Genomic DNA, 106341 nt, shown 5'->3' with positions numbered 1-106341 from the left:
TTGTTGTTGTTGTTGTTGTTGTTTTTTGTTTTAAAGATTTATTTATTTTATGTGTATGAGTACCCTGTAGCTCTCTTCAGACACACCAGAAGAGGGTATTGGACCCATTACAGATGGTTGTGAGCCACCATGTGGTTGCTGGGAATTGAACTCAGGACCTCTGGGAGAGCAGTCAGTGCTCTTCACTGCTAAGCCATCTCTCCAGCCCCAAGAACAAGCTTTTAACTGAGCCATCTCTCCAGCTCCAGTTTTTTTTATCCTAGTGACTTAAAAAAATTTTTAAAACGAGTACATAGGGTCCGGAGTGTAGTTCAGCAGTAAGTCTGACATGTGTGAGGTCCTGGGCTCCATCCTGTGTTTATCAGGATTTACTTATTTATTTAGTATATATAAGTATAGTGTAGCTGTCTTCAGACACACCAGAAGAGGGCATCAGATCTCATTGCAGATGGTTGTGAGCCACCATGTGGTTGCTGGGATTTGAACTCAGGACCTCTGGAAGAGCAGTCAGTGCTCTTAACCTCTGAGCCATCTCTCCAGTCCGAGTCTGCAGTTTTCCTACTGTATCATACTGCAAACAAGTTCCTAGTCACATGAGTCTTCTAGAACACAGGCTATGGGGAGGGGCAAGTGGAGACTATGAGTGACTCTGGCCTGGTAAAGGTTCCAGCCCAGGTTGATCGGCAGATTCTTCCATACACTGTCTGCTAGAAGGAACTTTGACGGGGCATTAGCTAAGCAAAGCAGTCACTTCTTCCCCTAGTGCTTGGTTCTCATGGGTTCTCCCCATTCTGGGCCTCAGACTTCAGACTAAGCAAGGCCAAATCAACTGTGTCAAACCTCTGACAAGTCGCCCAGGCTCTTCCTACAGAACTAGAGATGACAGTCTTATCACAAGAGACCCCAATGGCAGTCATAGGATACTAGCCATTTCCAAAGAGGCTATGAACTGAATTCCCTGTCTAAGAAAAATACACAGGATCAGACCAGCTGAGTGATGCCCAATTGCTAAGAAGGCTACCTTTCCCTAACCATGGAAAAGATGGAGGAAAATTATCAAGTAGCTTCAAGAAAAGGGGCCACAGTCTATTCTAACCTTTCCACACATACATAAGCTCCAGATAACAATGAATGAAGTAGTGAAAGAAAATTAAATGAGGCTGGTATCCTTTGGAATGGGAAGGCCCTTTAAGAAACCCAAAGGCCATAAAGAGTCCAACAGATTTTTGTTGTTAGAGAGGAACTCCTTAGGCCCTGGCTGGCTGGGAACTCTTCCTGTAGACTGAGCTGTCCTCCAACTCGGTTTGTTTCTACCACCCAAAAGCTACGATTAGAGGTGAGCACAAACACACCTGGTGAGATTTAAAAGACCATGAAAAACTTGAAAAATTTGCACAACACACACAAAGTAAAACATACCCCCGTCCACCATTGTTTGGCTATGTGAATGCAGAGGCCAGGGGTGGCACTGGGTGTCTAGTCCTCTCAAGGCAGAGGTCTCATTGAAACTGGAGCTCCTCAGTTTGGCCCAACTGGCTGAGTGTTGAACTCCGCAAGTGCCTCCTTGGCAGTAGTGACTGAGGCATCTTCCCCATCCTGGTGAACACATTTTACTTTAGATCAAGGCAGCAGTGCTGGTGAGACACACCTCTAAGTGCCCTGCAGCATGTGGTGGAGCAGAGCTTAAGTTTGGTGGTCCTGATTTCACTACCGGTTTTAGAGAAAACACCCGTCAATTCCCTCTAGGATGTGGGAGACTACCAGAATAGAGGAACAAAGGCAAAGACAAAGAGAAAAGTTGAATTTTTTTTTAAAAAAGCACAAAACCCCTACATACTATAATGATACACATCAAGTATTGATCCAGTCTTACATCGACCTATTGACGATTACCAGCACCATGTTTTTTCTCACCTAGGTTATTAACCTATTGACAATTTCCAGCACCTAGGTTTTTCTCACCACGCCTGGAGGATCGTTATTCAAAGTATATGTTCCTTTAAAATTAAAAAAAAAAAAAACCCAAAAAACAAAAACCTTTTAGGACAAACTCTCAGGAAACAAACAAGACCTTTTAAAACAATCAGGTTATTCATGACACCATCAAATTTCCTTTAGAAAAATAATAGGTTTTTTAAACACTTTACCAACTGATGGAATCTGAGATACTGTTATTCAGTGTGACAAATGAACCGACCTGCTGATGGTGGGGGATGCCCTGGAGGACCTTAGAGCCTCCACGTGGAAAGTGAGCGCCCTCCTTGGCTGCTAAAGCTGTGCACTTCTGAATTTAGACCAAGGTCCCATCAGATCTAAATTAGGTACAGTCACAACTTTAAATGATGAACAGAATTAGGGAAATGGAAATGGTTAGAGTTCTCAGAAAGGTAAGTTAAATTATAGATTTAAACAGGCTATAGGAAATTTAATACCACTCAAAAATTACATTTTAAACTACTTAGAACTTATTTGTGGCGTTTGACATCTAAATACACACTGGAGGTTTGGTATTTCCTGACTGAGAAGAGCACAGAACCTGCCTTCATTTCCTGCTTACATCTTACAAACTCTCAGAGACAGTGTGCTCACACGGTAGCCCCCTTCTCAGGGAACCAACTTTTTTTGGAGACATTGCCTTACTATGTAGTTCTGGCTGGTCTAGAACTAGCTATGTACTCTGGGCTGGTCTCACATTCTAAGAGCTGCCTCTTTCTGCCTCCCAAGGCCCAGGATTAAAGGCAGGCACCACCATGCCTGGCAAGAACAAGCTTTCAGAGGCTCCAGAGGAGGTCAGCCTGATTCCCTCTGCTCCCTTAGCCTGGTGTGCAGATGGCGGTTAATTTACCTTTGTTGGGAAGGTGTGATGTGACTGGAATCAGAGTGAAATGAAAACACTCCAGTCTAGGGCCAGGTGCTAACATATGTTCCCACCAACACTGATTAAATGACACCGGTTAACTGTCACACTTGAAAAATCTGAACTGGAGTTTTCTCCAAGGCTGAGAATAGGCACAGTTTTCCCAGGAACAGGCAGAGAGGGTTTTACTCACATTCCCTGCAGGTAGGAAGGAGAGGACTGCTTTTTATTCTGGACTGGAAGTAGCTATACTCCATTTCTGTCTTGTCTGGCCCAGAAATATATAGGCAGGGCCAGGCAGCTACAAAAATGGTCACGAAGAGTGGCAGATCAGCAAAGGCATTACGTAGTAGCTAGTTGTCAAGCCTGGGTAGTACCACAGACATTTTAAAATTCCTATGCATCAAGACTAGAGAGCTCTCAACTGAGAGCGAGAGCTCCAACTACCTACTAAATGACTGCCCAGTGCTCCATTGGGTGCCTCTGCCAGTGTGATGGTCACAGGATTGAGTGGCTGTGAATAAGGAGCCGACCCTGGTGGGCAGGCAGCGGGGAAGCCATACTGACAACTGCTTCCTGGTGGAGTAGGAATACGTACCCAGAAGAGAAGCAAAACCCTATGCTTTTAGGTTCCACTTAAAAAAAAACTTAAGTTTTATAACTGTTACTGATGGTTCTGGAAAAAATAATTTGACATATGTCGTAAAAAATTCTGTGTCCAAAAGGTGCTTGGTGCTGTTTTTGATGGGTTTAGTGTCTGTTTACATTCGAAATCATTTAAATACAGCCATTACAGAGTTGATACATGTTTTTAAAATAAATGGTTATCTACTTCTTAACTGTCTTTCAAATTAGAAATTGTAATTATAAGAGTACCAGAGGCTGGCTCTGTGTTTTATTATTTTTGTTGGTCTCCATCACAGATGGAAGTTTTCACTGGTAATTCCTCAGAACTAAATCCACTCATAGGGAATCCAGAGCAGTGAAAATAAATTTCACGCCTTCGAGCAGGAAATGGTAACAATAGAGCGGAGCCAAGGGACCGCGGAGGAAGGCAGGCCAGCTCAGTTCTCCACTGGGGCTGGGTTTTGCACAGGCTGGCTCACTATAACCTGCACCACATAGTCCTTGGGGATCTTCAGCTCCTCCAGCTTCATCTTATCAGTGAGAGGCCTGCCGGAGAAGAACCACCGCTGGCTGCCTGGCTCCACACCCTCCGTGGCGTGTAAGCGCCTCTTCATGTGGAACACGGTGTCTGTGCTGCGGACCACGAGCTTGAGGTCTTTGCCCGTGGAGAGCCGCAGACGGAGCTGAGATTCGTGCCCAGAGCTGGGAGGCGGCTCGGGGATGTCCAGAGTCTCTATGTCACTCTTCTCCTCTATCATGTTGATGGGCGGGGCCAGGCAATAGACTGGCAGCTGGTACCGGTTCCCCAGCTCATCGTAGCACTCTGTCAGCGCACCTGCAGGGGACAGAGGCAGTTTCAGTGAGTGAGCTCCATCGGTGCCACCGTCCTCAGCGCTCTCATCATAAACTGACGGCTGTGCTGCTAGGGGATCAGAGGGAAATCCAAGAGAAAAGCTCTCGGAGGACTCTGCCGAGGTGGGGCCTCGCGGTACCAATGTGGACCCCCACCTTCTCCTGGCAAACAGAGGAAAACTCCGTGAGCGTCTAGCAGTGAGAGCAAAAGACACCACACGAGGACTGTGCATCAGGCGCAGCTACACATGTATCAACACATCATAAAAGAACTGTGCATACCCCCATGCCCACAAGCTTACCGATATAGAGGTGATCTGAATAGGCCTTATCTACAGAAACTGAATCAATAACTAATAACTTTTTAAAACAGAAAGCACCAACTCCAGATGGGTTAAACTGTGAATTCTGTTGAACACTAAAGTAAATATAACAACCTATTTTCACAAGACACAAGAGAAACTTCCTGGTGCATTTTAAGAAGCAAGTATTACCTTAGCTAAAAGAACAAAACATGCAAACAAAACACCTCTGCGGGCTAATAGCTCAAGAAAAGACTGAAATATCCTCAACAAAATATGAGGTAAACCAAATACAACACTAAAGAAAAACATTATATACCACTCCCAAGTCAGAATTTATTCTCAGTATTAAAGATTGTTTTAACCTTCAGATATTTGCTAATTCACAGCATTAGGTTAAACAAAAGAAGTCATATAATTATAGAAGATGAGAAAAAAAAAACTACTTGGCAAAATCTAGTACTTCTTCCTGATAAAAACTCTCAGTAATACTACTACTTAGCTTCATAAAGATTAGTTTTAGGGGACTGAAGAGATGGCTCAGCGGTTAAGAGCACTGACTGCTCTTCCAGAGGTCCTGAGTTCAAATCCCAGCAACCACATGGTGGCTCACAACCATCTGTAATGGGATCTGATGCCCTCTCCTGGTGTGCCTGAAGACAGCTACAGTGTGCTGACATAAAATAAATCTTAAAAAAAAAAAAAAAGTTAAAAAAAATGCTGTAACACTAAACTTAAAGGTAATAAATTTCAAATTTCCCATGAAGATTAGGAACTATGCTAGTGAAGGAAAAAAACATCTACAGATTAGGAAGGGAAGAACAGCAGTGTCTTGCCTTGTAGCTGTCTAGGCCAGTGGTTCTCAACCTTCCTAATGCTGCGACCCTTCAATCCAGTTTCCCATGTTGTGGTGACCACTAGTGATAAAATAATTTTTGTTGCTACTTCATACTTTGCTACTGTTATAAATTGTAATGGATCTGATATGCAGGATATTTGATATGTGTCCCCTGTGAAAGGGTTCCCAGCGGGGTCTATGCAGAAAAGGTCTGAAGAGTCAACAAAATTATCTCAGATTCAATGAGGTAGTCTATAAAACTGGCTGCTCCACATGCAGCAGCAGACAGTGGCATCTGAAACTACAAGAACACGGACATGAGCACACCAAAATGGGACATGACGATACAAACCTAACAAACGTGTAAGACCCACAAAACTGTTAAACCAGAGAACTAAACTGAGGCACATGGTCTGCGCACTGAGAAGATGGTGGGATGTCAGTCAGCTTCCCTTAATCTACACTTTATTCTCTAATCATTCGAAGCAAAATCCAAGGAAGGTTTTTTTCTTGTTTGTAGATTTTGGCCAATCTTCTCTAAACTGTATATAAGGTGAAAAACTTAATGTAGACAGACTGGTTTATGTAGTAACCAAGGTGGTGTGGAACTGGACATGGTAGCTCAGACTGTAACCCCAACACCTGGAAGAGTGAAGCAGGAAGACAGCCATGATTTGAGTGTGGGGATCACAGTATCGATACACAGAGCCTAGACAGAGATAGTCTAGGTTATCTTAAAAATTAAAAAAAAAAAAACCCTAAAAAACCAGCATTAAAACACAAACATGATCAATGACACAGATCAAAGTCCAGAAGTATGACTCCCATAAACACAATGAACTAATTCACTGTGTAAAGGACACAAAGGAGTGGAGCACAGAAAAGACAGGCTTCCAACAAAAGGTGTTGGGTTAATGAGCCATCAAAAAATTAATTTCAATATTGAAGTTACCTTTGTCATAAAAATTAACTAAAAATATACCACAGGTGGATGAATGGCTCAGTGACTAAAGACACCTGTCACCAAGCCTGACAGTCTGAATTAAATCCCTAGAACCTACATGGTGGAAAGAGAAAACTGACTCCTAAGTTGTCCTGTGATCCCCTCATGCATGCCATAGCACACATGTGCCCACCCTACCACTGCCACCAAAAACATGCAAAATACAAAGGTATAAACTACTAAAAGCAAAAGAAAAAATTCTAAATGCTGTGCCTTGGCAATGACCTGCATGTGTCACCAAGTGTACAATCCATTAGCAGATTTTCATCGAAACGAGAAAACTTGGGTTCCTCTAAAGACAGCCAAGAAAATAACAAGACACCCACAAACAACAAGAAAAATTTCAAGACACATTAGGAGACTGTTACACTCACACACACAGACCTCTCACTAGGCAATGGTGGCACACATATTTAATCCCAAGGGCAAAGGCAGGCGTATCTCTGTGAGTTCAAGGCCATTCTGGTCTACAGAGTGGATTCCAGGACAGCCAGGGATACACAGAGAAACTCCATCTTGAAAAACCAAAAGAGCTCTCAAAACTCAGTAATAAGCAAACAAGACAGAGGAAGTAAGCTGAAGACCAGCCCCAGTGTAGATACACTGTAATCCCCTCACTACAACTGAGCTTCATTCAGGCCAGCCTAGGCATACGGTGAAACCTTGTCTCAAAACAACAAATACAAACAGAAAAGCCTAGAAAACAAAAAAATTCAAATACCTTAGTAAAAGTCTTCACAAAGACGATCAGGTGGAAGACAGACTGATGAAATGGTGTGGAACAGCACACACTAAGTAAACTAACCGTTCAACAATGGCCAAAGTCCAGCGTCCTGACAATACCAAGGTCGGGGAGATGCAGCACTAAGGAGTTTCCTTCACAGCTACTTTGAAGGACAGTTTGTCCCCACCCTGTGCTCCCTTCCTCTCTCAATAGAACCCTTCTTTATTATTACCATTAACAACAACAACAACGACACATTTTTTTCCTTTCCAACTTTTCTCAGATCCTCCTGACAACATTTCTTTTGAGACAGGCTCTCACTATGTAGTCTGGTTGATCTCAAACTTATTATACATAGCTAAGACTTGGCTCCAAATTGTGAGTGCCTCTTGCCTTTCCACTCAAATGCTGGAATTACAGGTATACGCCACCATATTCAGCCTTCACTCTGACAACTTCTTACTAGATGATCCAAAGGAAGTGAAAACTTGAGTCCACTCAAAATCTTTACATGGAAGCAAGTAAGTTGTCCTTTAGTGTGAGTGAATAAATTATAGAATACACAATAAATTTTATTCTGTACTACAAAGAAAATGAAGACATGTAGGAAGCAGTACTAAATACTAACTAAAAAGGGGCTGGAGAGACGGCTCAGTGGTTAAGAGCACCCGACTACTCTTCCAGAGGTCCTGAGTTCAAATCCCAGCAACCACATGGTGGCTCACAACCATCTGTAAAGAGATCCGATGCCCTCTTCTGGTGTGTCTGAAGACAGCTACAGTGTACTTATATATAATAAATGAATGAATCTTAAAAAAAAAAAAACTAACTAAAAAGAGCCAGTCTGAAAGGGTTCACTGTCAAAGTATCAGACACTCTGGAAAAGGCAAAAATAGTAAGATACTTAAAAAAAACAAACAAACAAAAACAAACAAAACAAAACAAAAAACAGTGGTTGCCAGGTGACAGGTTGGAGGGAAGAAGGGATGGGTGGAACACACAGGGTTTTAAGACAGTAGAGCCACTCTGTGTGGTACTACTACTGGCAAACAGATGTCATTATAAATTTGTACAAACCCAGAGAGTACAGCACTAGCACTGCTGGTGACCCTGATGTAAGCTATGTGCTTCGGGTGCTAATGATGTGACAATGCTGGTTCGCTCATTTTAACAACTATACTGTCCTGTGATAGATGCTGATAATGAGGGAGGCTGTGAATTCAGGGGAAACAAGAGGCTACATTGAAGATCTCTAACAGTCTGTACACACATGTAAAAATTATACATGGAGATGGAGACATGGCACTGAGATTAAGAGCACTTACTGGTTGCTCTTCCAGAGGACCCTGGGTTTTCCCAGCACCCACATGGGGGTTCACAAGCATCTGTAACTCTAGTTCCAGGGGACCTGACTTCCTCTCCTGGCCTCTGGAGTATTGCATGCATGAGGTGCAGACATGCAGGCAAAATACCCATACACATGAGAAAAAGAGTTATGAAGTGGAGTCCTGAGGACTGGGGGTCGGGGTCGGGGCTGCCAAGGCAAAGGTAGTGTGTGGAGTACTAGGGAAAATACACTCAAAGTATATTACCTGTGTGAAAGCAGCCCAATGGAATCCTGTACAATATGCACACTATTAATACAGGGACATCCAGATCACTTAATTAAATATGACAACTTCATCTTTAGGATATAGTCACATGGAAACCATAGATCAATCAAAAAATAATATTTGTGTATATTCTAGTCCATAGGTGGGGATTATCCCAGAAATAACTACTCAGAACAGACTGAGTCCTTTGTGGCTAATGTCTTTTGAAAAATCTATTCTTCATACCACACCGTCTTGCTGCTCCTCACTAAGGACAATGTTGCTATTGTTAGAAGAGGATATACACACAAGAGCAATGGCACTCCAGAGTGTGTGTCTGCTAACAGTCAACACCATGAAGTGCAGCACAACACTACCAAGGTGAGGCCGAGTAATGCTTGCCCTGATCCACAGCAGCCTCTGATCAAGTCAAATACAGAACAGAACCACTGCAGGCAAGTACATGAAAATTCAAGTTCTGCCATACAGACGTCAGGAAATGGAAAAGCAACTAGACTTATTTGAGCTGACAGAGAAATGCTATAGAAGTGGGTGTTGTGGGGGCATCACAGGATTAATGAGATGAAGATAGGGGTCAGCACCAGGTGTCCTGGCTGAGGCAGAGCACAGAGCAGCAACTGTGTGAAGAGTAACAGCTGAGTAGAGCTGAGAGGGAGAACTGTTCACACACCTACCTGACTGTACAACTGCTCATACAGCACAGCCAGAGAGCTGGCAGAACAAAAAGAAAAATCACAGCCTGGGGGAAGACAGGCAAAGCCACACCATGAAGCTGTAAGACTCTTTGTTTAGTTTTTAACTGCTTCAGACTCAGATCTGAAAGACCTACACTAATTGAAGAGCAGAAAGGGACAAGTTTAGAAAGAGTAACCCCCAGTCTGCAGGACCCCCATATACACACACTTTTGTCTTTTTTTTTTTTTTTTTCCGAGCTGGGGACTGAACCCAGGGCCTTGTACTTGCTAGGCAAGCGCTCTACCACTGAGCTAAATCCCCAACCCCATACATACACTTTTACAGCATCAGCACATATGTCATTTTCTGTGTGCGTAAAGCTATTTGGAAAGATTAAATTACAGGGTTCTGATAAACACTTGTGTATCATTTTTTTTCTGTTGCTGAATTAAACAGTACTCCTAAAGTCCCAAAGAATGGAGAATTTTAGCATACTCCAATAAATTATGGTGCAATTTTGGCATTAAAAAGTCTATTTCTAAATGAAAAAAAAAAAAAAGCTTAGTGCATAGCTCAAGTAAAAAAAAAAAAAGGCTATTTATTTAAGCACTTTGGAAGATGGAGACGTTTACCCAAAATCCATACTTTGCTAACACCGGGTGTCAGTGGAAAGCAGTTCCCCAACCACAGACAGGGTATCTGAGTTTCTTGCCTCTTAGCAGGGTAATTAAAATAGAATTATTACATCCCTTCCATATTCCCCCTTAAATTATGATCTCTTTTCTTTAATTATTGTTATATACACACATACATATATAAATGGACAAATATATAAATAAAACCTAAAACTTTCCTTTACTGTTGTATGTGCATGACTTTAGGGTTGACCACATTCTATTATATAACCAATTGGTAGCCCTCCTCACCCCCCATGAGAGCTGGCCCTGCTCCTCACTGGCTGCAGCACTGGTGAGCTAGCTGGGGCAGTGCTGGAGGGCTCGCCTGGTGGTGTGGCAAATGCAGCTGTTATCCAGGCCCAGATAGAGGGCTTTGGCTCTTCCCATAACATCTACTTCATCTATGAACTGCTGGAAGGGATTGGTCTTGCAGATACAAATTGTGCTTGTAGGATCTCCATGACACAGGGCAATAACAGGATGGATATTCGAGAGGAGTTCCAGTGAGGATCCAGTATTGACAAAGACTCAATGTAATGAGTATCTGCAAGTAAAGACATGGGGACAAAAGGGTACACTGTGTGACACACTGTGACACATTACAGCTTTCAGGATGAGATTTTTTTTCTTGTTTCTTTGGTTTTTGTTGTCACTGTCATTTTATTGGGGTGGGGGAGTTGCAAGGGCAGAGGGAAGATATGAAGGGACAGGGAGATGAGTAGAATTAGGATACATAATGTGAAATTTACAAAGAACCACCAAAGTTAAAAAAAAAAAGTTATCAATTAGGGGCACTTCCCTGGGGAAGACTAATCCTCTGTCAGCAATCATTAGACACATGCATGGGGTGGGGCACTCTGAGATTCCCCCTTCAATAAGTATATCCACTTGTGCTGTCAGTGCTCAAGTCTTAAGCAGCCACATTCAATCCACACACTCAACCACAACAGCAAACACTTCAGAATGCTTACTAGTCCTAGCCCTGTGCATGCTGTATATGCAACCATATACCTAAACACAAACACACTTATATATAAAAACATTTAATCCTCAAAACTATAGCAGAAAGTCTATGTAAGTCTACTGTACATGTTCTGCAGATGGGAAAATTGATGACGTTAAGTTTTGTTACACAGCTAGTAAATAACAATGAAATAACCAGTCATCAAATTCCTGAATAAATCTGTAACATAAAGATAAGAGCATACAGCTTATTCTGTTAATAAGATGTTAAATGGACTTAGAGAAAAATGTAAGGCATGGCGAGTACGAAGCTGGCATGCTGTACAGCCTAATAGCATGACAACATTTACCAGTGAGTCAAAGACAACCCCGGGAGTGGAAGATCAGCCCCACAGCACTCCAAAGGAAGTGTGCCCACGCAGACGCTTACGTGCTATCAGGCTGCAACACAGTGGTGGAAAGACTTAGTACTGTCACTGTCAGGTCTACAATAACTGGAAGGCAAAGGCAGGTGGATCTCTGAGTTTGAGGCAACCCTGATCTACAAAGCAAGTTCCTGAGTTATGTACAACAGCCAGGGCCTTGAAAAACAACCACAACAATGAAAACAGAGCAATGGAAGATGGAAAGGTTTGCTTAAGGAAACCCAGTGAGGACTGGGGAGTCGGCTCAGTTGATGGTGTACCTGCTTCACAAGCACGAGTACCTGAGTTTTGATGGCCAGAATCCGTGTAAAAGGCTGGGCTGACTATGCAAATCAGTACGGTGGTTTGCAGAAACTATAAACAGACCTACTGTATGGCCCGGTTAGACCATTCCTGGTCTATATACCCAAAGGAGCCTGCTGCCGACTACAGAGATACAAGTGCTTGTCCTTGTTCATCAATGCTCTGTTCTCAAGAGCTGGGACATGGAGTCAGCTTAGATGTCCATCAGTTGATGAACGGATAATGAAGCCATGGTACCTATAAACTGCAAAGGAAGATAAAATCATGAAATGTGTAGGTAAATTTATGAAACTGAAAAATATTAGATTCACACCCAGAAAGACACAGGTCACATGTTCTTACGCCCATGTGGACCCCAATGTCTAATCTTTAGCTGTGTGTTTGAATTAGAGCATCTGTAGAATCCAGAAAACTAGAAGGGTCCACGGGTGGGCATCCAACACAGACCGATCTTGGGTTTCTGCCTACACACATGCACACACGCATACATACCTGTTCTCACAGAAGACTGGAGTGTTTATGCATAAGAGAAAGGTACTTTTCCAAAATCTGACCATTGTGGGGATTTACTCCCTTGGTACAATCATACTCAGTCTTGGCTACATTAGGAACTTACAGAAGGTTTCAATCACGACCCTCTGGCACCAAAGCTCAGCTTGTCTCAATCCCCCACTATTTCCAATGTTCTAGCCAGGCTTGCTTACATTATTATCTCATATCCATTGCAGATTTTCCCCTTGTCACAAACCTACTGTACCATCTGTCAGAGATAACCAGTTAACAGGATAAGTACCTGCCAAGGAAGGCATCATCTCGCCAAGCTAGGAAGCCTCATAGGCTGTTGTGATTTCTTCCACAATTTTCTAAAAGTGTTTTTATTTATATTTTATCTAGATGATTAGCTTGGATATCCTAGTTCCCTTGGTTAAGTGTTTTCTCTGGCTACTTTCAATTAGGCTTCAATATATTTCACTAGAGCCAGGCATGGTGGTTTACCCCTGTAATACTAGTCCTTGGGAAGCAGAGGCAAGAACACAAGGAAAGGCCAGCCTCAGTTCACATTGTGTTTGAGGCCTGTCTGGATTACTTAAGACTGTTTCAAAAGGATCCAAACAAACAAACCTGCATACAGAAATTTGTAAAGATTTCCCAAACAGCAATATAATAAATGGATCTGTTTTATAAAGTTTCAGCCTTCATGGATTTCCCTACAAATGAATAATAATGTCAAAAAGCCATCAACTACCCTTTCAGCAGCCCTTGGGAGCAGTCTTCAGGACTGACTGTAGCACTGCTAAAAACCCTGGAAAGACCACGATGGGGCTCTAGCCAGGCATGACAGATTTGTCATCCCCTAACCAGCCAGCAGGACTGTGGCAACTAGAGGAGCCAGGCTTAATGTCTCTCCTGGCAAACAGAGGTCAAACTGTCTTACCTAAATACCTATCATTGAAGTCACCTGATGGTCAAACTAGCATTAAACACTGTGTAACGTTTTGCTGAATTTCTACAGGGGACATTTAATCTCTAGTTCCAGGGTTTCATTTCCTTAAGGGGGCTGAGGAGCAGGTCAGAAGCACTTGCATCCGGTGTCTACTGAAAGCCCAGCAGGCCTTATAAGTAGTGGAAGTTGATACAGCTGTTCCCTTGGGATGTGAGAAACCCTGTTTCTTCCCCATCCCACCCTCACCCACAACCCCCCCAAACAATTGGGAAAGGAGGTGTTCTGCAGGAGACAAGCCTCCTGATTCAGGAACAACCTCCCACTACAGCTATTTTCAGGCTTCATCACTCTAATTCAAGAAAAAGCATGACCGCAGTGAGGAGCAGACACATTCACAGTTTGTAACACTCAGCCACCTTTGTCTCTTAGAGGACAGAAAGAAGAAAATGATATGTCATTTATGATTAATCAGTCATCAGGCTCCTTACTAAGGATGGTTTCATTTTTAAACACTACAACAGTCAAGGGAAAATCAACTATGTAAAAGTAACTATCTGTATTATAGTTATTCCTCTCTCCATTCCTTAGGACTTTTAAGCAACCTAGAGTTTTGAAGATAGGTTCTGACTATGTAGCCCAGGCTGGCCTTCAACAAGTGATCTTCTTGCTTTATAGACCCTCAAGTGCCAGAACCACAGGCACGCACCTTATCTGGCCCTTGTTCATTTCTTCAAGTTTTTTTTTCCTCTATTTTTAATTAAAAAAAAAACAATGCTGTGAGCATGTGTATAGTCAGAGGACAACATTCTGAAGTCTGTTCTTTTGTCTTCCACATTGTTTTAAGGCAGAGTGTCTTGTTTCTACTGTTCAAAGAATACTTTTGGCTGGATGTGTGACTACATCTATCTTTAACATGGGCTCCAGGGACCACATTCAGGTCCTTGGGCTTGTTTGCCAAATGCTTTTTACCTTGGAACCTCTGGATTGAGGTGGGGAGAAAAGGGCAGGCAGTGGTGGGGTGTGTCTTTAGGGGTAGGGGAAGGCAAGTGGATCTCTGTGAATTCCAGAGAGAACCTGTCTCAAACTTTTCTGAGGAGAAGGGGAAGAGGAGTGAACGGGAGTGGAGGTAATAGTCTGAGACTGGGAAGAAAGGAGGGAGGAGAAGCTTAGTCAATAAAAATCAGCCAATCAATCAATAGTTTATTTATTCTTATTTTTGCATCCGTTGCCTATATGTATGCCTATGTGCCACTCGTGTGCAGTGTCCACAGATGCCAGAAGAGGGTACTGGATTCCCTTACCTGAAATTACAGATGTTGTCAGCCACCATGCAAGTGCTGAGAACTGAACCAGAGTCCTCTGGATGAGCAGCTAGTGCTCTTAACCACTGAACTCCATGGACTGCTTTTCTATTTGAGACAGAGTCTTTCTATTTTGTACCCTTGGCTGGCCTGGATCTCACTCTGTAGACCAGGCTTACCTTGAACTCAAAGACTCACCTGCCTCTACCTAGTGAGTGATGGGACCAAAGGTGTGCCCCACCAAGGCCAACATCCTAGCCTGTTTTATTAATGGCCTTCAAAGACACCTAAGAAAAACAGAAAGGCCTATCTATACATATGCATTTCCTGTCCATTTGTATATTAAGAAAATGTACTGTTTCTCTTAAGTACTAATAAAAGTCTATTGGCTTAAAGTATTTTAGGAAATATGCAAGGTACTAAAAGTATTAAACATAGAAGAAACATTGAAGAGGACTTATATAATAGCTTTATAAATTCACAGATTTGAAATTGTATACTGGGTGTACTTTTGTTACTCTTTAGATTTGAGTTGAATCTAATTCTCTGATTTTTAACCTACAAAAGATATGATCTTCCTTGTTTCAGTTTTCTCCTAAATAAAATGGGTTCTTTTTCAGATAAGAGAGTTGATGCACACATATACACACACCCATTACACCTAAATTAAAACAAAAGCATAGTTTTAGAATTTTTTACATGATGGCAAAATACTAAACCTCGAGAAAAAAAGGAACAAACTCTTGAAGAAATTTAGGGCAATTTTTTAAAAATGCTTTAAAAACTATGGGGGAAAGGTTCTTTACAGACAGGAGGCTTTGGGAAGGTAGATGCAGCCAGGTCAGAATCTGTAGGTCAAGAGTGGAGCAGGAAATTTACCTGTAAGTGCCAGAGTCCAGTGTAGAAAGCCAAAGTCAACAGCTCCAGTGTTTAGTAAGTGCCTGTAGGTCAGGCACTATGGGAAACAGCTCCCAAGAGATTCACCCAACCAGACTCATGTGCACCACGGTCCACATGTGACAAAGAGAAATGAAGGTCACAGAAATGATTTGTTTAAAGCCACACATAGCTTTAATCACTACAGTAGAATCACAAGTGATGTCAAAAATCTACCACCGAGCAGGTCTAAGTAAAATCATCTAATTAAGCAGCTGAATTGTAACTGATGGCAAATTAGGGATATATGGCAGAGCTTAATTGACAGCCCCACCCAAGAGAGCTCACCAATAGATAAGCTTTAGAGAAAAATAAAGAAACATTCAAGGATATCAATGACAAAACATCGTTGCCAACAAGTCTGTGATAATTCACTGGAGAGAGGCGTGCTCAGACATCACGTGGATCTTCTACGCTTATGCAGAATATATGCAATCTCTCCTCCTCCCTCCTTTTCTTTCCTTTGGTTTTTCAATACGAGGTTTCTCTGTGTAGCCCTGGCTGTCTGAAACTTGCTCTGTAGACCAGGCTGGCCTCAAACTCAGAGATCGTCACTTCTGCCTTCCAAGTTCTAGTATTAAAGACATGATGTGCTGGTTGACGGGGCTGCCAGGAAAAATTATTACTGTGGTTGTCTAGGGTTTTTGAGATCGGGTCTGTTTACGCAGGCCTGGCTCTACTAGACGAGCTAAGTAGACCAACCAAGCTGGCTTTGAACTCAGAGATTCACCTATCTCTGCTTCCTGAATGCTGAGATTAAAGCATGCATCATCATACCTAGCACTGCAACATTACTTTTTGGCAATTCATGTAGATGAGCAGAAATCTGACTTAAATATTTAATAGAGACTTGAGTCTATACTTACAGGATCTGCATAGAGTGTGGCTATACACAAAGCAGATACTTTACCTTTATAGACTTTTAAAAGCATTTAAAAACACATTTGTTACATTTATTTAATAGTTATTGTGTGTATGTGTGCATGCTATAGTGTACATATGGACATCACAGGGCAACTTGAGGGAGTTGGTTCTCTTTCCTTCTACTGTGCTGGTTCTTGGGATTAAACCCACATGTCATCAGACTTGATGGCCAACACTGCTCAGCCATCTTGTTGATCCCTGTCTCCATGAGCTTTTAAATTAAGTCACAATTTGGAGTATATTAATTAGCTACAGGTAACTATATTGCATATAAAATGAGGAATTCAAAGTTCCAGGATTCTAGATTAAAACAACCACAATAGATTCCGCTTGAGAAATAAGGGGTGTAAACATCAGAAAGAAATGAGTAATACAATTTTGTGAAAGCAGAACCTTCATTCTTTGTCACATTAATGGAATAGCTGAAGGGGCAGATAGAAAACCATGTCACCATCTCCTAATCTACAATCATGGAAGAGATAAAGAATTTAAACACTAGCTTGAAAATGGAAACTCAGTGGGCATCCTGAAATGGCGCTCAAATAATCCAATATAGAAGCAATCATGTTTACGTGTGTGTGGAAAAGTGGGTATTAAATAAATGCTAGGGATATGAGCCTATGCTCATAATAAATAACAGACAGTCATTAAACAAGGAGTGCTTCTTAGAGGCACGACTAACTAGAGTATAATGGGGATTTGGAAAGTTGGCAAGGCTTAAGAGTAAAACATCCTGTACTGGACAAAGCGTCAAAGAACACTCTGCAGATGATTAAATTACTAAAGCCCTGCCCCTCTACAAATAAAATAAAAAGACCTTGGGGTAAAAATGGTGGCAAAATAATGAACAGAGGACAACAGTACCTGTAGGTGCTTGTCCCTCATATAGGTCTGAAGAAACAACCTAGAAAGCTATTAACTTGAAAAGCTAAACGGAAGAACACAAATACACAAATCAAGAGAACAAAGAGTACACAGATAAGACTAATACCTAACCTCAGCATAAAGTCAACCATTTCATTTTTGAATCAAGGAGACCATAAGAGAGTGAGTGCACAAGTTTAGCATCTATGTGTCCCTGGACACACATACACTACGATGATTCTTAGTCACATTCTAAAGCAAGAAAGATTTCTTGTACAGCTCTGGTTAGAGTCATGGAAAACAATCCTTAAAAACTTTGAAGTTGGGCCTAAAAAGATGGCTCAGCAGATAAGAGTTGTTGCTGTTCTTCTAGGACAGGTGTTTGTTTCCCAACATCCACATGAAAAAAGACCCATTCATAGAAAATAAAAGCACATTTAAAAAAAGATTTTATTGGGGTTGGGGATTTAGCTCAGTGGTAGAGCGCTTGCCTAGCAAGCACAAGGCCCTGGGTTCGGTCCTCAGCTCCAAAAAAAAAAAAAAAAAAAAAAAAAAAGACTTTATTTTTATATGTTTGCCTAATACATGTAATTAATTAAGTATGCATGTACGTACGTGTATATGTATGTATGTACGTTTATATGTAGGTATTATATACATGCACATAAATGCAGTCCTTGTAGAAGTTAGAGAGGGAATCAGATTTCCCTGGACCCTTAGACACTTGTGAGCCACCAAATGGTTGGGAACTGAACCCAGATCCTCTACTAGAGCAGCAACCACTGAGCCATCTCTTCTGTATGCCCCCCAACCCAAATATCAATTCTTTTTTTTTCCAAATATCAATTCTTAAAAATGAACTTCAAAGTATAGGCCTGCTTATGCTAACTTATGGGAAAGCACGACTAAGGAGCATCCAGGACGTCTCTGTACTTGGTAAAACCTAAGCTGAGATTCCCCAGCTCTGACAGGAAAGTAGTTAAGGCAGCAGCAGTAGCAGCAGCTTCCACCAGGTGGGGATGTACACTACAAGAGAGGGAAGCAGGCAGACAAGGGAGCTTGTCTCCAGAGACAACTAAGCCACACAGAAAGTAGAAAATACCCATTTAGCAAATGTTCTCTTTCTGAGATTAAGAAACATAAAATGAACCAAGACACAAACTACCACCAGTCAAAAAATATAAAAAAAAGCTATTTTTTTACTATAATAAAAAATTAAGAGTAATGTATAAAAGAAAAACAGAAGTCTCTCTTTAGGTGGTTCTCTGCTACTGGAGACAGACTGTGCCCCCTGTCATCAAGACAGCAAACCTACCGTGTGGTAGTGTTATGTTTGCACCGTCAATGATGGCCTGGGCCAGTTCATGATCATTGCTTTCAAAGGCATGTGCAGCAGCCTTCAAGGCATCCCAGATTTCTTTCCGGCCTTCAAAAGCTGGCGCAGTGTCCCAGAATTCATCCCTCTTGCTGCGCAGTTGGCCGTCTGTCATGGGATAGTCGCTTTTCCATTTTGGTTTTTCCTTTTTCAAAGGCTGGTTTCGACCTAGAGCAACTAAAAAGAGAAAATACTGACATCACTATTCACACATACACACATACACACATACACACACACACATACACACACACACACATACACACATACAAAGTTACATGGTCACATTTCTGTTTCAGATTATTTTACCATAATTACTGCTAGAAGTTTGCCTATTTGCTGATTTCCGTCTGAAATTCTATTTGCCAATCTAAAGCAAATGGAGATAGCTGGATATACAAGTTTCTTTTCTGCTTTTTTTCTTTCTTGAGAGAGGGTTTCACACTGTAGCCCTGGCTGGTTCTGACTCAGCAATCCTTCTGTTTTAGTCTCTTTAATGCTGGGATTATAGGCATGAGACCCCGTATCAGGCTGTGTCATTTTCAGTAAATCAATAGCTCTTTTCCAATCAATATACTTCCAAAGGATGATTAAAAATAATTACAGGCTGAGTGGTGGTGATGCATACCTTTAATCCCAGCACTCAGGAGGCAGGCAAGTGGATCTCTGAGTCAGAGGATAGCCAGGAGTTACATAGAGAAACTCTCTCAAAAACCCCAAAATTAATTAATTAATCAATAAATCCATCACAGGAGGCTAGGGAGATGTTTTAGTAGTAAAATGCCTGGGTTACAAGCAGGAGGCAGAGACAGGCAGATTTCTGTAGCTCACTGGCCAGCCAGTCTGGACAAAGGGGCAAACTTCACATTCAGTGAAAGATCCTATAATACACACACACACACACACACACACACACACACACACACACACACACACACACACACACACAGAGTAGAGAGTAATTGAGGAACACACCAACAGTGTCTTCACATGTACACACGTGTACACACATACAGAGAATTACTGTGGGTTGGGAACATTGCTTAACTGGTGAAGCGCTTGCTCTGCAAGCATGAGGACCCAAATTTAATCCCCATGACCTACTTAAACAAAAGACTGGGTGTTGGTGGCACATTTGTAATCCCAGATCTGGGGAGGTAGAGATAATAAGTCCTTGGAGTTCACTGCCACCTAGCCTAGTATACTTGGTGAGTTCTAAACTAATGAGAGACCTATGATAACAAACAAGATGATGGTTCCTGAGACTGACCTCTGGCCTCCTCAAGCACACATATTAACCCCACCTCATAAACATACATACACACAAGCAGGTGAATTTCTTCTGAGTTCATGGCCAGCCTGGTTTACGGTCTACATAGCAGTGTTCTAGGACAGCAAGAACTACAAAGAGAGATGCTGCCTCAAAAACGAAACAATAACAAAAAATTAACTGTAACGAATGTAGCACTCAGGTTAAAAGGTGTGTACAACAGGTAACTATGAACAACCCCAGAAAAAGAATATGGCGATTTTCTAGACAATCCCCATTTTTTTGCTCACTAAGACAGACAGACAGACAGATACACACACATGCACACGCACACCAGCAGCCAAAAAGAGCATTTTATCAAACTAACAAGGTCAAAATATAAGTGGCAAATGCTGTAACAGAGATACACAGTAGAGTAAAAGTAAATAGTGTTAAATAGTTTGAATATTAGGATCTTTGGATATATAGAGCCAAGAAATTGGAACTGAGTAAACCCAAAATGGCAAAAAGTTACTTTTTAGTGTTCAAGGGAAACAAACCAGACTACCAAATTCAGGAAGATACAGACTACTGAGAAGATACAGACTACTGGAACGCTTCCTCCAACTTCCACTCACAGAATATCATCCTCTGAAACTCAAACAAGAGCTACTTTGTAAAGAAGTGGTACAGAGGGATGAAGTTCATTTTTCTTTCTTTTTTCGGAACCAGAAATCAAACAGGCCAATGAATAAACTCTCAACCACAAAGAACTAAGAATAGCAATGCCAGGAGGAAAGAGTTGGCACACATCTTCAATGCTGGCACTTGGGAGGCAGAGGCCGTGGATCTCTGAGTTTGAGCCCAGCCTGTTCTACCGAGCTAGTTCTAAGACAGCCAGAACTATACAGAGAAACTGTCTTGAAAAACCAAAAAAAGCCAAAAGAAGAAAGCTCTGTACTGGAAAACATGAGGACTTTAAAAGAACAGCAATGCCATATTTTAGCAATGATACAAGAAGAGAAAAAGAACAAAGGCCACTCCCTTTGGCACAGGTATCCTTAGAAAATGCTACACAGTAACACGTTAGAACAAGTCCCAGACAGCCCCTGCACCCAGGCACTTTTCTATGGGTCATACTGACTTATAGCCATCCCTACCCATGGGTCTGTAGTTTATACAGTACCAGGCGTAAGAAAGCTTAATAGACAGAAGTAAAAAGAAAATTAAGCCCTGATGGGAGGATAAAAAATGAGGAAAGAGTAGGTGGGTAGTAAATGACAGCACAGGTGGGAAGCAGAGAAGGTATGCATCAAAACTCATTGTTCCAGGCTTAAGTGAACAAAGAATATCTATTTTAAAAATATAAAATGGCTCTAAAGTATGCAGAAAGTTAATGATGCCCTTACTGGCCTGGGCTATGCCTAATACAAATAAAATGACTCTAGTGCCTGGAAATCTCAATCCTTCCCAGGCTACATTCCTATATGACAGTGCTAACTAATATGGTAAAGTGTGTGTGGTTTGACACCTGAATTAAAATAAATTCTTTTTACTAAGTCTGACCATTGCTCTCAAGGGCAAACATAACAGGTCTCACTAGTCTCTCCCACAAAATCTTCATCACTGATACATAACGATGCTTTGGCCTTCTAACTTGTAATGCAAAAAAGGCACGTTCTAAAAGATTGGGTATAACAGAGTAGGGAACCTATCCATTTAGTAACAGAGCTGGAAACGAAAATCCAAGTCTCCTTATGTAGTCAACCTATGAGGTTTAATGCAAATGTGAACAATTCAATCTGTAGTAACGGCTTCCCTCTCCTGGAAGCAAATAATACTGGAAAGTAAAGCTAAAGCACCACTCCAAAAGGTGTCCAATAACCACAATCTACCCACTGGTTCCACCACAGTGAAATGCACACGTAAATTTCATTTCCTATATGTTATCCTCTACATGAGTATATATGCTCAACACTCAGTTTACTGAGCAGAAAGTGAAAAGCAGGGCATGGTTACAAGGAAGCGGACTCAGTGTGCCATCTACTTGGATCAGGTCAACAGGAGCAGTTCAAGTCTTTCACATATTTAAATATTCTAAACATGTCACTTGCTGTAGTTTCTCTTGTCACTGTGAGAGATTCAACAAAACCTCTACGATCTCACTACCTAATATGAGCAACTCAAAAAAAAAAAAAAAAAAAAAAAAAAAAAAAGAGCTCAAACTGGGTATGGCAGCACCCACATACAATTCCAGTTACTCCGGAGGCTGAGACAGGAGGATAGCAAATTTGTGTCCTAAGCAACATTGCAAGACTCACATCACAAAAAGGAAGCTCTAGCAGGGTGTGGGGTGTGGGGTGTGGTACTCACACCTCCAATCCCAGCACTTGGAAGGCAGAGGCAGATGGATTTCTGAGTTTAAGGTCACCCTGGTCTGCAGAGCCAGTTCTAGGATAGCCAGGGCTATCCAGAGGGAAAACCTGTCTTGAAAAAACATAATCCAACCAAACAAAAATAAAAAAAAAAACATTCAAAATGTAAATAAGAAATACTCAAGTTAATAAAAAAAGGAATACAGAAAGCTAAAATAAAAATAAATAAAAACAGAATTTACAAGTGAAATACTTTCCTTACCTATGAGATGGCCTTATTTCTGTGGCTTTTATTTGTTCTAAGCCCAAGAAGAGTCACACACACACACAGAGCTACCTTTATGCTAGTTAAGGTAACCATCATTCTGAATGTATTTTAAACCTATATTGTCAAAAGTTCCATGGTATTTCGTCTGCAGAAATAAAACAGAATAATGTTCCCTGAAAACAAGAAAGAGGCCCGTCTTATTTCCATCTAGATTTCAGAACCATAAACATGCATATATATATATATATATATATATATATATCACCTGAGTGTAGAACATACATTACGAAACTGATCAAATCTTTGTGGCATATACATTATTATTTTGGAAAAGTCATAAGCCTTAAATTTTTAGAAAAAATTTTACATGAATGAGTGTTTTGCCTGCATGTATGTGCATCATGTATGAGCAGTGCCACAGAGGCTAGAAGAGTGTTAGAGCCCCTGAAACTGAAATTACAGGCAGTTGTGAATGCCTATATGGATGCTGAGAATTGAACTCAAGTCCTCTGGTAGAACAGCCGGTGCCCTTAACTACACAGCCATCTCTCCAGCTCTAGTACAGAATTTTTACTGAACTATTTGACCTTAAATTTTCATGCTGGGGTCAATAGAGTACCAAAACAAGTTTTTTGTTTTTGTTTTTTTAAAAAAACCTCATGATAAATTTAATCAGGGTTACTGCTTAATGTATCTTTAGTTAAATAAATTGGAAAAATAGCTTTTAGCAAATTAATTCAAACCACCTTCTCATTAAAACATGAAAATGGCTTGGGTAGAGACAGACACTCAAGGGACAGAACCTAGGTCCTCTACAAAAGTAGCAAGTGTTCTAAACTACTGAGCTGTTTCTCCAGACCTTTTTCTTGTAAACTTTTACCAATATTTTCTCATTCTGTAACAGATTTAATACTAAAATCTTGCTTTTCAAATGGAACTAAGTAGCATATGACCTTAAATACATTTACTATACAACTAAAAGCATTTTAACGCAAATTCATTTAGATAATCTGTTTATACAAAACAATGATCTTTGGGGGCTGGGAAGATAGCTCAGTTAGTGAAGTCCTTGTTTGATGGAGAACTCCTGTAAGAAGTTGTGAGTGATATAATACCCTTATATGTGTAGTGCTGGAGAGGTGAAGACAGAGGCAGGGGCTTACCAGCTAGTCCAGCTGACCTAATTGGCAAGTCCAAGCCTGAGGAATGATGTGAGGGTGGCCTCCACATATAACCCCCCCCCAACACACACACACACACACACACAGAGAGAGAGAGAGAGAGAGAGAGAGAGAGAGAGAGAGAGAGAGAGATCAGATCAGATCTCTTAAAAATGACTCACGGCCATAATTATTTTCTTGCGTTGGCCCTTCTTTGAAAATCCCTGACTTAAAGTTTGGGACTTATCAGATAAAGAAAGGCCACAAACATAGGCAAGATAAAAATACCAAGATATGACACTGGCAGTATTTGCTTTAATAGACAGAAACCTGTAAAACATCAACTTCCCTAATACAATGCCTGGGGGTGGGGATGACTATTTAAAGTGATCATGATCAAAAGACAAATTATTGTCTCAAGCAATTTTAAGTATTTAAAGCAGTGAGAACCAGGACAGGAAACTGCTCCTATCTGTTACTGACTAGAGCACCAAAAGCATAAAAACAGAAGGAAAAACTTGTCACTTTAGAGCTAAGGACAGTGAAGAATTCAGACAGCAGATTTTGACACCCTTCCAATGCTGGCAGGAACCTATGATCTCAAAGATCTCAGGAAGGGAAGGACCTTGACAGCATCTAACAAAATGTCTCATTTAGTCTACTAATAGCTCAGCAATGCTAGCTTCAGAGTCTCAATTAATATGAAACAGGTGGTGTTTTATTTTGTTTTTTTTTTTTACCTTATTTATTTATTTTTGTTTTTTGAGACAGGGTTTCACTGTTGTGGCCTTAGCTGTCCTGGAACTCACTATGTAGACCAGATTGGCCTTGAACTCATAGAGATCCCCCTGCATCTGCCTTCCAGGTGCTGGAGTTAAAGGCATGCACCACCATCACCAGGTTGTTTTACTAATGTTATTATAAACAAAGATTAAGGAGAAAGAAAAAGAAAAAACAGAAAACTTCATTAACTCTGGTTTGGAATTATCAATATAAATCATGATATAAAGATGTTCAAAAATACTTTTTATCTCTTTGACAGAAGGCCTGCAGTGACAACCTAGTAGAGCTAGGTAACACCTGAGCTTCTGAGCTGAGTTCTAAGTGACATCCACCATTTAAAGGAAACAGCTTCTTAGAGAAACACCTATTTTTAGGCACAAACCAAAGAAAGCTAAATAAAGCCATGGCATCTCAGTGACATTAGAATGTCATTAGTATTAGACATTAGTATTTTACACACATACAAAACTGTAGAAACCCAAACTCTGTGGGTAATAAGACATGAATGTAACGCTTAGAGCACTCAGCTCTGATCCTGTAATCACTCATTGTGATCACTTTAGTGTCTCATTGTTATTAGCTGCTTATATCCCTTTGAGATATATTGGAGAAAGAGCTGTCAGAGGGAATGAGTTCATGATGATGGGACTCTCACAGATGGCGTTAAGAGAAAGAGACGAGTCAGGAGGTGGCAGCCCCTTTAATCCTAGCACTTGGGATGCAGAGACAGGCAGACCTCTATGAGTTTGAAGCCAGCCTGGTCTAAAGAGCAAGGTCCAGGATAGCCATGGCTACATAGAGAAAATCTGTCTTGAAAAACCAGAGAATATGAGAGAGAAAGGAAAGAAGGGGTAGGGAGGACACAGACACAGAGACAGAGAGCTATTATATCACTCTACCATGAGAGAACATATAGAAGGCAGTTATGTGGGCACCAAGAGGGACCTTACAAACCATCAATCAGTTACCACCTCAATATTGGAAATCCCAACTTCCAGAATTCTAAGAAATACATTTCAGTAGTCACCCAATCCTCAGTATTCTGTTACAGCAACCTGACCTGACTAAAACAGACACTGCCACAAGAAGCAGGGCACTGTTGTAACTAATACCTAAAAACAAAGAAGTGAGGAATCTTGCATTCAAGAGGCAGAGGCAGGTTGATCTCTGACTTCCAGGCCAGCCTGCTTTACAAAGTGAGTTCCAGAATGGCCAGAGATACACAGAGAAACCCTGTCTCAAAAAAACCAAACTGAACTAAAACCCCAAAAGATAGTAACTACTACTGCAGCGAGAGCATAAGGACTAGAGATGGGAAGAGGGTGACCTAGCACTGCCACTGTTTTTAAAGGCCTAAGAAAATCAACATATCATAAGGAAATGTTTGGGCTCATAACTTTGGAGGTTTCAGCCTAGATCCTTTGTGTATGTGAACAGACCCACATTGGTGGAAGCACATGGCCAATGCTAACTGATCATCTCTTCCTGAGCAAGAGACAAGGAGAGTAAGTAGAGTGCCAGGGTCCCACCATCCTTTTCAAGGACTAGAAAGACCTAAAGTCCTGCCACCAGGTTCTAGAACATCATTCCCAAACATCAACCTGGAGATCAAGGCTTTAAGAGGTCTCTAAGCTATCGCAAAGATTTTATAGATACATGCTAGAAAAAGCCAATATTGCTGACAAGGGACTGCTAAAGGCAGTTCTGCAGAAAGAGGGGCTGATGACATAACTCAGCAGGTAAACGTGATTGCTCGATCCCTGCGGGGGGGGGGGCGCCCATATGGTAGATTGACTCCTGGAATTTGTCATCTGACCTCCACATGAGCTGTGTAAAGTATATACCCATACCCACACACCCATGACTCACTAAGTCACAGAGAGAGACAGAGAGCCAAGAGCCACACACAGAGAGAACAAATAAATGTAATAAAATTTAAAAAAAGACAAAGGAAAATCTAACATTCTTCAAGTTCTAGAGAAAGTTTAGAATAGTCGTGAAAAGGACAGTGACAGAAACATGGAAAGTAAAGTTACTGTATTGACAACTCAAATAGAAACAAGGAATCTGTTACTAGACTGGAACAAAGGTGACCCTGTTATAAAGTGGCAAAGACCTTGGCTGAACGGGCTCACACTTTAGTGAACTAGTTATTTACCTAAGGTGACTTGACACAAGTATGAGCTAAAGCAATTTCTGAACCCATTGCTGAGGGAGCTTGGTCTCCTTTGACTACATATAGTAGTATACTGCAGGGAGAAAGAAAAAAGACACAATTGTTCAGCAAAAAGATCTGAACTCAAAGAGGATTTACAAAACTCACTGCACTCAATACTCGTATTACAAAAGCAAATGAGGGGAGAGGAGAGAACGACACACTAACACAACAGCTCAGCCTTCAACAGGCCAGGCAGCCTGTATGCAGTTCAAGTTTCTTCTTATGCATAGCTTTTAGGTCAGTGTCTAATCTCTGCATATTCTTATGTTCAATGAGCAGTAAAACAGGCCGGACAATGAGAGCCCAGCAACAGAAGGAAACTATGGGTAAACACTCTCTATGGTGTTGAACTTATTTAGAACAAAGACTAAATAACTCAGTAACAATACTTCAAAGGGTGATTAATTTCACTTAGTAAACTGCAAGATTACCTTCTCTTTCTCCCAGTTATTTTTTCTTTGGCTGGTTTGGTTTTTTGAGACAGAGTTTCTCCCTGTACCCTTGGGTGTCCTGTAACTTGTGTTGTAGACCAGGATGCCCCAGAACTCAAGGGATCAACCCAATTCTACGTCCAAGAGTGCCAGGATTAAAGGCGTGTGCCAGCACACCCAGCTTCCTCCCAGTTCTTTCTGTTAAATTATCGTTGGACATCTGGCACTGTCAGTATGGAAATGCAGTGAGATGTACTAAACTGAAAGATCTGACTTCTGGTAGAGTAGTTGGAAAGGAATTCTTAGAAACAGAAATGAGGGGCTGGCAAGAGAGCTCAGCACAAGAGTGAGGACTTAAAACTTGAATTCCCTAAAACCCATTTTAAGAGTCTGGAGCATGCCTCTGTAACCCTAATTCCTGGGATGCTGAGACGGAAGGATTCAAGGGGCTCACTGGCAGTCAGTTTAGCAGAAACAGGGGAGCTGTAGATTTAGTGGGAGATCCCTTTCCTATTTTTGAGGCAAGGTCTCATTTAGTCACACCGACCTCTAACTTGGTATGTACTCAAACTTCTGATCCTCCTCCTTCTATCTCCTAAATGCTGGGACTACAACTATGCTTGATTTATGCAGTGCTGGGGACTAAACCCGGGGCTCTGTGCATGCTGGGTAAGTACTCTATACCAACTGAGCAACATTCCCAGTCAGAGACCTTATCTTAATAAGATGAAGTGACTAAGGAAAGCATTCTGCCGTCAACCTCTAGTCTCATGCATACTGCACACTGGCTTAGGTTAAGTGCACATCTGCACATACCACACCCACATCCATACTTGACAGTGGGGAAGTGGAAAGGTGGTCACCAAAAACTGAGTAGGAAACCTGGTTTTGAGGCAGAGCAACCAGGAAAAAAATACAACATAAAGTGAGGTTATTTCTTCTCATTCCTTTGTGCCACTTTTTTTCATCATGTTACCCTAAAAGACAACACTGGTTACATGAAGTAGGGGTAATGCTGGAAACAACCAAGAAGAATCTCTTTCCACTTTAAAGGTAGATTACAATGGCCTTTGGGAATGGGGAGATGGATGGATAGATGGATGACAGTACCCCACAGTACAAACAGCTGGAGAATAACCTAAACTCTGTGTCTGAGCTAAGCCAAACCTCCAATTCACCTCTGATGTGCACATGCACTGGCCATAAAGCAGCAACTTATGGCTCTGATATAAACACACTAGCAGGTACCAGGCTGGTGCTGCCATTAAGCCCAACAAAGGCTTTGAAAAGCAGATGGACATCAGACCGACTAACACAGAAGGAGCTGAGTCTGCAGCGACCAGACTAAGGGCTAAAACTATGAAACAAAGCAAAGCAAACTGATATTCTTCAGGAAATTTAATAAAGACCTAGACTCTCAAATGTTCAAGATGTCCAGGAAACAATCCAGCATTACTCAATACAAAAGAAATATGTGACCAATTTTCAAGAGAAAAGATGATAAACAAATGGAAAGTTCTGAGAAGATCCAGATGTTGAAATGATCAAAGAGTTTAAAACTTATAGTCATGCTTCATGAGACTAAAAACAAACTGAAATAAAAAGCTCTTCTTTCTTCTTTCTTTGCGTTTTTGAGACATAAAGGTCAGACTCTCCCTGAACCCACCATCCTCCTGCACCGACCTTCTGAGTACTAGGAATGCTAGTGCATACCATCAGGCTTATCACAAAAAGAAGTTCTTAGTGGAGAAACAAACTACCTCAACAAACATATAAAGTCTGGAAATGCGGCCAGATATGGTAGTAAATGCCTTAAATCCTAGCACTTAGGAGGCAGAGGCGAGGAAATCTCCAAGTCAGAGCTGCATAGTGAGACCCTATTTCAACAGATAATCAAATAAATCTAGAAATGAAAACTATAATACCTAAGACAAAACTGCCTTGTAGAAGGCAGGAGGACTTATCTGGATGTTCTCCAATAAAGAAGTGCAGTTGAAAGAATTCTTAGTGCCCAGGACAATTACACAGGGACACACCACCCTATCCCATTCCTACCTGACAAGTTAATGTCAGGGTAAAACACAAAGGCTATCTTCAAACTTTTGTATGAGGCCAGGGAAACACCTAGCACAGCTGCCAAACATCAACCGCGTCTTGACTTGTGATAGCACAGAGATCAGTGTCTGAATATCTACACAGTTAGTTGGATTACCTATTAATTAATTAATTATTACTGTATGGGTGCTCTATCTCATACAGTACATGCATATACACCTGTTGCCAGAAGAGGGCATCAGATCCCATTACAGATCATGGGGTTGCTGGGAATTGAACTCAGGACCTCTGGAAGAGCAGCCAGTGTTCTTAACTGCTGAGCCATCTCTTGAGGTGGGATTACTTAATTTTATATTCTGTAAGGACGGCCTCCAGTTGTTAGAGCAGGCATATCTGTTCAACAGTGACTGGAGGCAAGGCTTAGATAGAAATCTCGGGGGTTCATCTTTGAGTTTCAGACTAGCTTGGTCTACACAGCAAGTTCCAGGACAGCCTGAGTTACTCAGAGAAACCCTGTCTTGAAAAACCAAAACCAAAAATAAACAAACAAAAGAAATCTTGAGGGTTCTTTTTGCCCTTCTACACCAGAGTTCTATCTTAAGGACATCATGCAGGCAATGTGGTGAGAGATGCTTAAGTATCACTGAGAGTAAAGAAAATATAAGACTTCTTCAAGATGTATTTTGCTTGCTTCTTCTGGCTATTAAGAAAGTCCTGTGTTTTATGATGAGGTACCTGATAGGACTGACCTGAAGCTTTTAGCTAAACTAGACTGGCATAACACTGTTTGTACCATGAGGTATAAAATGAGAAGAGGATAAACAGATGACGGAAAAATGTCCACCAGACAACCTGTGCAGCACTCAACTGATTCTCTTCCCTGCCACCATTCTCTGTCTCTTTGCCTTTTCATCTCTCCCCAGACAACAAGGTCAGAAATCCCCTGCAGCATCCCCTTGACTGGAAGTCAGCCCTGGCAGATGTGTTCCCTGGTGATCAGGAAGTCTTTGACCTTGGCCTCAAAACAGACTCTGATGTCTGAGAGTTACCACAACACACTCAGGAGGAGAGCAGGAAGGTTGTAGACATCCTGTGGAGTAATCTCCTGGTTCTGGAGAGCTTCCAGGTCAACACTATGAGAAGACTTGCTTTGAGCCTGAGGTGATGACAAAGCAGTTGTAGTGAAATACAAGCTGCAACCCCTGATCCCAGCTATGCATTCTGCCACACTACAAGGCATTAACCATCTTTTCTGCTCCCAGTTACTGTCTGTCAGTAATAGAAGAGCCTGCATCAAACTGGGGTCAGCACTGACCATGGAGTAGCAAGCCAACAAGGCAACCCACACACTAAGGCAAAGAGTTAGCAAGGAAGAGTAATTAAGCTTAGAGCCCCCGGGAAAGTTATCTGCTCATTTCTCAGACCTCTTTGGTATTTAAGAGGAGAAAACTGATTTGACCACACCGTTTTTGAGTGTGCAACCACTGTGGAGTCTACTGCCTCTGAATCTGCCATGGTGGATGCTAAGGTCACAGCTAGTGAACAGCCCAGCAGACACAAGTCCTGGTTGGAGGACCCAGCCATAGAACCAATGCAAGAGGACAGGGTCAAGCTAGGGAAAGTAAGAAAGACACCTATCAAAACCAACTAATCTGGATTATTTTTTGGATCAGACACAGCAGCCTCACTGTTTGAGGTCATCTCACTGGGTGAATCTGGAGATTCTTGTGGGGGAGGGGATACTCAGCTCTCACGTGAACACAGGCATCAATCACATATCATTGCATCTGTGACCTTGTTCAGAACATCAGTTCCAACAAGGATGGGCACACTGAAATAAAAAACTTCCTTGAGATGCTCACGCTTGTCTGGAGCAGTTTTGCTCAGAGGGAAACACCTCAGTTTACCCAAAATTTACAGATGTCCACAGCTGCAGCTGTCCAGGTCCACTTTGAGAAAACTTGGTTTTTATTCCCCCCCAGTACTATATAGGCAAGGTAAGCTTATGAGCTTCTAAGACTTGTGGGTCTTTATGTTCAGAACTTGCCTATCAACATGCATCAGAATCACTGTGTGTGTGCGTGTGCATGAGAGAGAGAGAGAGAGAGAGAGAGAGGGAGAGAGAGAGATAGGTGCTTCTCACAATCTTCATAAAGTATACCTTAGTTATTTTTAAATTCTGAATCTATTTCTAGTTAAGAACTATTCAAACACCTCATTGTTTTCATTTATATCTTTTGCTTATTGTTTTAAAACATGTTAGCATATAGTATGCATATTTAAATTATCACAAAGTAGAAAACAGACTGTTAGAGAAGAGGAGGTTTAAAGGGAAAGAGGAACAAGAAATGCTGGTGGGTGGCTGGGATGGTGGTGTACACCTTAAATCACAGCACTCTGGAAGCAGGCACACTGGTGAAGCTCTGTGAGGTAATATGAAGCCAGCCCTAGTCTACACACTGAGTTCCAGGATAGCCAGGGCTATAGAGTGAGATTCTGACAAGGGGGTAAGGGTGGGGATTGATAGAGGGACCATCAAGATGGCTAACCAAGTAAAATCACTTGCTGCCAAGCCTAATCTGCATTTGACCCCCAGAACCTATGTGAAAATGGGCAGAGAGAACGAGTCCCATAATGCTGTTCTCTCATGTGCATGATCCACATGCATGGATACAGAATGAGACTGACAGTTTGATCCTTAGCCATTTAACATGGTCTTATCTTCTAACCTCTGGTTTCTAAACAAAGTCCACTGTCACTTGATACATATACACAAAGTTCTAAATATTTTAGAAAAACAATTCCCACAAAACATTAAAAATAAAAACAAAAACAAAACCCTGAAATCTGAGGCCTGGGATTGTAGTTTAGCAGTAGAAAGTGCTTTTAATACGCATAAGGCCCTAGATCTGAGGCACAGCACAAGGGATGGAGGAGTCCTATATGTATAGCACTGGAAATTCAGACAAGAAAAGATGACGTTGGTATTTAAAAGAGGTATGTAGAGTATGACAACTGCGACCTCCCTTGTGTGAGACACATCTAGTTTCAAAAAGCTCAGTGAAGCTCAAAGGGAAAACTATAAATCATAAGTAGTGCTGGGGAGATACTGAGCAGCAAAGAGTGAAACCACTGCTCTTCAGAGCACTCCATGTTGCCTCGCAACCATATAGAATGGCTTTCCTAGGAAATCCAATACCCTCTTCTGGCCTCTGTGAGCATTAAGCATGTGTGTGGTTGGTGCACAGACACACATATGCATGCAACACTTATACACATAAAATAAATAAAAATTAAAAAAAAAATCACAAACACACACACCATAGTCAAACTACTGAAAATCAAAGTAGAAGAAATCTTGAAGCAATTACAACAAAGTCATGTACAGAATGACAATTCAAGTAACATGGACTTTGTTTAGAAAAGTTAGAAGGTAAGACAGTGTTTAACAGCTGAGTATTAAATTGCCAAACTCAAATTCTGTACCCAATAAAACTGTGTCCCAGGTTGGACAACAAAATGAAGGGAAACTAGGATAATTTTTGCCAGAAGAGATGCAAAAGAAAACAATTTTAAAATGTTAAGGGACACTCTAACAACTGATAGACAATTACAGCAGAGAAACTGAAGGATTTAGAAACAAAGGATGAGTAGCTAAAACCAAATTATATGAAAAAATAGGAATGAATTTTCTCCTTTTGCTATTAACAAAGAAAACCTTCAGGCCAGTGTAAGCCGTGGTGGTCGATCAGCCAACGTCTCTGTGGTGGGATATTAAAGAGGTGATGGGGGGCTAGGGATTTAGCTCAGTGGTAGAGCGCTTACCTAGGAAGCGCAAGGCCCTGGGTTCGGTCCCCAGCTCCGAAAAAAAGAACCCAAAAAAAAAAAAAAAAAAAAAAAAAGAGGTGATGGGCTCTTTAACAGATGGGGTCTACTGGAAAGTGCACTGAGGGGACTGCCCTTTCTTCCCCAAGTTGGTCATTGTTTTGTCATAGCAAGAAACAGCCAGCTAGGACACCATGCAATCAATCAACCCCCACCAAAGGGATCTAATGCCCTCTTCTGGCCTCCCAGCATGCAAGCATGCATCCAGTGTAAGGGGATTGATTCCAGATGTGAACTGCATGCCTGGCTTTTTTACATGGGTGCTGGGAACGTGAACACAGGCCCTAGTGCTTACACAGAAGCACTTTAATAATTAAACCATCTTGACAGTCCTTTCTTGATTTTTTTCCTTCTTTGAGATAGATTTGTCCTAGAACTCACTGTGAAGCCTAGGCTAGTTTTAATCAAGGCAATCCTTCTGTATTAGTCTCTCGAGTGCTCGGAGTACAGGCCTGAATGAGCTATCACATCGAGCTTAGATTATTAATACACAGGTAAATATTTATAGACATACAAATATACAATTGTACCTATTTCTATGAAGACTTTATCTCTTTGTAAGAAAGAAATTATGCCATTCCTTCATAATCACCATCAGAAAACGAGCCAAGAAACCTTCCCAACTTAAATTCTAAGGCCAGCATTATAGCACAAACCTAATATGCTATAAGACAACTATAGATAATGCCTAACAAACACAGACTCAAAGACAAACTAAAACCTTGCCACTCACACAGAGGTTGTGAGGACTTAGTACCATAAATCTGCACCACTACAAACACTAAGCCATGAAGGCTGAGGAAAATAACAGATGTCTGACTCCACAAATGAGTATAGAATACAGTAAACAGTTAATGAGTTAATGATGGAAACACATATACATGATGTTTTAAATCATCTAGATGATACAGAGCTGGTTAGGCAGTCAAAAGTGTTTGGGGATTGGTCTGTTGCTACATATACAAATGCTAAATTCTGAACCCCAAGAGACAGAGTGGATGGTTTTTTGGTCTTCCAATGGCTTATGCTTCTTGTCACTTAGAGGGCTGGCTGCAAATTGTTACATGGTCTTAATCAGTGAAAAAACAAGATCTAGGAGGTAAGATTCAAGGATTTTTCTTCTTCTTTTCTCTATCCTTTCTTATGTTGGGGGGAGAGGTACTGAAAGGGGGGGATATAGAATAAAATAAGAATAATAGGAAAAAAGGAATAGATTATTGAACCTATTTTAAACCAAAAAGCATTTTACAGTCCATAATCTTACACTGGTATGAATCTTTGCATACTGATGCAAAATTGAAGTTATATTTGGATACACTGGTATGGATTTTTGGATATTTGGTTATTTTTGTTAGGACATAGTGTATATTATGTTTCAACTCTTGCATAAGGTATGGGCCCTATGCATACCTTTGAAGGTGCAATGTGAAGTTCTAGTCCCTTTTAAAGCCTTTACTGTTTAGGACAACTAAGTAATATGAATTAACAGTCAATCAAATTCACAATCATGTTAAACACTAGACTAGATTTATCATAAAATGTGCTTCTGAGGTTAAACAAATAGTAAAAGGCTAAAGACAAGCAAAGTTTGCCAATTCAGATATGCTATGGATAGATAGTCTCCAAAAACTTCAGAGATTTACAGAATATGGCATTTGAGGATATTTTATTATTTTAAAGATTTTTTTTTAAACTATGAGACATGTCAGCTCCTGAGAGCACTCCCATTTCTACTTCAAAGAAGATGATGAGCATCAGAACTTATGGAGTTTGCTTCAAATCTGGCAAGTTGCCACTAGGCAAAACTGCCCTTTCTTCAACTACAGACAAAATGCTGTCCAGAATGGACAAACCTGGCTGCAGAGAAGTGGAATCCCAAGCTCTGCAGGACCAGGTTGGCTAGTCCTTCCTAATTCCTGCTTCACACTGGAGTCTGTCAGATGCTCTGTGCCAGAGGCTAAAGATAGAAGCTCCAAGGTTATAGAAAAATTCTGGGGAACTATTCAGGCAGCCAACTTTCTCTGTCATTTCTAAAGTTTTGGAAGCTGCTTGCCCATATTTCTTGCATACTCAGATAATATTTATTCCTTAAGTCTCTGATAGGGTTGATGACTAGATACAGTCTTACACTTACATTGTTTAGGACTTGAAAAAAATGTTTTTAGGTCTAGAATTAGATTAGTATTACAAGTCATGATGAAAATGATTTAAATACAGAACTCTCATCTCACTAAGATAGGATAGATAATAGAATACTTTCTCCAAAATTGCCAAATACATATGGACTGGACTCTGTGAATGCAAATTTTACCTAATAATTTTCAATAATTACTCTTACATATATAGTTTATTATTGTAAGAAAAAGAGCCTTTTTTATTTCTACAAAATAGGGGAAATGTTGGGGGTTGGTCTGTTGCTATATAAACAAATGCTAAGTTCTGAACCCCAAGATCTGATTGCTGTCCAGACAAGTGCATCCTCACTTGTGTAAACCTTGCTTCCCAGTTTAAAGCTATTGGTTAATAAAAGGCTAGAACCTGTGATTGGGCAATAGAGAGAGAAAGGTGAGACTTGAGAATCAAGTGAGGGGATCTGGAGAGAGACCCTGGGGGAGGAGGAGAGAAGACAGAGCGAGAAGGCCGCAGTCAGGCAGGATGGTTCATGAACACATAGCCAGTTGAAGTACACCCTGAGGACAGGCTAATGGAGCGGAAGCAGCCTGAGCGGGACTCAAACTACAGCTAACAAGGGATATATGGTCTGAATATAGGTGAGAATAGCAGAGAATCTGACCAAGTAAGTTGGCTTACAGCTTGTAAATAAAACACCAGGTCCTTGTGTCTTTTACATGGCTAGCTAGAATAAATACTTCATTAACGCAAAAGCACTGATTTCTCTTGAGAAGGAGTATGGTTTGGTTCCCTGCAACCACTTGCAGCTTACAACTGCCAAGTTGCCTATAACTCCAGTTCCAGGGGATATGCCACCTTCTTCTGGTCTCCATAGGCACCGCACCCTACATAATATGCTGGAAGACCAACACGCACAATCATAAAACAAAAATATATAAATAGTCAGTATCTAAATCTCCTTAGAGCATAACTGATATCATAAGGAAGACAAAAGACTTCCAAAAATCCCCTGGTCCAGACTGCAATGAAGGCACTGTGAAAGCTGTCAGAATAAACTTCTTCAGTACTGTGGAGACTAGCTAGAGACCTCCACCAATACATTTATTCTTTCTTATAAGAGCAGCAGAATCAGTGGGCGCTGGAGCTTATGCTCTTGACTCTGCTTTCTCTCGGTGCACGGGGACTGCAGTAACAGGTGTGACTCAGAAGACGACTTCTTTCTAGGCCCTACTTGCAGTGAATTGTCATGATTTAGTTTATCTGGAAGTTCTGTGAAAAACACCAGTTAGTTATGAAGTTTCTTTAGGGTCTTTCCTGAGATCTCTCTTGTGTGAGCAGCTTTTTTCTCTGGAGACATGTCAAACATAAGCAGAAGCTGCAGGCACAGCTCAGCAGTAGACGCCTCACATGTGTGAAGTCTTGGGTTTGAAAGCAGAAAGGCAGCAGTGTTTAACACTACACCTGCTGGAGACATGAAGCATTTAGGTCAAATAAAAGGCAGGTTGCCAGGCATGGTGGCATACATCTGTAATCCTTGTGCTCAACTGTCCGAGACAGGATGACATTGAATATCAGGCCTGCTTGGGCTTGTACAGCCAGACTCTATCTATTCTATCTCCAAATAATAAAATCATCCCCTTCCCCCGTAAATTAACTAATGATGGGAATGAGATGTCCAGCAAACCTAAATCTCTCTGTGGGACTCTATAAAGGCCAAACAGAGTACATACCCAAGACAGTGCAGACATTCAACAAAGATCAGAAAAGGTTGTAAGCCCTATCTCTGACTGGTGCTAAGAAAGAAAGTACAAATTATGATCTAAGATAGACTTATAAATTACTGGAATTTTAAAGGTTGTAGTTCAAAATAACCTAAAGACTTTCACTAAAGAATGAGAGAAAGGGGCTGGAGAGATTGCTCAGAGGTTAAGAGCACTGGCTGTTCTTGCAGAGGTCCTGAGTTCAAATCCCAGCAACCACATGGTGGTTTATAACCGTCTGTAATGGGATCTGGTGCGTCTGAAGACAGTGACAATGTACTCACATAGATAAAATGAATAAATCTTTTAAAAAATCAGAGAAAGCTGGGCAGTGGTGACGTATGCCTTTAATCCCAGCACTCAGAATGCTGAGGCAGGCAGATTTCTGAGTTTGAAGCCAGCCTGGTCTATAGAGCAAGTTCCAGTACAGCCAGGGCCACATAGAGAAATGCTGTCTTGAAAAAAATAAAGTCTTGGAAAGAGCAGGAATTCAAGGCCCATACCTAAACATAGTAAAAGCACTATATGGCAAACCAGTAGCCAACATCAAACTAAATGTAGAGAAACTTGAAGCAATCCTACTAAAATCAGGGACTAGACAAGGCTGCCTACTCTCTCCCTACTTATAGTACTTGAAGTCCTAGCCAGAGGACCAGATAACAAAAGGAGGTCAAAGGGACATAAATGGGAAAGGAAGAAGTCAAAATATCACTATTTGCAGATGATAGTATACTTAAGTGACCCCAAAAGTTCCACCAGAGAACTACTAAGCCTGATAAACAACTTCAGCAAAGTGGCTGGGTATAAAATTAACTCAAACAAATCAGTAGCCTTCCTCTACTCAAAGAATAAACAGGCTGAGAAAGAAATTAGGGAAATGACACCCTTCATATTAGTCCCAAATAACATAAAATACATCAGTGTGACTCTAACCAAGCAAATGAAAGATATGTGTGACAAGAATATCAAGTCTCTGAAGAAAGACTTCTTCAGAGACGATGAATTCTTGAATTTGGAAGATGGAAAGACCTCCCACACTCATGGATTGGCAGGATTAATATAGTAAAAATGGCCATTTTGCCAAAAGCAATCTACAGATTCAATGCAATCCCCATCAAAAATTCCAACTCAATTCCTCATAGAGTTAGAAAGAGCAATTTGCAAATTCTTTGGAATAACAAAGAAAAAAAATCCAGGATAGTGAAAACTATCCTCAACAATAAAAGAACTTCTGGGGAGAATCACCATCCCTGACCTCAAGCGGTATTACAGAGCAATAGCGATTAAAACTGTATGGTATTGGTACAGAGATAGGTAGATAGATCAGTGAAATAGAACTCAAGACCCAGAAATGAACCCACACACCTATGGTCACTTGATCTTTAACAAAGGAGCTAAAATCATCCAGTGGAAAAAAGAGAGCATTTTCAACAAATGGTGCTGGTTCAACTGGAGGCCAGCATGTAGAAGAATGCAAATTGATCCATTCTTAATGCCTTGTACAAAGCTTAAGTCCAAGTGGATCAAGGACCTCCACATAAAACCAGAAAAACTCAAACTAATAGAAGAAAAAGTGGGGAAGAGTCTTGATTACATGGGCACTGGGAAAAATTTCCTTAACAAAACACCAATAGCTTATGGTCTAAGAGCAAGAATCGACAAATAGGACTTTATAAAACTGCAAAGCTTCTATAAGGCAAAGATTGGCTAATATCCAATCTATACAAAGAACTCAAGAAGTTAAGACTCCAGAGAGCCAAATAACCCTATTAAAAATGGGGTACAGAGCTAAACAAAGAAGTCTCAGCTGAGGAATATCAAATGTCTGAGAAGTACATAAAGAATTGTTCAACATCCTTAATCATCAGGGAAATGCAAATCAAAACAACCCTGAGAGTCCACCTCACGCCAGTCAGATTGGCTAAGATCAAAAACTCAGGCGACGACAGATGCTGGTGAGGATGTGGAGAAAAAGGAACACTCCTCCATTGTTGGTGAGATTGCAGGCTGGTACAAACATTCTGGAAATCAGTCTGGAGGTTCCTCAGAAAATTAGACATAATACTACCTGAGAACCCAGTTATACCACTCCTGGGCATATACCCAAAAGATGCTCCAACATATAACAAGGACACATGCTCCACTATGTTCATAGCAGTCTTATTTATAATAGCCAGAAGCTGGAAAGAACACAGATACCCTTGAACAGTGGAATGGATACAGAAAATGTGGTACATCTACACAATGGAGTACTACTGAGCTATTAAAAACAATGACATCATGAAATTCATAGGCAAATGGATGGAACTGGAAAATATCATCCTGAGTGATGTAACCCAATCACAAAAGAACACACATGGTATGCATTCACTGATAAGTGGATATTAACCCAAAAGCTCGAATTACCCAAGATACAATCCACAGACCACATGAAGCTCAAGAAGGAAGACCAAAGAGAGGAAGCTTTAGTTCTCCTTAAAAGGGGAACAAAAATATTCATAGGAGGGGGATATGGAGACAATGTTTGGAGCAGAGACTGAAGAAAAGTCATTCAGAGCCTGCCTCACCTGGGGATCCAGCCTATCTCTATCTATCTATCTATCTATCTATCTATCTATCTATCTATCTATCTATCTATCTATCGCCACCAAAATTAGACAATATTGATGAAGCCAAGAAGTACATGCTGACAAGAGCCTGATATAGCTGTCTCCTGAAAGGCTCTGCCAGAGCATGACAAATATAGAGGCAAATGCTAGTAGCAAGCCATTTAACTGAGAACGGGGTCCCCATTGGAGGAATTACAGAAAGGATTGAAGGAGCTGAAGGGGCTTGCCACCCCATAAGAACAACAATACCAACCAACCAGAGCTCCCAGGGACTAAACCAGCATCCAAAGAATACACATGGATAGACCCATGGTTCCAGCTGCATATGTAGCAGAAGATGGCCTTTTTGGGCACCAATGAGAGGGGAAACCCTTGGTCCTGCCAAGGCTTGACCCCCAGTGTAGGGGAATGTCAGGGTGGAAGGTGGGAAAGGGGGGTAGTTGGGGAGGGGGAACACCTTTATAGAAGAAGGGGAGGGGAATGGGATAGGGGGTTTATGGACGGGAAACCAGATAAGAGAATAACATTTGAAATGTAAATAAAAAATATCCAATAAAAAATAAATAAAAAGAAAAGAAAAAACAAAACAAAGCAAATGAGAGAAAAAGAATGGAAAACTCACTGGTTTCTGGTGTGCCAGAACTACCCAATTACCACATGTAATTTTTAACTATGTGAAGACAGAGAAGCAGTGAGCCCCAGCAAGATAAACATGTCCAGCCCAGAAGGTAAACAATAGCCCAACATGACTAGCCAAGAAGGTAGTCTTCCACTGGAACACTGATGTGTTCCAAACAGCACTTTAGCAAGGCAGGAGAAGTGTAACCATCAAATACATGTTGAATAATAAAAGGTGGGAAATCCTGAACGAACACACACACACACACACACACACACACACACACACACACACACACCGCCCCCAACAAGAAGCCATGCTGAGGGATGGAGAAAATGCAAAAAAGGGCTGACATCTACTGGTGACTGAGCACGAACTCAATCCGGGTCACTATTGCATCCACAAATAGAGTTTAAGCTTGAACTGGGACTGCAAATGCTCCCCCACCAGCACAGTTCCCTGCATAAAGCATCACAGGGAGGAGTTAAAGCCCATCCCACCAAGAAAGAACTACAGATTAATGTTATGATATGCCTTTATCTACTATTATTTTTGAAATGTTTTAAAACCTTCAACCCTGCACGAATGTCTCCATGTGGTTTTTTGGCTTCCTTTCCATGTTGTTTAAGTTTTCTAAGCATTTTGTTTCTGTGCCCAGGCTGCTATGTACTCTACTATCCTTGCTCTCTGCAGGCCCTGTCCTTTCCCTCCCTTTCCTTTCTGCCATTCCTCCCCCTTTCCTCTACTTTGAGTTTTAATTGGAACAGTCCATAGTTTACCTGTTAGTTCTGTGCATTCTAACACCACTCCTACTGCTCCCCATCTACTTCCCTTTACAATGTCTCCCTCTCAGATGATAAAGCAGTATCTATTCTCATTCCGACTCCATCCCTTCCATTCTGAACTTAGTAGTTCACATCAGTAGTCTATAGCACACAGATTTTACACTCCATCAGTTACCGCCGGTAAGGTGACTGTTTTTCACTGTAACAGTATTTGTTCAGTAGGCCCAAATCCATTTCTGTAGTTAATTTTCTCTCAGAGTGGTGGTGGAGGTATGCCCTGTCCCCTGTGCATATAAACTGAGGACTTATTTACTGAATATATTCCCAGCCAGCAGAGTCACTAGAGAACTGCAAAACTTCAATGCAAAGAATACTGCTAATATAAAAACAAATTGAAACTTGAGAAGTGAAAAGATCACTAATTCAAATTTGAAATAGTACAAAGCCTCACCAACAAAATGGATCAAGGAAAAGGCAAAATATCAAGCCTGGAAGACAAGCTGGATCAGCAATTCTCAACCCTGTTGTGGGTTGCAGATCAGACTTCCTGCATATCAGACATTTACATTCCAATTCATAATTACAGATATGAAGTTAACAAGGAAACAATTTTATGGTAAAGGATCACAACACTAGGAACTGTACTAAATAAAGGGTCACAGCACTGATAGAGACAGGATCACAAGCAAGCATCAATAGCCCTCCTCCATGTTACTCCCAAGCCTGTGCCAGCACCTCCACTACACAGGTTAGTCACTCCTGTCCAGTTTCAGGATTTTATATACTTTTAAACCTGGCTTTATTAATAGGTTCTTTTTTACATTATCATTTTTAAAATGTACTCTGTATATGTGCAAGTGTGCAGTTGTGAAGATCAGAGGACAACTTATGAAAGTCTGTTTTCTTTCTATCATGTGGATCCTAAGATTTGAGCTTAAATCATCAGGCTTAATGACAAGAGCCTTTACTCACTAGCCCGACTACTAGGTTCTTTTTTAATAAACATGCTTTAACTCCCATGTGAAAAACTATCCAACTTGCTTTCATAAAAATTAAAGATTTCCTGAAGTCTGACAAAAATGTTTCTTATAATATGAGCTGCCAAATTGCTGTGGTTATTCTAAAATGCTTTGTTCATACTCTTATGTTTGAGCTTAATTTACAGAGTAAGCTCCAGAACACCCAGGACCACACAGAAACCCTGTCTCAAAAAAAAAAAAATAAAATAAAATAAAATAAAATAAAATTTGCATTCACTGTGTATGGGTGTATGTGCTATTGGGCTGTGATTTATTTATTTTTTTAAAGATCTGAGACAAACTCTCCCACTTGTGTGTTTGTTTGTTGAGACAATGTCTCTCTACACATCCCTGGCTATGCAGGAATTCATTATGCAGACCAAGCTGGAATCAAACCTGTATAGATGTGCTTGCCAGGTGTGCACCACCATGACCAGCTTTTGTTTTTTTTCCCCGGAGCTGAGGACTGAACCCAGGGCCCACTGAGCTAAATCCCCAACCCCCATGACCAGCTTTTCATTTACCTCATCTACCGCATGTGAATGTTCTGCCTGAATGAATGCGTTTGACCCATGTGTGTGCCTGGTGCCAAAGAAGACAGGAGAAGAGGGCTTCAGATTCCCAGGACTGTAACTGTAACTGGAGTTAAAGGTGGTTGGTGTGAGCTGCCGTGTGGGTGCTGGACCTGAACCCAGACCTCTGTAAGAGCATGTGTGCTCCAGCCCCAGTTGTTTGTTTGGTTTGGTTGCTTCAACTCTGTTGAAGTAAGGATAAGAGGATATTCCTTCATTTTTACATAGTTGGTTATTGAGATTTTTATATGACTAAAAATGCCAACTTCTCCTTTAAAAGACAAAGTATGATCTATGGGACTCTATTAAAAGAACAAAATTATGAGCCATTGAGGACAGTAGCTTTAAGCTAAAGGACAAGAGGTATGCTCAATAAAACCATAGCAAAACACTTTTCAAGTTCAGGCAAAGACAAGACAACTCAGAGTCAGGATACATTCAGGGCACCAGGTAAGACCTCCCCACACCCCTCACCATATGCTATTTAGCTAACAGTTAAAATATTAAGTATGGAAAACAAAGAAACCCTGAAAGTCACAAAGGCAAAGCTATCAGAATTACAGAATTCTCAAAGAAACCTGTAAAAGAAATGACAAAGAAATTGAAATGTCGGGGGGGGGGGATCTATTTAATATTAGAAAGGTACTGAAGAAGAAATGGAACAAGGAACTAATATACCCAAGAAAAAAATTACATAAAATATAAGTATTAAAAGTTCCAAATTTTACATGCTGACAGAATAAACAAGTAGCTATAACCTTCCTATAATGTCCACAAGAGGCACCTTTGAAGTAAAAATACACACTGCAATTAGAAGATAGAAAAGTATATACTATACAAAGTAATCAAATGAAAGATATAATACCTACATTTACAGCAGATAAAAAGACTCTAAGATAAACTTGTACTAAAGATAAGTAAAAAAAAAAAAAAAAACCATACTGCTGACATATTTGAAGGAAGAAATAGTTTCATGCTGTTTGTTTTGTTTTGTTTTGTTTTTTTTCCTTCAGACATTGGTCTTCCTAGATAGTTCTGGTTTGCATAATCTTGCTAGGTAACCTGAGCTGGCCTCAACCTTCTGATGATCCTTCTGCTTTGCCTTTAGTCCTTAGAATAACAGATGTGAGCCAGTGCCCTGCTTACTGGAGAAGCAGTTTTCCAGCAAGGCTGGAGGCTTCAATATTCAATTCTTTTTCAGGTGGTGGTGGGGGAAGGGTAGGCAGGTTTTACTATGTAGCCCTGGCTGTGCTGGAACTCACTATGTAGATGAGCTGATCTTGAACTCACATAGATCCACTTGCCTCTGCCTCCTGAATGCTAGGACTAAAGGCATGTGGCACCACACCTGGCTATTACTCTATTCCTAATAATATTTTAATAAAACATCGAAACAGAATATTTATCAATAAGGAAACAGACTCTAAACACCATAAACAGACAAGACCTGAAAGACACAGCACATTCCATCAAACAACAAAATATATTTTTCTATTTACCTGATAAAATATTCCAGCATGGACTATATCAGTAAGCTACATTTATAGAGTAAGAATCAGTAACAGAAGGGAAACTGGAGATTTTGTAAACACAAAAATAAACGTACAGAGTCTAGAGCAAAGGCTTGGCTGTTAAGAGCTGTAGCTCTTGCAAAAGGACCTGGGTTCATCTCCCAGCAGCCATGGGACAGACTACAACCATCTCCAACTCCAGTTCCAGGGGATCCAATACCCTCTTCTAGCCTCTGAGGACACTGCATGCATGTGGTACTTATATTCATGCAGAAAAACATCCATATACACAAGATAAAAAATAGGCAAAAATATTTAAAATAAAATTAAACATGTGATCACATGAATCCATTTAGTCACTACAATAAAACACCAAAGGCAAACTAACTTTATAAAGAAGTTTATTTATCTGAGAACGGCAACTCATGCCAGGAGGCAGAGAGAAGAGGATCATCACAAGTTCAAGGATAGTCTAGTTCTAGTTTACATAGTTCCAGGTTAGACTGGGCTACATAACACCCTGCCTCAAACACACACACACACACACACACACACACACACACACACACACACACACACACACAGAGCTCAGTCTGAGAGATTCAAAAGCAAAGCACCAGTGTCACGATTTAAGGGTCAAACATCAGGAACACATAAGAGAGATCATACTGAAACCAAGCCAGAGAACAAGTCCAGGGCCAGCAGTCCTAACAACTCACTCTTAGAATTTTTCTGGAAAAACAACATTCCTTTTCTAGGGTAGAACCTCCTAGTACACCTACCTTTTAAAAGTTCCAAACTCCTAACACAGGAACCTTTGTGAGCCAAGACTGAAACCATACTAAACCACAGCAAGAACTACAAGGTAGAACGAGCCTGGGGAAAAGTGGGAAAATGCACGGAGCTGAGTGGCAATGGAAACACAGTAACAGTGAGACTCACTGAGGAGCTGAGATGGCTCAGCAGGTGAAGTCACTTGCTGCCAAGACTGACAACCAACTTGAAATCAGAAACCACATGGTGGAAGGAGAAAACCAGCACCCTCTTCTGGCCTCCATGGCTTCCTGCACACATGCAGTACATACATAGAAACTTACACAGGCTCACACATATACACATAAATAGATAAATCTTTTCTAAAAAGGTGACCTGTGACCTTTCAATAATCCCTTAGCTGCAGAGTGAAATACATTAGAGTGACTATGACAACTCATGTTTCATTTACCCTGCCTTCTCTGAACCACTCTAAGCTCTTCAAGGAATAAGTATGACTGTCCCTTACTACTCCAGCTGATATATCGTGGGGAAGCAAGTAGTAACTTGCCACAAATTTTTGATTTTCTCAGAAAAAAATAATAGCCAAAAGAGAACCCTTACCTAGCAAAATACTATTACCATTCCACTAAATCCCATGATAACTTTACTGTAACAAGTGAACTAGGACTGGAGAGACAGCTCAGCCATTGAGAGCACTGAGTGCTCTTCCAGAGGTTCTAAGTTCAATTCCCAGCAACTACACAGTGGCTCACAATCAGCTGTAATGGGATCCGATGCCCTCTTCTGGTGTGTTTGAAGACAGTGACAGATTAATAATCTTAATTATTGAGAGATGACTGACTTTGGAAACAAATTTAAAGATATAAAGTACTTGGGTAGGGATGGTGAACATGAGAAATAAGACATATCTCTGAGATTGTTACAAGTACCTGTGTTACTTTTCTTGTAACTGACAAAATTTGCTCTGGCTCAGTTTCTGGGTCTACGACTTCCTTCCTGCGAAGGAACACATGGCTGCCGGGAAGCTGGAGCCTGTGATGTGCATGCAGGTGCAGAGACCAATCTGGGGCTGGTGGCTCATGCCTGTAACCCAAAGACTCGGAAGGCTGAGGTGGGAGGACTGCCATGAATCAGAGGCTAGTCTGTGGTACATAGTAAGTTCCACAACAGCCTGACAACAGTGTGGAAACCCTGGCTCAGAAAAGAAAAAGAAGGAAGAGGAGGAGGAGTAGCAAACACAGGAAACGGGGGCCAGGCTCTAACACTTAAAGCCTCTGCCCTGTGACCCACCTCTGCAAGTCAGGCCCCACAAACCTCCAAAACAGCACCACCAAGTGGGTAGCAGTGACATTACAGACCCAATCACAATACTATCCTGCTTGATTTTATTTATTTATTTTTTTTAAAGATTTATTCATTTATTATATATAAGTACACTGTAGCTGTCTTCAGACACACCAGAAGAGGGCATCGGATCTCATTACAGATGGTTGTGAGCCACCATGTGGTTGCTGGGATTTGAACTCAGGACCTCTGGAAGAGCAGTCAGTGCTCTTAACCGCTGAGCCATCGCTCCAGCCCTGCAAGACTCTTGAATCTGAAACTTTTCCTATGTTTGAAGAACTCCAGTATTCAATAGAGTCCTAACAAGAACACAGTTAAAGACATTTACTCGATGTTATATTCCCTTGACAGCCTTTCTGAAATGGCTTTTAAGTGCAGTAGTACAATGCTTACTTAGCAAACAGAAAGCCTTGTGTCAGATGCAAACTGTAAAATAAATAACTCCCTACGATGGCAATAAAGCATTGTTCTAAGCTTTTATATAATGCAGGCAAAGAGCTTACAGATGATTTATATATAATGTATAGTATATGCATGATATATAAACAGTATATTATATCTACACAGAACCAAAGCTTCAATTATTCTTTATCTAAAAGGAAAAGTGATCTTACAAGTGGTTCAGTGTGAACATCTTACCAAGTATTGATTAATTTAGCAATGTTACAATAAGCTTTTAGGCTGTATCAAGAGTAAAGAGCAAAGATATCACAGATCAATATTTTCCTATTAAAAATTTATAGTATTCAGGCTCATAAGATGGTTCAGCTGGTAAAGTGCTTGCAATGCAAGCTTGACAACCTAAGCTCAATCTCTAAAACCTATATAAAGGTAGAAGAACTGACTCCATGAAATTGTCCTCTGACCTTCACAAGTGTTGCAGCACATGCATGCTCATACACATATATTATAACCACAGAAATAAAATAAAACTTAAAAATTTGTAATATATAGCATTGAGATTTTCTACAAAAATAACCTACAAAATGCTTTATATTTCCTACTTATTACTAAATCAGAACTCTCTGTAAAAACTGGATTTTACTCTTCATCCTAATTTTCTTCCTTGAGTGTTTTATCTGAAAATTTATCTTCCCCGGTGTTGTAGTTAAATAAGCTTGGCTCATGGGAAATGGCAAAGTAGGAGGTGTGGCCTTGGAGGAAGCGTGTCACTGTATAGGCAGGCTTTGAGGGCTCAGGTTCAGGCTCCACCCTATGCACGAGACCCTCCTCCTAGCTGCCAGTGAGACAGTCTTCCCCTGCTCGCCTTCAGAACAAGGTGTAAAACTCTGGCTCTTCCAACACCATGTCTGCCTGGATGCTGCCATGCTTCCTGCCGTGATGATAATGGATTAAACCTCAGGACCTGTAAGCCAGCCACATTAAATGTTTGCCTTTATAAGAGTTGCCTTGGCCATGGTGACTCTTCACAGCAGTGGAAACCCTCACTAAGACACCCTGTATGCTGATAAATGGTGAAATGTCCTAAATCTAACACTTGTAGTATTTGTCCTTGTCCCATATGTTAAACCTTCAGCACCAAAGTATAAATTATAGGAGAAGGTTTTTTTTTTCAGTTATTTATTTGCCTTATTCAAATTATAGCCTAACTTTTCCCAGGACCTTTAGTGTTGGTATACAGAAAGCAAGCAGACGTGAGAGTCCATTTCCTACCCTAACAGCAGCCCCAGTCTAGCTTCACACCCCTTTAAAGATTGACTTGTAGTTTATGTGCATGAATGTCTTGCCTGGATGTGTATATGTGCACCACATGCATTTCTAGTGTTGCAGGAGGCCAGAAGAGGGTACTGGATCCCCTGGACCTGCAGTTACTGGTGGCTGTGAGCTGCCATGTGGGTGTTGGGAACTGAAGCTGGGGGATAGAGCTTACCCCATTACTTGATGTTTACTCAGGGACCTGAGGAGCCAGTTTCTCAGCTTCCTTTTCACTGTGACATTCTGTTACATGCAATGGCACATACTAATCTTTCCTTTTGAAATTAGAAAAAACCAAAGTGTATAAAACCTGCTCTGAGTCACTGAGGAAGTCATCTACTGGAGACATAATGTAAAAATCATCACAAAAACAGAGGGGAAAAAAAACCCTGCAGTTCAACAATAATAACCATACACTCAGAAGCTTTCTATTGAACATCAGGTGAGATATAATCCCAGAGTAGTCTCCAGGCATGACACATGCTTTTAAGCCTTGCTTGGGAGGTAGGGGCAGAGGATCAGAAGTTCAAAATTATCTTCAGCAACACTGTAAGTTCTAGGCCAACCTGGGATACTTGAGACCCTGTCTCAAAACAAAAACAAAAACAAAATTTTCATAGGCAACTGTTTCAGTCAGAAACTAATTGGTGACTGCCATATACAGCACAAGTATGGCATCAGAGGGTCACTAGAGACCCCTCTGCCCCTACTCCCATGTGAGGCTCTCTAGTAAGCAGGATGACCCTACTCTTTGTGAGGTGTGGAATCAAAAGGCAGGTCTTATTTAACATCTACATCTAGATACAGTGATGATGTAGAGGCTTCCAGGACATCTCCTTCAATGTCTCCCTCACGTCAACCACCACGTCCTAAAATTTCTACTGCTCTATGAAAAAAGATTGATTTAAGCCCTTCTTAGAAAGTCTTTCTTCAGATTGTAAACAAAGCTGTAAGGATCTCAAGGAAACTTATACTGCCAGCCACAATTTAAGGCAAACTTGAATCAACTGAGTTTTAAGTTGACGACATTCCATGTGCAATAAAAGGAAGACATAGTAAGAAGAATATCTGCATAAAGCAGATGAAAAGTAGACCTCGTTTCTATATGATCCAGCAGTTAGGAACTTAAGTTTTCACTTCAAAATTAATTTTAAAAAATGGGGTCTCATATAGCCCAGGTTATCCTGTAATTATGTAAACAAAGCTGGCCTCAAACTCCTGAATTTGCTATTCTACCACACCCAAGCACTATGATCACAGGTACTCACTTGTTCAGTTCAAATTTTACTTTGAAGGTTGTATTAATTAATGTATTTATCTTTTTAAAGGGGGGGCACACCACATTTTGCACGTGGACGTAAGAGAACAAGTTGAGGGAGTCTCTCTATCCACCATGTGTTGAACACAGATCACAGGCTTGCAGCACGTGCCTTTACCTGCTGAGCCATCTCATCAGTCTCAGGCAAAATGTCTAAGATTAAAGACAACTGCCCACTACCGAGTATAAGCAGAAGAGTCATTAAAATCTATATCCTATTAACTTCAACTGAATTGTAAACTATGACAAAGGAAAAAGATCATACTTCTACTGTAAGGGATAAAAAGCCAACTCCAAATCTTCACCATTTGTAGGGAGAACACTGACTTAGACATGAGAAAGCAGAGCTTACAGTTGGCCTACATGAGGCTCCAGGGGCTGGACTGAGCAGCTCACAGTACTTTTATATGACAACTTGGGCTATTGTGTTGTTATTCCTTTGTCAGTTCAAAGTTTCTCTGTGCCTCAGTTTCCTTCCCTACAAGATGCCAACAGAATGTCAACCTTTCTTAATGTCAAGGGTTCTTGTAAAAAAAAAAAAATCAAGAGAATGTGTATAAAAAATCACTTCTTATACCTCATATATTAGAAAGCAAATTAAAAGGCACTGTTCTGATGACTGCAGTAAGAGCCACTCATTTAGCATTTATCAGGTACCCACTACTTATAACCCATTGAGTGTGCTATGGATGTACTGACTGTGTACCTGCTGGACAAACCATACGTAAGGAAGGAGTTTAGTGAGTAAAAACAGAACAACAGTATGGCATGTCTCATTAAATATCTCATACAGCATGTTACAGCTAGAGTAGTAATCAATCCTAAGCTATATTATATGGTTTTATTTGTATATATTTCCTCCTAAAACAATTCTCTATAAACGTTTACATGAAAGGTGGCTTAAAATGAGAAGCATTGGCCAGGCCTGGTGATGCACATCTGAGATATTAACTGAGGGGTTGGAAGGGTGGACACACAAAGATCCTGACTTTGAGACAGTCTGGAATGACAAATGAGACCCTACTTTAAAAAACTAAATGAATGGGGGCTGGAGAGATGGCTCAGCGGTTAAGAGCGTCCGACCGCTCTTCCAGAGGTCATGAGTTCAATTCCCAGCAACCACATGGTGGCTCACAACCATCTGTAAAGAGATCTGATGCCCTCTTCTGGTGTATCTGAAGACAGCTACAGTGTACTTATATATAATAAATAAATAAATCTTTAAAAAAAAAAAAAACTAAATGAATAATAAGGGAAAGCAGGGGATGTAGCTCTCTGGGAAGCATTTGACAAGTATACATGAGGCCATGGTTGGATTCTCATGCTGCATTAATAAATTATGTAATAAAAAGATAAAAGGCCAGTTATGTCCCCTAAGTTAAATTACTTTTTATTAAAAAATGCCAAAAGACCATTGCCAACAAATAACTTACCCTGATAACTGCCCATCTCCAGTGTCTACAAAATATCTACTAATATGTAATATATGTAAGAATATATACAATTTCAGATAATTTTTGTAAAGACAGTCTATGATATCCCAGGCTAACCTCTAACTTCTGGGCTTCCAGTCTATCTCCTCAGTGCTAAGATTATGGGTGTGTGCTGCCACACCCAATTTTAAGCAGTGTTCAGATTCTGGTGCTACCCCTGGCCTGAGAACACTGAACTGTGTTTCATAATGTTATTTACTCAGCACAGGGTACATATGAAGCCTGAATTTCTACTCAATTTAACATAAGCAGAGTTAGCTGAAAGGCAGCTGACAAGAGTCTACTGTTCCACTCACCTAGGTGAGCTACAAGTATAATTAACTTTCTGTTCATAGCTAAAGCAGGTCAAATCATCACTAGGTTTCCTAAGGATGACAGAATTATTTAAAACAAAACATAAAGTAAGCAGTGAGACCCTTAATGAGCAAATTAGATCACTGCTCCCTTAGTCAAATGGGCAAACTTATCCCAGACTTAATTACTGTGAGGAGAGTCTCTAAAAGATAAATGGGCTTTTGTACAACTAAGGAACTAGAAGAAAATTATTTCAAAACCCAAATATTTTAAAGCCACTGAAAGGTTTTCATTTTCCAAATAATAATTAAGTCACAACTGTCTCCCTTCCCTATATAATCAGTGCAATTATTTAATTGGGGCTGGCTTACAGTTTCAGAGGTTTATCCCATTATCATTATGGCGGGAAGGTGGGAAGCATGGCAGCATGCAGGCGGACATGGTGCTGGAGAAGGAGCTGAGAGTTTCCCATCTTGATCTGAAGACAGCAGAGCAGACTGTTACACTGGCCAGATGTGAGAGCCCCCTGCCTCCACAGTGACATACTTCTCCCAACAAGGCCACATCTCCTCATAGTACCACTCCCTATGGACAAGCATTCAAACACATGAATGTATGGGGGCCATGCCCATCCAAACCACCACAATGTCTGAGAGGAGAAAAGTGAAGCCAGGGACGAGAGTGAGCCTCACAGCATCAAGTTACACTCCAATTCATAAATAATGAAGCGACTGCACTTTATGAAGTACATTACCCAGCCTAAGTTGCTCTGGAAGAGAAATACTGTCTGCAGCCTTGTTTCTTGTCTGTTAAAGTCCTGGGGAAAATGAACTGAGGGCAGGGATGGAAAGAAATAAAGAAGCTTCCAGAATCTCTAAAAAGACTGTTAAATACTATAGCCACTCATGGCTAATTTTAATGCATTAATCTTTTCTTTGTTCAACATGAGTCTTTTTAGAATTTAAATAAATTTGGTATCGTATTTCTCTAAATTTGAGTAAACCTCTTAACTGACCCACTACTTTTCAGGAACTCTAAGACATTCTGAATATACAATAAAACACCTAACATACTAACTAACCTCAGAGTAGAGAAAAACTGAAATTATGTGAAGACTTTTTTCCTAAGATCTTACATGATTTTTAAAACTGGCTTCAAAGAACTCAAGGGAACAAAACAGCTTCCTCAGCATGGCCTGGACGACTGTTTTTAAAAAAGACATCCTTTTATGTAGACCTGGCTGTCCTGAAACTCAAGAGGTCTGCCTGCCTGTCTCTTCAGTGCTGGAACAGAACTGCAATACACAGCTCCACAAAGTCAAATTCCAAACATAAAGGCCATCATGAAGTGGGACAGACGGCTTCTGCTAAAGACTGTGAAGCTGCTCCTGCATCTGTGCATGTGACATCAGGGAATTCTGCAAATATGCTGACCGTGGTGCCTGATAACACGGTGCATATTTACTCATACATGTAAGGCTGAGTAAGCGAGCACACTAGCACAGTACTTAAGTATCTAGGTTCCATCAAATGTCACTGCAAACTCAGATGCATCTGCACAGTCTGTGTCTGTACCAACACTGCAAGAAAACAGTGCTCAGGGAAAACAAGATGCTCTATGACCTGTCACATACACATTACATCTCACTGACTACATCTCAGTGAGCATGGTTTAAATTTTATATGAAACTGAATCATTTTTTTTTTACCTTCTTGTGAATGAAGAATTTACTAACTATAAAATAGAATAAATGAATGTTAAATACTGAGCCTGGCATTTAAGTTACAACTATAGGTTAAATGGGACAGAAGCCTAAAAAGAAAGCCCCTTTGGTAAAGAAATTGTTTTAATCTACTGATATTACCCAACATGCTAAAAATGAAGGAGCTGGGAAGTCAAGTAATTCACTCAAAGTCATAATGAGAGGAAGGGGTAAGTGGACTAGCTCTCAAGGGTCTTCTTCTTGCTGTTTGTTCCTATTAAACACAACTCCTGTTCCAGAATCAAATAAGGTCTTCAATAACGGAACAAGTTACTTTCTTCTAATACCATTATCTGAAATGTGCCACACAATATACCAGAGCCTCAGGCACAGAGAACTAAATTCTGTCAAGGGCTGCTTACATTCTATGAGAAATAATATACAAAAATAACCACAACAGATTATTTTTAAATAGGGGTAGAAGTAAGGGCGGTACTGTAAGTGGTGAATGGACGTTGTGAGGACGACAGGGGATAAAGGGTTAGATTTGGTCAATAATGTAAATACACTCATGACGAAGACAACAGAAAAAATGGAAAGAGTATTAAGCCACTGTAGCCTGGGTACATTATAATTATCTTATTAATGTTAGATCTACCTAATTTCCAGGTTTTATTAATTGTAATCCTCTATCAAATCAGACCTACCTAATTTCTAGATTAAGGAAAATTACAGAGGCTAGAGCACAAGAAAATGAAAATCCAGGGTCACAGATAATCTCAAACTATGGTCCATCTGTAAAACTCTTTTTTAAAAAAAGTCTGTGCCAAAGAAGGAAAGGGGGTACTTCTAGCTTTAAAAGACCGAAGAGAAATCATATGCAATGTGATCCAACAGGATCCCAATTTTGAAAAAAATTATATAAAGGTGTTTGGAAAGAAATTGGGGAGTCTAATTATGGACTAGATCTTGGAGAACACGAATAATAATAGTTCTAAGGTTAGGTGTGATCATAGTACCTTAACAGGAACTTTATTTTTTAGAGGTGCATACTAAAAATGTATAATACCTTGCTTAATTTCAAACAGTTAAACCAAAGAAATAAAGATGTATCGTATAATGCAAATTGTAGCCAATAAAATCTATTGGCTAAATACAAAGAGCAGAACATGTACCAGTTAGTAGAGTACTTGCCTGGCATGCTCAGAGCCCTGGATTTGATCCCCATTAATGGAAGATCAGAAGTTCAAGGTTATCCTTAACAACACATCAAGTCACAACCAGGCTGGGTTTGGGCACAAGACCCCCAGGCCCCCAAAAGGGGAAATATAATTCATAATTTGTCTAATCTAAGTGACAGACAGCAAGCAAAAATCTGACCAGAGAGATGACTCAGTCAGTAAAACATATCATGTTCAAGCACGAGGATCTTAGTTAGAACCCAAAAGCCATGTAAGAAAATACACAGGAACAGCATATGTCTATAATCCCAGCTCTGGACAGGTGGAGACAAGAGGATCCCTAGGGTGTGCTGGCCAGCCAATCTAGCCAAATCAGCAAGCTCCAAGTTCAGCAGCCAAGAACTTTGTATTTTATCTCCCTCATAAGCTCCCCACTCCCTGAATTCACCTAAAGCCTTTCCCTAGATCAGCTTCCTCTCCACAAAGAACACTATTCTGCCATTCAGGGAAACCCTCCCTCCTGAAAAACAAACAAACAAACAAACAAACAAACAAACAATAAAACCCTCCTTCCTTTTTGAGACAAGGTCTCACTCCATAACCCTGGTTGGCCTCAAACTCAGAGATTCCACCAGCCTCTGCCTCTTGAATGCTAGGATCAATGATATATGCCACAATGCCTTGAATTATCAATAATCTTTTTTTAAAAAAATAGGGTACTTTTTAAAAATTTTTTATTGATTCTTTGTGAGTTTCCCATCATGTACCCCAGTCCCACTCATCTTCCCATCACCTCATATCTGCTCTTTACCCTTACAACTTACCCTATAAAAATGAAACACACAAACAAAAACAAGCATAGAAAATATCTCACCTGGAAGCTATAGTACGTCACTGTGTGTCCCACACTATCCCACAGTATGTCCCACATTATGTCCCTGGGTTCATACATCTTTACTTGCTAGCTCCACTGTGTTGCCTGGTCAAGGCCTGGGGCCCGCCCTCCCAGGTGCTGCAGCCTGTGAGAGGCTGGGACAACTCTCCTGCTCTCACACCATTACGGCTGTCTCACTTGTGCCTTCAGTATCAGAGCAAGCTCTCCCAGAGAGGCCCAGGGCCTGAGTGGTATAGTCAGTGATGGGGCAGGACTAGCTCTCCTTGCTCGCATGCCCTTGTGCCTAGCTCTCCAGACTACTGCAGGTGGGAGTCCATCATCTCCACACCTATGTCATCTCATTGCCAGCTCTCCTGGGCTCTTACTCTTGGGGCCAGGTCACCTCTGCCCCTTCCAAAGCTCTCCTGTGCTGCCCAGGAGAGGAACAGGGCTGGCTCACACTCTCTTAAGGGATAGCTCTCCCAGCAAAAGAGGTGAAGGGCCCGGGGTGGGGATTGGGGGGGATAAGCAAATTTTTCTATACCATCTCTGTTTTGAAGCTTTCTGACCCTGCTCTTTGCTATTCTTTGGATTTTCCTAACATTGTCATTGCTGTGGAGATTTTTAAAACCTTAATTATTTAAATGTATGCCTCCTCCAGTAACCATAAGCTATTTGATTATCTCAGAGTTGGCCTTCCTTGTAGCTCTGGTTACACAGATAGCTTCAAGTACACGGAGTCAGAATAACGGAGGCCTGCTATTTTATTTAAAAGTTTCAGGAAAAGCCAGGAATGGTGGCACGTGCCTGTAGAGTTGGATACTAGCCTGTGCAATGTACAATGTACAATGAGCCTATCTGAAATGATAACTCCCCTAGGAAATAAAATGTCTACCCTAAGTGAAGGGTATACTCACGACTAAGTAAACTAGACATGGCCCAAAAGCACGGATGCTACATGAGCCAATCAAAACTGTATGCCCGGGGGGAGGGTTGGGAGGGGAACACCCATAAGGAAGGGGAGGGGGGAGGGGGATGTTTGCCCGGAAACCGGGAAAGGGAATAACACTCGAAATGTATATAAGAAATACTCAAGTTAATAAAAAAAAAAAAAAAAGAAAAAAAAACTGTATGCCCAAATAGATCTCAAGTTCAGTCTACAGTAAATGCATAATCATCTAACCGTTTTCCTGGGATGGTAAACAGTCAATTAGAAAAGCCCCAAATCACTCCATCATCATTCAGTCAAAGGCTAGGGATGTACTTCAGCTAGAAAGTGCTTACCTCATATGCAGAAGGCCCTGGCTTAAATCTCCAGCACTACAAAACAAAAATATACCTCAGTCAAGTCTTGAGAAGGTATTTATCAGTAATATTCCATATCAAGCCAAACACTTCAGTTTCCTTAGATGTCTAGCTTGAGAGAAATCCCAGTTCTGAAAGCAGCTGCTATGGTTTGAATATGAAATGTCCCCTATAGGCTTCTGTAAAGGCGTCCCAGCTGGTCAGGCTATTTTGGGAGGAGGTGGAAACTTCAGGGGATGGGGCCAAGAAAAAAAAAAAAAAAGGAAGCCACCTCATCCTATCTTCTCCCTGCTTCCTATCTGCAGGGAGGTAAACACTTTCCTTTACACCATCTCATTAGTGAAGATGTTCCTGCAAGTCCAAAGTATTGGAGCAGCCAACCATGAACTGAAGCCTTTGAATCCTTTCTCCCTGAAGTCAGGTCACAGCAATGCAAAAGTAACTGATATGGGAGCTATGGTGGAGATCTAAAAGTGTTACTGTACATGCAAAATTATGGTATTTTATATTATAACACTCAATCTATATCTAGCAATATTTAACCTCCCTGCTCAATGTCAATATATTTAAAAAACAAAACCAAACAAAACAAAAACCTTGGGCTAGCAAAATTAGCTTAGTTGGAAAGGCACTTTACCATCTGACAATACAAGCCTAATGACCTGAGTCATTTCACAGAACCCACAATGGAGATAGGAGAGTTGACACTACAAAGTTGTCCTCTGACCTCCACACACATCACTCACCCACACAATAATAAATAAATAACAAGAGTCTTGCCAACTGCAAGTCAAGTAACTAATGTAAGATTAACACACACTGACTGTTCCTGGCCAACACACATGCACCGTTAAGCACAAATGCATTAGAAATTCTCAATCTACTGTTTCTGAACTATCAAGTCACTCATGAGGACTTGGTGGTAGTCAACACTGTCTAATAGGCAGAAATATGGCAAGGAGAGTAAAGGGTCAGGAAGATCAGATATGGCACTGACACTGAAGATAGACCACACAGATGGTCTGTGGTAAGAAAACGAATCACTGAACTCATCATGTCCAACTAGTCTGACTGTATTCCTTAACCTAAATCAACCCAATGTCTTCTTCAGCAAGAATTCACTTTGCCTAAAGCCAAGAGAAATAGCCAATTTATTTATGCGAAAGTTTATTGCTAGTGATTAGCACTCAGTAATCACTCTCATTAAACACTGCTATGGAGTGAAGTGCTGTCAGAACCAGCTGTGAAAGCTTTGTATTGCGGTAGGAAAACCAAGATTCAACTACGAGTCCCTCCACAAAGACGGGATCTGTTCAAAAGAAAAAAGGCCATCACCTATAACTCCCAGTACGTTAGAGTTTCTGCTAAATTCTTAAACCCAGCAATAGTGGTTCACACCTTTAATTCCAGCACTTGAGAGGCAGAGGTAGATAGATCTTGAGGTCAGCCTCATCTAGAGTAATAAAACCCCTTTCAGTCTTGGCTCCCAACTATTCTTCCATTCTTCCAGTGTTTGAAAATGTCCTTTCTTTTGTTTCGTTTGTTTTTTAATATATAATTTATTTTATGTTCATTGGTGTTTTACTTGCATGTACGTCTTTGTGAGGGTGTCAGAAGGCCTGGAGCTGGAGTTATGGACAAGTGTGAGCTGCCAAGTAGGTGCTGGGAACTGACTTGAGGTCTTCTGGAAGAGGTGCCAGTGCTCTTAACTCTTGAGCTATTTCTCTAGCCTCCCAATCTGTCTTTTTAGGCAAATTCTCACTGAAACCCAAGCTGGTCTTTAATTTATTATATAGTTGAAAATGATTGAATTTTTGATCTTCCTGCCCCTACTTCCCAAGTGCAAGGACAGCATTTATGGTCACCACACCTAAATTTAAAAGCAAAATAAAAGGTGCTAGAGAGAGATGGCTCAGTGGTTAGGAGCACATACTGCTCTTCCAGAGGCCCCAAGTGGAGTCCTAATGCCCATATCAGGTGACTCACAAACATCTGTAATTCTAGCTCCGGAGGGATCCAACACCTTTGACCTCTACAGGCACCTTCACAGGTGCACAGATGCACGAACAAGCAAGCGCAAGTGCACGCAGGCATGCATGCACACAATATATGTCTCACTATGTAGTTCTGGCTGTCCTCAAAAATCAGAAGTCTGCCTGCCTCTGCCTCCCAAGTACTGGGATTAAAGGTGTACACACTACACCCAGCCTAAAACATGTTTTGAAAACAAGTTTGTTCCTTATTCTGAGAATTTTGTTGTTTTCTGAGAAAGGGTCACATATAGCCTAGGATGGACTCGAACTAGCTATACAGATGAGGATAAACTTGAACTCCTGATCCTTCTGCTTCACTTCCCCAGGTGCTGGGATTACAGGCATGTGCTACCACATGCTTCTGTACCCAGCTTCTGGCCACTTCCACAGTTTCTGTCCCCAGCTCCAAGCTGCTAAGATTAAGTTCCCTGTTATTCCCACAGCATATGTGGCTGCAGGACATTACATGATCTGTCTATACTGTCTATACTGCACTGCAGTTGTTTCATGTGTACACATTAAGAGGGCTTTGGAAAGAGTCAAGAAAAGGATCATGATTCCTCTTTTGGGACCAATGCTTTAGTTGACCCCAGAAAACACAACCATCATCTCTTGCTCAAGAAGCTGAAGTGGAGCTGGGGAGATGGCTTAGTAATCAGGCTACATGGCGGTTTACATCCACTTGTTAACTCCAGTTCCAAGGATTTAGCCCTTTTCTGGCCTTTGCCAGTAGCAGGCACACAAGAAATACATATATATATATATATATTTTTTTTTTTTTTGAGCTGGGGACCGAACCCAGGGCTTTGCGCTTCCTAGGTAAGCGCTCTACCACTGAGCTAAATCCCCAACCCCACTTATATATATGTATGCAAAACATTCAAACACATCAATATAAACTTTTTTAAAAAATTATCTTGGGTTGGGGATTTAGCTCAGCGGTAGAGCGCTTGCCTAGCGAGCGCAAGGCCCTGGGTTCGGTCCCCAGCTCTGAAAGAAAAAAAAAAAAAAAGAAATGTAAAAAATTATCTTAAAATAATATTATTAAAAGAAGCTAAGTGGAGCCAGGAAAGGGTGGCACACTCCTCTCTCATCTTGACATTCAGGTTAAGGATCTTCAGTTCAAGACAAGCCTGGGCTATAAAACAAGTTCCTGTCTTGAAACTGCAAGTGCTCGAGGAGATGTAGCTCAGTGACAGAGCCTAGCATGTACAAGGACCCGGTATGCACTGGGGAAAGAAAAGCTTAAGTGAGTTTATGGAAAAGACCACAGTGCTAATAATCGCCCTGAGATCAAAGGAAGTAAGCCTGAGAGTTTTCTATTTCTAACTGAGAAGGGAAAGTGTGCCTTGATGGACTAATGAACTTGAACTACTGCTTACAGATTCATCCAGGGATAGATATATAAGTAGATTTAAAACTCAAAGTAGAAGCATTGGCAATGAAAGAAAATAAATTGGACTTTATTAAAATTGTAGACAATTGTACAAAAAAATCAAAACCAAAAAACTGTCCAGAAAATGAAAATATCATCCACAAAATGGAAAAAAAAACATTTGCACAGATGTATTTGATGTAAAGATCCCAGCATCGTAGAGCCAAAGGACTCAGGTAGACATTTTCCCCAAAAGGATATCCATAGCCATCAAGTACATAAAACCATTAAATAACAGAACTCATCAGGGAATTCAAACCAAACCTGAAGGACATAGCATTCCACAACCTATAGAGTTGTGATGTTCTGAAAAATGGAAAATAACAAGTACTGGTGAAGAGGGAAAGAAGCTGCAGAGAGATTTCAGGTAGGAATGTAAGACAGTATGGGCTCTATAAAGAAGTCTGGCAGGTCCTCAAAAAGATAACTAGAACTGTCACAATTCCCCAACAGTTCTACTTCTAAGTATCTTTAAAAAGAAATGAAAATAGATGTCTATGCAACTGAAGTTCACAAATGCATTATTTGCACCAAAATGTAGAAACAACTCAAATACAAAACAACAGACGGCTAGGTAAGGAAAATGTGTACACACTTACAATAGGATGTTAGTCAATGATAAAAAGATTAAATACTGACACCTGCTATAAGATGAGCCCAGAAAAGATTATGGTAAATGAAATAAACCACAAAGGAAAGACTACTATGAGATTTCATTTATGTGAAACATCCTGAACAGGTAACTCATCAGTTAGAAAAAGGTACACTAATGCTTATCAGAAGCTGAGAAGAGAGGACGAGAGAGAGACATACCATCTGAAGAAGAGAGATGTGGATGTGGATGGTGATGACAGTTATGTAACACTGAACTCCAAACAGTTATCCATGTGTGGTGGCACACTGCTCCTAGCACACGGGAGGCAGAGGCAGGTAGATCTCTGAGTCTGAGGCCATCCTAATCTACAGAGTCAGTTCCAGGACAGCCAGGGCTACACAGAAAGACCTTGTCTTGAATAACAGTAGCAAAAACAACAACAAAAAAGGTTAATACCACATTTTATGGTAATTTCTTAAATAAAACAAGGAAAGAAGGAAAGCTCTTTAATTTCAGCCCTGAATAAAAAGTTCTCACTACCATTCTAAGCTATATGATGTGGAGGACATTACTTCGTTTCCCCAGGCTTTGATCTTCACCTACAATATAGAGTTGACTTTTATCCACCTCAAAGAATTGTAGACTCAATGTATCTATTAATCCCTTAGCACAGGACTTGTTATATAATAAATACCAGATAAATACGGTAGATTTTATAATTCCAAAGACATTGTTACTCATTGAGTAGGTGTCTGTAAGGCTGCTATAAATGGGTATCTGAGAAAACTCCATAACGATGCAAAGACATTCTGAAGTAATGATTAAAGCAACACATATCCAGCATTTGACTAGCTTCCTGAGAACCTAGGAACCTGCAGATATCAGAATCAGTTCTCTTGGGTGTCACTGAAGAGCTCACAAAAGAGATGAACTAAGAAAATAAGCACACTGACTTGTCCTCAATTAATTGTATTGATGCTCTCCATAAATATTTATTTCTAAAAATCATAAAGGGACCAGAGTAAAGGCTCCAGAGTTCAATCCCTGGGACCAACATGGTGGAAGAAAAGAACCAAAAATTGTCTTTACATCCACCATGTATGTGTGCAACACACACACCCTTACCCCTTGTCTACAGGTCCTAAGTACCAAGTCCAGTTTCACAATATCATCATCAAAAAAGAATCATACAGAATATGCTATTAAAAAATGCCCCAACCATGGAAGACTCAAGGGAATGAAAGTTGGGAGAGTACATTAGCTAGCTAATCTTGAATCTATAATAGACCTGTCTTGTTTAAAATTAAGCATTAAAAAAAAAAAAAAAAAGCCTAAGTACCTTAAAACTCAAACCTGAATTCTAGATAAGGCAGACCAGAGAATAGCATCAGTGACTCAAACAGTAATACAAATCTTAGTGTGAAAATTAAGCCATCTCCATAGTGTTATAGTGTTTTGCAAGAATTCTCCAAATTCCTTCACAGAAGTAATCTACCTAAGAAGGCTTTTTGGGTATTTTTATACTCACATTAAAAATACTTGGATTCAGGGCTGGAGATTTAGCTCAGTGGTAGAGCACTTGCCTAGCAAGCGCAAGGCCCTGGGTTCGGTCCCCAGCTCCGAAAAAAAGAAAAAAGAAAAAAAAGAAAAAGAAAAAAGAAAAAAAAATACTTGGATTCAGAAAAAAAGGGGAAAAGTATTTAGATTGTATCTGTTAAGAGCCAGCTGACTTGGGAAGGCTGGGGCCATTCTAAAATGGTGGTGCTCACATAGCACTATGAATGTTAACCTTCATGAAACACACCTGAAGGCTGCATTATATATTCCATGTTGATAAAAATGTTATAACTCTATATAACCAGATTAAAACTGCTGATGTTTGAAAATCTAAGATCTTCGACAACACCCTTAGGAAAATAGTCATTCCCTTTCAAACAACAAAAAAAGAACTGTGAACATGTTAAACTGAATCACACAGCACAGTAACTTTTTGTTGTTTTTGGTAACACGGTTTTGCAATGCAGCCAGGACTGGCCTGGAACTTAAGATCATCTAACTCCAGCCTCCCGAGTTGCTGGCTCCAGTCAGCTATTACCTCTCATGACAGTAATGGAGAACAAAGGCTTCCAAAATTAAATTCCAGAAAGAATTCTTTTATCCCCCACAGACCCATCTTCTGCCAGCTACATCAGGGCTATCCCATGTCTCTTCCCCAGAAGAAAAAGAGGAGGTACTCCCTCTTTTAAAACTTCTCTTTAGAAAAACAGCAGATTATGATTCAGAAAACTTAAATGCTGGAAAAAACTGATAATAGAGCTATCTAACTGTAGGCCACTGGTAGTAATTATCCAAAGCTAGGATTTCATACTTCTAAAAGCCCATGCTAATACTGTGATTGGATCCTAAGTCACACTGCCAAAAGGGTTAAACTGGCTCAATTTTAAAGGGATATTATAATTTTAACATGTGCAAAAGTGGGGTTGGGAAAAAAAAAAACATGTGCAAAAGTTAAACTGAATGCAAGTACGTACTAGCATGCTTAACTGGTACCATCTGATCACTGATCTGCCCTTAGCCCACTGTTATCACGCCCTTTCTACACTTGGGCTTTGTTGTCACAGAGGATCTCACCAAGTGACATGAAATGCACTACAAAGGAGCATCTCCATGGACTACTTTTTCAAGGCAATGTCCACTGAGTTCTCAAATAACTTGTCCAACATTTAGTGACACAGATTTTAGTGAAGTGGCATGGCTAAACATTCCGTAAAACGGGAAATGTCTTGTACAAAAGTTGGGTACCCAGGATTCAAGGGCAGGCACCTGATCTCAAGGTGTGAAAACATGTGACCCCGCCTATTCCCAACAACTAAACAAAAATATGCACCCGATTTGAAGGCACCCAATACAAGGTTCGAATCAAATCAAGTTACCTTTGCCATTCCCTGGTGGCTCTTTTCTACAATGTTCGAACTTCTACACATTCTATATAATGAATGGGCTCGGCACTTTTAGGTCACTAAAAGTAAAGTCAATCTTACCCCTCTTATCCCTCCCTCTACAACTACTAAGAATGGAATTAGGAGACCTCTCATCACGGTTACGATAACTGAGAAGTGCGAGTCGCGTTGGAAAACTTTTACTCTAAGCACTAATCTTATACTGGGGTACTTTTTATCCTGCACGTTTTCCTTTTACGTAAGACACATCGGAATTTGACGAGTGCGCCCCGACGGCACATTGGGCTAACGCCCCTGGCAGCAGCAGAGAGCCACGTTTTCCTCGGGCCGATCGTCTCCCCCCTCCGCCTTAAAACACTGCCCAAGGCCACTTAGAGACTTCCCCAGCCCAGCTCCAGAAACTGGAACCAACCGGGGCAGCTGTCATCCGAAACTCGGGAAAGCTGAGCCCGACCAACTCTACCGACGCGGGAAGGGCTGGGGGTGCGGCGGGGCCCGTCGGGGGCACTCGGGGCTGTCCCCCTCCCCGGCCCCACGAGCCGCCATCCGGCCGCCGAGTTGTCCTCCGGGCCAGAGTCCCTCCCGCTAAGCCAGGCCTAGGCCCGCGGTCCCGCGTGGGGCCCGAAGCGCGTGGCGGGGCCGCCGCAGAGTAGAAACGACAAAGGGGCGCGGGGTCGGGACAGGTGGCCGCCGCCGCGAACAATGGGGGGCCGCGGCCGCCCCCTGGCGCCACCTACCTCCCGTGCCGTCCGAGTTCTCGTTGAGGCTGCCCGAGGAGTCGTGCTGGGCGCCCACGCACCCGCCCATGGGGCCGCGGCCGCCACCTCAGGGCGCTCGTCCCGGCCGCTGCCTCAGCCTGCTCCCGCGTCGCCGCCTCGGGCCAGGCGCCGCTCTCTCGCCGCTCAGCCTCCGCCCCCTCGCCGCTCCTCCCACCGCCTCGCCCAGCCCCTTCCTCCGCGCCCACTTCTACCTCAGCCCCCCGGCCGCCTGGCCCGCAGGCCCGGCCCGCGTGCCGTCCTCGGCTCCGGCTCGGCCCCGCCAGGCCCGGCTTGGCCCATCCCGGGCGGGCCGCAGCGCCCGCTCGCCCCTGGCCACCCCGCGCCCCCGCGTCTAGGCAAGCCCCACCACAGCCGCCGCCGCCCGGCAGCCAGGCCCCATCGCCCCCGCCCGCGGCACCGCCCTCAGTCCCGCTCGGCTTGCGCTCGGCCGGCCCGCTGGAACGGCCTCGAGGGGCGGGGCCTCGTGCTGATTGGCTGCATGCGCCGAGGGGGCGGGGAATGCCGAGTTGAACCGAGTGGAGCCGAGCGCCCGAGGCCGGGAGAGTAGGGGGCAAGCGGAGGTGGGCCGGAAAGAAGGGGAGGACTCAAGTAAGGACCAAGTGGCCAGCTCGTGGCCAGCTCGTCCTTACTTGAGGACCAGGTGGGGCTCTTTCTGGTGTGGCCCGTAGGAGAGGAGTCGTAGGAGACTCGGGGGTCATGGACGGTCTGGGCGTGCTTAGAGGGGCTGGCCTGACCTCAAGTCCCTGAACCTTTTGAATTTGTGGAGGCAGCGGGCTGGTCACCGAGTCTGGGCTTCCCTTGCTCTCCGGTCCGCAGCCCCTGCCATCACTGTGCCCGCTTGTTAGAGGGGCTCTCTGATTGCGCAGGCCTGCTGTCCCGTGCCCGGAGCGAAGGAGCACCGGTTTGTGTGTGTCGTTCCCACAGGCTTCGTTTTACAGACAATGCTACCACTCTAGATCCTGGCGTTAGACATCTTAAGTCGTCTTTAGAACAAAGTGAAGTATTAATAGTCTGCATTTTATAAACTAGAATTTGATACACTGACCACGCCCAATATTCTTGGCGGTTACCATCCCAACCTAAGCCAAACAGCTAATGCACCCTTTGGAGTTGTGCTTTCTTGCCGTGGCGCCTTAACATTTTTATCGGGCTGCTTGGGTCTTTGAAAGCTTTGTTTTTTTTCTTTTTCCTAATCAGTTATAACTAGGTTCCACTTTTATGCCAGACTTTCCTTTTATAAAGACCTTGGTCAGCTTTTGCTTAACATTAAAAAAAAAATTTTTTTAAGTGAAATACCTAAGAAGGAGACACTCTGCTTCTTTGGATTTGCATTTAAATGTATTCTTGAGCACTGCTGGTGGGAGTGTAAATTGGTTCAATCTTTTTGCAGAGGTTTGGCAGTGCCAATCAACAGCTTTAAAAATGTTCGTACCATTTGAGTGGGGGTTATTTCACATCTGGGAATCTAGCTCTCAGAAACGGTCCAAATTAAAATTTGAGGCCTGGTATTCATTTGATCGGCAGGCAAAAGCGAAGGTTAAACAAACAAAGCTCTGCGTTTATATGAAATCACAGAAGTGTCTCAGAAATAGAAGTCCACTATTTTGGACTTAATGCTGAAGGATTAGCTTTACCCTCACTGTAGTCCTGAGCAGTGAAAAAAAAAAAAAGCAGTATACAGTTAGATGTTGTGGATTTTCAAAGATTGCTTTTCCATAAGGGCTTCGTAAGGGCCGTGTCACAGAGCCGTCTATCTGATCCTTCCCAGCTGAATGCTCACGTTGTCAGATGCTAGTCATTTTATCACTTCCCTGAAGGAGAGAGGCTGCCTGAGTATTTGCAAAGAGATTGCTTTGTCCCGAATTTCACTCCAGAAATTGCAGCAACCAAGACTTCTACGATGTCTATTAAACAGATGGTAGGCACCCAAATGCTAAGGGCTTTCTGCTGAGCAGTACACTGGCGCCAGCCAGCAAGAGAGAGCAATCTAGTGGAAAGATTCTTAGCGGCACTTGCTCTCCCATATCCTAGAGCAGACTTCCATGTTCCCAGGAGCAGAGTCGTGTAGCCGTAACACAGCCTCAGCCCTGCTATTAGCTTCCTGGGTTGGAATCTGGCTTCCATTCTGTACTCCCTGTTTGACTTTAACTTTCTCTAGAGCCCAGATTTCTCTTTGCCTGTAAAACAGGGCCAACAGCAATGCTCCAGGCTCTGCAGGGGCACCGTATTAATTCCATATCTAGCCTCACCTATCTGAAGTCATTGCCTGGCCCAATCTATCTAACACCTAAGAAACATGTCCATATATTTATATCTCTATGATTACACACACACACACACACACACACAACACACACACACACACATACACATCTTCCTCTGTGGATAAATGACTGTTGTATATACTCATACTCTCCTTTTTTTTTCCCTTTGAGATGTGAATCTTTGGCTGATTTCACACAGAGATCTGCCTGCCTTCCTCTTGCTTGCTGAGTGCTGGAATTAATGGCATGAATCATCATGCCCAACTATGTGTATGTGCATATGTATATGCGCATGTCTGTGGAGACTAGAAAACAACCTTGGGTGTCATTCTTTAAGGGTTGTCTACTGAGTTCTGTGTGTACGGGTACATGCGAGTGCCTGTAGGGGCCAATCTCTCTCCACCTTGATGCCCAGTCCAAAAAAAAAAAAAAAAAATGACGACTATCGATGGAGAAAAGACACCCAATGCCAACCTCCGTCCTTCATGTGCACACACAAGCAATACACACAGCACACACCCACCTAATAACTTTCTGTAATAACTTTCAGAAACAATGCACAACATACACCCCCCCCATGACTTTTTTTTTCTTTTCTTTTTTTCGGAGCTGGGGACCAAACCCAGGGCCTTGGGCTTGCTAGGCAAGCGCTCTACCACTGAGCTAAATCCCCAACCCCATGACTTTTAAAAGTAATAAAAATTTTAAAAATTAAGTCCATGGCCACATGTGTTAAAAGTGTATTTTTTCTGGACTCTCGATTGTTGCTGGTTTCGGACGCCATCTACACTTGTACCCCACAACCAGCCCTGAGCTCTCAGTTTTAAGTCATTGATCTTTAGGCCATGATGATTCAAGTTCAGTGGACTTGATTGCTGTAGCTTTCCATTAAGTTTCAAATTTGTTCCTTTTTTTTTTTAAGTCCCCCTCCCCCCCCTTTTTTTTTTGAGATGCGGGTCTTTGAGCTGCGTTTCTCAGGCTAACCTCAAATTCCCAGGCTCAAACCGTCATAGCCCCACCCCTGTCCCCACCCCCAGCCTGCAGAGAAGCTGGAACCACTTACATTTGCTACCGCACATGGCTTGTTTTGTTTATTCCGGGTGCCTTGGATTTCTGTATGAATTTTGGGATCAGCTTGCCCATTTCTGGAAAAGCAGCAGCTGGGGTTTCGATGGGAAATGTGTTGAGTCTGTGGATGGTGAGTGCCCGAGTACTGCCATTTTGACAGCATGACGCCTTCAGTTTGAAATGTGGGTATTTCCCCCTCACTTGTGTCTTCAATTCTTTTCCATAGTTGTGGTTTTCAGTGTTGCATCTTGGGGTTTGTCGTACTTACCTCTCGATTTCCTTTTCCATGCTGCTGTAGCTGGATCTGCCAATTACATTCTGCAGACCATTCATGGCAAGTATACAGAAATGCTGTTGACTTTTGCATTTGGGTCACGGATGTTGCAGTGTGGTACAACTCACCTATTCTAGTCATCTCTGAGTCGTGTATTTGGGGCATCTGTGTTGTGGTGTGTTTAAGACTGCTGCCATTTCCAGGGAGAACCAGCAACAGTGCATGGAGATCAGAGAGGGGGAGGAAGTGACGGAGAATGAGGTGCCATGGTGGCAAGCATTGGAAAGGCATCAGCCTTGTGGGCAGCTTGGGACAGGCTTTCTTTCCCAGAGGTTCTGATTCACTTGATCTGGAATGGATCCCAGGAACCACCACTGTCTTTAACCCACACAGCAGTCATTTCTTATTGGAGTTTGGTCCACAGATGGACTTTTTGTCTAGAACAAAATTTAGTCCTCACCCTCCATGCCAGACTGTGTTTTGTTTGAGACATTTCTCTCTCCACCATTCCTTCATTTCTGTATGTCCCAAATCTACAAGTTGCGGGCCATTTCTCCACCCCAGTTGTTTCCCACACCCAAGCCACAGTCAAGCCCTTTCCTCTAGACATAAAACATAATACTGAATCGCCACTTGCTCTGGCTTAGCTCCTTCCTGCCTCCTCCTGCAATATTTTGACTTTATGGAAGACAAAAGAGGTCTCCAAATAGCAGAAGAATGGCAGAGAATAAGACAGTCACTGTGAGCTAGGCATGGTGGTACATGCTTTTAATCCCAGTGCTTGGAAGGCAGTCAGTAGGATCTCTGAGTTGGAGGCTAGCTTGCACTACAAGAGCAAGTTCAAAAGGGAGTTCCAGGACAGCCAAGGAGAAAACCTTTCTTGGAAAAAAAAAAAGGAAGAAAAAGAGGAGGAGGAGGAGGAGGAGGAGAAAAGAAGAAAAAGAAAAAGAAAAGAAGAAAAAGAAAAGGAAGGAAAGGGGTTGGGGATTTAGCTCAGTGGTAGAGCGCTTGCCTAGCAAGCCCAAGGCCCTGGGGTTCGGTCCTCAGCTCTGGAGGAAAAAAAAAAAAAAAAAAAAAAGGAAGGAAAGAAGAGAGAAAAGAGGAGGAGGAGAAAAGGGAGAAGAAAGAAAAGAAATGAAAAGAAAAGGGAGAAGAAAGAAAAGAAAGGGAAAGAAAGAAAGAAAGAAGGAAAGAAAGAAAGAAAGAAAGAAAGAAAGAAAGAAAGAAAGAAAGAAAGAAAGAAAGAAAGTCATCATTGTGCAGGTCTGAGCCAGCTTGAGAAGGAGGCCCCTGAAAGAAGAGCCAGATCTTGTCTAATGGTTTGGTGACGAGCAGAGAATTTCCTAGTGAGCTACACTAGTGGAAGTTGTTGGAAATCCATACCTCTGGACTGGCTGGAGAGCTGCCTTGTGAATACAGAGCAGCTTTCAATGGGATAGGTCAAGCTCCTAGCGGTTGCCATTGCCAATGAGCCAGCACTGAAGCAGCCCCATCAACTGCTCAGCAGAGAAGCTCTCTCAGCCATGAGGCAGCTCTGGAGAGGCTGTCCATATCTAGGAACCTGGAAGCAGAGAAGCCACCCTTGCTGCAGAAGCAGGGGAGCCTGGAAAGAGAGCAAAGGGGACAGCCTCCTGCAGTGTCTCTATAGTGCCCTCTACTGTCAAAGCTGGATATGTCTGTTTCCACCGAGCAGACAATCAAGAGTGAATTCAGACCTCACAATAGTTTCATAGCCAGTCTTTGTTTTTTCCTTTGCTTCTTTTTAGCTTTTTTTTTTTTTTGGTTCTTTTTTTCGGAGCTGGGACCGAACCCAGGGCCTTGCGCTTCCTAGGCAAGCGCTCTACCGCTGAGCTAAATCCCCAACCCCTTAGCTTTTTTTTTTAATTGACTTTTTGTGAATTCCACATCACGTATCCCAGTCCCACTCATCCCTGTGTCCTTTTGTATCTGCCCTGGTAACCTCTGCCCCAAAAGAAAATAAGGTAGAAAAAAACAACAACAATAACGACAACAAAATCTTGTGGTGGAAGCTGTAGGGTGTGACGATGTGTCACACAGCACACCCTTTACTTGTAGATGTCTACTGCAGCGAGTCATAGGTCTCGCTATGGGATTCAATACTGAATCCTCACCAGGACTCCTCTGGGCTATCCTGTGCCATGAAGGTCCTACAGCTTTGGGTCTGCAGGAACAACGGCACTTTCACATGTCCCTGCAGTTCATAAATGAATGAATGTGAATGTTCTCCACAGCACGAGCCCCTCTGCTTTGCTCTCCGTCCTGTCCCTCCATCCCACACTCCATTTTCTCATCTCTCCATCACGCGTTTATGCATCAGAGTGGCACCTAGGTGGGCTCTTGGGTCTCTTTCTTCTGTCTGGGTATATTTTTCAACCAGAAAAATGGAGAAACTTTACATCTCACAATTCCTGGGTATAGAGAAGCACAGAAACCACAGGATTGTTGTGTATTGGAGTCCATGAGCTAACCCAAGAACATTTCCACACCCGAGTATAATTTATGGCCCTAAAACATACAGCAGTAATAATTAAAGTGAATTAAATTTTAATTAGTTGAATTCTTTTTTTTTTTTTTTTTGTTCTTTTTTTTTCGGAGCTGGGGACCGAACCCAGGGCCTTGCGCTTCCTAGGCAAGGGCTCTACCACTGAGCTAAATCCCCAACCCCTTGAATTCTTAAAGTACAAAAGAAAGTACAAATAAAATAACAAAGGAAAAAGGGAGAAGAAAGAACTGGAGGTGGGGCGGGGGCGGGGAGGGAATGGAGCCGGCAGTTCTTTGAATATCACAAAATAGTCAATGTACTAGATAATTCAACCTTAAAAGTGTGTGTGTGGGGGGGGATACATACAAATACAAATACATAGAGTAGGAAATGGCCAGGGAAGATGCCATTGGTGCTGAGGAAGCCAGGAAGTTGACATCATTGTACACAGCAACTTTCCATTTGGATACTGTAACAAAATCCTCCGACCTGGGGAATTTACAGATTCTTAACTGTTATGGATTCAGAGTGGACCAATCTCTGGTTCACAGATGAGACCTTGAACTTCCTTTGTAGACCAGCTGGCCTTGAACTTTCAGATCCTCCTGCCTCTGCCTCCCAGTTATAGCAGTTATGGGCGTATGCCACATCTGGCCATGGATGGGTCTTTTTTATAAGGTCACTAGTCCCATTGAGGAAGTCAGCCCTCTGAGCAGATCACCACCCCATAGGTCTCATTCCCTAATACTGTCACCCTGCACAACATTTGTGAAAACCTATCGGAATGATAAAAGGAAAACACTGGAAATAAAAATATATGAGATGAATGCCTTAGGGAAATGTAGTTGACAAGACTTGACCTCACCAAAGATGGAAAGCTGAATCCATTTCAAAGGACTGATGTATCACTCAATGTAGCAAATGAACAGTATCAGTACTGAGGGAATCCCCATACCATACACCAGAGTGCAACACTCACAGGAGAGCTGTGACTATATAAAGGTTCTGGAACAGAGCAAACCAGAGGAAATTTCCAAATTGCCCCCCCACCCTTTTTTTTCCCAGACAGGGTTGATCTGGCTGTCTTGTACCAAATTCTTTTGAACTTGGTAGACACTAACATTTCAAGCTATCAAAAATGGTAGAAACAAACATTCTAGGCCAACACCATTCAGAATATCAACTTTAAACCTCAAATAAAATAAAATATTGGTAACACACCCAGAAACCATATCCAGAAAATGATAAATTATAACTAAGTTGTAGGGTTCTAGTAGGGACTCAAGAATGGTCTAGTAGACATCTATATATTTATACATTAAAGAAGAAAAATCATGGTTATCACTAGCCTTGACAGAAGTTACATTCCATGCAAACAAAAATCTCTTCAAGAAGAGAAATGGAAAAACAATTCCATAACATAAATTATAGTCTCCAAATCAGTGTCTTAACCAAAAAACATTACAGCAACAGGCCGGTAGTAAAGCAAGGGCACACTCAACTCCATTACTATTTAGCTTTGTGCTGGAGATATAAATTAACACAATTAAACAAGAATGGTTAAGCTGGGGACTGGAGAGATGGCTCAGAGGTGAAGACCAATGCTGCTCTTCCAGAGAACCAAGCTTGGGTCCCGGAACCTCATGGTAGCTCACAACTGTAACTCCAGTTCCAGGGGATCCAACACCTTCTACCTTTGTGGGCACCAGGTATGCCCATGCACACAAACATACATGCAGGCAGACCATCCACACACTTAAAGTAATTTTTTTAGAAAGTTAAGTTGGCATGAGAATTGCAAAAACTCTCTCTCTCTCTCTCTCTCTCTCTCTCTCTCTCTCTCAAACACACACACACACACACACACACACACACACACACACAGAGAGAAACAGAGACAGAGACAGAGAGACAGAGACAGAAACAGGAGATAAAGGAAGAGCAGAGGAGTCAGGGTTAGTATAGAAAAATCATTAGGATAGGAGATGGGTACTACTTTTTGTCGTATTTTTTAAACATTTTTAATTGGATTTTAAAAATTTACATTTCAAATGTTAACCCCCTTTCCCAGTTTCCCCTCCAGAACCCTGCTATCTCCCCCTGCTTCTATTCCCTCTCACCTTCCAGCCTTGACATTCTCCTACACTGGGGCATCAAGCCTTGACAAGACCAAGGGCCTCTCCTCCCATTGATGCTGGACAAGGCCATCCTCTGCTACATATGCAGCTGGAGCCATAGGCCCATACCTGTGTACTCTTGGGATGGTGGTTTAGTCCCAGGCAGCTCTGGGGGGTGGGTCTGATTGGTTGATATTGTTCTTCTTATGGGGTTGCAACCCCCTTCAGCTCCTTTAATCCTTTCTCTAACTCCTCCATTGGGGACCCCATTCTCAGTTCAATGGTTGGCTGCGAGCATCCCACCATTTGTCAAGCTTTGGCAGAGCCTCTCAAGAGACAGCTTTATCAGGCTCCTGTCAGCATGCACCTCTCGGCATCAGCAATATTGTCTGGGTTTGGTGGCTGTATGTGGGATGGATCCCTGGATGGGTCTCTGGATGGCCTTTCCTTCAGTCTCTGCTCCACTTTTTTTTTTCTTTTTCTTTTTTTCAGAGCTGGGGACCGAACCCAGGGCCTTGTGCTTCCTAGGCAAGCGCTCTACCACTGAGCTAAATCCCCAGCCCCTCTGCTCCACTTTTTGTCCCTGTATTTTCTCCTGTGAGTATTTTGTTCCCCCTTCTTAGAAGAATTGATGCATCCACAATTTGGTCTTTCTTCTTCTTAAGCTTCATATGATCTGTGAATTGTTTCTTGGGTATTCTAAGCTTTTGGGCTATTTATTCACTTATCAGTGAAGTGCATGCCATGTGTTTGTTGTTGTTGTTGCTGTTGTTGTTGTTGGTTTTTTTTGTTTTTTTGTTTTTTTGTGATTGGGTTACCTCACTCAGGATGATATTTTCTAGTTTCATCCATTTGCCTAAGAATATCATGAAGTCATTGTTTTTGATAGCTGAGTAGTATTCCATTGTGTAGATGTACCACATTTTCTGTATCCATTCCTCTGTTGAAGGACATCTGGGTTCTTTCCAGCTTCTGGCTATTATAAGTAAGGCTGCTATGAACATAGTAGAGCACGTGTCCTTGTTATATGTTGGAGCATTATATGTCCAGGAGAGGTATAGCTGGGTCCTCAGGTAGTACTGTGCTCAATTTTCTGAGGAACCTCCAGACTGATTTCCAGAGTGGTTGTACCAGCTTGCAATCCCATCAACAATGGAGGAGTGTTCTTTTTTCTCCACATCCTCACCAGCATCTGCTGTCGCCTGAGTTTTTGATCTTAGTCATTCTGACTGGTGTGAGGTGGAATCTCAGGGTTGTTTTGATTTGCATTTCCTTGATGACTAAGCATGTTGAACATTTCTTCAGGTGCTTCTTGGCCATTCAATAGTCCTCAGCTGAAGATTCTTTGTTCAGCTCTGTAACCCAATTTTTAATAGGGTCATTTGATTCTCTGGAGTCTAACTTCTTGAGTTCTTTGTATGTATTGGATATTAGCCCTCTATCAGATGTAGGATTAGTAAAGATATTTTCCCAATCTGTTGGTTGCTGTTTTGTCCTAATGACAATGTCCTTTACCTTACAGAAGTTTTGCAATTTTATGAGGTCCCACTTGATGATTCTTTTTTTTTTTTTTTTTGTTCTTTTTTTTTCGGAGCTGGGGACCGAACCCAGGGCCTTGTGCTTCCTAGGCAAGCGCTCTACCACTGAGCTAAATCCCCAACCCCGATGATTCTTGATCTTAGAGTGTAAGCCATTGGTATTCTGTTCAAGAAATTTTCCTCTATGCCCATGTGTTCGAGACTCTTCCCCCACATTCTCTTCTATTAGCTTCAGTGTATCTGGTTTCATGTGGAGGTCCTTGATCCACTTGGACTTGAGTTTTGTACAAGGCATTAAGAATGGATTGATCTGCACTCTTCTACATGCTGACCTCCAGTTAAACCAGCGCCATTTATTGAAAATGATGTCTTTTTTCCATTGGATGGTTTTAGCTCCTTTGTCAAAAAAATCAAGTGACATAGGTGTGTAGGTTCATTTCTGGGTCTTCAATTCTATTCCACTGGTCTATCTGCCTGTCTCTGTACCAATACGATACAGTTTTTATCACTGTTGCTCTGTAATACAGCTGAAGGTTAAAGATGGTGATTCCCCCAGAAGTTCTTTTATTGTTGAGAATAGTTTTTGCTATCTTGGGTTTTTTGTTATTTCAAATGAATCTGCAAATTGCCCTTATGAACTCTGAAGAATTGAGTTGGAATTTTGATGGGGATTGTATTGAAGTTGTAGATTGCTTTCGGCAAGACAGCCATTTTTACAATATTAATTCTGCCAATCCATGAACATGGGAGATCTTTCCATCTTCTGAGATCTTCAACAATTTATTTCTTCAGATACCTGAAGTTCTTGTCATAGATCTTTCACTTACTTGTTTTTTGACACAGGGTTTTTTTCTATAGCTCTGGCTGTCCTAGAACTCACTTTGTAGACCATGGTGGCCTGAAACTCACAGAGATCTGCCTTCCAAGTGCCAAGATTAAAGGCTTGCACTACCACTGCCCAGTTTGCTACTTTTTAAGCTAATTGAAAAACAAGATTATCCAGATATAGAGGATGGCACATACCTTTAATCCCAACATTTGCTCAGACAGAGGCAGGCTGATCTCTGTGAGTTCAAGACCCGCCTCATCTATATAGTGAGACCTTGTCTTGAAAAAAAAAAAAGATAAAATAAAGAATTAGGAAAAAAAAAAACATTCTTAGTAGTACATGCATGCCTGTCATCCCAGCATTGGGGAAGTAGAGACAGGAGATGCTGGAGTGCAAAGACACATTGGGCTACATGAGACCCTGTGTCAAGAAAAAAATGTAAAAACAATTAGGGAAAAAATAGATAAAATTACCTCTCCTCCTCAACACCATGTCTGTACCCAAGACCTTAGAAAAATCAAGGCAAATAGCAAAACAAACCAGCAAAAGTCTTCTACAGTGTCCAGTGTACACAATCAGCACAGTAAATTCAATAGTTTTAATACAAGAAAAACTAGCAACATAGGAAAATAGTTTATGATAATAAAACACAGGGGTACGTATATGAGGAAAATGTTCAAAGACACAGAAGAGATTTCTCGGAGAAGAAGATACCCTTGTTCTCTGACTGGATCATTCTTCTTTCTCACCAGATTAGCGGATAAAGTTAACCCCAACCCAACTAAAGCTACCAATGTTTTAAAGTGAGATAGGTAGATCAGTGCTGCACTGCACATACTGCACTGCACATGGTAAAGATGGGGCTTTGTGCCTTGCTTTATCTTTTGGTCTCACTTGGTAGCCTAGGCTGTCCTCTCCCAATTTCCTCCCTCAGTCTCCCAAGTGCTGGGATTACGGTTGTGAGCCACCAGGCCCAGCTGGAATTCTCATTCCGTGTGCATATGTTTTAAATTTAAATGGCTGTGCTCAAGGCAAAATATACAACAAAAATGCCAGGTATAGCAGAAGTCTTTGATTCGCTTGACTAAAAGAAAAAAATTAAAGTAAAGCTTCTCACATGACTAAAACTCATCACAATCTAAATCAGAAGACAGGTGACCCACAGGGAGAAATGATTTTCTCTTTGAGTCACAGAAAAACGATAGATTTTTCTAATAGTTGAAAGCCTTCAAAATCAGAGGGAAAAGGGGTCCAAAGGCTTCCTGTTAAAAATTTGGCAAAGGCTGGAGAGATGGCTCAGTGGTTAAGAGCACTAACTGCTCTTCTAAAGGTCCTGAGTTCAAATCCCAGCAACCACATGGTGGTTCACAACCATCTGTAATGGAATCCAATGCCCTCTTCTGCTGTGTCTGAAGACAGCGACAGTGTACTCACATAAAATAAATTAATAAATCTTTAAAAAATTTAAAAATTTGACAAAAGCAACAGACAACTCACGCACACAACAAAACTAAAATAAGCTTTAAACATGAAACTTGAAAGTAAAAGAAATTCAAGTTAATTAAAACCACACTAAGAGTTGGATGGGAGGAAGAAAGCCCTGTTGTTCATGGTCAATTGAGCATCCACAAAGGAGCCAAGACAATTCAGCAGGGGAATGAGTAGCCTTCTCAACAAATAACAGGATAATTGGATTTCCTTATGCAAAAGGTGGAGTTGAATTCCTGTATCACATCATAGATAAAAATGAATGCAAAAGGAATTAAAGATCTGAAAAGAAAAGCTAAAATGATAAGAGGCCACTTATCAAGAAACATAGGGGCTACTCCCTGTGACCCAGGGCTGGGGAATGCTTTCTTACATACTACATAAAAAGCAAGAACAGTGAGTTCAACCCCAAGTACAAAGAAGGTGAAAAATGCAGAAAGGATTCAACAAACACGATTTGGCAGCATCAAAAAGGGACAAAAGAACCCTGGGCATGGTAGCACATGCCTTTAATCTTAGCACGTGAGAGGCAGAGGCAGAGGCAGACAGATCTCTGTGAGTTCAAGGCCAGCCTGGTCTACTTATGGAGTTCCAGGACAGCCCAGGCTACAAAACAGAGAGACTCTGTCTCAATGGGGGGAGGGAGGCTGGAAAGGAGGCTCAGCTGGTAGAGTGCTCGCTGAGAAAGAATGAGGACCTAGCATCTGCACAAAAAGCCTTAGGTCTGTAGTTCTAGTGCTGGGAAGGCAAAGAGGAGTCTAGCCATTGAGCTTCAGGGTCAGTGAGAGACCTTGTCTCAAAAATTAAGGCAGAGAGCAGTTAAGGCAGAAAGCAGGAGGTGGTGGTGCACGCCTTGAATCCTAGAAAGTCCCAGCACAACCAGGGATACACAGAGAAGCCCTGTCTCAAACCAAACCAAACAGTGAAAAAAGGAAGACACCCAGGGTTGATCTCTGGCCTACACACATGTAAGCACACATGTACATTGCAACCAGCAGGCACATATCCACACTGAGTACATACATTACACACCTATACAAAAAATTATAAGTGGCAACACAATAGGAGAAAATGTGCAAATTGTATAACCAATGAAGGTTTGATGCCCATAATATATCAAGAATTTCTACAAAAAGACAACCTAATTGAAATATTGAGGGATTTCTTTCTGCTTTTTTTTTTTTTTTTTTGTCTCAGAGCTGAGGACCAAACCCACGGCCTTGCGCTTGCAAGGCAAGCTCTCTACCACTGACCTAAATCCCCAAACCCAAAATGTGTAACCCAGGTTGGCCCACTCATGATCCTCCTGCCTCTTCCTCCTTCAGCAAATCCTACCAGCATGTGCCACCACAATCTGCTCATTCTGCTTTTAAGGCAGGATCCCATGTAGCCAAGGCTAGCCTCAAGTTCCCTATGTAGGTGAACTTCTCCTTTTCCTCCCACTTTCCCCTCCCAAATACTGATCATAAGTTGTTGGATTTGATTAATAAATACTTCTTCAAAGAAGGTATATGAATGGCCCAAAAACATTTAAACAGTTATTCAACATCATTACCTGTTAGAAAAATACAAATCAGGGGCTGGAGAGATGACTCAGTTGCTAAGAGCACTGGCCGATCTTCCTGGGGATCTGGCTCCATTCTCAGCACCTATTTGGTAGCTCACAACCATATGTTATTCCAGTTCCAGAAGATCAGACACTTTTTGGTCTCTGAGACCATAGTTGGGTATGTGGTACATAGACATACATAGTTGCAAAACACTCATATACAGAATCAAAATAAATCTTTTTTTAAAAAGAAAAGCGTAAATCAAAACCACGATGAAATACCATTTCAGATGGACCATGACGGCTAAAATTAAAAAGATAAATGGATAATATAGGTTGGGACTTCCCCTCACACACACACACATCACTGACATTAATGAAAGTGGGTAAAGTTTCTTTGCAAAAGAGTTTGGTAATCCCTCAAAAAGTTATATTTATAGTTGCTGCATGAACCAGCAATTCCATTCCCATGAATATATATCCAAGACAACTGAAAAAAACATGGATCTACACAATAACTTACGCATGAATATTCATAGCAGCTATACTCAGAATATCCAAGAGGTGGAAACCACCCAAACGCCCTTCAAAGATGAGAGGCAACCAAACATGGTCTGGCCAGTAAGACCAGCTGTACACACCAAAACCCAAAGTATCCTGCCGCCGCCACCGCCACCGCTGCTGCACACTGCCACTGTGGAGTGAGTCACAAAAGTTAACCCTTTTGAGACGGGACTTGCTTTGTAGTTCAGGCTGGTCTTGAACTTGTGATCCTCCTGCTTCCTTCAGCCTGCTGACCTTACACTATACACACCTAAGACCACTTCCCAAATGACTCCATTGATGAGTAGTGTTTGAAAACAGTCAACTGTAAATGGTCAAAAAGCAGATTGGTGGTTGCCAATTTTTCATTTCTTGAAAAAGGAGAAACTATTATTTTTATTTTTATTTTTGGCATGTTGAAAATACCATAAAATTATAGCTTGAATGTCTTTAATCTCAACACTTGGAAGGCAGAGGCAGGTGGATCTCAGACTTTGAAGCCAGCCTGATCTACAGAGGGAGTCCAGGACAGCCAGGGCTACACAGAGGAAACTCTGTCTCAAAAACAACGACAGGAATAACAAAAAACCAAAAGAACAAACAGCAAGTAAGGCCAACGTGCACCTCAGGGCTTGCTCATCTGAAGTCACACACCCTCTGACAATAGGAGAGAGCCTCAGCTGAGTCCCATAGTCTCTCTAGGTATGCAAGGCACAGGGTCTTCTACCTGCATCCACTGTGTGCCCTGCTCCCAGAGGAAGATTGCTAGTGTATCTATACGACAGGCCAGTACATACCCTAAGTTGGCAGGAAACCCGTCCTGTTCTAAACAGGCAACACTGGAATACACTGGCTGAACGTGATCCAGTTCTAGAAGGAGTCCTGAGAATGGCTTGTAGAATCCGGGCTGGAGAACACCATTAAATGCAAATTGTTGAATATTTAAAGCACACTCACTCACATACAGCTAAATGATACCATAGCAGACATGTTCTTCCTTCCTCCTGGTTTTGTCCTTTTATTTTGAGATAGGGTCTCACACAGTCCACAACACCTTCAAACTCACTATGTAGTGAGATGGGTCTCCAGGCTCCGCCTCCCATTGCTGGAATTATAGATGTAGGCCGTCACACCTGCTGTTCACTTTGGTATGTTGTTTTGTTGTTTTGTTTTTGTTTGTTTGTTTGTTTGTTTGTTTGTTTGTTTTTTGGCAGTGTTGAGACTGGACAGGGCTTGTGCGTGCAAAGCAAGCATGGTTCCTCTGAACTACATGTCCAGCCCTTGTACTCTTCCAGCGTTCTCAGTCTCTGCTGATGAGGGTTGTGCCATCCCCACAAAGCATTCTTTTCCAGCTGAAGGACATGAGGGTATTGATAAGGCATGGCCCATGGGTTAGAATTAACAGTAACATACATAGAGGGTACAGTAGGGCTATAATTATGTTAACCAACATTATTTCATGTGGATGGAGTCACTCCCTCTATGGAAGACGTGTTTCTGACTCTCGAGATGACAAAGGGAAGGGAGGAAGGTCACCTAGTCATCACCAGTTTCTAGGGTTAATTTAGGGTTAACCTTCTTCAAGGTCCAATTCATCCTTTCTGTCTGTCTTGAACTTCGGGGATTATATGCCCCACGTAGTTGCCAACTTACCCACAATGCTTTTGGTAATGTTTGACTAACCTGAGAGATGAAATGAAGGCTGGTCCACTGTCAGATTCCAAGGCCATAGGAGTCCCAAATGGAGGTATTATTTCCTCAGTAGATTTTTACTTATAGTTTGAGCAGTCTCTTTCGTGGTTGGGAATGCCTCAGTCCATCTTGAGAGAGTATCGATAAACACTAAAACATTCGTAACCCAACTTTGCTGGTTTTACCTCTGTAAAGTCTACTTCCCAGTAGACTCCTAGCAAGGTTCCTCTTTCTCTCTTTGCACATGTGATCTTTGGGGCGGGGCTTGTCATTTGGCAAGCTTGGCATGTAGTGACAATGTCCTGTATTTCTTTGTTTGTTTGTTTTTGGTCAAACCTGAAATATAAACATGGAAAAATTAATTCTTTTAGTCTGTTTACTCCTAGGTGTCTACTGGTGTGGAATTCTTTAATTAAGGTCCCAAAGTCTTTGGCAGAATTTCTCTTCCATCCGTGATGTGTCTCCATCCATTGTTAATATGTGTATATGGTATGAGTTGGTAACCCTGATCATCTTCCAAGGATAGGTTGGCTGTTGGGCAGGCCAGGGTCTGGAAGAGTTACTGGTAAATGTGGGAGAGGCCATTTGGCTGCCTCTTGAGCCATCAGGTATGCTTTATGGTTACAAACGGCTTCTGAAGTGTGTCCCTTTTGGTGTCCTGGGCAATGTCTGATGGCCAGTTTCTTATGGAAGAGGTCTAGGATCTCTTGTTTGTTTTCCATTGTTTTTCCTTCAGCAGTTAAGAGGCCCCTTTCATGGTACATTGCCCTGTGAACATGAGCAGTGGCAAATGAATATCGACTGTCAGTGTGGATGTTAACCACCTTGTGTGTGCCCAGTTTCACAGCCACAAGGAGGGCTATTAGTTCTGCCCTTTGGGCTGACTTCCTGCTTGGGAGCAGAGACAGCCATGATGTTTGGTTCAAGTCTACCATTGCTGCTCTTGCATACCATCTTCTATGTAGCTGCTTCCATCCATGTACACAATGAAGTTCAAGTCAGGCCAGGGCTGGATGGTCAGATCTGACTGGGCCCCATGTATATGTTGCAGGGTTTCCAAGCAGTCGTGTATCAGTGGGTTTTCCAAGTACAGATTAGGTAACAAGGTGGCAGGGTTCAGTGAGGTGCTGGGGTCAAAGGACACTTGGGGATGGTTAAGCAACAGAGACTCAGAGTGAGTTAGCCAGGCATTTGAGATCCTTGGTCGGGGAGACTTTTGAGAGCTCTCTCTCCATAGCACGAGGGGTAGTTATGGTCAGATGTTGTCCTAAGGTTATTTTGTGTGCATTTTCAGAAGGGTAGTGACCACTATGATCCTCAGGCAGTTTGACCATCCTGCTGCTACTGGGTCCAATTTCTTAGACATATAGGCCACTGGCTGTCACCAGGAGCCCACATTTTGTGTTAGCACCCCTTTAGCAATGCCTCACTTTTCATCCACCAACAAATGGAAGGGCTTGGTTATGTCGAGTAGGGCTAAAGTCAAGGCAGACAACAATGCTGACTTCAGATCTTTGAAAGCCTTCTCGCTTTCTTTTGTCCATTCCTGCCTCTAGTGGCTTCTAGAGCTGGTTAGCCTTCTCAGCAAAGCTGGGTGTCCCGGGTCTACAGAAATCAGCTGATCCCAGGAATATCCTATATTTGGTGCCTGGTCTTAGGTGTCTGAATGTCTAGGATTGTCTCTTTATGGGCTTGAGAGAGGCTCCATTCAGCACCCTTGAGCTGGAAACCCAAGTAGATTACCTCAGATACAAAGCCCTTTGGGGCAAGACCCTATATTCCAGTTCTTGTAGGTTTTTTAGGAGAACCTCTGTCGCCTCCATACAAGAGTCAGCCTCAGCAGCCACCCAAAGTAAGTCATCCACATATTGGAGTAATGACACTTGGGCATAGTCTGCCTGTACTCATGTAGGTTCCGGTGGATGGCTCATCAAAGATGGTGGGCAAATTTTTAAATACTTGTGGTAGTCTTGTCCAAGTCAGCTGCCCACTGAACCCGTTTTTCTGGATCTTGCTATTTAAAGGCAAAAAGTTTCTGGCTGTTCTTTTTTTTTTTTTTTTTTTTTTTTTTTCGGAGCTGGGGACTGAACCCAGGGCCTTGCGCTTCCTAGGCAAGCGCTCTACCACTGAGCTAAATCCCCAACCCCGTTTCTGGCTGTTCTTAAGCAGGGGGATGCTAAAGAAGGCATCATTTAAGTCCAGGACTGTGTAATTTTGTCTAACAGATAGTAGGGTACTCAATAGTATATACAGATTTGAACTGTTGAGAAGTTATCTTCCACCCTTTTGTTTACCTCCCTTCAGTCTTATACTAGTCTATACTCTTCTCCTATGGGTTTCCTAACCAGCAGAAGGAAGAATGTTATGGAATCAGGATGCCATGATCACAGAGGCAGTTGATATGGGGCCTGATACCCTGGAGGGCCTCTGGTGACAAGGAGTATTTGCCTCACCATGATAGGGCTAGCCATGGCTTTTAAATCTACCACAACAGAAGGCAAGTGAGAGGCCAAACCTGGAGGATTATTTTCTGCCCATATCTAGTGTATCTGGTTGATGAGTTCTTTTAGTAGGGGTAACGAGAAGTTTGCTCCTTGACCTTCTGGTTTAAAGTGGTATTCGTCTTCTAACGAGAGGATGCAGACTAAGGTTGAATCTCATTGGACGGATATACTCTGGTATCTATTCCTCCTTCTCGGGAGGAATGAATGTGAGCTCTCCTTCATTTCAGGAGGTCCCTCCCCAGTAAGGGATAAGGACATTCAGGAATCAGCAAGAAGGAATGAGTGATAATCTGTTTTGCCCAAGTCTACTTACTGCTTGGTGGTCCCTGGGTAAGATTTAGTGCCTATGGTACCTTGGACCAGAGTGGTTTCCCCCGGGTTTCAGAGGCTTTTTCCCCACTGTTAAACAGTTATCTTAGGCCAGGGAGGGGATGTGGAGCCTTGATGGCCCCAGTCTGTCAGTTTCATGATGGCTTTAGGTTCTTGTTTTTGTTTTGGGGGGAGGGCATATATTCTTCCAATGGCTCATTTCCACACAGTAGGCACATTGATTTTTTTTCGAAGCCTTTGGCAAGGTTGGGATTGTATAAATTGGTTGGTTTTTCTCTTGTCATTTAGGGGTCTTTGAAGGCCTGCACCTCTTGTATAACCTCCTTGTGGCTTCTAGGCTGTGACCGGAATTCTTGCCAGTTTCTTTGTTTGACCTCTTGACTCTCTCTTTTATTAAAAGTCTTTTGGGCAATCTCCATCATTGTCAATTGGGGTGTAGCTGCGATAGGTATGCAGGAGCCTTTCCCAGAAGGAAGCCAGGAATTCCATGGGACCAATGGGAGGATCTGCTAATAGATACCACCAGGCAATGACATCAGGGGCCTGCCTGATCAGGGTGACCCAGATGACAGGGAACAATGACCTGGATCAGAGGGAAACCAGGGATCTTAAAAGACTTCTCAGATGCTGAAGGACAGCTATTAGAGTTCACAAAGAGCCCTGAGTTTACCAAGAAAGACTTTGTCACCAGACAGGTTGGTGGCCCCTCTGAAAGTCTTGGAAATGGCACAAAATTGCTTCAAGATGGATGGCAAGGGTAAAAGGATTGCACTGTAATAGAAATGGAGGTTATACAGAGGAGAACGGTGCCAAGGAACAGTCTGAAAGCAAAAGACAGACACTGACAGAACTGGTTTTAAAAACAAACACAGCAATGGGCGTTGGGACTCCCAGATGAGAGTCTTGACCAAGTCCAAAGGGGATTGGATAGTAGTTAGTCCCCCTCTACCCAGAGGGAAAATGGGGCATCCTCTGTCCCCTGGCTACAAGAGGAATGTGTCCAGCTTCTCTTCTATGAGCCCCAGAGTCTAGACCACACCAGTAACAAACCCAAAACAGGAAAGAGTTACCTCCTTCATGGAGGTGCTGACTGGCTTTTCTGGTATTGAATAATATCTGATGGATGGCCTCAAGGGTAGACAGCTACCCCGGTGAGCCCCCAAAATGTTGGGGTCTGGAATAGCTGCACACTGACCACTTACTTGGACACTGATCTCAGGATAAAGGTTTATCGAATGATTAATTCAGGCTGATCAATCAGGGTCACACGGAGGACCCAGAGGCAAGACTGTGACACTGGTTTGCTCTTAGGGTAGGCTTTTTTATAGGAAAACCAAGCACAGAAGACAAGGGGGAGCAGGATTGCATTCTGGCTAACTAGACGAAGTATTACCAGCTGACCTTTAAGCCGATTAGTCCTAAGTGAGGTGAGGTGATGGTTAGGGGGTTTTCCAGAGTTCTGAGATAACAGAGCATGAGTGATACACTCATAGCAATGTGACCTTCTGGGAAGTGGAATCTGAGAACCTGAACTTTATTCTACCTTATGAGCAAAATGGAGAGTAAATATAAAATGGCTACAGTTATGTTAAAAGGAGCAGGCCTTATCAACGAGGACAGAGACCATCCTGTTCATCTCGTGGTCCCCATCTCCTCCACATATCCCCACGACACCCTTACTGCTCAACTGTTGAGCTGAATTGGGGCAACAATCTCAAAATGGGTCTGGCTGAAAACAAAACAAAACAAAAGATTGAAGATAATGTAAATCTCTGTGTTTATTGTGGTTCTTTGAAAACCAGTGACTGAAACTCAACTCAAATTGACTAAATAAAAGAGCAACTTGCCAGGGGTTCATTGACTGACTCTCAGGCACTGCTGGGCCAGTGTTTTACACAGTGTCACTCCAATGCTACCGTTTGGATCTACTTTTCATTTCTTTTGTCTGGCAAGCTCCATCCTTGAAACGACAATGTAACAGCATGCAGACTGAATCTTGCCTGCTTGGCAGACCTGGAAGCAAAAACTCCAGACACTGATAGGAAAAAGGAGAAAATAACAAGTCTTTTCCACCATCACCATCAAACTCTGCAGCAAAGGTCCTGGGATCCAGTCCTACCAGCATGGCTTGAATTCTGTAAACCAGGCTACACTTATTGGCTAGATCTAGGTCACATGTGCTCGTGCCTACCAAGGAATGGAGCTGGTCCCATCTAAATGACTGAGGGGAAAGTGGTTCCTTAAAGGCAAATGGGGGTGATGCTACATGAAGAAAGGGAAAAAAATAGGTCATAAGAAGCCAAAACTCAACAAATGTCCATGCAATACAAGCAATAGCTCACTCATTGTATGTGTGCACACGTATGTACATGTGTACAAGTACAAGTGTAGCACCTTAATGATCCTCATGTGAAGTCTGAAACCTGAACTATTCTAAAGTCACAAACTTGTTGAGCATTGACATGATGCCACAAGTGGGAAATTCCACAGGATAACACTGTTCGTGTTTCCAGGAGGCATCGGGGAGAAGACTTCATGGGTAAGAGCATTTGCTGGGCAAGCATGAGACCCTGAGTTCAAAATCCCATCACCTACTTAAAAACTGGGCGTAGAGGGCAGGGCTGATGGTGGGGAAGCACGATGATCACTGGGGTCTTCCAGCTGCCTGCCTAGCTCCAGGTTCAGTGAGAAAAACCTGGTAACAGTTACGTTTCAATCATCAACTCAAACAATCAAGGTTCACCTGGGAGAAAGGCCTCTGAGAATGTCTGTGAGAGATTATCTTAATCACATTAATTAATGTGGGAAGGTTCACCCACTGTGGGCTATACCATTCCATGGGCTTGGGTATTCTCATTAGCTTTGTCAACTCCATACAACCTAGAGTTTGTATGAAAGTCTCTGAGGAACTGCCTAGATCAGATTGGCCTGTGGGGGATTGTATTAGTTGATACACATGGGCTCAGCCTACTATGGGAGGCGCCATCCCTAGGTGGGTGGTCATGGGTTGTATAACAAAGCTTCCTAAGAGAGCTAGCCAGTAAGCAGTGTTTCTCCATTCGTTCCTGCCCTGGCTTTCCCTAATGATGGACCCTGTTACCTAGAAGTGTAAGCCAAATAACCCCTTTCCTCCCCCAAATATTTCTTAGAGTGTTTTGTTTGTTTACAGCAGCAGAACGAAACTATAACATTAGGGGTCCCAGGCTGTGTAAGGGGCTGAGCACCGTGCATAGTTTAATTTACTGTTCTTGACTCTGGATGCACTGCGGATGACCAGCTGCTGCAAGTTTCTGCCATCTTGCATTACCTGCAGTGATGAGCTGTACCTGAATTATGAGCCGAATAATGCTTTTCCCCTTAAGTTGCTTTGCCATGGTATTTTTATCACAGCAACAGGGATGAAACTAAGATAGACCCTCTCTCAAAGGAATTAGGCACTGAAAAGTAGAAACGGACACTCAACATCCTTAGGGTGTATACCTTGCAGCCCATGTGTGCACACATATCACATACACACATCATATAAGTACACACACACAAATAAAAATAATTAAAAAACAAAAATAAACAAAATTTAAAAAAAATTAAAATAAAATTCCCACTGTCAGGCTATCAGTGAGCCATGAGTGAATTTCGTATTAGGCTTGGTCTCTTCCCTAACATATCTCATTGTGCAATGTGCAAATATTTCAAGATCTAAACTCCAAAGTGATTCTGGGCCCTAAGATAGTCATCCTGTGTGGGTCATATATGTCCACAGGCTACTTCTGTACAGGCTAATTTTGTTAATTGTACTGAACACGGTAAGTCATTTACAATCTGCCACACAGTAAGGACAGTAACGGCACTGCCGTCAACTGAGTCCCAGAGCTGTGTGAACCGTTCCAGCCCTGCTAAGAGGTGTAATCTTGTCACGAACCCCATGCCACAGGTACTGTCACTGCCTGTGTCCTGCTGGCAAACATCTCAGGTCTCTTAATCTGTTTAACTTCTGTGTCACACCAAGAAAACAAATCAGAAGCAATTTGGGTTTTTCTTGACTCTTTTCCTCCCTCTTCCACTCCGTCCCATCTGGGCCTGTTCACGCAGCAAATGCTGTGTGAGATGAGAAGCCAGGTCTCCCCGCAGAGACTCTGGAAATGGAGAGAAGGAATAGCAGAAGACCTTTGCCTAGAGGCTCCACTCAGTCTGGTAGAGGTGACAGTCACATAAACAGCAGATCACAATGCAGTGTAACTAACATGATAAAGCTATGGTCTCTGTAGCAAGTTGAAAAAAAAACTTATTTTAATTTTTTGGTGGGATTTTGAAGGGATGATCAGATAATTTTAATTACAATCAAAATCATTTCAGCCATAGGCTCCACTGAGGTGACTTAAGTGGGTTGGTCCCGTTCACCGTCACTTGGAGAGTCTGAAATATACCTGTTGTCCCCGGCTGTCCTGCTGACTTCCAGAGAATGACTTCCATTGTTCTCCTTTCTTACCACATCCGTCTTCTTGTTGCATTGCTGTTGCTCTTGAGACCTGACAAGGCGTAGCAACGAATCCATCATATTTTAAAGGGTGAGCAGGTCAATGTGTGCAGGTCAATGTGTGCAGGTCAAACGCATGGTTGGCGCTGAGTTCTGTGCACTTGGGACTTTCCAGTGATCTCTTTTGTGCTAATGACCGTACAACCTGTATTTGGTGTTGCCTTTAATGTCTCCTAAAGTGTGCTAACGTCCCTGTCTCCTGACGGTAGCGAATGGGCAGGCCTGAGAGTCAGGATCCCCACCATGTGACTAACTGCCCAGCTGAAACAGGATGCCAGTCCATTTTCTCCCAACTTTTTTTTCCCCAAACTGTACAAAGCTTTACAATTATTGTCACAAAGAAAAAGCCTCCTGTTAAAGGGACACATTTAATGCCTAAGTCATTCTATTTATAATACAATATTGAAAAAATGCTGGTACAGGTGGGATGTGGGGACAGCAGTGATGGATATAGAGCCACTCGGGTCAAGTTTTAATAACGATGCTGTCACGCTGAGGGCTTTGGCCTTTCTAGGATTGTACAAACAGATCCCTCTTTCCTGCTTTGTGCCCCTCAGCCCTTGTTTTTTTATTTTTTATTTTTTGCAGCTGTTCTACTATAACCTACCACAGCGTCGCCTGCCCTTCATGAGGGGGTGTCCTGGTTATGCTATAAACACACCCTTCTTTCCCCGAACACGCCTGACTTAGAGTAGACTCCAGAAAGAAGATGGGTATTCTGTACTCTCAGACACAAATGGAAGTTCCAGGGTCGTCCACATAGGCTCCAGGCCTGGGCTCTTCTTTCCAAGGCAGCCCTCCTCCAGGAAATCTGTTTGCCTTGAGTCTGGGCCATAAAGGAGGGGCCCGCTCAAGGGGCCTGCATTCCTAGCTGATGTGTGTACAAGGGAAATGCCCAGCCAAGAGCATGTTCTCTGCAGATGTTACTGACTCCCTGTTGGAGGGGAGGGGTAAGCTCTGTCTCTGATGGACACAGTACCAGCCCCCCCCCCAACCCACACCATGGGCAGAGACTGTTTTTAGAGGGAGGCTTCTATACTGGTCTTCCTGTCTACAGAGCGCTTTGCTGTTTCCACAGAGTCTGTCTTCAGCACAGTAGGTCGATACTCTAGCTGAGGATGAATATCCGAAGAGTGAGGTATGTACTAGCCATGTGAGCCTGTGGTCTGGTACCCACACCTTCCAGAACGTGCCTTCAGATATAAGATGGAGAACCCTAGATGGGGGCTATGACTGCACCAGCACAGTGCTTGCTGCACAAAGGCAAGGACCTGAGGTCAGATCTCCAGACCCAAGGCAAGAGTCAGGCATGTCTGCCCTGCTTGAAACCCCAGGAGGTTGGAGACAGGTAGGTCCCTGAAGCTCATTGGCCAGCCTGCCTAGCTCGGATTTGTATTTAGGTTCAGAGAGAAACTTTGTCTCAAAAAATAAAAAGTGATCGAGAAAAGACTTGAGTGGGTGTCAAGCCTTTAATCTCAGAACTGGGGAGACAGAGGCAGGCAGGTCTCTCAAGCTCAAGGCTAGTCTTGCCTACACAGAAGTTCCAGATTGGACCAGCCAGGGATACACACACACACACACACACACACACACACACACACACACAGAGGGAAGAAGGAGGGAGGGAGGGAGGAGAGTGGAGGGGAGGGGAAGGGGGAGAGGGAGGGAAGGGATAGGGAAGGGAAAGGGAGAGAAGGAGGGGAGGGGAGGGGGAGGCAGAGGGAGAGGGAGAGGGAGAGAGAGAGGGAGGGAGGGAGGGAGGAAGGGAGAGAGAGAGAGAGAAGGGTAGGAGGGAGGGAGGGAAGGAAGGAAGGAAGGTAGGAGGGAGGGAGGGAGGGAAGGAAGGAAGGAAGGAAGGAAGGAAGGAAGGAAGGAAGGAAAGAAAAGAGGGAATGGGTATTAGTCCTAGTCTCTGATGGTCTTTTCCATTCCTGTCCTGGTTTTGAATAGTTGAAGTATGTCCTGGGGATAGAGAAATTCCCAGGGACTCTTCCTTCTAAAACATGCATTCCTTAACTAAAAACCTGCCAAGGGTTAAAATAAAAGGCAGTTAGATACAGACACTTAATAAGGTGCAGGCCTCACTCTCCTGCTGTGGGGAAGAGCTGAAGCGTCTTTGTTTTGAGGGGGTATCTCCTGCTGTAGCTCTGCCTAGCTGGGAACTCAATATGTACATAAAAAAGGCTAACTTCAAACTTGCAGGAACTCTGCCTCTGCCTCCTGGGTGCTGGGATTACAGGCACATGCCAACATAGCCATCTGAAGATGTGCGCTGGAGATCTGAGCTGATCTCCTCACGCTGGTATAGCAGGCGCTTAAGTGTCTGAGTCATCTCCTCAGCCCTTAGCTGAAAAAGTTTTGAAAAGCTCCAATTCTGGGAAGAATTTACTTTCATAAACAAGCCCTTTGTGGTGGTTTGAATATACTTGGCCCAGGAAGTTGCACTCTTCGGAGGTGTGGCCTTATTGGAGTGAGTGTAGCCTTGTTGGAGGAAGTGTGTCATTGTGGGGGTGGGCTTTGAAGCTCTGCCCAGTGTGGAAGAGTCAGTCTTCTACTAGCAGCTCCTCCTGCTCCATGCCTGCCTGGATGATGACAGACTGAACCTCTGAACCTGTAAGCCAGCCCCAGCTAAATGTTGTCCTTATAAGACTCACCTTGGTCATGGTGTCTGTTCACAGTGGTAAAACCCTGACTAAGACACCATTCCTTTGCGGACCAGGAAAGCCAGGACCTTGTGAGGGCCCTTTGCTTCCTGAGCATGTTAGGTGAACTCTAGTGTGAGCTGACAGTGCACCTAGCCAGTTGCACATACCCGGAGAGCATGTCTGCCCTAGTGACAGAATGCTCGGCCCTCTTTCCTGTCTCCCTTTCCCTTCTGAGCCTGGTGCTGGTGCTTGCCCCGAAGCAGCCCACCAAAGCCAATTATTTCTCTGAAGTCCTTATCTCTGAAGTTTTATCTTAAAATTTAGGTCAAGGGGGTGGGGTGAAAAAATTTAGGTCACTTTGTATTTGTTGCACGGCACACTCTTTTTTGTGTTCATATGGAGATATATGAAGTAACTTATTGATTAAATTGCCCAACTTCCTACTGACCATTCTATTTCAGACTGTCTATTTAGGGGTGAGAAGGAAACTACAGGAGCCTTGTGTCTGTCTGTCCTGCCACACTGTTGCCACGTGTCACTGGGGTGCCAGTTCTAGTCCAAAGTGAATCTTCCATGGAATTTCTGCATCACCCGGAGCTTGCACAAGCTTTTGTTCTTTCCTCCGCCCTGTAGAAAGGGAACCCCAAAAAGGAGGGGGTTCCTCAAAAAGTTCCCAGCTGGGGAGTCTGTTCATTCTGGCACTTCCAACTTCCCAGGCTGAGGAGACTGCAAGTGTGACTTCATACCAAAGTGATCTATTTGTGCCCAATGAGGGTGAAATGGATTCTGCCTGACCAAAGCTTCTCCTGTATCACCATTAGAGTAAGGTGAGTCTCATGGTACAGCGTATCTAGGAAGGCTCCAAACACCTGCCCCACTAAGGCTCCATCTGTCAGTGTGCAGAGAGGTAACTGCAGCAAGGCTGGGTGGGCATAATGTATGCACACACATATGTAAATACATGCACATGGTTACAATACACACATGTTGGAGATGGTGTAACACTGATGTTGTTAGTGTTGCTTAGGTACAATCTTGGAAGCTGTGAGTAGCTTCTGAAGGCGGTCATATTTTTAAAAAGTACTTTATTCATGTGTATGGGTATCGTGTCTACATATGTGTCAAGGCACCATGTGTATGCCTGGTGTCTTAAGAGGTCAGAAGATGACATCGGATCCCCTTAAACTGGAGTCACAGAGATTCTTCGTGGCCATCTGGATGCTGGGAATCAAACTCAAGTTCTCTGGAGGAGCAGCCAGTGTTCTTAGCTGCTGGGTCATAACTCCAGCTCCAAGGTGCTCATCTTTGATTTTTATTACAGCACAAGGAGGACATTTTCACCTGCTTTGCTTATACACATATTATGTATTGGCACCATAATTAGAATAGTGTAAATCTAAATACCAAGGGTGTATAAGAACTCTGCTATCTCGAGGTGGGTACAAGCTCAAGTTTGACCAACCATTTTCATTCAAGAATGTGGTCGGAAACTAACAACGGGGAGCTATGGAAAGATTATGGTGGTCCTTCAAATGCTTCAACATAGGGGTGGGGGTTGTAGCTGAGTGCGAAGAAATGCCTGCTGTGAAAGCAAGAGGTCCTGAGTTCAAACTCCCAGGCTCTGCACAGACATCGCGCATGGCCTTGAGTGCACGTAACCCCAGCACTGTGGGATGGAAAGAGGCAGATCCCGAGGGCTCAGTGGCTCCAGACTTAGCCAAGTGGGTGAGTTCCAGTATTAATGAGAGGCGCTGTCTCATCACAGAAGATGGGGAGGGTAGAGGAAGATGCCTGGTGTCATCTTCTGGCCTCTGCACATTGCACCCAGCAGTATAATCCACATACACACATGGGATCACCATGCGACCCAATGACTCTACAAGAGCGAAGACTTCAACAGGCATTTGTCTCTTTTAAAAACGTAACCGCTATCGTTGTTGTTGTGTGTGCCTTTATGCGTGTGTGCCACAGTGCCCTTGTGAATGTCAGAGGACAACTGTGGAACTGGTTCTCTCCGTCCACAGCAGCGTTAGTCACAATGGCCAAAAGATGGAAGCCGCTCACTGATGAATGGCTACAGGAAGTACAAGCTGATGCATAAAGGGATTCTGGTATGTTCTACAAGTAGATAGACCACGAGGGCACTGTTAAGTGAAGTAAGCCAGTCAGAAAAGGACAACGGTATGACCCCAGCTATGTGAAGTACCTAGAGTCGGTATGCAAAGCAGAAGGTAGAGTGGGGGCTGGGAGTGTGGGGAGGGAAGAACGGAGAGCCATGTTTTGGGATTTCAGTTGCATGGAAAAGCTTTGTGGGCAGATGGTAATGGCTGGGTAACAATGTGCATAATGCCACGGAGCTACAGCAGAAGCAGCCACGACGGTAACTTTTAAGTGTAATGTGCCACAGTAAACGCAGGGGATGGGGATCCAGGAAGTCCATGCTCGCAGCAGCCTGAGCACAGCCCAGCCCCCAGCTCTCCAGGATCATTAGGTCACTACAAACTTCCAAGGTAAGGGCTTTCAGGCCTCTAGAGCCTTCTCTGAGGGACTTGGTCAGAGCTCTCCAGGTGAGCCTTCAGAGGGTTCTGAGAAGAGTCAGTGAATCTGCTCTTCCCTCCCACCCGTCCAGGTCGCTTTGCTGGGTAGGACACGAACATGAAGGTCAAAGGCTTCAGACAGGAGTAAGGGGGCGACAGGCTACCGTGACACTGTAAATGGTTAACACTTAGGCTCTGCAGCAGACTATGCGCTGTTTGGCAATCTAAAATGTCTCGCCAACAGCGACTCTCACCAGATACGCTTTGGAAACAACGGGTTAAATTTCACCAAGCATTCGATGCATCTTCATCTTCCATTGCTAGAGCTTTTGTGTGCCCAGGGGACATGGAAGGCTCCGCATGCAAGGATAACCAAAGAGATTTGACCACAGAACCCCTCTTCATATCACGTTGTGAGGTAGGTATTCCACGAACACACTTTGGTACAGTGCTATGAAAAATGATAAAATGGGAGGTCCATAAATACTAGGCCAGAGGGTGGCAAATGACCTTGGGTTTCCTCCCAAGACCACCTTGGTTCTGCCTTTGAGAAATTAATAAATCTCTCCTGTGAACAGAGAACCTGGGCAGTCCGGTAGTCCAACTATGGCTGCCTCCTTTCTCTACTTTCCTGCACTTTTGTTCACCAGAAGACAGTGCCAGTAGAAGCACGGCTCCCTGGACATGTGACATTTCTACTCTTTAGGAAGAATTGAGACACTCCCCAAATACGATGGCTTTCCCTTGTGGGTTTACCCACCCCCTCCAGCATATATAAAAGACTCTCAGTCTTTTACCAAGGCCCAGGGAAGAGTCTTCTGGACAATCCTGAACAGCTTCCGTTTGTTTCTCTTCTTCAGATGCAAAGAGCTCAAGTCCAGACACCGGGGCGTGCATCTCTTTCAGTCAGATAAAACCCACAAGGGCTGGAGAGATGGCTCAGTGGTTAAGACCACCGACTGCTCTTCCAGAGGTCCTGAGTTCAAATCCCAGCAACCACATGGTGGCTTACAACCATCTGCAATGAGATCTGATGCCCCCTTGTGGTGTGTCTGAAGATAATGATAGTGTATTCACATACATAAAATCCTTAAAAAAAGCCCCAAAAAACAAACAAACCCACAAACGCTCCATCTTTACAACGAAGCTTGAAACCAGTCAAGCATGTTTATTATTTTAAAAAAAAGAAAAGTCTAATGGTATATAGTCTCTACATGCTACGGCTAGGTGTTTACCCCCTGCCCCCTCACATTAAACACTCACAGGAAATAAAAGCCACCATCAGGACCTGTCAGTTGACCTAGGGGGTGTGAGAAGAACTGAGAACCCAGGGGTCCCCAGCACCAGCCGTGGGCACACAAATACAATGGACCACGCGCTGCCTAGAGCCCACTGTTTCTGGAGGGGTTAGAAGCAACCTAGCTCCTCAGTGGCCCTGAAACGGGAGCCATGTATGGCTAAGGTGGCCACAGTTTATCACACTCCCTGGTATGTAAGAGAGGCGCTGCTCATAATTACAGGGCATAAAGGCATTGCAGGCATAGTATGGGCACCTCCATTGCAATAGAATTGCTTATTGCTGTAGTAAGCCTGGTGGGGCACCTTTGCTCTTAAAAGCATAGAAGTGAGGGTGAAGGCCACTGGCGATGATGACACCGGGTCTGGTCTTTTGAAGGACAAAAGCTAAGCCCTCATTCTGGCGGGAGCTAAGGGGGTTTACTTGGGGGAGGAGTGCGGAGATAGGGAAGAAGATGGGACACTCACATATGAGGGGCTCGGTACCTCAACTAGATAGCACCGGGGACCAGGCATCACTCCCCAGAGCAGGGAGATGTGGTCTGTGAGGGCGGCCGCTCAGCAAGTGGCCCATGAGCAGGTGAGGAGTGTGAACCATTGTCTTAACTGTACAGCTGTATTTGGGGTCAGGTCAATCCTGCCGCTAGAACCTTAGCAAGTTAGGAACAGTCCTTCCAGGCAAAGGCAGATCCTGGGGCCTTGATAAAAATTAATTTCCTACCCATTCAGTCCATGCCCCTCTGACTTCAGGGAATTTTTGGCCTGTGGTAGGGTATGGCTGTCTGTCGGTATATACAGAAAAACCCTGAAGGAAAGTTTAGACAGCCGGTGAAGGGGGCGAGATTGCCACACTGTTCAGAGATGGCAAGGCCTCCCCGGGGTACAGTCTGTGTGGACACTTTAGAGCCCTGGGCTCAGTGGGAGGACAGGAGCTAAGCCATTAAGGTGCTTGTTTATCTGGGATGCTGGGATGGAGCCTGGGGCCCCACACATGCGGCCAGTGCGTTCTGGCTGCACTGCACCTCCAGCTGGCTCTTAGACGGTAGGGGCGGCTTCTTCCTCTCGCTAACGGCAGGGATTTGGTGACGAGCACTAGACTGTCCTAAGTTCTTGCACAGATTTGGCACCTGTTCTTTACTGAGGAGTGTGTGTCCTCACTTTCCACCCACTACCCAAGTCCCCAGTGGATTCAGAAACAGTTTAAGGTCAGGAACTGTGCCGTGGAAATCAACTCCATGGGGCAGTCTGGTGGCAGAGGCTTGAAAATGACCGAGAGCACCTGGTATGACTCTCGCCATTTCCAGGCAGGACATGAAGTAGCTGGAGCACAGACTTCCCCTCCTCAGCTTGCCGGCATGGTATAAGCATAAACGGCCAAGAGTGGCTCTGGCCAGAAAAATATAAGCAAAGTCTTGATCTAGCAAGTGGATGTCATCAAGCCTAAGTTTCCAGAGGCCAGGGTACTATAATTACTCTCAGAAAGACACAAAGTAGTCAGGAGCCAGAGAGCAGAGCCCAATCAAAAGGGGCCATCTGGCCTATGATTAATGTTTGGCCGGGGGATTGTGGGAGAGACATCTAAATTCAGAGACTTGATCACCAGCAGGGACTCTCTGCTGGTGGCCCATACCTGGACAAGGCGGGATGTGACTTCACTCTCCACACCTTAACTTTCCCATTACATATAATGGGGTGGTCCCTGTCATCACATCAACAGAGTCGATGTGAAGGTTAGTGGCGGGGGGGGGGGGGCACAGGTTTGTGTTGGTGATCTGATCTGTGATTGATTGGCCCAGACATTGCTATGATGGCCTTGGCAGATGCTGCACCCCCTCTCCCAAAGGAGTGACCACAGTCCTGGATGTTGAAAAGCTACGTCCCAGGCAAGGGAAACTGGGTGAGTGACTTGACTCTGCAGACCCAATTGCTTCCAGTCGCCCAGGGCAGTGATAAGCACTATGGCCTATGGGTCTTCCCATAGAAATCTTCAGGCTGTGCGTATGACCCAAGAAAAGCACAGTGAGCAGAGAAGGCACCCAACAGACACACCTACAGTTGACTGTCAGCACAAGGATAGGACAAAAGGCAAATTCTCCCATTGCCCACAGGAAGGCAGGCCTGCCTGCTCCACCTCAGCGGACCCCAGGGAGGAGGGAAGGAGGCATCTCCTGTGGAGATGGTAGGCAGAGCTCAGTTCTTCAGCCCAGGGTGATGCCCCCTCCCCACTCCCTGGTCTACCTAGACATAGCAGGGACTTGTAAAATTCTTGAGAAGGTTACAGAGAGCCAAGTGCAAACAAGATAAACCAAATAAACCAGCAACAGCAACAAGAAAAAACCCCTTTGCCTCTTCAAAGGTCTGCAAAACAGCTTCAAAAAGCTGTTCAAGGAAATGTGTCGAAACTCAAAAACCATCACCACTGCCAAAAAAAAAAAAAAAAGCCATGAGGCTTCCTGCACAGTGTGGGGATGTGCACAAGGCTCTGAAGACTCTCAGCCTCCCCTCTCCCTATCTGCCACTTTCCCCTGAGGCCCTGGGCTAAGCAGGAATGTCCTTCAGGTGCCTCCTACCCTGGCCCAGTGGTGGGGGGTGTTGGGGTACTGCAGGCTGAGCAGAGGAAGAGAGTGAGGGCGCCACGGTGGGTCAGAGGAAAGCAGAGAGGGCTAGAAAGGGGTGGGTGCAGAAGGGATCTGCTTGCACAGAATCTTTGGCACTGCAAGTAAGATGAGGGGGCTTCATGGTTCCCAAATCACGGTAAAACTTAGCCCTGGAGAGTTGCAGGGCAGGGCAGGGCAGGGCAGGGCAGGGCAGGGCAGGGCAGGGCAGGGCAGGGCAGGGCAGGGCAGGGCAGGGGTGTCTCCTCTTCTGCAGGAACTGTGGGATGGGATGGAGCTCTGCCCTTTCAACCCCACCCCTCTTTTACCCGAAGCCCATTCATAGGTACAAGTTGGTCTGGGCTGGGAGCTAGAAATCTGTGTCCTGATTTAACTCTGCAATAACTAAGTGGACCTCTCAAGGCCTTAGTTGTCCATTGGTCAAAATAGGGAGAGCTACCCTGGGCTTCTCCCAGGGAAAGAGCACGCTAAAAAGCAAACTGTTCTACAGGAAGCTGCAGCTGCTGAGGCAGGAGACTGTGGGCCCTTGGCTACTTTTGTTCTTAGTTTGGCACAGATCCAACTTCTGGTCCTTAGCCACCAGAGTCCACTTCAAGCCACCGAGGAACAGTGCCTCAGCTTCCTTTATTTCTCTTCCACACACGGGGTACCAGGCTAGAAGTTCTACACCAGCTACTGAGGATCCAGGGTATGCCCCGTCCTGCAGAAGCAGCTGTGAGTCCAGGGCAGTCACCACTGTCCCTTTGCTCATAACGTAAGGAAGCCCCCAGGCCACCTTCCCTGATACCTGGTCAACCCCCATCTCTTCCCTCACTGGTTTGTTCTTGCAGGGAGAAGAGCATGGGTGTTGGGATCAGGCAGGCCTGGACTCAAGCCTCCTCTAGCCACTTCCTTCCTAGCATGTCCTGGGACCTGTAGAGCCTCAGTTTCCTCATCTAGAAAATGGGTGCAATAGAACAGGGGAGGCCAGTTGACGGTTAGAACAAGAAGGCAGAAGGCCAGGGGAAGTTTGGCACCTACTGGGCAAAGAAGCACTCATGTGTGTGCCTTGTGAAGGGCTGGCCCCCTTACTTAAACAAATGTGGAGACGCTTGTTAACTAGGGATTGAGGAAGGTGGGCAGGAATTGGAATTTAAAAGTCCTGGATGGACCAGAGGCTTCAGGAGTGAAGCATGCTCCTTTAGGACTGATCACAGCCAGCATTTGGGAGGCAGGATAAACAAGTGAATCTTTAGGACCACCTCAGGGCAGCGGTACCTCCTCGGCACTTAGAAGATGATTCTCTCAGGACTCGGTTCTTCCTGGTACCAGCTATTCTGGGAACTGTGAACAAAGCCATTACTGGGCTTCTAGTAACATGGAGAAGTAAGAGCGAGCTGTCACAGGCTGTGTGGGCCGTCCCTCTATGCTACGACTGAGCACTGAGGTGTGGTCTGGAAGTTCTCCAGGTGCCCGGCGTCAGTTCTGGAGGTCTGCGAGTGTCACTGTCCTGCTTCTCTGGGTGACAAGACGTTGTCTAGGAGGATGGGTTCTACTACAGACAAGGACGGTAACATGGTTTCTACCTAGTGAAGGCTGTGGCTTTTGAGACTTCTGGAGATGCCACAACAGGAGAACCAGACCCCAGGCTACAGGATGTCTCTGCACCAAGCACTCTCCACCCTGAGAGGGAAGGGGCCACCAGCACCTCAATGGCCGCCTTCCTTGAAATGGTGTGGAGATTGATAAATTAGATGCGTCTTAAATACAGTGGGGAGGCCAGCAGGGACAGCGGGGTCTCCGGGAAGGGCGGGGAAGCTAGGGTTTCTTCCGGAGGTAGTTGGAAGGGATCCAGCCCTCCCAGGAAGGTGCCCCACTGAGGACCCGGCAGAACCACCAGCCACTGCTGTTCTTCTCCCGGACTTCAAACACTGTCCCTTCCTGGAAGCTGCTGGTGTCTTCGTCTCCTTCAAAGTTGGCCACGGCCACATACAGCGAGTCCTTTGGGCCATCGGCATTGAGGAAGGAAGCTGCTTTCTCTCTGGTTTCTCCCACCTTGCCAGCTATGCGTGGCCCCAGACCACCTTTGCCTCGAATGTCGTCTTGACCCACTGAGGAGTTGGAAAGGAAGGGTTTGGCTTTTGGAGGGACAAGGAGGGCCCGGCCTGAAGCGGGAATGGCTCTGCTTTCTTCACGCTGTGACCCTCTGACCTCTGGGAGGGGCCTGCACGACAATGGCGATGAGGAGGTTTTCTTGGGGGGTGGGGGTCTCCGAGGTGGGACCACAGGTCTTTGCTGGGTTGCTTCTTGGACAGGCACAGGCACATTCTTGGGCCCAGGGTCTGTGGTCTTGGCTGGCCTGGGAGGGGCTCGGCAGGGCGTCTCCTTTGGACTCAGCCCATCCTGTCTGCCAGACCTGTCCTGGCCACGGCCAGGTCCCTCCCCGGGAAGGAAGCTTCGGCCGAGGGCTGTGTCATGGCCCCCTGCAGCATGGTGGCTTTCTCCATCCAATAAGGCTTTCTCTTGAGACTTGGCAGGTCGGAGCTTGCTCCTGAGGTTGTAGATGTCCACTTGGTCTTCACCCTGAGCTGGCTCTGTCTTGGGGGAAGGAGTTGGTTTGGGCCTAACCTGAGGTCTAGACTTCAAGAACAGATTCTGGGGGTTGGGTTCCACCTTCTCCTCAGGCAGCTCAGCCTTGGACCTGGAGATGGGCCGGAGGTTGGGCTTTTTTACTTCCTTGGCCAGCACCTTGTGGCCACACTCTAACCCCATGTCATTTCTCAGTGGGAACTTGCTCTTGTCAGGTTTGGGCTCTGGTTTCTTGCTGTCCCGGGCCAGCGGGGCATGCTTGGCTGGAATCATCGGCAAAATCACGCCAGGGGGTTTGGGGGAGGAGCCCCGGTGCGGCTCCATCTTCTGTCTCTCCCTCTCCAGCAACTCTTCTTCAGACTTGATGATAGACTCTTTGCGTGGAGGGAGGCTAGGCTTCTCCTCCTGTGTGGGGTCCGAGATCTCCTCATATCCTGTTGACGCAGACAGATCTGAAGATGCCTTTCTTGGGGCCTCCTTTCCTCCCTTCCAGTCTTTGGACCACAGCATCCCAGAGTCCACAGCTCCGTGCGGTGCCTCAGGCAGGGGTCTGGAGGGACCCACTGCTTCTGGACCCGTATTGTTCTCCGTCGCAGCTGCCTCTCCAAGCCGGAGCTGGGTCATCTCATGGGGCAAGGGGGCCAGGAAGTTGGGCCTTGAGGCACTGCTGGTCTTCTTGTATTTGTCAATGAAGGTGGCTGGGGCCCAGCCCTCCTTATCCTCCATTTGAATGTACCACCAGCCACTCAGGCTCTTCTCAATCACCTAGAAGGGGGACAGGGAAAGCACTTAGTGTTCATAGCGCTTGGTGTTCATAGCGCTTGGTGTTCGTAGCGCTTGGTGTTCATAGCGCTTGGTGTTCGTAGCGGCTATGCCATATGAAAAAAGAGGGATCTTTAAACACAGGGAAAAGCTTCAGGTCCATGATGTGCCCTGCTTACGTTCATGGGGACTGAGGCTGGTGAACGAAATGGGTCTCACCCCCTATCTGCATCTCCTCCTGGTGCCTGCACCCACTGAGCTGAATGGCGGGCGCCCTTTGAACCGAAATTGATGATGTTTAAGACATGATGTCTCCTGCGTCTCTTGGGCCCAGTATCATCCAGGTGAATTATTGGAGATGAACAGTTACGTAAACTGTGCGAGACAGGCTGAAGTGTGCTCTCAGGTTCCCTACATGAAGCGTTCACCCTCGGTACTCCAGAGGCCCTTGCATCTGGATAAGGTCTATAGAGAGGTAACTAGGTAGGAATGGGTCATGAAAGCAGGCCTGAGATTTATAAATACAGAGCAGGGATCATGGGTATGGAGACATAACAAGAAGGTGGCTATCTGTAGGCCAAGGAAAGAAGCCACAGGAGATACCCACCAGGCACCTTGACCTTGGACTTCAGCTCCAGTGTCATAAGAGGGTAAATCACTGTGTCTAATCCAGCCCCAAGTGTGTATTTTGAAACACGGCAGTCCTAGAAAACTCACACCTGCGGTTCCCAGGCAGGTTCTATACACAGGAAAGCTAATGTTCACGATCTCCCCGTGATCCAGGGATAGCTGTCCCATTCTACAAGAGGCAGAGCAGAACCTCAGGAGAGCGGAGGACTGGGCAGAGGGTTCTGAGGGGGCGTTAAATGGGGGAGGGCAGGCAGCTGGGCTCTGAGTACTGCCTGCTGCTGCCCCTCAGGAAGATCAGTGCCTGGCCTGAGGAACTTCCACAGGAGCCATAGGAACCTGGCAGGAAGGACAGCAGTCACAGACTCAGCACCAGGAGACCCGACTCCAGAACCTGAAGTCCTGGGTACCAGCTCAGCGCCCTGCTGCCTGAATGATGACAGCGGCAGCAAGATTTGCTAATGTTCAAACAAGCAAAATCGCACTGTCCTCTCAAGAGCACGCGAGTGCGCTCATTATGTGCTACGTTAGCAGGCTAGAGGAATGGCGGCTGAGAAGAGGATGTGTCGGACAGGCAGGACAGAGTGAGGCTAGCAGGAGTGACAGACGAGTGACCAGTCTGTTATAACAAGTATTGGGTACAGTCCGTGGCTCACAGCCTTCATCAGCAATTCATCTCCAACACTGAGACACTGTGAGGGAGGGCACACGGATGATAATGAAGAGATGTCATCAGTGTGACTTTGTCACCCTCACACTCAAGGGGAAGGATGGTGGTGGTGGCAGAAACTCTTGCCATTCGTATTTTGTTTAGTTTAGTTTTGTTTTTTCTTTTGAGACAGGTCTCACTGTGCAGCCCTGGCTGGTCTGCAGCTGTCTATGAAAACAAGGTTGGCAGCACTCACAGAGATTGGACCGCTTCCGCCTACTGAGTGCAGGGATTAAAGGTGAGCGTACCCACGCCTACCTCCCGTGTGGGTCCTTAATCACGATTTTGTTTATAGAGAGAAGCCACATGCTGTGACAAAGGAAACAGATGCAAAGTCACAGGAACGAGAGAAGAGGAAGAACCTTTAAAACTAGACGGACCACAGTTCAAGTCCCTGCCCCATCCCTGACTGGCTCTACCCTTAGACAAGCATTTACCCACCACCCCTGAGTCTCATCTGTAAGACGGGCCGATATTGATCTTCCAGGCCTCCCGTCAGGCTTAGTCAGCAAGTAGGCAAAACGCCAAAGCATCGCCTATCCCATCAGTACCCGCTGCCACCACACTGCCATCTGAAGACGTGTTTGAAGGGTGAATAGTGCAGACAGTGAGCTGGCACTCACCGTGCCTGAGATGATGTAGATATGAACTGGACAGCAAAAGAGGAAACAGGAAACTGGCGTACGGAGCTCATCACATGAATCATCATGAAAGAGCAGCTCATTAAGCCCCAAGCTCTCGTGACAACCGTTCCCTCAAAAACCCAGTAGGGACCGTCAACATCTTAGCAGAGTAAAGTAGAAGTCTCGAGGTGGGTGGTGGCTATGATTTTGTTAGGGAATGCTTGACATGCTGGGTATGGTGGTACGTGCCTTTCAGCCCAGATCTTGGGAGGCAGAGGCAAGCATTGTGAGTTCTAGGCCGGTCTGGTTTTACACAGTGAGTTCCAGGACAACAAGGGCTGCACTGATGGGTTTGGGGAGCAGAGTGCTGGATATGAATTTGTCACTGGGCCAGCCTGAGCAAGAACAGAGAAGGGTCAGAAAAGGAAACGATGTGACATCACCATCGCACCCCGCTGCACGCGGCCACACCAGGTCCCAGTGCCTCCGTTGTGTTGCCGAGATCCCAAGGATCCCTGGCAGCATCTGAGCCGCATCCTGAGCCTGTGTGGCAGTGCTTGCTGCTCAGCCCTGTGTGTTAGTAGAACTGCAGGAAAGACGCTGTCAAAGAATCTCTGGCTTCCTTTCTCGAATCGCATCTAGAGTCTGTGTGCGCACACCCAACCTGGGCTCTACTACAGAGCTGTCCCCCAGCCCACAAAAGCTATGTCTTAAAACCGCACAGTGCTTATTTAGCTCTCCAGGGAAGAAGCCCTTCCTAGCCTACAGTGTGGGTTTCTGGTTTCAAGATGGAACGGACAGTTGTCTTTATGTAACGCATGCAAGGAAGAAAGCCGTGGGTCTGCGGCCCAGCTCAGAGGGAAACAGAGGCAAGGGGTGATGCCCCACAGTTCCTCAGTGGGGTGGCACAGAGTTCTACAAGGGGTAAGAGACATTGGGCGTGGCACTGAGGGGGGTGTGGGAGGGAGCAAGCACCTGACTGGGGAGTAACTGTGAAGACACCACACAAACAGCCATTCTGGCTGGCTTCTGTCCTTGGTCCTGTTCTCGTATGGGAGACTGCAGATAGAAACCGTGAGCATGCAGGCTGGGGTCACAGAGACTTGACGCTGCTCTGTGACTCGCTCAGGAGTCTCTAGAAGCCAGCAAACCTCTGTGTGTCTTTCCACGGACTGACTCGCAGACGCCGGGTCCTCTCCTTCACTCTATGATGCTTGGCAACGGGACTTGGGCTCTCACATATGCTAAGCAACTAATCTATTTCCTAGCTCTGGCCCCTGCAGCCAAACACAGGCAATGGAGGAAGGGCAGTAAAGATCAGTAACAACACCAAGAACTGATGACTGAGGAAAAGAGAGTCAGTGATGGCACCAGTCAGTGGTGGTGAGTTAAACCGCCGTCCTTAGACAGAGAAGAACTCAAAAGGCCAGGTGAGAGCAGAACAAGCAGCTGTGAGAAGGAACCAAGGATGCACAGTAATGGGCATTACAACCATTGAAGAAAAATGGGGAACAAACTGAACAGCTGAGGAACAAGTTAATGAGCTAAGATACTGAGCAAGATGCCCTAAGCTGAACCATTCACCATAGACTGCGCTCTCTCTCTCTCTCTCTCTCTCTCCATATATATATATATATGTATATATATACACACACACATATATGTATATATATACACAATATATATAATGTATAATATATTATATATTTATATATGTATGTATATATTCTATAGGCAGAATCTCTATATATAATATACAATATACACACATACATGTATGCATGTATATATTCTATAGGCAGAATATATATTGTATTGTAGGTTGGAGTTATATTGCATTGTTTTTGGGAAAAATGACAAGCCAAAAAGTCTCTACATGATCCACAGAGATGAAATCTTCCCACCCTCCCCCACCGAGATAGGGTTTTTCTGTGTCGCCTTGGCTGTCCTGGGACTTGTTCTCTAGACTAGGCTAGCTTCGAACTGACCGAGATCACTCTGCCTCCCGAGGGCTGAGATCCATGGTGTGTGCCACCACTGCTCTGCTAATTTTCCTTTTAGTGCTCGTCAAAATCACGGGATGATGTCATGATCCTGGGAACATGTGGTGACGGGATTATAGGTCTCACAGAGATGAGCGGATTTAATCTCTGCCTCCTGAAGTGGGATAGGAAGCTTCTGGCCAAATTTACTCATGATGGAGGTAGGGGTGCCAGGGGCCAGATCATCTGTCCTGTCAGGAGGCATCTTTGCTAGTTCTCTAGTCCCTGTTCTTTGCTGCTGCTATGTTACCTGCAGGGTTTCTCGAGAGCACGGGAAGCATCTTTCATCCCTGTGTTTGAGAACATAAAAGAAACATACAAGATAGGAAGGACTTACCTTGGTTACCTAGGGATCAGAGTATGGGAAGGACAGGACAGAAGAGAGAGGGGAAGCAGATGGTGGCAGAAAGAGGAACATAGGATATCACCCAAGGGTTGGTTCCGTGGGTAAGAATATTTTTGTAACACTAATGACCCAAGTTTGATCCTTGGACCACTGGCTGGCTCAGGTCTGTAACCCCAGCCTCAGCAGTCCTACGGCAAAATGGGAGCTGGAGACAGAAGTACTACCCAGAAGCTCACCTAGGAAGTACAGTAGCAGAAATAACCAGAGACTCTGTCTCAAAACAAGGAGAGAGACCTGTGCAAAAAGTGTCCCCTGTCCTCTGCAAGCAGTGAGTGCCATGCACTTGATACACAAATCTTCTTAAAAAGTTAGAGAGGGGCTGGAGAGATGGCTCAGTGGTTAAGAGCACTGACTGCTCTCCCAGAGGTCCTGAGTTCAAATCCCAGCAACCACATGGTGGCTCACAACCATCTATAATGAGATTGGATGCCCTCTTCTGGTGTGTCTGAAGACAGTTACAGTGTACTTATATATAATACATAAATAAATCTTTAAAAAAAGAAGTTAGAGAGGGGCTGGAGGCATAGCTCAAAGGGTAAGAGCACTGGCCATTTCACCAGAGGACCCAGGCTCAGTTCCAGCACCCACATAGCAACCCACAACTGTCTGTAATCCCAGTCCCCAGGAATCTGATGCTCTTTTCTGGCCTCCACAGACATTAGGCACGTGATATACAGACATACATGCAGGCAAAACATCCATACACATAAAAATAAATAAAATTGGAAAAAAGAAAAGAAAGTACAAGCCAACCCCACAGGGCTATTGCAGTGGTTTCAATAGGTTTGGTCCCCCATAGATTGTGTTTGAATGTTTGGCAGTATTAGGAGGTGTGGCCTTGTTGGAGGGGGTGTGTCACTGGGAGGGTTGGCTTTGAGGTCTCATATACATGTTCAAGTCTGTCAGGAGTCTCTTCCTGGCTACCTTCAGATCAGAATGCAGAACTCACAGCTCTTTCTCCAGCACCATGCCTGTATGCATGATGCCATGCTTCCTGCTAATGATAATGGACTGAACCTCTGAAACGGTTAAGCCAGCCCCAATGAAATGTTTGCCTTTAGAAGCATGCCTTGGTCATGCTGTCTCTTCACGGCAATAAAACCCAACCTAAGACAGCCATATATTGTATAATTCCACTTCTAGTCTGAAGGACCAGGGTGAGTTGATGTGAAAAGAGAAACCAGTGCTCACTGATGGGACAGGGTTCCTGCTAAGGGCTTTGGAATCAGAGTGTGGTGATGGTTACACAACTCCAAGAAAAGAAACCAATGACTTGTACGCTCGAAGTGGCAGACCGTTTGGGATGTGATTATGAAGATAGAAGCATAGCTTAATAAAGCCGCTAACCTCCTCTCCCCTCCCCCACAGCAGGAGGTATGATGAGAGAAGCCAATGGAGAAGGAAGAATAGCACCAGATGCTCACCTCCACCTTTAGGCCGGCCTGGAAGCTGATGCCATCTGGGATGGTGGTCTGGAACTCGGCAATGGTGTAATATTCTTCTTCCACCTGGGGTGGGATGGGAGGCTTCGGCAGGTTGAGGCCTCGAGGCTGGCAGGATTACACACAGGGCTGAGTCAGGGTGGCATTTAGGGACTAGGGGTACACAACATCGAGCGGTGCTAGGAAGCCCAATTAGCTTCTAAAGGGCAAAACGAAGAGGACTTGACTGTCACCTCCTAGTTGAGGACCCCCTGGCCCTTCAACTTTTACAGTTACAAGTAACATCCGGGCACATGTGAGAACTTGGGAAGGCACAAAAGGGTCTGGATGTAAGAGGCAGCAAGGCTGTGGGAAGACTTCAGTTCTTCAAATCAGACCCAGTTGGGCTGGAATGCTGACGAAGGGCCATGCCAAGCCTCTGCCTTACCTCCTGTAGAATGGGTATCCTGGCTTGGTACATCTGCTATGACCAGTAGATATGCTACCGGGTGACTCACCTGGCATATTTATGGTGCTGGGAAGATACCCAAGAAATGGCAGATATTTTCAGAGAGCCCCTCCCCAGGGCACTCCCTTTCCAAATTGATTGTGATCACCAGTGTTTTATAGTCTGAATATCTGTATACACAGTGAGTCATCGTGGTGATGGGACCCAAGTTCAAACACCAGATACACAGATGCTCCACGTGTATCTAGCCAGGGTTGAGCATTTTACGATATTTTTAGTGTGCCTGTGATCTGTCACATGAGCTCAGGTATGGAATTTTCTTTCTACTTTTGAGCTTTCCACATTGGTGCTCAAAGTGTTAAGATTTGGGAGCATTTTGGATTTTTGGATTAAGGATGCTCAGCCTATATTGGTTAAAAAGGTACCTATAGGTAGGGCATGGAGGCA

At 43.5% G+C, this 106341-nt stretch overlaps 2 protein-coding genes across 15 annotated transcripts in view; both read right to left on the bottom strand.

Annotated features, from left to right (window-relative positions):
- Nucleotides 1–1793: 1793 nt before the first annotated feature.
- Nucleotides 1794–64334, bottom strand: Ubtd2 (ubiquitin domain containing 2). Of its 9 annotated transcripts, none has more exons than XM_039087132.2 (4): nucleotides 63900–64310; nucleotides 56119–56154; nucleotides 18644–18880; nucleotides 1794–4319 (listed from the first exon to the last, which is right to left on the bottom strand). In XM_039087132.2, exons 3-4 carry the CDS (start codon nucleotides 18816–18818, stop codon nucleotides 3922–3924), a joined length of 573 nt encoding a protein of 190 aa, XP_038943060.1. In that variant the 5' UTR covers nucleotides 18819–18880; nucleotides 56119–56154; nucleotides 63900–64310; the 3' UTR covers nucleotides 1794–3921. The 9 variants fall into 9 exon arrangements, with proteins under 9 accessions (XP_038943060.1, XP_038943063.1, NP_001385502.1 ...); XM_039087135.2 differs by lacking the exons at nucleotides 18644–18880; nucleotides 56119–56154; nucleotides 63900–64310 and adding exons at nucleotides 10494–10712; nucleotides 11838–12103; nucleotides 15484–18614; NM_001398573.1 differs by lacking the exon at nucleotides 56119–56154 and having other exon boundaries at nucleotides 63900–64072.
- A 3030-nt stretch (nucleotides 64335–67364) lies between these two features.
- The window catches only part of Sh3pxd2b (SH3 and PX domains 2B), a 116072-nt gene continuing 77095 nt past the window's right edge, over nucleotides 67365–106341 (bottom strand). For 2 of the 6 annotated variants that reach the window (XM_039087130.2, XM_063268957.1), the window contains 2 exons: nucleotides 105429–105554; nucleotides 67365–80142 (listed from right to left, as the gene is read on the bottom strand). In XM_039087130.2, coding sequence (XP_038943058.1) covers nucleotides 80137–80142; nucleotides 105429–105554 — 132 coding nt within the window. In that variant the 3' untranslated portion in view covers nucleotides 67365–80136. Of the gene's footprint in view, nucleotides 80143–80169; nucleotides 87167–93487; nucleotides 99601–105428; nucleotides 105555–106341 lie in introns of those variants that run through there. The other 4 variants (XM_039087129.2, XM_063268956.1, NM_001398763.1 and 1 more) reach the window with 4 other exon arrangements.

The sequence above is a fragment of the Rattus norvegicus genome, chromosome 10 (genome assembly GCF_036323735.1).
Source record: "Rattus norvegicus strain BN/NHsdMcwi chromosome 10, GRCr8, whole genome shotgun sequence".
Classification (NCBI taxonomy): Eukaryota; Metazoa; Chordata; class Mammalia; order Rodentia; family Muridae; genus Rattus; species Rattus norvegicus.
Note: the sequence above shows the minus strand (reverse complement) of the source record. Positions and strands in the feature narration are given on the sequence as shown.

Excerpts from the sequence above, each read along its gene's own strand:
- Ubtd2 (NM_001398573.1), bottom strand. The coding sequence starts at position 63,969 with ATGGGCGGGTGCGTGGGCGCCCAGCACGACTCCTCGGGCAGCCTCAAC. Across the intron at positions 18,881-63,899 it reads GAACTCGGACGGCACGGGAG|TTGCTCTAGGTCGAAACCAG; the intron begins GTAGGTGGCGCC and ends TTCTCTTTTTAG. Across the intron at positions 4,320-18,643 it reads AAACATAACACTACCACACG|GTGCGCTGACAGAGTGCTAC; the intron begins GTAGGTTTGCTG and ends TGTCCCCTGCAG.